The sequence below is a fragment of the Falco rusticolus genome, chromosome 1 (genome assembly GCF_015220075.1).
Source record: "Falco rusticolus isolate bFalRus1 chromosome 1, bFalRus1.pri, whole genome shotgun sequence".
NCBI lineage: Eukaryota > Metazoa > Chordata > Aves > Falconiformes > Falconidae > Falco > Falco rusticolus.
In genome coordinates, this window is record NC_051187.1 from 112,818,770 (window position 1) to 112,962,948 (window position 144,179).

General features: G+C 40.9%; 2 protein-coding genes and 1 long non-coding RNA gene across 8 annotated transcripts; 1 reads left to right on the forward strand and 2 right to left on the reverse strand.

Moving 5' to 3' along the window:
• Window positions 1-5,783: 5,783 nt before the first annotated feature.
• ZNF827 (zinc finger protein 827) lies at window positions 5,784-112,235 on the forward strand. Of its 5 annotated transcripts, none has more exons than XR_005105652.1 (15): window positions 5,784-6,219; window positions 31,672-32,682; window positions 37,498-37,670; window positions 48,011-48,494; window positions 60,533-60,766; window positions 72,967-73,215; window positions 73,911-73,968; window positions 78,402-78,505; window positions 98,412-98,549; window positions 100,048-100,219; window positions 101,691-101,857; window positions 104,750-104,941; window positions 105,033-105,210; window positions 106,198-107,786; window positions 108,070-108,178. XR_005105652.1 is itself a non-coding variant. In XM_037396657.1 (14 exons), the coding sequence occupies exons 1-14, from the start codon at window positions 6,177-6,179 to the stop codon at window positions 106,229-106,231; spliced, it is 3,237 nt and encodes a 1,078-aa protein (XP_037252554.1). In that variant the 5' UTR covers window positions 5,784-6,176; the 3' UTR covers window positions 106,232-108,177. The 5 variants fall into 5 exon arrangements, 2 of the variants coding, with proteins under 2 accessions (XP_037252554.1, XP_037252543.1); XR_005105650.1 differs by having other exon boundaries at window positions 106,198-106,684; window positions 107,621-108,177; XR_005105651.1 differs by having other exon boundaries at window positions 106,198-107,967; window positions 108,070-108,163.
• LOC119152042 lies at window positions 112,006-118,725 on the reverse strand. Its single transcript, XR_005105654.1, has 3 exons — window positions 117,579-118,725; window positions 115,928-116,006; window positions 112,006-113,309 (listed from the first exon to the last, which is right to left on the reverse strand). It is a non-coding gene; the product is annotated as an uncharacterized LOC119152042 (long non-coding RNA).
• A 15,675-nt stretch (window positions 118,726-134,400) lies between these two features.
• Window positions 134,401-141,410, reverse strand: MMAA (metabolism of cobalamin associated A). 2 transcript variants are annotated; one of them, XM_037396694.1, is made up of 7 exons: window positions 141,366-141,410; window positions 140,136-140,623; window positions 138,960-139,082; window positions 137,365-137,535; window positions 136,972-137,057; window positions 136,244-136,393; window positions 134,401-134,756 (listed from the first exon to the last, which is right to left on the reverse strand). In XM_037396694.1, the coding sequence occupies exons 2-7, from the start codon at window positions 140,566-140,568 to the stop codon at window positions 134,469-134,471; spliced, it is 1,251 nt and encodes a 416-aa protein (XP_037252591.1). In that variant the 5' UTR covers window positions 140,569-140,623; window positions 141,366-141,410; the 3' UTR covers window positions 134,401-134,468. The 2 variants fall into 2 exon arrangements, with proteins under 2 accessions (XP_037252591.1, XP_037252600.1); XM_037396703.1 differs by lacking the exon at window positions 141,366-141,410 and adding an exon at window positions 141,214-141,335.
• Between the last annotated feature and the right edge of the window lie 2,769 nt (window positions 141,411-144,179).

A 144,179-nucleotide genomic window follows, 5' to 3' on the forward strand; every position in this document is an offset into this window, starting at 1 on the left:
TGTGCCTGCCTTCTTCCTGCTGTATTTCTGGTAAGGTGCTATGTCAGAGAGATGAGTTGGGAAAATGCACAGTCCTAGATGGTAGATGAGCTCCTTGGGATCCTGTAGTTCTTCTGGTCCAAAGCAGTTTCAAGTAGTACTCTAGTGTTTTAACAGAAAACTAGCTAGTTAATTGAGAAACCAGAATTGATTTCCCTGAGGAATTTGCCACCTCGCTGGTGCAGCAGAGACTCTGCCTCTCAACGTGTATGTAACAAGGTGTTTAAGAACTTAGACACACTTTCATTTAGCAGACAGCTGTGGCTTAAAATGCTATTGCCTTGCTACTTTACTAAACTGAAAGACTTCACAGTGAAGCAGATGAGGAGGCCAAATGTATTCTGTTTTGCCAGTTTGGGGGCAGAAGCAGTTAACTTCTCCAGGAGGACAGTAATGTCTTAAACCTTGGCAGATGTTTGCTAATGAGTATGTGCCTAAACCTTCAATTAACCAGTGACTAACAAAATGTTAAGCGGAAGCAAAATGATGGAGGGACTGCTCTGGGTCTTACTCTGATTTAACTTAAATCAGTCTTAGGATGGGGTAAAGTTACTGATTTCAGTGCATTGAAATGGATAATGGAAAATGGTGCAAAAAGGTCAGGATGGGAGCAGATATTTATCCTTTTTTATTTCCACATTTGTAACTGTAATAGCCCTGAGCTAAGTCTTCCAGTCCTCAGTCGACTAAACAGATTTTTTCTCATCAGTTCAGAAATTGCTTAGTATTTTATGTTGTAAAATATTAATTTATTTTTTCTATATTTAATCTGTGCTGGGTAGGATGTTGCTGGCTGAGATTTGGGGGAGAAATTTTGCCTGTCAAGTATCTGTAGACTTGAGTCTAATAGTCATAGGCTCAAGTGAGTGTTTTTTCAAAACGTGCTTATGGAAAAGGGATGTGAAAGAGATGGTATAGTGAATTACAGAACTGAAAAGCCAGCTGCACATACGGTAAGATAAGAATCACAGGACATCCTTGGTAAACCTGAAAAAACATCCCATAGGATTTGAGTAGTGACAAAAAGATGTGGACTCTAATGTATTTCCTCTCCAGACCTGTAGACAGCGCATTTCTGGCCTACAATATCTAGGATTATATATCAGCATGGGTTTAAGGCTAGCAGCCTTTTTAATTGAAATTAGCAGCTATATCACCTTTCCTAGGTAGTACACTGTGCTAACAGTGGGAAGATACAAACATCATGGTTCTTCTGAGGAAGTATTAACATGTTAAATTTGCATTTCAACTAGAAGCATCTTGTCTTTAAATTACTATAAAATGATTATGGCTAGTTTGTTTGCCAGGATTTAGACAAGGTTCTTAGAAAAGCAGTTGTGGTTTAGCTAAGAGATGCAGGATATATTGAACTCCTGTTTCTTGATGCCTTTGCACTCTGAGGCTGCAAGATTGTATTGGAGTTCACAAGAATCTTGGTCTTGAAGAATATTCCCGATTCAATCTGCTCTCTGTTCACAAGCATGGCATAGGCAGCTAAAGAGTTGGGAGAGCACTGCCAGTGATTTGCAAAAGAAGTTCTCATCTAGGTTGCTGGGTAGTTCACTGACTGTGGTCATTTCATTTTCCTTTCATTTTAAGAAGGAAGAGGTTAAGGACTTTGGGGAAGGAGAACTTGGTTGCCTTTTACAAAAGCTAAAGCCTGTCTGTCATTTAGGATCCACTAGTTGTGCAACTCCACCTCCCACTTTCTAATTGTTATCTGTCCCAAGATAATAATTGTCAGATAGTAATGACTTCTGATCATTGTTTATTGGCCTTTGTGAAACTGGTTGGTCGCTTTGCCAGTCACTAACTTGTCGTTATTTATTTATATTACAAATCCATTACTTAATGTTATATGCTTACAGAGCATTTGCAAACATGGATGGAGGTATCCATGAGCTTTTATCCTATGGATTTGTTCATCCCCTTGTATCTGCCTCTTAAATGCTTTAGAACAAAGATAAGTTTGTATTCAAAACTTGTTTACATGATTGATTCATAGTTACTGCTGAGCATAGAGGTATTGACATCCATTAAAATAGAAAAGAGGAGTTTAGGCCATTAAGGGTATCCCTCCAAGAGATGTGAGAAGGAGAGCATAATTTTGATGAAAAAGTGTGCCTTGTATTAGATACTGAAGATACAGAGGCTATAGGCAAGTGTCTTCTATGTTCAACAGAAAACTAATCTGAAGATAGTACCATTAAAGAGAGCCCATGGAGCCTGAGTAGCTCTTCTCTGTGTGCTCACAGGCACACAGCTGACCTGACCATCATTTTGGTAGGCTGTATTTAAGCAGAGGTGGCCTAATAACGTAGTTTGGTTTGATGCCCAAGAACTGGTTAAAATGGTCCTGTTTGTCCACTCAGTATGCTTTTTTTAAAAAAATCTGAGCCTGGGAACGGAACTCTTTAAAATTTCAAAGAATAGTGCAAGGATGTCAGCTAATTTTTAAGTTTCTGTTTAGCAACCTTTTCAAGTATTTGCTACATTACATAAAGATAGTTTGGATGCTAGACATCCTGCAAAGGTTTTAAGAATGTTACATCATTTATTACTGTGTAAAATCTTATTTACTCAACTTGTTTCATTTTTCTCATGTGTAAGTGAAAAAAATATTTACTTTGTTCAAAAGCAGTTTCTGAGGCTGAACTTAATTCATATGTGTAACTAGGTTTGGTGTTTGGAAGGTGCCATACAATCATTACTTATTAATAGCGAGACCTGCAGAAGCAATGCATTATTTATATTATGTTATCTCTGGAAGACCCGCAACTATTTTCTTGTGTTTGGACTAGAAATGTTCAAAAGTATGGTCAGCTGACTTCATTCTTTTTTGTACTATACCATGAAACATATAATGGAAGATTATTTAAAAAATGGCATTATACCCTTAGTCATCTTCCTTAAACCAATCTATAAAAACATGTAAAGTTAGGGCTGATGTGTCTTTGATTTTGATGTGATGGCTGGATACGATCTGCTGATGAGGACAGTATGTGGAGTAATGCAATTAGTCAGGATAGGTATGAGGAATCAAGTTCTTCCCATATAGTGCGTTTTCAGGCGTGAGATTAGAAACTTTTCAAAACCACAGTATATAAAGTTTCTCCCTGGTAATTCATTCAGCCATTGGGATTTCTTTCACTGCAGAAAAGGCTTAAGTCTTGGCCCACTAAACTCTTAGGCAAACTGTTGGGATGTCTATCTAAGCCAAGGTCACCCTCGGAGAGATTTAGTGCTGCTCTATTGCTTGCCAGTCCCCATGGCCTTTTCAAAGAGCTGTGTTCCTGTAGTGTCTTTGCTGCAGCCACCTCAACTCCCCTAAAGACGGTTTCAAATGATGGAGGGGGGAAAAAACGACACAGCATGTTGTAAATTAATGCTGACAGTGTCAACATTAATTTATGCCAGAAATGCATGAGGAATAGAGGGTGGAAAGAATGATGATGCAGAACACTATTTCCTACAACCCATTCTCCTGGAGCACCTGAAGGAGGGCTGCCACAGCAGCGGTGGATCAGAGCACAGAGCCAGTATTCTTTCCCTTTCTGAAGTGGCTACTTTGCGGCCACCTGCACAGATAGGATCATTCTGACAGGCAGAAAGCTACTGCTCACAAAGCTGGCTTAGTTCAACACAATTGCCATTAAACCGTATTTAAAAAATAATTAAGGGGTTTAGCACTGCAACTCTTACTAGGGAACGAAGTTCTGTTGCTAGTCCCAGGCATGCCAAAAATTGAGGTTTGTGAGCAACAGTAGAGAATGCCTCTGATACTTTTGTTTATAGTTATTAATGCTATACAAATCTCTAAACCCAACATAATCTGGAGAACTCAAGGAAAAGGCTGGACCTAAATATACTGAGGGAATTCTGACTCTAGTCTTCTTGATCATCAGTAAGAGTAAGCTGTTTGGATACATCTCCACCCCCAAAAATCTCCAGCCCTGTTTCTGTCCATTATACGCTTTGATTTTTACTTCTGGATTAAACGTAAGTAAACCTCTCCATGAAAATGAATTATTTTACCTGTGTTGTGAGATGATAGACTAGCTGAAGTCAGAGGGAGTCTGTCTCAGCAGAAGTGTACTTTGTACACATGGTTTTAAAACTCAGACTTGCACATGCATGCTTGTGAACCTGAGATTCTCATATATGTAATCTTTTAAATCTTATTTATGATTTTTGCACACATCCCCTCCCCCCCTAAAATATAGTCGTGGCTGTAAAATGGTTATCATATTATTTGAAAACATTGTAACTTGAGGTGATTAATAGTATAAGTTGACTCTTTTAAAGATTTTAGGTTGTAAATCTGCAGTTTTGTGTTTTCCTAGACAGTTGGTTTTTTTGGTTTTGTGATTGTTTTTTTTTTAAAGTATTTTGAAGTTAGGATAAAAAATTATGTGATAAAATGATCAGCCAGGCTGTCAAAAGCAAAAAAAAAAAAAAAAATTCTAACAGGTATACATGCTAGAATAATGCATTTTTTTATTATTGCAACATCTGACTGATGATTTAGATTATGTATTCTGCTAAGTTCAAAGTTTCCTTACACAAAGAGAGAGCTATATGAAACAACCATGCTTCAAACCATTTTACTTCAATTGTAATAACAGGTTTTAGAGTTTAAATCATTAACAACCTCTGTGTGAACTTTTATCCAAATGACTGCAAGTCACAAAGAGAGCACTTCTCTCTCACGAAGTACCTTTTGTGCTTTAGTGAGACCCAATCCCTCTTTTTCTTTTTTTCCCCCACCTTCATGTCTGTCTTTGAAGAAAGATGTGTGATTTGTGAAGTAATGGAAGTGTGTATCAGTTAATGAAAACTGCTATCCTGGCTTCATAATGCACGCCAGAATTGCTTCAGGATAAAGCTTCATATACCTGCATTACAGCAGGAAAAAAGTAAATTTCAGAAGTCCAGATTGCTGTGTGCACTGTAGAAGTATCATGTAGCAGTTAAATCAACCATTAGGGGTGACCTAATCTTGATTTCCTCCCCCCTTCCACACACACACACACACACACTTCTCAAGGAGTTGTGATGTTCATACTGCTTGCATTCTTTCCACTTTTTAAAACCTACGCTAGAAATTGTCAGAACCTGGTACTGAAACAGCCTATCCACATCCTGACTTGCCCACCTTCCCTTCTGGCTTATTTTGTACACTGAATCTGACAGGAGGGAGTTGTGTATGACCACCCTCGCCCCCCCATACTGAAGTTCAGTTCCAGTAAGCCCCCCGGCCCCTGTGCTTTGTGAAGAAATAGCTGAACACATGCAAGAAATTCTATGGGGTTAGCTTTGCGCTGCTGGTACAATTTATCTTTTCTTTCTAACACAGGATGACAAAACGTCTTAATTTAAAAAAAAAAAAAAGCTTCTTGTTATTATTTTCTTTCCCACCAGAAATAAGGCAGTTACGCTGCGAATGGTCGAGACAACACCCCCACCCCCCTTTTTTTTTTTAAGAGCGAATTAGGAGCGGGTGCAGGACTGGGGCAGCGCATCCTCCGCCCGCACCCCGCCGGCGCGCAGCGGGGGCACCTTCCCCTTTGCTCTGCCCGGCCGCGCGTGTGTGTGTGCGTGTGTGCGCGTGTGCCCGTGCCCGCCCGCCGGGGTGTGTGTGTGTGCCCGTGTCCCTGCCTGCCTCCCGCCGCCTGCCTGCCTGCCGCCCGCGGGCGAGCCGTGAGCGCCGCCGCCGCCGCCCTTTGATCCCGCCGTTAGTGTTAGTTAGGGGCCGGGAGGCGCGCGGGGCGCAGCCCTCGGCACCGCCGCGCCAGCCCTCGCCCCGGCACGGCGCCCGGCGCCCGCCCGCCCGCCGGGAACACATCCCCGGCCGCTGAGGGATACTGCGACCGGGGACAAGCCAGGTGCACGACCGGGTTGGGGGGGGGGGAGGGGGGGGGGAGAGAGAGGAAAAAGAAAGAGGGGGAGAGGGAGCCCTTCGCGGTGGCTCCGGGAAAGCTGGCTTCAGCCCCCTTTACCCCGGCGAAGAGGGAAAACCCGCCCCGGTTAGCAGCTCCCCCGGGGGGCCCGGCTTTGTGCCTGTCTGTGCCCCCCCCCTCCCGGTCTTATTTGATCTCCCGTTAAACCAAGGAGGAGAATGTGAAAAAAGGGGGAAAATGCCCAGGAGGAAGCAGGAGCAGCCCAAGCGCCTCTCTTCACGTAAGTGCCCCCTCTTTTTGCCATTTTCTCCTTCCTCCTCTCCCCGTCTCCTTCCCCTCTGCAGCCGCCTCCGTCGTTTCGTGCATTAGTTTAGGGTTACAGAGGTGAAACTGACAAAGACACAGCCTGGGTTATTCCCTTTTAGGTCTGAGCTAAGGCAGCCATGTTGGTGATGAACAGCCTTGTGCCCTTTTAATTTTTCCTCTCTCTCCTTTCCCCCCTTCTTTCTTCGCGTCTCTCGCCCTTTCCTCCCTCTCCCTCCCCTCGCCCGTGATTGTGCATTTGTGTTGGGGGGGCGGTGTGGGGGGGGGGGGCGGTGTGGGTTTCTCTTTGGGGCCGGAGGGGGGGGTGTCTGTTTTATTGGGGTGGGGAGGGGGGCTAGCACCGGAGGGGAGGGCGGCGAGAGGGGAAGCGGCTGCTGGCGTCTTGTGCGGAACCAGCCGAGAGGTCCGTCCCCGGCTAAAGGTTGCGGCGGGGCTGGGCGGCCCGGGAGCGGGGGGAGGCGGGCAGCAGCCGCGGCGGGGGCCGGCAGCGGCGGGGGCGCCCCACACCGACCCCACGGCCACCCCGCAGGGGGCTGGGGCCGCCGGCGGCGGCGGGGGAGGGGGCGGCGGGGAGGCAGACCGTGGCAGGCGAGGTCCCTGCAGAGCAGGGAGAGGCGGCGGCGGGCTCCGGGCTCCTCCTGGCCGCAGTGAAATGAAGGGTCAGGCGAGCCAGGCGAGACTCGGGCTTCGGCGGCGCTGCCCCAGACGAGAGCAGCAGAGCACAGGGCTAAAGTGCATCCCGATCCTCCGCCTGCGGGCACCCCGTGCGCACACGCACACATCCCCTGACACAGCTCACCCTGCCCTGCTCCTTCGCGCTCCCTCCCCCCTCCCTGCCTATTTTCTCCCCTCTTTGCAAAACAGTTAACTTTTCTCCCGCTCGCCCCCCCGCCCCCCCCCCCCCCCCCTTGTATTAAGTGCGAGGCAGCTGTTGAGAGGGAGGCGGAGGGGAGGGGTAGGGACCTAAAAATACCCTGCCCCTGCTTGGCCCCAGGGTTGGTTTAAGGAGAGCGGGGGGTGGATGGAGGGGTCATTTGTCTGCCTCCGGCACATCTGCTCCGAGCGTGCCTGCAGCCCCTCCGCGCTGGGCTCGGGGCAGGGCGAGAGCTGAGCCGCCGGTGCCGGAGCCGTGCTCGGTCACCGGGAGTTCACCAGGGCAGCCCCGGCCTCTGCCCCCGCGGGGGGGGGGGGGACACCACCGCTGCAGGCGGAGCGCAGCCCGGCTCCCCCCCCGCTCCGCTATGCGGGCGAAGGGGCTGAGGCAGCGCTCCCCCCCGCCCTTCCAGCACCGCCACACGGGCCGGGGATGGGGGGACGGCGCGGGGGGGCGGCACTTGCAGACCCGCAGATATTTCTCTCTCCTTTTCCTTTCCGCCGGAGTCAAGGGCCTGAGTTGCGGTGGGGTTTGGGGGGGTGTGTGTGTGTGTCGATGGTGGGTTTTTTGGTTTGTTTTTTGCCCGCCTTCCCCCCCCCCCCCCTTCCCCTTTCCTTTGCTCTCGCCGTTTGCCCCCGCTCAGCCCTTTCGCAGTCCGCCCGCTAGAGGAGACGAGCCGGCCGCCCCGGCGCTCCTTCCCCGCGCAGGGCGCCGGCCGGGGCGGCTGGCACAGGGAAGGCGGCGGGAGCGCGGCGGCCGCCTCTGCAGCGCCCCGGCCCCGGCGCGGCGGGCGGGGGCAGGGGCCAAGCCCGGGCGCGCAGGGCCTTGCGTGGCCGTGGAGGGGCGCTTCGGGGCGGGAGGGGGGGCGAGCGCCGCCGCCCCGGTTTGGCAGGAGCCCTGCGGGAGCGGGGAGGCGAAAAGGGGCTGGCGGGGCGGGAGGAGGCGGTGGGGCGGGCGCTGCGGCCGGCCCGGCGGCTGACCTTGCCCTCGCCCCCGCCCCGGTGCGGCTGCCCTCCGCCTGCCTCTTGGGCTGACATCAAACCTGGGTTCCATTTTAGCTCGGTCGGGCGTGCCGCTCCGGGCTGGGCTTCGGGGGCTGGGCTCCGGGGGCTCGGCTCCGGCGCCGGGCTCCCGCCTGCCCCTGCCTCCGGGTTGCGGCCGAGGCTCCCCTCGGCCCCGACCTCCTGACCGCCCGCGCCGGGGGAAGTCACGGCTTCTCCTGGGCCAAGGAACAATTGCCTTCATTGTGCAAATGGAGTTGTGCATGTGCTGGTGGGGGGTGTTGTTTTGGGGTTTTTTGTTTGTTTGGTTTTCGTGGGTTTTTTTTCTTTTTTTTTTTCCTTTTTTTTTTTTTTAATTTTTAAACGCACGGCCTAATTTGCAGTTCTTTTGGATAATTTTTAAGTTCAATTCATGGGATTGTTTTTCCCTGATGTGCAAAACATGCACATGCTATATGTCCCACACGAATGCTACTTTTTAATGGGATTTGTTTATTTTAATTTCTTGTACAACTAGATTGCACTAGATCAAAAAAGCTATTATTTGACAACAATAATATATTAAATAATTCAGGAAGAATTGCAGGAATAGTGTTCTAGTCTGCAGTCCTGCAGATTCAGAAAATGCCTTGGAATCCATTGTATTCAGTGTACAAACGCTATAAATAGTGATTTGGATTTTTTTTAGCGACATGTTGCTTTAATGGGTACTCAGTATCAAATACATTTTTATTCTACGGTTCTTGCTGATTTTAGCAGTACGTTTCTTAGAGGCACAGTGTGTGTATTTTTTTTTTTTTGTATTAATGATGGCAGAAGAATGTAAAGTGCACCATACGCAACTGGGAAGAAGATGGCTAATACTGTATTCACCTTTAACTCTGCCCTGTTGTGGGTATGGCGCTGTGCTTTGCCCCTAAGTTACACTACAGGTTGCTGCTGGTGCCTGGATGCTCTCCAGTACACCTAAATGATGTAGCATCTTCCTGAACCACCCTGTGATATTTTGGATTCTGTTGCAATTGTTTGGGAAATAAGTAGCAAGATGTTGATCTACAGAATCATTTACCAGTGTTACATTGTAACTGAGCAAACTTAAGTTAGTCTGGCAAGTCCCGTGGAGCCTAGCATAGCTTAGGCAGGAAGCTGTGTTCTCAGGATCACTAGGCCTTAATTAGTTTCTTCTAAATTGTTACATACCCTGAAACACACCTGAAGAACACTGTCATGCTATTTGACGCAACAGTATGCAGCTGCTGCTTGGCACCCTGATTTTATACTTCTGTTTGTTGACTTCATTGGATAAGCCCTAGTGTAAATTTAGAGATCATTTCAGAAGAGAAGACTGTGCCACCAAAATGCATGCTGTGGTGAAGAAGTTATTTGTCCAAGAGTTTGCTAGAGATATATCAGGCTGTTGCAACACTTCAGTTTCAAGGGAGTTGCTAGATACTGATACTTCAGCGACTGAAGAAAGAAAGGCTTGATATTATTAGATGCAACAATACTGTGTTTTGGTGGCATCTGCTTAAAAGGGCAGAGCTAAGGTTGAGCTTTTAGTCGTTGGATTTGTTTACAACATAATATGGTTTGGAAGGGTCCTTTGGAGGTCCACTGGCCTGGCCCCCTGCTCAAAACAGGATGAACTTCAGGACTGAGTCAGATGGATGGGCCCTTGAGACTCCAGCGTTAACATGTATTGTAAATGGAGTTTCTGTGTAAAGAAGTTAGGTTTTGAGAACTGTTTAGCACAGATGTCAGTAGAATGTCTTCTTTCACACTTGGTGAAATACAAGAGAAAGTGCGTTCTTTTAAATTTAAGATATGAGTGAATGAGGAAAGGCCTTCAGGAGTTCCTGGATAGACAGTGGGTAATCCATATCCAGACTAAATACTGTGGCAGTGTAGACTCAGTTTACGATGACAGAGTTAGGTCCATAAGTTAAAAAATTGGCCAGTGCACATGTGACTTATGACTACTTTTGGATGTGACTGACTCAGACAAATCAATTCATTTTCACTGGAATGTTTAAAGGAATTTTGCTAATTCCTTAGCGTGTGTGTGTGTTAGGGGTTTTTTTCCCCCTTCCAGCTACTTAAAAATTTCATTTTTTTCCCTCATCTATTCAGTTATCATCAGAATCTTTAAAAATACATGTATAAATACAGTTTTACTCTGTTTTTCTTCTTGTTGTTGCCTTACTTTCTATCCCACTTCACACTATTATTTTCTTTTCTGAGAATTCCTGAAAGTCTGTTTCCTCTGAACTGCACAAATGTGACTTGGAAGAGTTCAGCCTGAAAAGTAAAGGTTTTGGGGAGTTTTGAGGCATTTAAATAGAAGTTTAAAACTTAGACCACTGCATTGCCTTAAGTGTAGCAATCAATACTACTTGGGGTTTGATTCTGTCTCAGAGGCTTGTAAGCAATGCAGTTTGTGAATGAATGCCACAATACCATTTATACAAAGCTTGCATTTGTTATAGAGTATCAGGCAGAATTAGATGCTACACTGAGAAGTTTGAACTACTACCGCTTTCTGAAGAATGTGTTTAATGCAGGACAAACTGCAGTGTTTTTTTCTGTTGGATTTATTTTGTTAAAGGAGATGCAGAATTGATAGAATATTAGTTTCAGTATCAAAAACTAGATATGTGATAATGAGGAGGGCGTAACTCTTCTTGCTTTCATGGTCAGGTATAGGGTTAGAAATTCCAGATACTGTGTTGGCATGTTTAGCTGTTTCTATACAGTAAAAAAACCAAACCACACACCAACAAAAAACCACCACCACAAAAAAAAAAATCACCCTTAAACTTTGTGACTCTTTTTATTATTTTGGGTTTTATTGCTGGATTATATCATCAGAGTGTAAAGAAAATAATGTCAAACAGGTAAATTAACAGTGATTCAGAGCTTCCTTCTTTTTTTTTATTTTTGCAGCTTGCTTCATTTGATACTTTCTGATAGGAAGACAGGATGTGTTGGATGGTTTTTCCAAAAATTTTCCCAATGTTAGAAAGCCCTTTACTATCATTTGGTATTGAAGAGTTGCCTTCAAGACAAAAGGCTTTTGCCAGGAACAGGAATCTTTCTCTTTTAGTAGAGTTTATTACCTTACTAGCAGACATTGCATGTACAAGGGGAAGCTTTTAACATATTTTCTATTTACTATTTTTAACCTCTTACCACTGCAGGGATCATGATATAGCTCACTGTAGACAAGAGGATCCACGTAGGGAAAATGACTATTCTTAGTATGATTAGGTTAATAATTTCATTGCTATCATCATGGTTGTCCTGGTGGTTCTGTAATGTACTCTCAAACGAACAGCAGCCTTTTGGTGGATGGAGTAACATCCACATTATTCCACCTGAAAACACTGTTCTTATTTTGTCCCTCTCATGATAGTGAGTCCTCGTAGGCTTTTCAGAGACACCTTCTCCCTTGCTGGGGATTCTCACTGACATGTAAAGTCTCTGTCTCTTTAATATTCCAAACCCCCTTATATAGACTAAGTCACTTGTATAAAATCATTTAATGATCAACGTCTAAAGCTATTCAACGGTAGGCTAAGTCTTAGTGTTGTCTGGTAGTACAAAATATGAATAAATCACAATGGGGTATAAATTGGACTACTGAAGAGTCAGTGTTGTGCTCATTAAGCTATTTAAGTCTTTAGGATCTTATGAATTAGATTTTAGAGGGGGTGGGGGTACAAAAGAATATAGAGCAAACCCACAAACTTTTTAGCTGGCCAAACAGGAAAACCTGCAGGTAGAGCAATGGAATGGGTAATGTGAGAACATGCAGACAGAATGCATTTTTACTTTTAAATTTTAAAATGGATGAAGAAAGAGTATGATTTAATCTTTGTAACAGAGTAGTTGTTGTCTTTTTCATATGTAAGAAGGCAGGAGGAGGAGGAATTAAGTTTGGGGAAGAAAAAAAAAGAAAAGCCAGGAGGAGCTGGCTGTTCAAAGTGAAGTATTAGTAATTTCCTATAATTTAATCAGACCAGATCCCAGAGCAAGATAATGAGAGCATGACCTACAAAAGAGGACTTTTTGGAAGTTAAAAGGATTTCTAACATGTAGCTTCACAAGGCATGTGATTTGTCATGAAGCACCATATAGAGAGGACTTTTTTTTTTTTTTCTTTCAAATTGCTAAGAAATCATAATACAGGCATTAGTTCAGATGGTTAGGGAGAGCTAATGTGGCTTGTGCCTGGAATCCTGTTACTGTTACAGCTGTTAAAGTACTCCAGGGTCGTGCTTGAAGAGTGTATCTTCTAAAGAATATTTTGTCCTGGTTTGTAGTATACCATTTTTTGTTGGTTAGTTTGCCTGCAGGATGTATGGAGGCTGAAGTATTGTGTGTTTTACAAAAAAATAATATGCAAAAAATCTGGACCACAAAGTAGCTAGCAGTATGTAATAGAATCCAGTTTTCAAGGGGGTTGGGGGAATTCTCTTCCTCTCTCTTTCTGCCCCCCCAAAGTAAAACTTTATTTTTATTCTACTTAAAAAAAAATATTTTCTATGAAGAATAATAAATTATATGGGCTGATATAGGCTTGAAGAATAATAAGTGATATTGGGTTGAATGAAAAAAAACCCACAACCTTCAGAAAGGTGGATAATATCCCTTTCTTTAAGCATTATTATTTTTTTTAATGTAGGTAAATAATAAAAACTGTGACTTGACCCATACTTCAGTTGAAACGATCAATGCCTCAGGGTGCAGTCAGCATTGGTTCTACACATATACACTGCATTGTGGCTACTTTAACGAAGGATTCAGCAACATGTATCCATAAGCTCACATGAGAGCTTGTCTTTCAGTTTTTCTTTTTTACAGACTAACTTAGGGTCACAATTATGGAAGGCTATGGTCCCAAAGACAATTTCTCTTTTCCTCACACACCTTCAGTAGCGTTTACAGGCTGGTATACTCTTTGGTCTAGACTCCAAATATTTTGACTGTTCGGTCTGAACCTGTTGGCTTAGTAGTTAGTTATTCCTTAAAGTTTCTCCTGCCTTTCAAGGGATTTCCTGCTTGTGGTGTAATTACACTGAGTAGTAGAATCCCAAGTTAAGCCTAACAGTAAGACAAGCCTGTTCCGTTTTGCAAGTGAAGAATTTGCACAGCACCCAAGTTTCATTAATTTGGAATCATGAAAGAGTTACGAGGGACATTTTTTCAGAGGCGTGCAGTAAGGAGAGAAAAACTGGACTGCAGAAATAGTCCTTTCCTTCATTCTTTTCAGTCCTTTCCTTCATTCTTTAGGCAGCAGAGATGGAAGCTAGGGGGAAAGAATGACTAGTACTGATGGTACAGTAGACCAAGAGAGAGAAGTTTTTATACAAGACTGATGATTTAGCTGCTGTTTAGAACAAATTGTGTTAAAAATGAAAGGGTTACCAAGTGGTCTTGTAATGAATAGTTTAATCAGCCATTTCAGAAAGTGAAATTAAGTTCCAAACATCTGCACTGTTTGGTTTCTTTTATATGGGACGCTCTCTCACTAGGGCAGAAATAACATTTTTTAAGCAACTCAAAGCGAGCTATTGTCATCATCCCTTTGAATTCTGCGTGGTCCTACCTCTAGGGATTCCTTTCCTCAAGGAAGGTTTATAGCTCTGCTGGCCCTCATCTGGGGTTTGCTGCTTGGATGTGTTTTTCCTCTGTTGGGGAGCTTTCTATGCAGGTACGAAGAATTCTTCCCTGCATGTTCTTAAGTTTTTTTCTGAAAGATTCTGTAAGGAAGGAGATTTGGCACAAGCTTACTTTAAAATTACAACTTCCTATTTTAAGTGAAAGTTTTGGACGTATCCTGAATCTTGGTGCCTGTTAGAATTTGTAAGATGCTGTATCGGGGCAAAAAGGAGAATTCTGGTAAATTCTTAAAAATAAATGGCAAGTAGCTTTTAGAAAAACACAGTAAAAAAAATCAATGGCTTTAACAAGTATGTATTTAGCTTAATGAGTGATCCCCATGTGTGACTTCATTAATGAACACAGATGCTTTGGAAGATACTTCTAGACTTCACTTTGACTTGTGTAGTAGTACAAATAATTACTTATCAAAAAAAAATAAAAATAAACCACCCTCAAAAGTTAAGATAAGAACAGATCTTCAGATAATCATGTAGTGAAAAGTAGGTAAGGAATAGAGGTGGTGGCAGGCAAGCGGATTTAGATAGCAGTTGGTGGTCGTGGCTGTTTGTTTGCTTACTTTCCTGAAGCACAGCCAGAGTCTCTCCCCTTATAGACCACTGTGCCAAATCAAGACCTGGCAACTAATGACTAAGGATGCGTTTCTTTATCTGTGTTTGGAGCAGAACTTCCCCTTATCTACCTCTATATTTCTAGCACTTTGAGTCCATGAAGAGCCCTTCTCAGGTACCAGTGTAAGCGTAACAGCCTAGAGCTGCTCTAATTTCTGCTGTCTCTAGGCTCTCACCCTGCTCCTTGTTCTGGAAAGGAAGGGCTGACATAATCCTTTTGTCAATTCTGCATTGCCAAAGGGAGTTCTTTGTACAGCGAATAACTCTGAAGGGAGCTCTTCTGCCCACCTTGAGGTACTTTTACATTGCCCATAAGGTCTAAATAGACTTCACCATAATTGCTTATATTGTCTTCCTGCACAGTGCTGGGCCACGTTGAGATAACAAAGCAAGCTCTAAATAAGCTACCTTGTGTACAGGAGGCAGTTATCACAGCAGTCTACCCAGGTTAATTCAGCTATAATACTTGTGGGTATACTCAAACTGGCTCAGATATCACTACATAGCATTGCGTTATTTAGTATAGACATAATCTCATGAGAATCAGAGTTGTTGTCTTTGAAAGCATTTACTGGCCTGCATAAAAAGTGTTGGTAAAGCCCAGAGTTTTCAGCCAGGAAATGCACTTTGGAAAAATAAAATCAAATCCTACTGCCATTGGCACACTTTGTTTGTTCAGCAGAAAAGCCAGCAATGGACATGAACACAAAACTTCCTCTTAGTGTCTAGCTATTTCTCTGCATCTGGATTTTAGGTGAATTTTTAGGCAGAATGTAGAAATAGGTTGCTGCCATTTATGCTGTGTCTGTGCCCTAAGTAGCCATAGCATTAGTTTCTTGTACCAGGAGCTTGGCACAGAATCCTAAATCTCTTTAAAATAAGATAAGGTTTGAGGAATGTCCACTTTTTATTCAGTACTTGCACATTAATTATATGACCTCTGACTTTCCTCAAGGTTGAAAGCTGAGGCAGTGCCTTAAGCAGTGTGTCTAGGAGAGAGGAGTGCCTGTTCCACATGGAAAGGTCTGCTTCTGTGTGTTCACCTACCACTACGAGTAGCTTCCTAATCCTCTCTCATTTGGCTTTGCTTGTTAACCCCAAGCAATCCTCTCAGGGACAGAGAAAGCTGCTGTCTTTGGTAGCAAACACAGCATGACAAAACAAACACTTCTTGAAGCTTCCCTTAGATGCGTTACTGTAATATCGTCCTTGTGGGAGAAATTAGAAACACAGAGAATATAATTTGCCATGTTTTAATCTGACTTTGGGAGAGAAAAAAAATACATTATAGGGAACTAGATTCCTGTGACACAGGAAGGAATAATTTCAGTATCTGAAACCTAAACCTTTTGTTTCTGAACCAGTCGGGAAGCTAATGGGCATAAAGCACCTCAGGTGAGTAACAGGGCATGGTAAATCAAGAGCACATTATTTACCAAAAATAGAACAGGAGAAGCTGCATGTAGCAAAAATAAATAGAAAGTAGTAAAAAACAAAGGAGACCTTTGTTAAAGCAGGTATGTTGGTCTGATGTCACTTGCTATGGTTGAATATTGTCCCACATAAGGTTTGTGAGCTCTTCCCTTCACTTTGTGACCCCTTGACAGAGGTTGTAAACACAGTTGGGATAATTAAAGGCACCGTAGCGGCTTGATCTGAGGCTTCCTATGTTTTGTTTATTGCATCCTACAAACTAAGGCAACAGGAATTTCTGGTTGATTTTGTGGTTTCTTTTGCTTTATTGATCACTGGAACAACCTTCATAAATGTGTTCTAAAGTGGCAATTCCATATATTTTAAGTCTTTTTCTATGAGTCAATGTTTTGAGTGGTTAGTGTTGGGTTTTCTCTTTCTGTATGTTAATAAAAGGGAAAGTTCACAGTATTTGCTGTCACTACCTTTCCAACTTCAATATTTAGAATAATTTAAGGTGATTTCACTGAGTTCCACTTGACATTATTTTTAAACCAGGACTTAATGTTTATTGTCATCAATGGGCCAATTTTGCAGCCATCCTCGGATCTCCCTTGTGCTGCTAGGGTGATGCAAATATTATGGAAGCTGCCTTGGCCTTCCCAGACAGGGATTCTCATTGCATGGGGATTCTAGGAGAGAAATAATACTGTTGTTTAATACATCTTCATATCACTGCAACTTAGAATAGACTCTGCATCAGAAATGGAAAGGGTCAGAGATGAAGCCACAGCTGGAATGCACTTGGATCTACTTCTTGCTAGTTAACAGCCATTTCCAGCTGCTATTGATAAGCCAGTCTCCAGGCTGAGTCTACATTAGAAAACGCAAGGGAGAACCGGAGCACTGTAAAGGTTCATGCTGTGTTCTTCCTTTGCCAAGCACTCATATCACACAGGAGAGAACATGTAAACTGAACGGAAGTTCTGGATTATTTGAATATGTAGCGGTAGTGATTCGTCTGAGTGAAGTGAACCAAATTGCTTTTGCCAGAATGCCACTGGGGCTATTGGGAAGTTGAGATGTCTTATTTGTGCTCAGAGAAGGAAATAATGAGTTGACCAAAAAAGTCAATGTAAGCATAAGTCAGAATGTACAACAGTACATCATATCATCAAGGCAGGCAAATGAAGCCACTTCTTTGACAGGTTTTCAAACTCCTCCAGTGTGTCCTTTATATGAAAAACAGCCAGCCAGCCTCCTGCAGCAATAAAGAGATAGAGACACGGAGGGAGAAGCTGTGTTCTTCCTTCCTTCCTTAGAAGCTAGCTGGGCTAACTTTGTGCTCAGGAGATGAAAACCTCTCTTTGGCAAGGAAGAATTTTTCTTTTACTATTTTACTGGTGCTGTAAGTTATAATTGTTCCTTGGAACAGTTTTTGTGTGCGAGAGTTCTAGATTGCAATGGCAGAGCTATTGAGTTGTATGATATTTGTGGAGGTGTTTGGAGGCTTGGCAGGACAGTTTACAGACATGAAATCTCCCAGCTTTTTTGGGTTCTTTTTTCCTGTGGTTCAACAGGAACTTCTCTTCAGAGATTCTTCACACCTATTGGGAGAGCTTCGCACAGCTTTTTTTCCAGCTTTAATCATTGTGTAGTGCTACTATACTGAAGACTAGTTTTCTTCCTTTTTCTCCAAAACCACTTGTGATATAATCACTGCTTTTATCACTGATAATTCTTCTCTTTTTTCACTCTTTGCCAGTCAATATTTGTGGTAATTTTTCTGACCAGCTGGAGAAAATAATTAGGAAAGGTAGGAAAGTAGAGTAATACCTGTTTTTCATTTTGGTGACATCACTGCTTTATCAGTGTCACTCCCTGAAGACTACTGGCAGTTTCAGAAGTTGATAGAATGAGAAGTTATTTGGAACTGGTTCAAGAGAAGACACAGCATGTCTTTAATCCATTGGAGAGAAGAGGAAAAGTGAAGGTTGCCATTTTATCCTCAAGGTTGTTGGCCTGGCTTGGGAAATTAGAGCCGGTACATCAGAAATGCCATGTTCTTCTGTAGGATTTCTGATTACCCTTTCAGCTGAATGTCTCCGGGACTTCTGTTTTCTACAGTAGTGATTAGACATCAGAAAGTGCTCTCAAGGATTAACTTGTGCATGAGGGAAACAAGGAAATATTGTTTCTATCTCCTTTGTTATATTTGTATAGTGCATAGGAGTACAAGCCAGGAAGTCAGCCTGCTGTCTTAGGCACGTGTGATCCAACAAAAGATAGTTTCGGCCTGAAAAAGAGCCTATATTCTGATTAGATGTCCTGTAGGAAAGATGGACTTGGCAGTTTCTCAGGGAAACCAAGGTAACAGTGGTTGAGGTTGTGCATCTGTAGTGCAGTTGTCCCTTGGAAGAACAGAGGTAAGTGCGGAAAGAGATGGAAAACATGCTTCTTGAAATGACTAGATATGTTCTGGATGTTGCTGTACGTTTTTACAGTGCTGCTGAAACCTTCTTAAGAGCTTTCCTCGAGTACTGATGCTATGTTGGGCTTACATTAGTCTGCCCCTGTACAAACCTTGGTGGGAGTTCTCTGCTTCTCAGTTCCAAAGTTTGACTATACCTTTGAAGAGATACAGGAAACCAGGTCTATTGCACAGTCTTTCGTATTTAATAATTTCTGTGTGTAGAGGAAGCATGATGATACATCATTATCCTTTTGGTTTCAGCTTCTGTGTCATCAGTCAGGTATTTTCTGGAAATCCTTTGCTATTACCAGTGAGAGAAGTATGGAAAGGGAGATCTTACCTGAGATCATGTGCATCGACCATGCCATAGATTTAATGTTCCATTTTGAGCCCAAACCAGCTTGCTGGCAAGGACAATGGCCACTGTGGTTTTCCCATACTCTCTTGGCATCTGTGAGGATTGGACTGTTCTTTAGATTCTCACCAGCAGTACTAAAGCATCTGTGCTTTGAAGATGAAGTAAGTAACTGCAGTGCTTCAGTAATATTTGCTTATCTTATCTTATTCTGTATGTTATTTTTTTCTATTTTATAGGAGTTGGGGGAGTGTGTGGCTTGGGGAGGAAGGTGGTTTGGACTTGATAGGAGAAGCTGAGGGTAGACTGGGAACTTCAGGCCCAGCGTATATGCTTGGCCATGCAGGTGGTATCGATGGAGAGAGAGCAGGTGCTCTTGCTGTGGCATTCAGGTAGGCTGAGGGAGCACTGAGAGTCATGCATGGAGTAGGAGTAAACATGGAGACAGCATCCTCAAATAGTGACAGCAAGGGAGCTTTATCTTCTGGAGTTATCACTTTGGTGTTTAGAAACCTTTTTTAAATAAGCCTGCTGTAATCTTGTTTATAGTAATTAAGGATTTGCTAGTAATTTAAATAGTTGGTTTTGGCAACATACAGACTGTCTTCTCATAGGTACTGGTAATGTAAGCATGAAAACATTTACACAAGAATAAAAGTCAAGGAAGCAGGTAATTGACTGATTTATCAACCTTAGCAGACAATTTTTTCTGATACATCGTGGTAGCTATAGTAAATTTACTCTGGATTGCTTAAGGGCATGATCCTATACAGTGTGTGCAACACATGAGGGCAACTTCTTGAAATGAATGGATGAAGGAGGAAGTAATCAGCCAATGTGGTTTTGGTGCCTTGGTTAGCCTTTTGGTCAATGCTTTGTCCCCTAGGAAAGTTTGGAATTGCCCTGCATAGCACAGCTCACAGTATAGGTGATTTATGGCATTTTCCTGGAGCTTTTAGATCAATTGTAGTGTTTCAGGTAATATAAGAACTTTTTGTAAACTTATGGCTGTTCCCAGGCCATAACGCTAAATTGCAGTTGTGATCAGGGAGTTATTTATTTTAATTGCAAATTGTTTGTATGCAACAATGTAGCATGTTTGAACACTTTTCTCACTTTAGTCAGTCCCTTTTGCCAGCTGAATTGACACTTGCAACTTCTCATCCGCTTCCTTTCCGAGTGTAAGGGTGACTAAAATCATGTTTCTGTGGTGACCCTGTCAGTTTTAAATGGCTGGCCACACTAAAATGAGTTGTGTGTGTTGAGGGTAAATCAGTGTTACAATAATCTATAGCATAAACAGATCACTTTATTCTTGGCTGCTGTAAATTGTGAGGAACATGTGAGGATTCTTGTGCCTACTTTTTACTGTTGGGATTGTGACTGTGGCTTGCAGTGCATTTTTGGCAATTAAGATGCTTTTTTTTCTCAGTAAAGAATTGAGACAGTTATCACTGCAGCCAGTTCTGGGGAGGTGGCATGTCAGGTGCAGGCCTTAATTAGGATGTTAGCTGATGAAGGCACTAAGTATGAGCAGGCAGTTTATAGATGTAGCTCAAAACCAGAGAACGTAGGTAGGCAAAATAGAGAGTGGACCACCAATTTTTGTTACCAAGTTAAATAAAGATTAGAAAGCAAAGCTTTCCTGCATTTTTTGGCACCTAGATCATACAAAATGTGATGTAACAGACTGAACTATTCATGTTTAATGCCTTCAGTTTTGCGATTGAGGCTTCTTTTCTTTCAAAGTGCTTGCTATATAGAAGTGATATCATTAAGCGTGCTTCTCCCAGTTTTCTTCCGGTGTCTTCCAAAGCCTTGTGGATACCACTGACAGCCAAAAAGCAGATAATCACTTTAAAATGCCTTGAACCACCCGGTCAGCAAATAGATTCTCTAAACCTTGTCTTATGCTTAGTCTTTGTCTTGGAGACTGGTCATCACAGCACCAAAAACAATTGTAGGGTATGCAGAAGGAAATTCTGCTTGTCTTGCTTGAGCTGTTCAAGGCATAGGCTTACCTCTCTGAAAATGGAAACATTTCCTTTATTTGTGAGCCTTTTATTCCAGGTCATAGGTCAAGTTTTTGTCTAGTTCCATGATCATTCACGTGTGCCAGCCTCCTTTCTTGAAATCCATTGCTTTTTAAGGGATGAAAGGTATAAAGAACTGACGTTGGTTTTTTTCTTTTAGATATCTTAATAACATTGTATGATCTTTCCATTTTCTCAAGTAGAATTGTCCAAGTGAATAGATCTTGTCTTCCATAACACCTGAACAGAACCATATGATGATGGATTGAGAGTGCTGAGTTACTTCATTGCTTGAGCTCATAGTGATTGTAGTCTGACCATGGTTTTCCTTCCATCTCTTTTTCTTTTGTAAGTCAGGGATAATTGCAGTCTGAGATTTCATCAGAAAAAAAAAATCTGTATTTTTAAGTCTTCTACCTCAGATATACGATAGAAGACTATGACCTAGAATCCAACTACTACAAAGCAACTAGCCATTTGGAAATGAGTAACCGAGCCTCCGGTTTGCAGATAGAGGATGTTTAAGATAAGGCAGTTTTGTGTTTCTGCTTTGAATTTCCTAATAGAGACATTAGTTCTGTGTTCCAGCCATTTTTCAAAGAAGACTTCATTAATGACATGCCAAAGGAATAAAATCTCCTCTCATTCATGGAGTTAATTGTAATTCAAGGATGACTTTGAAATATTATGGATTCCTATATTGACCATTTGACATTCATGTGATTATCTTCCACAACAATTTGATCTTTAGTGGAAACTTAGTTCTCTCATTTAGGTATCTTCTGGTTGTAGCCAGCTTTTCCAAATTGTTTGCTAGAATTGTTTGGGGTTTCCTTTCTAATGAAGGCCCATGGTGGGAAATCTTGAAATATTTCCCCTCCTTTATGAAGCAGATGGAGATGAAAGGTCTTGACTCTGTATGCTAAGGATAATAGAAGTCTTGAGAATAATGTTTAACTCTTCTTATTTTTGGAGATGCCAGCATCCCTTTTTGGCATTTGATGCTTTTTACTGCATCAGCCTATTGCCATAGACATCTATCTAGAGCAAAACAAGTGAACAATGAAAGTGAATTTTGGCTAACTAGGAATAATCTTAAGGAGTTTCTAAACTTCCTTATAACTAAGAAAAAGTAGAATTTCTAATCACTGCACTGAACTTAACATGTTAAGTGAGGTCACAGTGGTAAATGTGCATTGATGTAAATGATACACGGCCACTCCAGGTAGAAGTTACAGAAGAAGGTGCAGGGAATCTCTTTGGGTTGACTTGCACGTGGACCACTTGAACCATCAACGTTTGATAAAGTTGATTCCTATTTCAAATAGAGCTGTAGGAATAATGGTTGAGCTCCCACATACTTAGTTTAGCCTCAAATTTATAATACTCTATCAGAGTCTTAATGTGATATTATAGCTAGTTTTAAAAGACCCAGGGAAGCCTGAAATTCCTGGTAAGAGATCTAGCTCAGAAGCTGCTGCTTTAAAAAGTGTTTAGTTTTATAGCAAGTAGTTTATCACATTCATTGTTTTCATCAGGCAAAAGAGGTGTACACCTTTGATATGTTAATGTACAGACTTGAAGTTTTCAGTTGGCCATATTCCTTTAGTGTCAGTCTGATCACCATCTTGTGCTTTGTGAAAGGTATGCCCAAACTCAGCTATAGGTCATTATAGGATGTTCACAAGGGCCTGTAGGAAGAACTTTCAATAAGGCTGGCTGTGGTGTTTTGCTAAGTCTCTGTTAAAGTCTTACAAGAGCAACATTGGTACCATAAAATACGTCCTGTAAGGAACATGATTTTCTATTGTTATACTGACACTTTGTGCGCTTTATGAATCTGTCATGGGGCTACTAGTCAACCTTTGCAGCATAAGCCGACCAGAAATATCCGTTTATTCTGAAAACCTCAAACACAAAAATTAACTGCCTTTGTCTATCTTCTCTCCAGGAATTTTAGGTAAGTCAGCTGATGAAAGCTTTTTGTGTAGGATGCTCTTTTGTGGCATACTAGTTGAGACATGGTCTTCAAAAATATTCTCCTCCTCTAAGGCCGTGTGTGTTCCATTTTTTCATGTGCATACCTCAAGTACTTCACCTCACTGAGCTTCAAATAGTGGCAAAATCCAGCTAGAACAAAGTAATTCTAAATTGTAGTGAGATAAATATTATACATGTATTATTATACACATATATGCGTACCTATGTATGTATATCTAACATTGTTATACATAAGTATTATGTATTAAATGTAATAGTACATATTACAATATTATCTGTATTACACTATAAGACATACTGCTCTGCCCATCTACTTTTCACAGTTGTTGATTACTGGGCCTCACTGGTAAGGTATTATTTCTGGGTCTTTAGGGCTTTTCCTCTCCCATGAAGACACTGACAATCAATTCTAGAGGAGATTTTTTTTTTTTTTTTTTTTAATTAGCATCAAAAGAGTTGATGGTGTCCAACCCAGCTGCAGATGTCCCAGATAAGGCTTCTAAAGCAGCCTGCATGATACTGACTGTGTGGCCATCCTGACTGCACAGACCAGCTCTTCTGTGAGAGGTGTAGTACATTGTTGAGATTTGGGATGGGAGGGGAGAATCCTCTGGTCTTTTTCATTGACAAGACATGATATATTTTGCACCCTAGAAGACCTCAGGAGATAGGTGGCTTAGATTGTTGACTCCTCCTTGTGCTTCCCCATTCCTGCCTCTTTCGCATCAGTTTTGTTCTGATTTCTTGGCAGAGTGAGTAGTTTTATGCCAGATGAGCAAGTTGAAATTGGCTCACCAAGCAGTCAAACAACAGAGCAAATGTAAGGGAGGGCACAGGACCACCACTTCCGTCAGTCTTGAGCTTTGAGCTTAACAGTGTCTTCTGACTGCGCTTTAAGGCAACACCTGTTTGTTTGGTGCTCAAGATCTCTGAGTCATAGTGGAAGCAACACTCCTCAAACACTGATTCCACAGCTACTAACTATAACCTCTTGCCTAGAACAGAAGAACAGTTAATCCTTCTTGGAGGCAAGATGTCCAACATCCATCGTACTAGAATTTATCTTTTGAAGAACTTGTTTTGGGGAAGATCAGACTTGTTGCTATAAGGTCCTATCTTGTGATCTTTCAATGGCCCTGATAACCTTCATCAAGTAGTGACTGCTCATCTCAGGAGAAACCATGTATTTCAGTCCTCTTAGCTAGTAAAGGAAGGGTCTTTTTGGCAGGTAATGAAACCTACTTGACACATTTATTCTGGGGCTTGTGGCTGAAAGAAAAAGGCCACTGTCTCTGTTTCTTATCTACCAAAAAATTCTTGTCCTTTGAGGGAAAGGAAATAAAGGCAGATCTGTGGTGTCTGTGACAAGCTTTTTCAGTAATCTATCCTGCTTCCCTTCTTCCTCAGAAGAGTCCATCACACCTGGATTCTGCCTTTGAGAGGAAACGGAGGTGCTGTACATGCATTTTGACCTTCTATGGTTGTCTAGCAGTTGGCTCACCTGAATGCATGGTACTTCTGCACATTCACAGTTGCCTGTGTATATGGGCAAAGCATCTTGAAGAGTTCTAGTTATTGCAAGGTAATTAACTTTCTCTAATCTTGTTAGACTTGGAGCCCTTTTTTAAAAAAACAGTATTAGAGAGATTGCTGGGTGAATATTCTGGGGGTTTCTTGTAAGTGGATTTTTTTCAAAGTCACTTTAAGTTAGGGATAAAAGTAGAGGATATATGGCTTGTCTTTAAAAGCTGTGTCTTTCCTTTCCCCTCTCCTCCTTCCCTCCAGTTAGGAAAATCATTATTTTAGAAGATGTGGAGATGAAATACCGAGTCCTACCTAGGGCTTCTTTTCCTGTCTAATTGTGTGAGTACTTTCACACATCTTAAACACAGGGGAGAAGGACAGAACAGAAGAGCTATGGCTTTTTGGCAGTTCCTTTTTGCAGCTGTGCTGCTCTCTCTAGGTCAGCCTGCAGTACAGAAATTTGGTTCAAGCACCAGCAACACTGCTAAACCATTTTGTGAAGAGGTCAAGAGTTGAATAATCATCCCGTTGATAAGTGAGCGAGCCAGAAATTCTATTCAAAGAGGACAGTGACTTCCTGTGCTGCTTACCTATTATAGGTCACAGAAATCATGAAGGGAAAATGGGGGATTGAGAGTTCTCTAGCACATGACTGTTTATGTAACTGTGACTTTTAAGTTTTATTTGCTGCTATTGGTATAATAAAAGGAGTTAAGGCAGGCATTCGTGTCTTTATTAAAATTATTTTTTTACAAGCATCCCTATTGGAAAATCAACATAGTTGCTGCTATGGGTATATAGTCTAATTGGATGTGGCTGTAGGTGCTTTTTAGTGGTGGACCCTGTGGGGTGTCAGCGGTCAGTGTGCCCAGCTTCTCAGAGGTAGTCCTACAGCACACACATCCGTGTGGCGCTGTGGGTGTGGGAACCCGTGGAAGTTGTTCAGCCCAAAGAAAGGGCTCAGCCCAAACATTCACTCTTTTTTATTTGAAATGCTTAAAACCCAGCCTGAATACAAAACAGATAGTTTGTAGGCAGCTAGACTGAGCAGTTTATATAGGATACCACAGAATAGACTTTCCAGATATGACTGCCATTTTTAGGCCTGTGCATGTTGCTTTCTGTAGTGCCTCATGAAATCAGCAAGGGCTTATGTGAAGCTGACACCCAGAGACAGTGTGAATTAGAAAGTGATGTGATATTAGCAAGTGATCTTTTGTAATTATTTTTTACCATTGCTGAAATGATGCACTTACACAGTGTACATAGTTTACCTAAAGGTATCTACTGTATTCAGTCCTTAGCTCCTTCATTATTTTCTCCTCTGTATTATGGTCAGCACTAAATTCTGATGTGACACTCTTGTGGCTGGTAATTCTCACTGAATGTGCCATTTGCAGTTAGGACTTCAAGTTCCTTTCCTCTAATTTCATCATGGAGCTTCTCCGGTATGGCTTCTGCTTTCCTTGTTCCACTAAAACTGTTCTGCCCAGAGTGGCTAGCAACCAGTGTCTGGAAAGTTTCAAGGCTTCTGTGCCAGTGGTACTTATGGGGCTCAGCTGAAGGAAGTGAGCATCCTTCCATATTGCATTTCTAAAGGGTGTAAGTTGACTCACTGTTGCTGAGCTAAGACGGAGACATTGTGGGCCTGTGTTCTTTTCCTGGATGCACAGCCATTGGCGGTGATGGGAAGCTCCTCTTACCTGGATATGATGCTGATGGTAATAGCCATGATGGAACCTGGATTACAGCACCTGTAAAGAGAGAGTATTCTGAAATGAACTGCCACAAAAGCAAATTTTGGCTGTGGCCTGATCCCTAACGTCGTTTGAGGGTTCTGAGAAAGCAGGCAGGAGGGAGTAAGACATGAGAAGCCACCCTGGAGGCCAAATATGAGCACACCTCTTCCTTGTCCATGACTAGTTGAATGCCTTTATAATTGTCCATGCCTTCTTGGTTAATGCCTTTGTAGTTGTCCATGCCTTCTCAGTTGTCAGCTGCTGCTTCTTCTCATTCACTTGCCTTGTCTTACAAGTCTTGCTAAAAGTCACACAAGGCTAAGTTCTAGGTTGCTCAGGTGTTGTCTCTGCCTTAGTTTTGATGCATCTGCCTATTTACTTGGCCTTAAACTGATGGCTGCTCTGAGTCAGTCTGTGTTTCCTCGGAACTTATGGGTGGCTTACTGCTTCATTTAAGTTTAATGCATCTTTTTAAATTCTTTAGGTATCTTTGCAGAGCTCCTCAGTTCCATAGCGTAAACATATTACTTAATCCTAGCTCTTTCAGTAGCCCTAGGTATAGTGTTTAGTATAAGATAATACGGAGAGAATTGTTTATGGTGGGCATTAGAGATGGAATAAGATAAGCTGTTGGGACAACAAATTAGGAAGATGACCTGGGTGCCAAATAGTCAACAAATGCAACTGTAACTTTATTTAGATTGACACAAACTTGAATGATCATATCTGAAATCCTTATATAGATGAAATCATTTGATATCAAGATAATAAAAATGAGGTTTGCTCTCCTATCCCTTTAAATCCTGGTACTGTAGATTCCCAGATTTTTCTTGAAATGTAACTGCTGAGGTTAGGGTAATCTTACTTAATTCATCTCATCAGCAATTTTTCTGTATGCATTTCTTTGATATTATTTGACTTCTACCTGCTTTATATTTGTTTCAATTTTCATTCTGTAATCCCATAATTACAACTTCCTTATGTTTCATATCAATGTAGCATATGGATTTGCAATGTTTATTTTGTATTGAAGTTCTTTAATTATTACAGTGAATGATTAAAGTGAAATTTTATCCCTCTTAGTATGAAAATTCGGTCTCTTTAGGGTGGGTTCATTAGTTGTAGCCTCTTCTCAGACAGTCTCTGGTGATCCAAATGGTGTTCTTTCAACCATGTTCTCATTGTCTATGTCTGTCACTCAGTGCCACAATTTGGAGACTTCCCTTTTACATGTGCTGCACAGGCTGTTTCTAGATCTAGCCTGCTACATTCCTGTTTCTCCACTCCAAGTCCTATGAAGTGGAACTGTGGATCATTTCACACTTGCCGCTTTGAGGAATAGCATGTGTACATTATTTTGCATACAGTTAAAGTTTCCAGCATCTGAATTGGGTGGCTCAGTATATGAATCAACAAACATGTTAGTCCTTTTCAGTTTTCAGATATAAGTAGTTTGGGCAAGTTAATATTTACATTTCTATTGATATCAGGGTCAAATTCTAATCACCACTCCTAGTAAAAGGGCAGATGCTCGCAAAGTGAAATAACATACTTTGGGATCAATAAACTTTGTCTGCCAAACTGATCTCTTGAAGAGGAAAGAGAACTTTTCCATATTTGAAAACAAGCAGATGAGTGGGTGAGCAAGGGAAACTGGCGCTTCTTTGAACAGTGCTTCTGCACACATTTGGGACTTTGCCAGAGATTGTCTGCTACTGGACTACATCAGTGGCAGCAATCACCCAACAGTACCTTGGTGCCTTTTGTCATTGCTGACAAGAGCATGTAGTGCTTGTGTGAGGCTCCTGGATGTGTGTGGTGGGGCAGTCCCAGATCATGCAGGGCACCTGTAACTTCCACCAGCATCTGCCAGTGGCAAATGGTTTGGGAAGCTGTTCTCCTTCTAGAACTGCCAAGGAAATCAGGGAAGTGCTGACAGGTCTTGACCCTTGAATCATGTTGAGAAGAGGCAATGTGATGAGTGGGTACTCAGTAAAAGCTGGTGAAATTTCCAGCCAGGTCTTGTTCCAGATGAAGTCAGTGATAATTTGCCTCGAACTCTGAAGTTACCTTTTCCTGCTTTGCAACTTCCACGTTGTTTCTTACCCATGTTTAGCATTTTGGACCGTAATAGAAATGAAATGCCGGTAGCTTAGTGTTCATAAATAATTCTGCAATAACAAACTATGGTATGTTTATGGTGGAGAGAAGAAATTTAAATGTGGCATTACGTTTCTGTTCCTAGCTTTCAAGGGCTTCTCACTGGAGCTTCTTAGCTGTATTGCAAGAGAAAGGAAAAACATGTCATGCGGATCTTCTGCCACAGATGTGAAATACAGCTGAAGCTTCTTGACAGACATGGAGGTTGACTCCTGTTTCTGACAAACCTGATCTGGGTGTCCCATGAACCATAAGAGTTGTGAGGGAAGGTTTTATTTAATTCAAAATCATAAGGAAGTTGGTGGATTGGGCTGATTTCTTCTGGAGTTCTCAAGCTTGTTCAAACTCACAGGCTCACAAATCAATGGGAATTAAAGTCCTGCCTTGAAGGCTTTGGATGGCAGCTTAGCTTAGAAATGAAATTGCCAGGCTTCACCATTATGCTTCTAAACCAATTCACCACTGTTTAAAAGGATGCTTGACTGAGCACATGATAAGACACTGATGCTGCTTTTTTTGGCATTAACCTTACAGCCTGCAAATACAGTGGGCTTGATACTGCAGCAACTGAGGGAATTACTGAGAAGAGGAAAATTAGAACTGTGTCAGCAGTTAAAGGTCTGGTTTCTGGTTACAGAAAGAAACTGCACTGGTGGGGGAAAAAAATCCAGCTGGCTTTTGGGATAGAGATGCTGCAAAGGAAATTTGCCCTTTGTCATGGAGACTGCTTGGAGATTTGAGCATCTGAGTGGTTACAGGTAGACTAATAACAGGAGGGGGAGCTCTCACTGCATTACCCAAAGAGACGGGAACTTCTGGACTTGGTTGCAAGCCTTTAAATGAAGAATACTGCACTTCTGCGGCTCCCTGTCAATAAAATGTCGTGACTGCTCTTCATATAGGCAAGACCAATGGAGAGTGTGCATGTCTGGAAAAAGAAAGGCAATTTGTGTCCTGTCCCTATTTCTTCTTCTATTGCTACCTTATTTTTTTTGGTTCTGTGCATAATATAGTTGAGCTGTGTTACTTTCAAAGAAAGCTGTATTGCAGTTCTGCCACAGCAGATGTAGTTCCTTTCCCTGCATCCTTACCATCAACTTCGAATACTAGCGTCCTGTTCCTCAGCTACTGTGAGTGTTCCCTGAGATGTCAGCTTTAGAGAGGAGGGATACATAGTGGAAATATATGTGGGACATAACTTTTATGGTTAGAGCAAAAACTGGTTCAGGTGAGAATGAAGACTCCATTTCCAGTGCAAGTAGGATGAACAAGATTGAGAGATTTGTAAAACAGTGTTGTTTAACTGGTGTTTTAAAGGCCAGTTACAACTAGGAAACATATCAACATTAAGAAATTGAGGTACATGGCAAGGAACAGAGAAGTTTGGGGGTTTAGTAAGCTGGAGATTTCTCTAAAACAGAAACCCACTTCCTTTTGTAACCATTTACACTTAAATATCTCTCAAACTGTAATTTTTGGATGACATGCTGACTGAAGGGCAATGCAATTCTCGCTCCCTATTTATGGATGGGGAGCAGACACTCAGAGAGAGAGTAGGATTTGGGGGGTGGGGTGTGGGAGGAGGGGTTGTTTAACACAAAGAGATGTCAACAGACATATGGATGTAAGTGGTAGGATGCAGGCTAGCTGTGGCTCAGGAGCTGTATTGTGGTGTCAACTCTAGGCTGTGTCCCAGAGGGTGTTCACTGCTCTTGGTGTATTGGTTTGGGCAAAATGCCAGCAAGACGCTTTGTTGGCTTCCAATCTAGAACTTGCTTGCATCTGGGATGAGTGGACGGATCTCTCATCTGAGTGCACCCAACTGTACAGATATGCCTCAAGTTACTTTTTAATGTTCAAGGGTGAAAAGGGAATACATTCAGTTCTCCTTTAACCTGCGTAAGTGCTGGTTCAACTGATAAGCACCTATCTTCTTTATTTGAATGTGCATGGTATTGGCCTTTATGCACATGTTATTGTTAATAACTGTGTCTATGATGTTAACTTTGATAACGTAAAAATAATTCTAGGTAAGTGCTTTGGGTTTTGCTTGGCTTTTGTTTGTTTTGAATAGGAAAGATGAAAGATGCTAGCCCTCTTCTGCTTGAATTACTAATCTAAGGTAGCTGAGTGGTTTTACTGTGGGCTCTTAAAACATTGGTGAATTCTTTTCTGAAGGGTTTTGAGTAAAAGGAACTTACTGTGACAGACTATTCCTCATATTCTGTACAACATTAAAGAAATAAATCTTTGCTTTCAGTGTATGTTGGTATCTCTACACTCATGATACATTTGGCTGTGTTTTTCCTCCTTAAATTCATTGGATCAAAGCAATAATATAAATCTAAGTTTTTATTCATCAACTTCTCTCCAGGTTTTGTAATTTGCTGGAATTAAATAGGGAACCTGGGAATAATACATTATTATAGATACAATACATATCATGCAGCCTTATTTCCAGAATGTCAGTGGAGGGTTATATTAAATCCTTTTGTTTTGCTGTAGTATGATTACAAAGATTCTTTTGTAGCTTGGGACATGGAGTCTAAAAGCAAGAAATGTGAGAGGTATCTGTCAAGTGAAGATAACATGACCTTAATTTGAGCATTGCTGCTGCTGTTAACTACGTTCTGGTTGGTCAGCAAGATCTGCAAAAAAAGTCTTGGTCATGTCTGTATGACTCTGAATACCTATCAGGAAGAAGAGCAATGCAGGGTCACAGTGCTTTAAACACTGTAAGTTAGGTCTCGGGAGAGACTAAGACGTGTTGCAGTTACTGGAGAGGAGAAAACATAACTAACTGCATTGAGAACAACACTTTTTTTTTTTTTCCTGCTGAACTAAGTTCAATTTAGGATGGTCTTTAAAACTTTAACGAAGAGTGACAAGCAAATGACAAGCTAGTAGTGTCTATATAAGAAGAAAAAAACCCCAAAGTTTAGTGCTGTGTGTATATTCCTTTCCCAAATAGCTGGAGAGATGAGAGCTTTAGCCTGCATTAATGTATTAGTCGTTTCAGCTGTTCAGGAATGAATTGTGTATTATTGGTGCAAATTTTATTTTATTTTAGATAGGGGTTACTGCAGGACTGGGCTGAGATTTGAAGTGACTGGAAGAAACTACTTTGAGTAGCTACCCACCTGACTGAATTTTGAAGCATGCCTGTGCTAGCTGTACAAAGACACAAGTATCCAGTAATTTTTGGGCCTGTTAAATCTCTGCTCTACACTACAGAGTTTGTAATATTTTGCAGGTGTACAGACTATACCAATAATGAAATATTTTCAATATATGAACATGTGTTATGTATATTTCTATTGTTGCAGTTTTAGCTGTTTTAGTTATGCTGAAAGATGACAGGCCTGTCATGATTTTGTCTTCAAAGAAAGACTGACTTATGCTCCAAAAACTCTTTCCTGGTCGTTCAATCCAGGCTGATGCCAAGTCTGTGCACTTTAGAGAGATGTTAGGTGACTGTTCAGGAGGGTCTCACAGATTTACACAAATTTGGGAATAATACTGTTGTTCTTGGTTCCACACAGATGGTACCAGACAGGAAGAAGTGGAAGGTGAACTTAGTGAAGAAGAACGCTGGTTTGGAAATTCTTCAGAAACTCCTTCAGAAGCATCATATGGAGAAGTCCAGGAGAACTTTAAGTTGTCTCTTGAGGACAGAATCCAAGAGCAGTCCACTTCCCCAGATACTTCTTTGGGAAGTGCGACTCCTAGCAGCAACACAGCAGAGCTGGGATCCATTGAAAGTGAGGCGCAAAGAGACACATTACAGAGCAAAGAGCACCTTTCTCCTGATGTGTCATCTCTGTGTGAAGAAGAACCTCCTGGTCCAAATAAGCCACTGAGTAGTAACCTGAGGCGGCTGCTGGAGGCTGGCTCCCTCAAGCTGGATGCTGCTGTTACAGTCAATGGCAGAGTCGAGTCCCCTGTAAATCTTGGCTCAAACCTCTCCTTCTCTCCACCTGCTCATCATGCCCAGCAGCTAAGTGTTCTTGCCAGAAAGCTTGCTGAGAAACAGGAACAAAGTGACCAATACAATGCAGGTAGTCACTTTATATGGAATCAAGGTAAGTGGTTGCCAAACTCAACCGCTACCTGTGGTTTGTCCCCTGATTCAGCTATCCTGAAACTGAAAGCTGCAGCCAATGCCGTTCTGCAGGACAAATCTCTCTCAAGGACTGAAGACACTATAAGGTTTGAATCCTTTTCCTCACCTTTTAGTTCTCAGTCAGCCAGCTCCACGTTAGCAGCTTTATCTAAGAAAGTGAGTGAAAGAAGCATGACTCCTGGGCAGGAGCACCCACCTCCGGCTAGTTCTTTCCTTTCTCTGGCTTCCATGACCTCTTCAGCTGCCCTTCTCAAGGAAGTTGCTGCAAGGGCTGCAGGCACCCTGTTGGCTGAGAAAAAGAAATCGCTGGTTGCTGAGGATCCCCTGCAGCTTTCAGAGATGAAGCAAGAGAAAGCAACTCCACCACAGTCTTTGGAATTATTGTTACTTCCAGTCCCTAAGGGAAGAGCATCCAAACCCACTAGTACAGGTATGGGTAAAGTTTAAGTCACTAAGTAGAATGTATTTGTTTTGCTACAGGCTTATATAACATCTCTTCAATGGATCCGGATTTGGTTTGATTCCATGTGTTATGTGAATAAGAAATAGGTACTTTAGGTAAATAATAGAAAAGCTTCTTAAAATACCACTTGAAGACCAAACCATCACAACTGTTTCCATATTTGAAAGATATGGGTGTGTACAGTTCAGTGCTTTTTTTTTTTTTTGTTCCATACAATGATATTTCCCCCTCTTACCAAGTTCAGAATAAGTCCACAAAAAATATTTAATGGAGAAGATCAAACAATCTCTGTTAGGAAGCTCACAGTATCAGTGAGCCTGTACAAAACTAGTGCTTTTGAAATATTGGACAAGGGAGAATTCTCCTTCCTGCTGTCTCTGTCACAAATAGACTTTTGTATAATCGCTTACTACCCTGTCCTAATTTACTAGAGTATGTTATTATGTTGTCACTTTTCATTAAATTTTTTTGCAGCAGTTTGGTATTTTACAATCCTTTGTCATTAAAAAAAAAAAAGTGAACTGAATTTCTCTAATTTCCTCAACAAGAGCCATTTTACACTTCTGACTTCCCTCCACCAGTTCCAGCTGTTGGCAGTCAGGGAATCAGGCTTATAGGGAATAAGAAGAAATAGTCTTGGTAACAAAAGCTTTCAAAAGCAGGCAAGCCATGCAGGGAAATTTAAATGATCCATCTTCAAAATAAGGAAAAATAAGGTTTCTTTCATCTATTTCTATACAAAGTTCTCATCATGGATTCTTATTTCTGGTAGAACGTACAGCTTCAGGTGTTGTCAGTGTTCTCCCTTGAGTGGCATTCTGATGCAGAGGGGAAGGACATGTCAGCTATCCTCACAATACACACAAAGTCTTTCAGTATATTAGAGCTGAGTTTTTACATTAGTTTTTGAGTATTTTATCAGGAATAGTAGCTTGACTGTACAGGTGTAGCAAGCCAGTGTACAGATATGAAGCCTGACATGTTGTATAATTGCACTGCTGTCTTTCTGACCTAACCTTTTTGTTTAGGGATATTATGAGGTCTGATCTGTCCCTGTGCAGCTTTTGGTAAAAGCTCATAGGGTAGAAGCTATTAGATGGACAGCAATACTCATTCCTCCCTTGGAGGAGGAGGGAGAGGGATGTGATGAGATGCAGCCAGTAGCAGTTTTTTTGCTCTGAGTTACATGTGTTCTACAAATGCTTTGCTGGTGTGTTTTGCAAAGGCAATTAAAGTGGCAAACAATTCTTGGCATGTGTCTGGCCTAAGGTTTTCATTAGTTCAGATAAAGTCCTTTTTGGAGAAGCATAAGCTAAACCAAAAAAAAGGTCCTTTTGTTTGGGAAAGGAGTACCCACACTGGTTATGCCAGTGTGACTGTGGGCATTAATTTAATCTAACTTTCCCCGTGAAGACTGGCTTTCACATAAGAAAAGCAGCAATGTATAGAAAAGGAGTAAGATTAAAATTTATTTGAAGTTATTAGTTTATTTTCTGCTAGAGGAAAAGCTGTTCACATCATAAGTTTTTACTGGGGAAAGGTTGTAGTAAAGTCCAGGTTCTGTGTTTTACCAACAAACTGGGGATTTTTCTGTGTAGCTTGTACTAGGGGAGTGCTCTGTACCAGCGTGAGAGTGTGCTGGTAATACTGGCACTTTATAAACTAGCTCTCATGCAGCAAATTTCTAGCAACTATTCTCTTTGCTGAAGGCTCAAGCATAGTGTGCTGCTAAAAGATAACAATGGGGGCCGACTGCCTCAGGTCCTTGGTAACCAAGGAACAAGTATTCATTTTTTATAATATATGAGACTAGTATCCCAAGAGGAAGGGTGTTTCCTTTCAGTTTATACGCGCTGGGCCAATGCCAGTTGGCATCCAAATAAACTTTATAGTGTAATGTTCATAACAAAAGTTACTTTAAGTCCATTTTCTGATATACTATTAAGCTTTATTATTATTTATTTATTATTAACTGACTGAAAATAAAAAGCAAGCTGTTGGTTAGCATATCTGGATGTTGATTATGGAAAGCCAGACTCCTTGGTTCCTTCAGCCATGGAGAAAAGCAGCTTACAAAAACAGGTCACTGTTTAGTGACCTTTGATTGAAGACTTCACTTTTGTAAAAGTTGAGTAGGGCAGCTGAGTGTGTATATTTGCCATGAAAATAAATGTCACACATTCCTGATTCCTTTTGCACATACAACCTTATGGCACTAAAAGCAAAAAGCAGTATTTCATTTGATAATGTTTTGTCTTTTTATGTCTGTGTGATTGCTCCTTGAGTCATGGGTTTTTTTCTGTCTTGTTCCTGGAGAGAGACACATTTTCCCAGTAGGCGCAGCTTGAGAAGTGGGGTGTTTTATTTCCCCTCTCATACTTTGAACTTTTAAAGACACTGGTGAGTTTACTTTATTGTTAGGAATCTGATTCACCCACCAACAACATCTAGCTTTGGTTATGAGATCAATACTCTGTGAGATTAATTAGATGTCGACAAGTAAGGAACAGCAAAGATGGAGTCTATTTAAAGAGGAATAAGTTAATAACAAGAGTATGCCTCAGCTCTTTTGTCCACCATGCTGAACTATTTGCTCAGAATTATTTCAGGCAAGAAGCTGGAGCCATGGCTTATCTGAACAGTCACCTCTGAAACTGCATGTCAGGTTTGGTGGACCTAATCATTACTTGCATAGGTTATAGTAAAGTGATACAGAGAAGATTAACTTTTCTAGCAATCTGTTAATAATGCCAGTTTTATACAGAGCTCATGTGTTTGGAATGAAATTTAGAAGGAAGCCTGGAATCTCTGTTAAGCTTCTGATGTCGTTTTTGAAAGCGTGTGGTGGCAGACCCTTCTTTTACTGACTAAATGCTTGTTTGGTGTAACTTTTTTGCCTGTGATGCTTGCAGTTTTGTTCCTGGAGCTTCTTTGGGAAACACTGGCTGATTCCTTGCTGAAGTCGCTCTTTCCAACTAATTGACATCATGTGACATAAAATAGACATCAATATAAATGAAGGAAAGCTGAAGCCCATGATTTTGTGGGCTGAGGTTTATGTAGTATAGTAAAGAGCTAACATGTTTCAGCTTTGGAGAGCGCTGACAAATTCCTGTGTACCATTCATTGTCATTGTTACTGGTGAAGTCACATGCATTCAGTCTAGTTCTTTGCATATTTTTTAATGTGCTAAATTACTGTTGATCCATCTTGTTTGCAGATTTATTTTTAATGGGGCAGAAAACGGGTAATAGCTTGGTTACATGTTACTTTTCTGGATCCTTTGTGATGATAACCAGAGACTGGAGAAAAGCTGTGATAGAAGGAAAAGAAATGATATGTAAAAATACTACCAGTATTTTTTTTCTGTGGTTTATCTTTCTCCTGCCTTTTGTGAAGAAGTAAGTAAAGATATTTAAAAACTGGAACACAAGCAAATAGAGCGTCTTAGAGGTACAGAGGGGAACAATTCGATAATACATATAATACATTAAGTGTGATAGAATATTTCACAAGGAGAATTTCTGAACTTGCAGAAGTGCATGCTTTGACAATGTGTCCTTTTTTGTACTTACAAAATGACTACATAATCAGTTGAATTACGGTGGTTTTGTTTCCTATCTAATAACAAGAAATATATTTTAGGATATGACAAATATTTCTGGAGGTTTTTATCATTTAGTTCCTCATCAAGGGAATTTGATGTTTGCTATATCCTTATCAGTAGGAAATACCTGATAATAATGAGATTAAATATTCTGAGAATTTCTAAGTAGCAGGATGCACATTGCTGAGGTCTGGATATTTGAAAATAGTCTGTCTTTTACAGTGAGGAGGAAGGCTTCCAGTTTCACAGTAACACTAGGCCTGTCTTTATAATAAGCAGAAGAAATCCTGGTGAGAGGATGGATGGATGGATGGATGGATGGTTAGTTGTTTAAAGTCAGCAGCAAGGAATTTCTCTTTTCTTCACCCTTATGATGATTCCACGCTCAGCAGACTAACCATATTTGCTTGATAAATGCATCAAATCCTTTTCTTTTCTTAGGTGAATTGGGCAGTAAAGCAGAATGCAAACATTTAGGAAGGCAGTAGATTTAAAGCCCTGGCAGCTAGAGGAGCAGAAGGAAATCCATGACCCAAAGACCCCTGATGGCTGAAGTTGCAGCAGCATCTGCTTAAGCCATAACTAAACAGTTTCAGCAGCAGGGGTTCTGAAGTCATTCACTTCTGGAGTTAAATATATCTGATACACAATACTAGCATGCTTTTCAGTTAAGCTGTGGATTGTTCTATGCTTTATATCCTGCTTCTCTGCTTGCTAACTATCAGAATACAGGACCAACAGATACAGGAAATGTATCATTTTTTCAACAGTTTAGCTTATTTTCCATACCCTGCTACAACTGGCCTTTGATAGGAAATGAAGCTGTGAAGTGATGATTATGAGAGACATCCATCTCAGTTCAGTTAAATTATGAGGAACATTAGAACCAGGTGAGATAGAGTACCATCCCCTACTGATTAGCCAAAGGATGTTTGGGACATTAACCTTTATAAATTATGGTGACCTTTCTCAAAGGGAGAATAACTAGATTAAGGGGAAAAGGGATATGCAGAGGGGAGGAACTGAAATTTCTGGTACATGTTGTTTAACTGATGTGTCTCTTTGCAGATTAAATTCTAGCACTGAAAAATGGTATCTTGAGTGTGTTTACAAGGGGAAAGTATTCAACAACTAGCTATAAAGGATCCTCTCTTTTTCTTCCCTCTTCTGCAAAGCTTCAGAAGAAGAAGGAGGAAAACCTTTCCAGTGTCCGATCTGTGGTTTGGTTATCAAGAGGAAGAGTTACTGGAAACGGCACATGGTGATTCATACAGGTTTAAAAAGTCATCAGTGTCCACTCTGTCCATTTCGCTGTGCACGCAAGGACAATCTCAAATCACACATGAAGGTAAGGGAAGTGTCTACTGACAACCAAAACACTTTAATCATCAATCAGAAAATGATAGTATAACAAACCTATTTACTTGCAAGAACAAAATTTCCTTAGTTGTACTACCAGTGATGCCTCTATTTAAATAAAGAGACCGTAAAAAGAGAAAGAAGAAGCTTTTTTCCCTTTGCTTCCTTTTCCATTTTATACAATGTGGAAACTACCTTGGGTTGTGTCAACTTAATGCAGCACAAGCTGTCTGTGACTGGTCTAGTTCTAGACCTGGAACCACCAAAGCAGGGATGTTAGCTGAGATGTGACATCATGCAAACACAGCAGTGCTGCTTTTCAGGGTGCCAGCTAGTGTCACTGCATCACACTAAGTGGGCATACCAACGTGGCCAGCACTAGCAGGGGATGTCTCCATTAATTTCTGCAGATAGGCCTGCAGTTTTAACTCTTCTTGCTTTAGTTTTTAACTGCAGCACCTCAGCGGTGAAGCATCCAAACCAAAATGAATGACACATTATACTGTAATGTTTCATTTTCAAGTGTTTCCATTAAGTTTAAAGTGTGCTTTTAACTCACCCTAAGTTTTAGGCTCAAATTGAAGATGACCTTTTGAAGGAAGCAACATCTGTGTTGATACAGAAAAATATATGAATGTAAAGAAACTCTTTGCTTAGCTAAAGTGCTACATGGTTACATCATACAAAGTGCCTGGTTTTGCAAGCTGTAGAACATACTTGAAGTAAAAATGGTACCTGTCCCATTAGCCCATGGATGAAGAAGCTGAAGTGCAAAAAGTTTCCCTTGTTAATGCAGTTGAGTTTTATAATAACAGTGAAATATTTGATTATAGTTAGTATTTTGTCTATTTTAGACAGATGTGTGTAAGAGTACCAGACTGGTGTGGAGGGGGACAGAATGCCTGTTCAGCTTTTATGTGTGCTATTGCAGAATTGGAGATCGCTAGACAAGAGTCTAACATTGCTTCTTATACCCAAGTAGCTATTTGCTTCACTGTAAATGATTCAGATGATTCCACTGATCACAACAGCAGATCTTGCTGTATTTCAGGTCTTTGCTAGGTCTGAAATCATCCCCTTAAAGTCTGAAGGCTCATCCCTTAATGCTCCTACTGTGGATCAATGCGCTATTCCCAGGCATCCTTGGTGTATCATGCTAATCCTTATCAGGTACAAGTAGGTTTGGTGTATATGGCTCCCGCTTTTAAGATTTGGTGTTCCATGTTGACTGCGGGGCACAGATTGCCATTTCCAAGCAGAAGATGAGTACAAAGAATTGGAACACAGCATGCTAAGAATGGTTTTTAGTTTTCAGTTGTTGACAGCCTGCACAGAAGCATGCATCACCTAAAAACTTGCTATTCCTTGGCGAAGACCTGTTGTCATCCCCTGCTTTGTAAAGGACATCCCTATTATTCCCTGCAGAAATTCTTGCTGTCTGCTTTTTTTGCTTTTTTTTTGGAAGAATTATTTGCAGGTTGAGGGCCTATCTCTTCCTTTTTGGCATGGTGATTTCCATAGGTGGCCACAGGTAGGATATTGGAGAAAATTAGGGACTTTTTCACTGTCTCTGTGTGCTATCAGGCTGACGGTTATCTGAAGCCATTGTGCTCTTTTTTGCTCCTCACTTAACATAAACCCCTTCCTTAACTGAGCCCATGTAATCTCAAAAACAGACTCCTTGTACAAACGTAATATGTAGTGTTAATTATTTGGTAATATACTAATTATTATCAAGTAATGCTCATTTAGACATCACTGAGATCAGAGTCAGGCCCAGAGCTGCTTGACACAGTGTAAGAGATTGCAGCCTCCTTTAGCCTATGGAGATAAGATTTGATGTCTCCCCAGTCAATGCAGCCCAGTCATGCAGGTCATGATGGACTTGGTTGGTAGCGTTTGCTGGTAAAGCTGCTGCCTATTTAAGATGAAGGCAATTGTCTTACAAAATTAGATGGCCAGTATTTGGTCTTTTGCCCTTGTTATAGTCTTATGGACAGATGTAAAGAATCACAAGCATGAGAATCTGAAAGATAACGTTTTACCTTAATTTCAATGGGTTTCATATATTTTTCTCAATTGAGTAAGCCATATGTAAGAATACTTTCTATCACATAAAATTGAAGCAGGTGAATAAGGGGGTGTGTTAGTCATGTGTCCAACAGTATCAGACATAATCAGAATTCCCTTTCGTGAAAGTATAAATTGATAACAAGATTAAAAATAAAAACCATCAGATTTCTAATTATAGAAAAGTGCTGCTTTTAAATCTGTGTGTAAGTAAGTATGAGATTATAATAACTGACACATACACAAGCCAACAGTGTTCGAATTGGAATGAATATACATCAGAAATGATACTGCACAGCTGGGACTTACTTAGGATGCAGCATTCTGGTTATGCCAGTTGGATGTTTCAGTTCTCTTCATTGTCCTAGGATCCTTTGGGAGCTACCTGGCCATATCTGCTTCCTGGTGGGCAACCCACGTAGGTAGAGCTGCTCTAGCTCTCCACCCCTCTCTTACTCCCTGTGAGTCAGCTGTGGCTACAGGTGAAGACATGTCTTTTAAAGCTAAAAATGCTACTCAAAATTAGGGTACTAGGCTGGTGTCTGTCATTCATTATAAACCAATTTTTATTCTAGGATATTATCACAAGCCAAGCTTTTTTCCTTTTATGCTGCTGGTGCTCTTTGGTTTTCATGTTTTAAGTTCTATTGGTAAGGATCACAGACAAAACCTGTTGGGGTGTTTTGTCCAGCTGCAGTCCTCAAAATCTAATAGTGTTGCCTTTTTTCCTCCTAGGCAGCATAGCTGTGAGCTGAAGCACCTCCTCTTTTTTTTTCTCTAGGTTCTTGTACACATTTTCCATTGAAACTGGTCATTTAGAGAATTAATTTCCATGACTGGTTTGTGTGTGTCCATATGGATCTTCCTTATTGTGTGTATCTTTAGGTTAATGAATAATAACTATATAATACAAATAATGTGTAATTTTATGGTAATTATAACATGTCAAACTGATTGACCCAGAACGCAACATTGCCAGCATTTTTGGTGTCTTGTCCTCCCCTGCTAGATAAAATCTTTAGAGAGCTGGATTAATTCCAGCCCTGACCCATATTCAGATCTACATGTGCTACCCACCATGTTGATGAAGCATTCTTCCAGTAAGGGCACTTTGCCAGGACCGACTCACAACTGGAGGCAAGGAAGTGAAAGGCAAGAAGGGAAGCAGAAGGAAAGTTTCCACACAGGCACACCATGAACAAGGGAGGCTGAGTAGACTGCCTTTTAAGGCACGCAGTGTTATCTATAATTGTTACATTGCGTTTAGATTTCACAGTGGTAGGCACCTTATAAAAATCCTAAAATAGACACAGTATGGAGTTTTATTATTCTGGTTTGGAGACAAATTATAGTACATGCATAACCACAAGTTTTGGCCCTTATTCCCAGGACTCTGGGGGTACCATTTCAGGACTTTATTCTGGTATCATAGCTTGGTTTCCAAGGGTGCTGAGAATACTGAAAATGAAGCTGGACAAAATGAATGGGTAACTGAGACAGGTGTCCTGTCCAAGCAGGCAGCAAGGGTTGTGCCTGAGTCCTTCTCTGTGTTTATCTAAACATACATTCAGTTGGAATATGTTGGTTTCTTCTTGAGCGGGAGAGTCTCTTACGTACTACTTCTGCAGAAAGCAACAGAAAGGGGTGGTATAATCCAGTAAGATGTATTCAGGCTTTCCTATTTTTCCTGCTAGGGAGGTAGGGATTGAATTTACCTCGGAGCAATACCACAAGCATCAGTCAGATATGGCCAATTGGTGTCTTTGGATCATGCACATATATTCCTCAGCAATCGGTGGACGGCTAGGCTGTGAGATCATACAGATATGTTCCAAGAAAGCAACAGGATATTAGCCTGAGCGCTTGGAAGGGGGAATGAGGAAGAGGAGCATATGGCCAAAAATAATATCTATAAATGTTCCTTGTGCTGCTATATAGACATAAGGCAGAAATGGGTGAGCCAGCTTTTCTAGCAGTGGAAAAGTTTGGCATTGTGAACACATGCTGAAGCATGATGGTATGACAGAAAATGAGGAAAGGGAAGATTAAGCTTAGCAGAAAAGTTAGATGCAATGGCAGACAGGTCATGTGATGGGCAACCATAGGATCTTCCTGCTTCTATTGCTTACGAAGAGCAACCATGTAGCGAGATCTCAGGGTAATGTTCCTCTGTAATATGAAGAGTGTTATAATCAGCCTCCTGATTAGGGAGAGGCTATTAATTACGTGACAGTGGGAATAAAGAAGGGGCTTGAAGAATGTAGCCTGGTGCTTGCTACCTCTTATGATTTGCTTTTCCCTCTTTCTTCCTCAGCTAGGGTCAGACAACAGAATAAGCATTCCTAATCCGTTTTGGTGAAGTACAAGACAGGTTATTTTAAAGCATCTTCACCATATTGGGAGAAGGAGGTTGACTGTATTTTATGGGAGGGGTTTTTATTTAGTTTGGTTTAAGCTAACCCTTAAGAGCCCTGGGAGGCACCTGTGATTCCATTCTCTCTTCTCAGCGGAGGGGAGGTAATGCAAACTTGCACAGCTTTTCAACAAGTGAAATCTGTACCCTGCATCTAAAGACAGGTACCACAAGTGACTTCAAGTATCTGCCTTTTAATCTTGTCACTTTTCGCATATGAGACAAGGATAATAAGGGCTATGCATTGATACCTTAAATCTTAAAGAAAAAAGAAAAAAATATTTTTTTTGGAACACTAGTCCAGTCCAGCCCTGCAGAGAGGCTTTTTTTCCTCTTTGCTTTCAAGCAAAGCAAGGAAATAGTTTCAAAAAGAAAATACTATATAAATAATGTATGTATCCTGAGGGTGAGGATCATATCAAAACTAGCACTGTAGCACTAAACTTTTGAAAGTGCAGTATTTTAAAAATGAGGGAACTTGTAAGAAAAGAGCATGGAATAAAAAAGCAAAGGGCACAAAATAGGTGCAAAATGGAGACTTCTCAAGTGTGCTCAAATGCAGTTGCAGAAGAAGGCATTTTACTTAGAGATTTAAAAAACAACAACAAAACAAAACAAAAGCCACATCAAACCAAAACCCAGAAATTAGTGGCTACACAGGTTTGACACAGGTATGCCTAAGTGGCCAGGTTGTAGTAGTGGTTGATTGTAGTAGTTGCTTAAACAGATGCCCCTCATGGAAATGTTAATCTACTTGAAAGTTGGTGAGAAAAATAAAACCTACAGTAGGCAAAGAAAAAAGTGATAATTAGGTCATAGAAAGTAAGTAAAGAGTGAGTAGCCAGAGGCAAATTAGCAGTGAATGGATTCAGCCCTCTAACCCTCTTATGTTCTGATTTTGCTTAGGGATGAAGTTTCTCAGAAAAAAAACACAAACAAAACGAACAACTTTCCTCTTATTCTGAGTGTTTAAAAAATAATAGCAAAAAACCCCTGCTAAGCCCCACAAAAGAAAGGTGAATGCCAGTCCTTCCTTTCCTGTGCCTCATAACTGGAAGGAAGAGTCTGTGCAAAGCATTACCCCAACTTTAAGGGAGGGGAAAAGAAAAGACCTACCTTAACAGTACTACAAAATTGCAGGACGTACCTGTATCACTGTTGCCCTCACCCTACTCTCCATTGTATCCTGTTAGGTGAGATCACGTGTATTTGTAACTGTGGTACATCTGTATGGGCCAGTGTGTACTTCCCATGACTTAAATTTCCTGGTAAATAAGCAGAGATGTTACTTTTAAGTATGAAATGTTGATTTAAGAAACTGATTATGATACCAGAAATGTTAGTATGTCAATACAAAACATAACAGAAAAAAAATGCAATGATACAAATTATGTGGTATGATAGGGACGTGTGGTTTCTGTAAAAGAAAATCATGTGTTCTTCGACTAAGATGTTTTGAGCATGTCAGGAAAATCATGGACTTAAGAATCAGTTTAAATTTATTTGGTCTTTAAAAAAGCCTTTGGCAAAGCTTCTCACTGAGAAGCTGCCAAATAAATTAAGCAATGTGATGTACTATGGCACATTAGAAATTCACCAAGAGACAGTAAAACAAAGGGTAGGATGGAATTAGCAATTTTAAGCATGACAAAAGGCTAACAGAGGAGTGTTCCATTACTAAGGGTAGAATTGTGTATGTTTTAGCAAATACAATCTGCACAAAATGATGACTGTACGTAAGAAAATTGTAGATGATACAACCTTATGTGCGTGAATTGAGATTAGAAAAGGCAAAGCTTGAAAGGGAATAAAAAGACGCTGGCTGACAGGTAAACAAGGGGGCAAATGAAGTTATTGTTGACAAATGCAAGGTACTGCACTTTGGAAACAGGAGTCTAATAATAATAAAGCACCTGGCTGTCTGATATAATGAACTGTAACTACTCAGGGAAAATATCTGGGTATCATTGAAGACAGTTAAATGAAAACCTTTACTTGGCATGTGCAGCAGTGATTAAAAAGTACAATTAGATACTTGAATGTCTGTAGAATAAAACAGTGATAATACTGAAAATATTACAATGCTTTTATTAACATATGGTATGCTGCCAGTTATGATAGTCACTTCTGGTCACTGCATCAAAAAAGGTGTATCAGAAATAGAAGGGATTTTAAAAGCTGGCAATGAAAATGATTAGTGGGATGGCAAGAACTCCCTTTGAAGAAAGAAGCTGTAAAGAATGGGACTGCCAGATATAGAAAGGAGGTGTGATCAAAATAATGTATGTGATAGAGAACATAAATTGAATGGCCTCTTTTTTTCTTTCTTGTAATGTAAGAATGAGGAGGCAGTAAGAGAAACTGAAAGAAACAAGTAAAAAAATAAATAAATTTGACCAATAGATAATTTGTATGCAAGTCCTCAAACTAGGCCTAAGGTTTGTAAGTATTATGTAGTTCTATTGAAAATTATTGTGTACGTCATATCAAGCACACACTGAAAAGAAACTGTAGAACCACAAAATACTATGAGACTGGGAAGACTGTATGGTTAAGAGAAAGGTGTTACAAGCACTTTGCACAGTCAAGGAGAACATCCACAGTTAAATGAAATAACTCAGAAGGCAGAAGTCCTTAGTGTTTCTGACATAAGTCAAACAGTAATTTTGTAAGATTTTGAAAGAACCGTTCGGTATGAGCAGGTTATGTGCTGTGTTTGGTTGCAGCATAATTCAGAGACCTGAATCTGGCAGCAGCTGGGCTCAGACTAGGACTTTGGAGAAAACTGGTTAGCTGTCCTCTTATCTCTTCCTGCCTGTGGTTCCTGCAGGAACATCCTAGCAGAGTCTGAAGAGGGCATCTGCCAGTTTCGGTAGCATTAGCACAGTGTAAGAGCCATTCTCTGTCTCATGGAGGGAGAAGGCAGCTTTTTGGACTGCAACATTGCATGATCTGGATTTACCCTGTGGCTTTCTGTGTAGCTCTACAGGGTTTCTTGTTTCTTATTCTGTGCAAATAGTTGCTGCCTTGACTTTCCCTCCAAACATCATAGAATGGCAATTCTTGGCCCTTTTAGCTGCTGTCAAGTGAGAAAACAAGGGATAGTTTTCCCTTTAAAGGGACTTTAATTCTTAGCTTCTATTTCTAATAGTGTTCAAATTTTAAAATAAATATTATTATTTATTTATGTGAATTAAAAAAATATTAATAATCTTGTGGTGAAACTGGACCCAGGATTTTGGGGGGGCTAAGTACTAGGCTTGATGTTGTTTCATATGGATTTTTTGTAGGTCTAAAATTCTTCTTTTCAAAACTGTAAATATTTGGGTTTGAATTCTATCATTTCTTGGTTGCAAGTTATAAGTGTACTTTATTTTGTGAGAAATCTATTGGTGATTCTGCTATTGTCTTTGGGCAGGAGAAGAATCCAAATCAGGTGAATCACACCACACACACCCCTTCTCATCCATTCTCAAAAGATATTACAGGGGTGGCAATATCTCTTCTGGGGAGAGAAGGGTTCACACACAGACTTTGCCACCTGACTGCAGCAGTGACAGCCTTCAGAAGGCATCGTATTGATGATTGTGATAAGGGGCTTCTAGAAGAGATGGTTAAATATGTAGGCAGGGAAGTGTTGATTGAAGGGGATCCTGGAGAGAAACCCTGGCACACAGAATCTCGGTGGGTGTAAGAGATAAAGTTGCCATGGTGAGAGTGCTTGCTACCATTAGTACATCTCAGTGCTCTTCATGAAGAAGAGTGCTTACATACTGCTGTGCTCACAGACCATCCTGTTTCCAGTAACGTAGACAGGCAATCTGGTTGGCATTTTTGTTGTAACCTCTTAATATTTAGAATTTATTGGGCTGCTATTCTTCTGCAAGCAACAATGCTTTAAAACTGTCTTAGGTTAGCATTAGCTTCTAATGTTTTTTGTCATCAGGTGCAATTATAAGATTCCAGGATTGCTTTGTCTGCAAATATCATATTTATATGATACTGAGAATGTCATTCTGTAAAGCAGCCGAGCAAGAGAAATTCTTTCTTGCTATCTGTTTGTTTAGTAACTGATCTCCAGAACCCTTGAAGAATGACTGAATGAGAAGTTATACAGCACTAATGAAATGAGTCTTCACTGAATGCAAAATGAACTAAAAGAGGGACATCTCCCATCTTCACATTTTAGCAGACCTGAATTCAGGTCCTGTGTATGTAGAGCTGGGAATGCTGATATGAGCTTGTGACTGAATTCCTCTTACTATATAGAAAACTAATCAGACCAAATCTACAATCATGGGAAACCCCAACCTGAATTTTGACAGAGCTGTGTTTGGGAAATGCCACTGTTATCCTAGAGCTTTGCAGTGTCTGCACCAGGACTCTCAGGATCTAGATCTCAGCTCTGCAGGAAACTGGAAAGTGCTGAAAGCCTTAGCTAAATCTAGTTTTTCCAGGCTCCCTGGTGTAGAGCTGAGCTTTGATTAGAGCTGGAGCTCTCAGGGCTTTTGGACTCCCAGGCTGTAGCAGTGAGCCTTGGATCCCTAGCACAGCTGACTGCTTCTGAGCCAAGCCCAGGGAGCAGGGGGTAGAATGCCACTCAGTAGGGTAGGGGAGTCACACCTCGTTTGCCAAGAGTTCATCAAACCTCTCCATGTTTCAGGTGAAATGTTTTGTGTTCAACAAATTGCCTTTTTCCAACAAAAATCTGTCTCACTGAAATGTTTCCAACCAACTCGAGTCACAAGTGAAAGTGAATGTGTGGAGCTCAGTCTGGTTCCAGTTTGTCCTGATCACATGTTCATCAATTAGTAAGGAGCAAATGTATGTATTTGCCAGTCTTTCTACAGGGAGTAGCCTGGGGTGTGCTACTGTCAGGATTTAAAAATCATTTGTGAAGCTACAGCAAAATATTTTTCAATATATCTGTCACTATTATGCTAAGCTCAATTATTCCTCCTCTTTCACAAGTATTGTGTTAAACAAGAAATTGTATAGTTATAAGTATAGAGTTCATATTAATGAATGTTTCTGTTCAAATAATTGTAAACCATTAGATATGGATGGATAGGTAGAGTTCTTTTTTTAAAAGTAATCAGAATCGGGCCTGAACATGCTAGGCGTTGTAGTCATACTGGACCATACCATCTCTATGAGAAAGAGCCTGCAGGCAAAATACGAGAGTACAGTAACTATGATCATTAATTCACTGATGAAATAGAATAAATGGCAACACCATCTCTCATGTTTGTATTTTATTGTAATGGAACTGTTTATTTTCTGGTAGAATTAATTTGCAACAAGCTGTTTCAATAGTGCCTTGGTATTGCCAGGTGCTGTGTTTTTACTCTAATGATACTTGAATCAATGCAGTTTGGTGTTTTGCTGGGTTGCTCTAAACAATTGTTATTTATGAGGTTGCACAGAATGATGATGCTTAGTAGATCATGTAATAGATGGGGTGTGTGTGTGTGCTTGTTTTTTTAATCAAGCAAGCTACTAGTTATAGCTTGGAAGTCTTTTTATGCACTGGCAGGTCATCAGGATCTGGTTGTAAGGACTGTTTGATCCAAAGCAGGCTTCATTATTTCCATGATGTAGAAACTGATTTTCCTGATACTTCTTTTTTCTGTAGTTGAGTCTGATGTTTATGTTCTTTGACTTATGTGTGAAAGAATCTGACTGCCCTTAGTGTCTGACCTCTTTCCAAGTGGTCAGAATGAAGAGTTCACTCATTAGTTAACATTTTTTTTAAAACGGTGTGAGAAGTGTGGAGTTGGAATTTCTATAATGCTGGTAGACTGTTTTGCTTAATACGTGCTTTTGTCTTTCACTTCCTCAACCAGGTTCATCAGCACCAAGACAGGGGTGAGACCTTTCAATGCCAGCTATGCCCTTTTACCTCCTCCCGCCACTTCAGCCTGAAACTCCATATGCGTTGCCATCAACATTTCCTCAGGACAGAATCCAAAGTGAAGGAGGAAATACCAGAAACTGATGTGAAGGGGTCACCACAGCTAAATAGTGACTCCTGCCCAGGACCACAGAGGGAAGGAGGTGGACCTGACCTTACGGGATCAGCATCTGTATCTAAAACACCTGATGCAGCTGGGCAGCCTAGTGGAGGCATTCCACCTTTACTAGTGAAAGAAGAGCCCAAAGATGACAATGGCATTTCAGCTGCACCTTTTGCTCTTAGCACTGTTGACAGAGCCCCCAACAACACAAAGCTGAAAGACTCCTCTGACTTTGTGGCCAGTACAGCATCAGCCCTATTCAACCAAGACATCTCTGTCAAGATGGCATCAGATTTTCTTATGAAGCTGTCAGGTAATTGAACAGCAAGCAGCAGCTGCTCCTTTCTGGGCTAAGAAATGTTTTGCTTTGGGTTTGCTAAGTCATGGAATTGCAGGGAGAAAAGCGTTGCAACTTCCTTAACTTGTCATTTCTTGTTTGTTTTGATAAGGAGAGGTGCACGATGGAGGGAAGAGAGGAAATGGTGAGAGAAGAGAGGGATTTTGCTGTTTAATTGCTGTAATTGGGAGTGAGAACCTTTTCTGCAGGCTTTCATGTTCATTGACAATTACTTTGGCAAATCCCATTTGGTGTTTTTTTTCAGGTATGCTGAATACCTGTAGTTCTGGTTTGAAATCACTGAGGGTCACAAGAGCATAGCAAGTTAGACAATTCAGTTCTTAAGTTCTCTGCCTTAACTCTTCTATTAAATAGGACCAATAAAGTATTGGTCACCTTCCTTTCAGAGTAGTATTTGAGGTCCAACTAGTAGATACATGTGAAGTATGAATGTTACTGCATTTCTTGATTATTAACACTTAAAAAAAGGTAGTCCTGGAGATTCATGAACAGCTTTTGAATTGTTTTACTATTTTAATGGAAATCCATATCTAATGCAAAGCATGTGTGTGTTGTGATTTCTTTCATTGTGAGATTGTTGCTGTAAGAATGGTATTTGTATGTGAGACTGAAGCAGATGATGTGTTTAGGGTGAATCTATTATATTTTATGTGCTTTTCTATTGAGTTGACTGAACGCTTCAGAATTGTGGACGTGCTGAAGGAATGTTGTATACTAAATGTTTTCAAAATTGACCTTAATTTTTAAAGATAAAGAAGCCAGGAAAAATTTCACTTAAGAAACTTCTGTTTCACAAGGACTTGGCAGTTCCTATGGCAAGTTTTAGACTTTGGAGATAGTGCATACTCTTTTCAAAAGAGAATAATTGGTCACCTTTTTCCTTTAAATGGAATGTAAGTTGCATTTTAGCAAATTTTATTGTCAGTTAAACTAAGGAATTAGCTCTATCCTAATGCCATTGCCTCAGTGTAACCACAGCCATTTATTTTGAAAAGGCTTGTGGTCCCCGTCTGCCCAGGCTTTTATACCTCTGGGATTGCAGTTCTGTGGGGAGTCAAGTAGAATGGGTAAAGGCAAGAAGTCATGTCTGAGGGTTCATGGAGCCAACCAGTTAAACGGAAGAGAACTGAGGGCAAGCAGGAGATGAAATGGGCTGGCATAAATGGTTTGCTGTGTGGGCTGGAAGAAGCCACAGAAATCTCCTCTTTTAAAAATAATCTGTTGATACAAGTTGTTATTATGCTCAATGAAAAAATGAACAACATTGAAGGTTGAGTCTGTTTTGATTTGCTTGTACTTTTTTTAAATTGAGTTTCAAATTTGGACTCAATATGAAATCCATTTTTTTTATGTTGCCTGACAGCTGTCCCATACGTGTTGTCATTCTGATGTCTATCTTAAATTTGCGTTGCTGCGATCTAAGTGGCTCTACACATCAACTGTACTGACCCATAGATGGTAGCGCTCAGGATGGCTGCATGTAGCAGAATGAGAGCAGAAAGCAGGAGGTGGGGAAAGACTGAAAGCTGAAAAAACAAATAACATTTTGATGTGTTGTTTTCATGTAGCAGTTGATGGGGAACTGTTTATAGTTTGGCAGACGGTCATGTTGTCAATGTCTAATCTATTGGCATCAGAAAAAGGATACAAATGTACATTATTCATGCAAAAGGCCTATGCAGTTATTTTATGGTGACTTACTAAAGGTCTTGAAACCTGACTTGTATGCACTGTTACCTAGCAACATGTTATAAAGTCACTGGGGGAGTGAGATGTATCTGTAATTTTGTATGTGTGCATATTTGGATGAAAATGTGCTGCCAGTCACCAAGTTTACTACACAAGAAAGGCAATGTTAGAAGGAAAGGAATTTCTTTTCTCCTGAGATTTATATCGTGTTATATACATTTAGCTCATGCTTTCCTCCATACACCGTGCATAAATTTAGAGTAGAAGTAGTTCTCTTTTAGCAAGTTGGCTAAGTATTAGCTGCGTTTTTTGACTGCTTGCTGTGCTGAACCCAGTTCCTTTGAGTGATTTCTTTATTATGACACTCTCGTTAGGCCCATTGGAACTTCAATTATTGGCCCTACCTTTTCAAGGATATAAATCTTTTGACATCTCAAATTGTATATGCCAATTGTAACAGCCAACACAGATTTGTTGAGACCAAATTATGTCAAAATAATCTAATTTTCTTCTCTGATGGGCCTTGTGGCTAAGAAAGAAGCAATAGATAGATATATAGACTTAGAATTTGGCATTTATTCTTATTGAATATTGATGGTTTAAATGAACATTTATTTTTGCTTGCCAATGTTTATTGCTCGTCTTCTTCTTGGTTGGTATCAGTTTGTATGCCTCCAGTTTCATAGTAGACCTCAGAGCCTGTTGGTTTTCACTTCTGTGCAGTTTCAGCCTTTTGTTTTTCCATGTGTGGAACTCAAAGAAGTGCTTCAGACCTAAGAGTTATAGTGTCCAAAGTTTAACTGGTGCACCTAGGGTGAAAGGTGGTACAAAATTGGTGGTTATTAACTATTATGAATTTGAAAATGGAATCTTAATAAGCATGTTATATAATCTGGGCTCTCAGCATTATTTCTCATTGTGCAGTGCAGTACCTTTCTAGTCTAGATGAAGTGGATATCAGATGGTTGGAAAAGAGTACATTGAAAGTAGTTCACAGTCAAAAGAGAAGAGTTGCAGTCAAAGGAGATCTGTAAAAAATGTGCAAATGTTCAACAAACAGTTGCACAAATACAAACCCAGGAACAACTAGCTGTATACAGAGAGAAATGGCCTCAAGGAAGGGGGAAACAATCCTGCTGTTCTCAGTTTTGCTGAAGTCCAAGATTTTGGCACTATAGTTTATGAAGAGTGTGGACAGTTGGAAAGACTTTGAAGGAGGAGAGCAGCAGAAATGACCAGAGGTTTAGAAAACATGTCCAGTGAGGATGGATAAAAGGGGTGAGGTTGTGAAGGCTATACAGAAGACTAAGGTGAGTCATTAATAAGTGTTTAATGCATTAAAAGGTTTGCCTTGGGGAGAAGGAAATAAACTCTGGTTGTTCATTGTAATTAGGCCAAAAAATAACAGGTTTATATTGCTGTAGGGTTTAAGTTGGCATTAGGAAAACCTTTCCAAAAGTTGGGGTCGTTAAACCTCTATGATAGTATGGCTGGAGAGATTGTGGCATCTCTGCCACCGGACAATTTTAAAAACGGATTAGATAACTACCTGTCAGATGTGGTTGTTCACATATTAGACAGTAGGATGGACTAGATCTGTCTATCTCAGTCAGTGAACCATAGGACATGAGAAGCAGTTGAAAGAAATTTCAGCTGAACAAAAACAAGCAGCCAGCTGTAAAGAAGCAAAGTGGGGAAAAAATTTATAGGTGTTCAAAGTTAGACCTGATTTTGGCTGGGCCAGGCATGAATTGTGATGACGCTGCTCAAAGTGGCCTCTGAATTTTTTCAGAAAGGCTTAGGGAGGCCTTAGATTTAAAAAGGATGAGAAATACTGGTATGGGTGACTTTTTGAGATCCATTCAGCCCTAATTCTGTGCCATTGCTTGCCAGAAAGATTTTTAGTTACATGTTTTATGAAATAAAGCATAACACAAATCGCCCAATATAAATCTAAAAATAAGAACAAATCTTGATTTTTTTTCCAGATTCCATTCTCTAGACCCTAGTTTAAGGTAGGAGATGCTTTTAAATTCATAAGAAATTCAAAAGGATTCTCCAAAATGCTATTTAAATTTGGAAAGGGCTATTGTTTGTAAAGTTAGTTAGCAGATGTCTCTTTAACATATAAACAGAAGAATATTTAAGCATTGGCATGTTTTTACCTTCAGATCTTCCCCCTCTTACTTCAGTAGGACTGTTTGTATGCTTCAAGTTGCAGAGTACTTTGCTGGATCTGTGCTTTGCCAGAATGTTTTCTTCCCCCAGTCCTTTATTTTTGCTTTGAAACTTTATAACTGCATTCATATCTTAATTTGCAGAGTATTTGCTTTTCCTGTTTCAGTGGCAGACATTATACAATGCATCTTTTTAAATACTAATGGCCTTCCACCCACTTCTAAGGCTTGCTTTCTTTTGTAATAAAACCCGAATTTCACAGTGGTCCAAATTACAATGGCTGGTGTTACTCTAGTGAAGTTATTACTGTGGCTGTGTTATGTGCTGCAGTTACTTTTCATAACATTCGAAAATAAATTAATCCCATCAAAATGAATGGGATTCTTGCACTATTGATCTCAAAGGAATTCTGCGCAGGAACAGTAATTGTAAAGTGTAATTCAGTGCTGGCCTCTCTCCCCTACCTCTCTGTGTTCACCAAGTGCATTACTCTAGAAAGCATCTCTTCATCTTGTGACAGTGTATATTACCACGTGTGCCCTGCTTCTGCAGTTCTTTTTATGTCCCCCAAGTTACTTGCATGGAAAAACTTTAAAATAGAGAGGAGGAATGAAAGAGAATGTACTGAGGGTTTGGGGCTGGCCATGTTAAATAAATGAGAAACTATGTTTCTCCCAGTTGAAGTCCTATCTGTTGTCACTATCACATGAGGAGTCAAATCTTTGTTTTGGAAAATAATGCCACCATGGGATTCTGGTGACTGTCCAAAGTACTTGGACTTTGCATTCATGTTTTATTAGCTGATTCCATTAATGGAATAATGACATAGTAAATCATCAGACAGCTACATACAAAATATTAGTAGATAAGCTAAGTAATCACTTAGATTATTTGTTCTGTTTGGCTCTTGAAAATTACTACACTCCTTAAAGGTAACACAAGTAATTTGAAATGTTTTAGCATTTGCCATTGACAGTACTAAACTGACTGGCTTGAAGTCTTCAAACAGCTATTTTTAATAAAATAAAAGCATGTCCAATTAAATTGTCATAATTGATGTATTTGTATAGCAAGTTCCAAAGAAAAGACCATGCTGCCTATATTTAGGATTCATTGCTTATGCAGAATGTAAAATTTCAATTAGAAGATGTAAATGCACAGGACTAGCAATTATTGAGCCATATCCTTAGTTTTCAAATACTGTGAATTCCGTAGTGCTTCTGTCGGTGTAAATACCCTGATGTCATCAAGATCTCCATTTGAAGTGTCTATCCAGATTCACGTTTTCGTAATTTCGTTATAGACCTTTAATTTAAAATAAAACTGAAAAGGGGCAATAGCATGGCTAATTAAAACCTGGGCAAATACAAGCCTGTACTAATCTTTGCCACTGATTTATCACCACCCTTACAATCTTTTTTCAGCAATTGCTAGTCTTACATCCACAATTATCTGACATCCTTAAAATCATATCCATCATGTTTTAAACCTTGAAAGAATATGGAGAATTTAGCAAGATAAAACAGTGTAGACTCTGTTTTAATTCAGTCATTTAAAATGCAAGATAACAAACTGCTTTTTTGTGTACTCAACCCAATACAACTTAAAAGAAGACATGAATATGATTCTGGACCAGCTCTCTGCTTACTATTTAGCTTTAATACTTGCATGAACGCTTACATTTGGAGTATAAGACTAGACTAGACTGATGGCTCTTTTGCGTCCCTGATTACACCATTACTCTGGGCAGAAGTCCTAGCTCATGAGCCTTCTCTCACATCTGTCCAAAATGGGAATTGAACACATTGGTAGTTCAATCATCTCTGATTGTTTGTTTTGGTTTTTGTTTTCTTAAACAAATACAGAGGTCAGTCTGGTCCTGTTTCTGTTCCTTTGTAGAGAGAAGAAATTTCTATACTGCAAACAATTATTTCCTATCAGCAGCAAATTTCCCTTTGCTCCTCTCACTCTCCTCCCCCTCTTTGCTCCAGCTTCCCCAGAGTTTTACCTATGCTGTTGTTTTGATTTTTACCCTGAAAGGAGAAGATGGTCTTGGGAGACAGTGCAACCTTGTTTAGCAGGTGGGACTTTGGCTGTATAACAGACATCTTGGGGTGTGTGTGGATGTATGGTCCTACAGGTGCCCTAGTAATTTGCCTAATTCCTCCATTTCACTTGAACTGGAACATTGTGATTTTTGAGAGAACAGTGGCAGGACTGTGCTGTGTCTCATTTTGCTTGACTACAGCTCCTTAAAAGCAAAGCGGCTTTAGAGACGATCAGGATAGTTAGCTGGACTTTTCTTAACCTCTGCTTACACACTTTTAATGTACTTCAGCAAGATGGTTTGGAAGCCCTCATATTTTAAGTGATCTTTGGAAGCCCACTGGTGGCAAGTCTTGGCATCATCATACTTTTCATGATTGTATATCCTGCCATTCCACTGCTTTGATAAAAAAGAAACATTTCAATTCTGAGCACCCTTGAGTCATAGGTAGCTTTTTACGTTGATAGTTCCCATCCTCTTCCTTGTAGCCCTATAGGTTGGTTTATTTGGTTGAGGGCAGGGTAGAGGACTTTGAAAATGAGATGTAATTGAGTTAGCACTCCCAGGAGGGTTAGGTAACATGAGGTGCTCTGGGACAGATTAATACTCCAGGGCAGAAGGCGCTAAAAAAAACCTGAGACACCAGCTAGACTGTCCTGCCAGAACAACAGTATTTCTCCTTTTGGGCCACTTACAGTGTAGACAGCTTCTGTGTTTTATAAGTTGGACATAATTTATCAGACCAATTGGATTTTAATCTGGAGATTCTCCGATAGGTTCCAGTGGCATAGATTTTTCTTGCAAGCAATTAGCTCACCAGTGGTGGCTTCTGCGGTGTTTGTACCCCTTACTTAGCTCTTGAATGTCACCAGATTCAAGCCATTGTCGCTGTGCAGGACACCAACACCTACCTGCACGTTTCAATTACTAGAGCGAAAACAGTGGATGACTCAATGCATACCCTTCACTGACCGCAGCTGCCTTCAGGACGATGAAGCTCAGTGTTGGGGAAACGTGTCTTCCAAATACTGTAGAACTGATCTGGCAAAGGTCCTTGGTTTCTTTTAACTACGCCAGCTCACAACTTACCACCTGGAATGGAAGGCTCCCTGTGTCATTCAGGTGCTCTTGCTCCAGTAGGACCTGGATAAAACACTGTCCATTCTTCCTTAGGTAAAAGTCATACTAGGGTTCTCTTACCGTGGTGGCTCTGAGGAGAATCGCAAGGAGGTTCTCCTGCAAGATCTCAAGGACACCAGTTCAATTTGCAGTGCCTTTTTGGAATGTGTCCTTACTTTCCCTTTTTCCTTCAGCCTTGACTGGCTTGCTCTTTCTCATCTTTGAAGCTGTAGTCAGGTATCACTTGTAAAATAATAAGATGGTGCAGCGGTGTACTGCAGCATTTTCAGCACAGTTCCTTTTGACTCAAACTCTGTAGATGCTTTTTCTTATGGCCTGTTTCATGGCAGCATTTTTGTGGTGGATTCTTTTTTCTTTCTCACGTTCTTTGCTCATGAAGATGGAATGGTGACCAACTCCTTGCAGATGGTGACTTGTAACATTGAGCTTGGTTTGAAGCAATCGGCCCATTTTTCCTTTTTTAATTATAAACATTATGAGCATTTGGAAAACCTTGTAAGTGGACTGGTGCAGTTAGCAGCTTCTATCAGAGTGTTTCAGATTAGTGGCAGATGCCCAAAGCTTTTCTTGTGGCATTTGGCAGCTTGAGGAAAGTGTTATAACTTTCATCATCTACTTTCACCAAATGGATCAAATGATTCCAGTTGCCAGAAAGATAAAAATCAGCAGTCTGGAATCTTCTTTGATATGTTTTGTTGGGTTTTTTTCTGGATATGGAATGGAACAAATGGAGAATTATCAACCCTGCTTGAGAGACTGCTGCCTGTTGGTTGCGTTTGCTGGGTGGGTTTTTGTGTTGTTTGTTTGGGTTTTTTTCTTTGCTGTATATTTCAAAATTTATTTGCTGGGGGTTTTTTTTGATTCAGTCTGCAGGCAACACATCCTTCAGTCTGTTCTCATTGCAGTTCAGAATGAATGTAAATTAAATATAAATTAAGTATATGTATGTTTATCTATTTTTGTATGTAGATAGATGTTATTCCTTCTGGGGACTAATAATTTGTTGTTCAAGTAGACTGTGATAGATGTCAACACCATCTTTTTAATCCTTGTCTAGTTATAATTTTTCAAAGATTCTTCAATCATAGGTTTTAAAAACTGGTCTCAGTCAACTTTTTTTTCACCTTATTTGAAAAGTTATTTCTTACATCTGTTTATTGTTCTCCCTAATATGACTAGTGGACACGTCATTGTTGCTATTTCCCATGTGTTAGCAATTTTACCCATGATTGTGGATCCAAAATGGGACAGAGGCAAGAGTGATGAGGATTATTTTTGGGTGGTTTTTTTTTCCCCCTGTAGTTTTAATGCATGCATCTGATAGACTGGACAACCTCCTCTTTTTTTTAATTCGTCCTTCTATTTAGGCTAAATTTATACTGGTATCTGCTTTACTATATTTCAATAAAAAGTGAAAGCCCTATTAATTGAAGCAGTAGGGGATTAAAACTGACCCAGTAGTTGTCTGATTTTAATTGGTTTTGTTTTCTAGGGGAAGAAAATGAAGATAAATAACTCTTCCATTTTTGTGATATGCCTACAATTAAAATGTTTGATTTTTTGAAAGTATGGTTGGTTCAAAGGATGTGCTGTCTGTTAAAGAAAGAAAACTTTAATTAATATATTAATTCTATCTCCTGTCCAAAGCAAAGCAGCTAGAGTAGGCAGAACCAGCAACATAGGTAAGAACAGTAGTCTGGGTTTCTTTTCTGCTTGATATAATACCGCCAAATGCATGTCTTCAGGACTTCCTCTGGATTGTGGGACCCCAACCATGTTTTATATTTCTCATAGGTGATGTCTTGTAGACACACAGGGACAAACTGAGTATACTGATCTCATGAAGAGCTTGTTTAGATTATGTCTGATGTTGTGCTCATGGATTTGTTCTCAACATAGTTTTGGCATTGTTATCCCATGTGGCAGCTCTGAAGTGTGAGGGAGCAATGGCTTATAGCAGCATGTGCTGTCACAGTAGGAGAGTTAATGTGTGAGGTAGGGAAAGAAAGGGAAAGTGAGACATAAGAAAGAAGGGAAACTTGACGGATACTCTGTTCAACTCATTCTGGATGTGTCGCTGTCATGAAGCTATTTAAACTCTGATGCGACCTACCTTGCATTTTTAGTTCTCTGAGCTATTAGAACTTGGCTTCATCTCAGTAGAGTTTGAGAATATCCTGAGATGAAGAGCACAGAGGTGCTGCTTAACACCTGCCCTTGGATTAGGTCAAATTGACTGCTGAGTTTTGGCATGGTGATAAAAGCGTTTAATAAATGCTAATTTCTTCTAAAAGCACCCCTTTTGATCCTCCTCTTTGTGGTAGGGGAATCCATAAGGCATCTCCCACTGCATACTGTAGCGTCTGACTCTGAAAAAAGTTCATAGTTTGACTGTGATATTACATGGATTCTGTTACAGTGCTTCTATTTGTTTATCGATGTTCTTACATTGTTCTTTATCTGGTTTATCATGGACCATGGTGTATGGTAGCAAGCTTACACTGATCTGTGTATGTGAGTTTAATATCACTCTATCTTAAATGGTAAAAGTGTATGCTGGACCTTGTTGATAGTGCTTCTTCTACCTGGTTCATTTTCTGCCCTCGTTCATCGGCAGAAACATAGCTGGCTTCACAGCTTAATGATTGTTTTCAGTGGATCATCTTTACCTCTTCACTCAGACTCATGTTTCCTTTATTTTCTGGGACAATTTGAATTAATACCTTCTTGAAATTAATAAATAAGAAAGATTATTTTAATTATTTATTTATTCTCCTCCAGGTTCTCTGAAAGTTCAGGCAGAATGTTCTGTATCAGTTGTACTCAGCTCCTGGTGAAAGTATTTTTCATATCAGTAGCAGCTAGAGCGGCATGTTTTAAAAGAGAAGGAATGTAGAAGGTAGTGTGGCATAGAAAGTATGGGCTTTTTTTATGTTTTTTTTTTTGGCTGACCATTCATCACCTCAGGTCAAACCTCAGAATAGACTGAGGTAGAAAGATGTAGACCTGGATAAAGAAGACAGATGGAAGTTTTTTTCGAAGTACCTTGGTAAAGTTAAGATTGGTTTGAGAGCCTTAACCTGTATTTTGATGAATTAAAACATGCTTTAATGTTTCATTTTTCTGCTTTTACTCTTTTTTGTAAAAAGGAAAAAGCAACTCCTGATACTTATAAAAGTGCTTATAGGTCATATTAAAAATTACACATATAAGCTAATTTAATTTCTGAAGTAGTGAAAAGCACCAATGTGTATGTACATGCTGCTTATGTGTACACTGTTTATACCACTTGCTTTAATCTTGTTCTTTGGTAATGGCTTGCCAACCAATAAGAAAGGAGAAAAATCAAACAACCCTGGAATATAAACTGAAAAGATGCAAGTGTTGTGTTACAGGGTAATGTAGTAACTTTAAAAAATAAAAAGAAAACCACAAACCAGTGGACTGTGTGAAAATGAACAAAGCTCAAAGTAGCAAATGGAAACATCTGTGGTAAAGATGACAGTTGTACCCTGTATTTTAGGGCTGAAGTCTCTGGGAGATGGTGAGCTCACAGTGGGATGCAGGAATTCACATTCTTTAGGAGTCAGATTTTGAGGGAATTGCTGAGGAGAATATCTGTTGTCAACATTGTTTTTAGCATTGTTATCCTGGGTGGCAGCTCTGAAGTGTGAGGGAGCAATGGCTCCCTGTGATGTGCCGGTTCCTTGGCTTTTCCTGTTTGTGTAATGGGTTTGTAAAGCAGTTCTCTGCAGCAGGCAAGGCACATCAGCTTCTAATGCTGATTCTTATGCATGATTCTTATGGGGTCCGAACGAGATTTGACAGAGCTCATCTGCAAGAGTCATGAGGGTAGGCAGGGGATTGTCATGTGGAAGGAGGAAAATATGTAGGAGAGGTAGTGAGGTAAATGGTGAGGGAGCTCAGAAAGATAACTAAATGGGGACAAGGCTCTATCTTTCATATTTGTGGAGACAGAGGTTTAGAGAGGTAAGAAAGATGTAAACTCATCAAAGTTTAGGGCACTGAACGAGTCATCTGCTGTGTGTTACTGGGAATTTAAAGTGAAATTTTGAACAAGAAAAAGCCGCTAAGAGACAGGGAAGGAACTGTGTCTTACTGGACCAACCTAAAAAATTACAAGAAGAGCTGCTGAAAAATAGTTTGTCGTGTAGTCTGCCTGTGGAATTATATTGCTTGGGGTTTGGAAGTGTTGTTTAAGAGGTGTTCTTGGTTTTATCCCTTCAACCAAATGCAGTGCCAAGGATCTACTGCTGTCAAGGGGTATTGGAAAGACCATTCAAGAACAGCATTTTTCAGTGCGTAAATTTTAAGCAGCCCCAAGGTCACTGTACCCTTCTCTGAGGCTGTGCAGCTGCTTACATGGAGTATTTGAAAGGATTATTTTAAACTTTCTTTTTTATGGGTGTTGAACCTGAAATGGTGTCTTCTGAAAATACCAACTTTTAGGACCTAAGAATTTGCTGTCTTATCCCTTTTACTCCCTTCTTAGTTTCCTCTTTCTAGTCTTCATCTCTTGCTTCTTTTCCATGCTCAAAGAACTCAGTATGTAGTACCCACGGCTTTGCCAAATTTGCCCTTACGTGAAATGATGTTTTAAACTTCTGTCGAGCCTATAGAAGACCTACAAACCAATGATCAGGGTAATGCTCTTAGGAGGAGTAGAGGCAAAAACATAAGAGAAGGACGGTTTCTTGAGCTCTGGTACATGCAGGTTTTGTGTTTCAAAACTGTCCCTTTGTACAAAAGATGGAGAAGTTTGTTTACTTCTTGAAGCATCTTTGAATGCTGTTTGACATGCTCACTTTCAGTACCTGCTCTAACATTTCTTGGGTTATGGTTTCTTCCTGTTACTAGCTGCTCTGTGATTATATATTACATACCTCATTAAGTCTCACTTCTTTCCTTCTCTTGACAGCTGCAAATCAAAAAGAGCCCTTGACTCCTAAATTTAAAGTGAAAGAGGAGCCTAAGGATGAAGAAGCTGCAAGTTCAGCCTTGTCTCAGTCCAGCTATGTGTTCAGCCACGAATCCGAAGCCTCAGCTCCAAACATCCCTGAGGAGAAACTCAAGCCACCGGAAGTGCAGGCAAATGTGATGAGGCAGGACATGTCAGTCAAGGCAGCATCTGAGCTCCTCATGAAGCTCTCAGGTAGATATTTAATAATATTAAACTTTTTTTTTTTTTTTTTTTTTTTTTTTTTTGTGTCTGCTAGCAAGGTTACCTTGCAGAGGGAATGTTTAGCTTTAGTAGCAAGTGAAGGAACAATTGAAAAGGTCTGTCTGCACAGGTTCATATATGTAATACATCTCAGTTTGGTCTGTTGCCATAGTATCTAATTGTCTGTGCTCTGGTTTTCAAATTAATGACTGTAGGATAAGTCAAAAGAAATGATGCCTTAAAGCTTTTAGATGTTGTCATTTTTAAAATCTACCAGACTATGTTAATACCGATTTATTGATGTGTCACTTCATTAACATCATAAGAAAGTGTGTCTGTACTGAACTACACCTGATACAACTTTAGAAATGACGACTTTTAAAACCTTTTATTTTTTCTGACAGTATCACAAAATTATAGGATACGCTATTAAACAAATAATGTAAACTGTGTCAACTTTCTGCTGTTAGGGAGATCACTTGAACTCGCCCACATTGGCTTAGTGATACATCCTTCTGCCAGAGAAGTAGACAGTGTGCATGTGTATACACATATGTACTGTTACTACTGGAGGGAGTCAAATAAAAATGTAGGTTCTGCTAATTATTCTTTGCCTGTCAGAATTAGGGTTTAACTTTAAGGGAAAGTAAAAGGGTTGAATTCTCCCTGCTGGGAACAGTTTGAGTGACGAAAAGGCTTTGAACTTTATTTAATGGACTTCAGTTTTTAGGACCAAGGCGTGAAAGTAAGTCTGAGTTTTGTACTTCCACGCCTGAAGTGAATCATTTCATTTTTAAGTCTTCTCCAAAACTGGACAAGACTTCTTTTTTTAAGTATGCCAAAGTCACACAAGAGGTGCCATTTGAAATGCTTAGAAGTCTATTAACTTCTGAAATTCCTGCCAGACTATCTGAAATTATTTGGCTTGATTGGATACTGTCAAAATTGAATTTGAGCTCAAATTTCTACTTCAAAGACTTCAACTGGCTGGGATCTCTCCCATAAATTCTAACGTGTAATTGATTTCTTTTCATACCTGCACAGTTTAATTTGCAGAAGAATTTGAATTATTGTTTTGCAAGCCTTCCATGTTAATGGTGCAAAAAGTGCTTCCCAGGTACAAGAGTTGATCAGAGAAGTTTTCCAGTTTTTCACAGGCTCCCAAATACTAAACATTTGGTTATTGATATAGTGCACTGTTGCTGCTGGTAACTGATACAAGTATGGTGTTCTAGTAACAGAACTTTACAGCCTAGTGAATATTAACCCGTGACTTTATTTTTCTTGGTGCATATAAATGGATATAGCTATTTTCATAAAGAAAAAGCTCTGTAACTTAATGATTTCTCATGTACTTCAGAAACACTAGGGTTATTGTTTGTGAATCTTGAGTTCAGCACCAGCAGTCTGTGTTTAAATAGTTTTATTGAAGACTATTATATTAGAATATTTGTGCCTTAAGTATCTGTTTATACGAGTAAAATCTGGTATGTATAAAATCTTGGTCAAGTCTTCAGTCACTGTTGTTGGGAATTACCAGTCTTTGAAGGCTGTAGTAAGAAATACACTAGTTTAACATTTCCCTTGTGACTCCTAGTGATTGAGCAGTTTTTGCTGGTAGTGGTCTTTTTGGTTAATCTGTACATTAGAAGGCAAAGAATTACTCTAGGATTTACTTAGCCAGAATTGCTGCAGTTGGTATTCCTGAATCAGCCAGTGGGTGGGGTTATACCAAGTTTATCACATAGGCTATTTTCAACTTGCACTTTTCTGGTTTATCAACTAAGGCAGAAACTATAAAGGAGAAAAACACAAAGGTACAGTTTAATGTAGGACAAATATAGGAGGAATATCAAAGTTCAGTAGCCTCTAGTGTTTTTGAATGTTTACTTTATCTGGTAGAATACTCTGAGATCACTATTGACTTCCCAACTTACCTTAAGCAATTCTGCGCTCTGGTTTTGGTGATTTAGAACTTAAACAGTTAAGCCACTTATTCAGAATAAAGTAAAAAGAAGACCAAACTTGCTCCTTTTTTCCTAGTACTGAAAGGAGAAGAAAAAAAAAAAAAAGGAAAGGGATGAGTAGTCTGGATGTTGTACCGTCTGAGGGAAATCTTCAGTCAAGTGCCCTTATTAGATTTGATATATTATATAATTGGGTTTAAGTCAGGTCCTTCCGGGCTCTATATATTCTTGGTAAAGACTGAATGGATTACATCCTCACTTCCCCGCCCCCCCCCCCCCCCAACCCCTTACTTCTGTGTAATACTAATTACCAAAACCTGTACTGCATACAAATTCAGCAAGGGATTTCCGGCATAATAATATTTTGCTTTTTGCATTCTTGACATACATGCTTCTGTTATTCCCCGAGCAATAATATTGCTGATTGTTGCAGCTCATGGGAACCTCTTGGGATTTAGGCCTAGACCTTGCTGTCTCCTTTCATGTGAAGGATACACTGGTTTATATTTTTCACTGGGAAATCTCTTTTCCCAAATGGAGATGCTGTGTTGCTAGCTCTTAGCTGAGCCTGTATAGTGTAGCAGAAGGCCTTTCCATCTCTGCAGCCTAGCTTGCACTGGTGCATACTGAGAGACTTACTGCAAATCACCAGCCCTTATAATGGAGGGACTTCTCAGCCACTCAGAAACTAAACCTAGGAAAATTAGAAGAATAAATATATTTTACTGTAGTAGAGCATTAACATTTACTAGTTGTCATGGTAAAGACAGATGTACAAAACCAAGAGAAAATCACATGCAGCTGTCTATTTTAGTTCTGCTGTGCAAGGTGTGCTCTTTTCTCACTAGGTTAAAAAGTTGTCAGGACACTTGCATGCTTTTAGCAGCACTCACCCAGTCTTGAAGATAAGGCCCTTACCTTGCATATTACTTTGGTGGAGCTGGACCTTACCTGGAGATGCTAAGCCCTTTTATACCATTTTTTTTCTCCACTGTGTTCCACTTGGATTCAGATCTTCCACCTCTCAGTACACAAACTTGATACCTAGTCACTTGATACCTAGTTGTACTTCTTCCAGAGAATTATTCAAGCTAAGAAGCTCAATGTCTCTTGGGCACATTTAGGTGGAACCCATTTCCATCCAGACAGTCAAAACAAAACTTCCTAATAAGTGATCTGCTATTTAAAAATAAATGAAACTCCCATTTGGAAGAAATGGTCTTTGGGGGTTAATGGGCAAAGTTCAAGCATCAGTGCAGACTTTCAACCTACATTTTACGGAACTCAAAATGACTATCATGATTTATATGAATGTACAAAGGTGAGTTGTGAATTCTGTCCATTACTAAGACTTGACTGAAACAAGGTCCAACGGTAAGCAAACAGATTTGAGGAGATAATGGAGTGGGCCAGATCACTCTCATCTCTGTCTGGAAGGGTGCCATACGTGCAAGATTTTAAATTCCTGTTAAATATTGCATGGAATTACTTGTAAGAAGTAGAAGTAATATTCCAAATACACCTGTACCAGTTTTCTACATTCTTACTAGTTCTTTTTCATGGAAAAGCTAATTTCATTCTCAAATTGTTTAATTAAGTGTGCACCCAGTGATCCCTGGTCAGTTTTACACACTCAGTCTTGTAAATTGAAAGGTAGGTTTCAGAGGAGACTGAAATTTAAAATAAATGTTTGCATTTACATGCTAATTTTTGAATCTAAACCCTCATTTTCTACTGACATAGTCATGCTGCTAATATGTTTGGGGCATGTATTATCTTTCAGAAGTGTACAGTGTTTTGCCGCCTTGTCCAACAATGAATACATAGCTGGAGGTGTATAAAATCTATTCCAGATACTAGCATTTTAAAAGTAGTGTTTTACCCTGGTGCCTTGAACTATGACATTAATATGTCCCTGTCTTTCCTAGAAATGTTGTCTGAATCACGTTTGCCTTTATTTCAGCTATATCTTATTTGTGAAATGTAGTCATTTTGCATTTCAGTAGTAACTCAGGTTGTTTTCCCTCTCTCTTTTTTCAGTGGATTGATTCCCCTTGTATTGCGCATATCCTTGTTATGACTAGCAAATGCATGACCTTTGTACTATTTGGTTCCTTTGGATTTTTTTTACTTCAATCCTCAGGTCACAGTGCTTCTTGTAATACGCCGATTCCCCAGTACCAGCAATGTATCATAATTTAGGGTTATCAGCAGATGCAATTAGTGCATACTTACTTTTTGTGCCAAGGTCATGAAGTAAAATGTTGCATACAATTGATTCCAAAAGCATTCTTGATCAACTCCATTTATTATCACCTAATTACATGACAATTTCTCTTCCAGCACAGCTGGTTATTACAGGGTTTGGGGTTTTTTTTTCCTTTTTTGATTAAGTCTTTATCCACTTGAAAATGTTGATACTAATTTCCTATTTCATACCTTGTAGTTAATTTTTTTGACACTGTATCTTACATTTTAACTGATGCCACATGGATTACAACTTCTATTTAAAAAGAGGAGGAAAAGGAAAAGAAGAATTATAGTAGAATTCTAGCATAAGATGAAGGCCAGAATACCTCAGTGCTACTCCTATTCCAAAAACGGCACATCGTGCATTAGGGAACGGCGAGAGGAAGGGCTATCTGAGAAGGCTTTAAATTACCTCATACCAAAACCAGTCCAGTCACAACAGCATAGACTTCCAGAGGAACTGAATAACAGTATCAGTTAAAAAAGTTTGCTAACTAGGAGTGCTATCTGTGTGTGTGTGGCTGGACAGCTGTTGTCAGATTTACCTCATTTTAAGGCTGGGGTGGCTTTAGGTTTGGCTGTCATCAGCAGTGTGAATTGACAACAAAAACAAGTCCATGGTTAGTAAGCTATTATTCTTGGCAGTCACAAAATATTTTCAGGGGTTGTGTTAGCAGACTTTTTAGTTTATTGTTACTATGGTGAAGAAAAAGTACATTACTACGTTCTTTGAGTGAGGTGGGGGACAGAGAAACTAACCTTCCTACATATTTTTTTTTTCGTAACATCATGGACTGTTCTGGGAAGAGCTTGTATGGATCCAGGCTGCTGTTGTTGCAGGTTGCTGTTGTCAGGACCTCATAAGAGTCTCTGTACCTAGATTGCAGGGGAGCTGTCAAGTTCTTTCATCCCTGCTTAAAGAGCCTTGATAATGGGCAGAGGAGTGAAAATACAGGGAAGTCTTTTGTTCCTTGGTCTCTAAATAGCTCATTAGAAAGCTCTGGGCAGCAGCAGGTGCTTCTGTAGAAGCTCAGGAAAGTAAGTGGGGAAGTGTAGGACTCAAAATAAGACTCTCTTGAAGGGAACTGAAGAGATAGCAAGCCATGGCAAGTCACATAACCAGATTAAATCCTGCTATTAGCCAAGTGGTTTTTGTTTTTTTAACCATCAGAAATGTGAAATTGATTGTGAATGGATAGAGTGAAGCTGTGATTTAATTACATATAGAAAAAGATACAAACTTCTAGATAGCTAGATTTACTATTGCAATGTGTCAGCTTCCAGATTTGGAAAAAAAGAAATCTTGAGGAAAAAAAAGACTCTGAGACTCATCTGCCAATGCTGTACTACGTGAAGTTCCTGTCAGGCCATAGTATGTTCATTCAGTTTAATAAGCTTTTCCATGACATCTGCAAAGTAACATAATCCAAAAGAACTCAACTAGTAATGGATTTGTAGCTACTGATAGTTTTTACCATGTTTCAAGACAACACTTAATGTCTAAACCCAGAAGCAGTGGAAATGTAAAAAAATTCTGCCCATTCACAGAGAAATATAGGGTGGGGATTATAGAAGTCTGCAAAGTCTTTTTCAATTATAGATCTTAAAAAACCCTCACAAAACAACAAAAATCACAGAAAAACAAGTACCTTACAACAGAGCCTAGCTTTTAGTTCAGTTGATGCTATACTGTACCTTTAAGTTATTGCAGATCACCTTTTTCCTTTTTTCCATGTCAGGGTGATCTTGACATTTAATGAAAACCATGTTAATTTAAAAGATTAGGAAATCTGCAATAATAAGAAGTCATAATGCCTGTGGCTCAAATGTGTTTCTTTTGGTGTTCTGGATTTATTTTATTTTATTTTATTTAGGAATTGTCACCAAAGATTTTAAACAACCCCGATCCTTTGCTTTACCGCTGTTCCTTGATGATATTCAGCCAGGTGGGAGTTGCCACAGAGCTATGGAAAGTGGGCAGTGTCAAGTTTTTTCCGTGTGTCAGGGCCTTGTGGATGCACAATATTTGCAGAGGGGCCTCTTGCAGTCCCCCTTGCCTTTAGAGAGCCAGCTTGTAAAGACAGGAGAACTGGAGTCAGGCTCTCTGCAAAGGTACAGCTTGCTGCAGAAATGCTAGACTAGAATTTTCTTGAACTGGGAGACTTACATGGACTTAGATGGAATATATTGTAAAATAACAATTCCCTGCACGTGTAGACTTTTTATCAAATTCTTCTTGATCTGTTTTGAGGGATTGGCTGTGTTCTGCAAGTAGGGTCTTTCAGGTAAGCATGATAATCCTACCATTTAAAAGGAGGGAGTAGCAGATGTGTATCATAACTCAAATTAGTCTATTGCTTTAATTTGCTCTTTTTTTCTGTTGTTGGTGTTTGCATTTTTATGAAACTAAACCTGTAGTTGCAAAATTCTGTAACATGGGAGTTCAGATGTTCCACTACAACAAATATAAGCCATTTTATGATTTATTTTTTTTTTACGTGCAGGATCCTGTTACATTGATTCAAGGCCCATTGACATTGTCTTATATAAAACAGCAGTTTGAAAAAAATACTAGCAAAATAAAGCATCAAGCACAGGGCCCTAGGGAACATCAGATGTTACTTGTTGTGTCTGTAGCAGAACCTTCAGGGCTTGCCAACTGTTCACTACCTCTGAGATTTTATTTAAGCTGTTTTAGGGCATGTTTATTTCTAGCAAATCAAAACAATTAGCATAACAAAATGCCTGATTCTCCATACTGAAAGCTTTTGAAGTCAGTACAAGTTGACCCACTAGTTAGCCCTGTCTACTTGATTGTGAAAACTAGTGCATGAGTCCAATTTATGAGACATATGGGAAAGGCTTTATTTTCTATGTTGATTCATAAAGTTGATCTGTAAAGCTGATGGGCATTTCAGCAAATATGAGCAACTTAGAATTTTAGTTGCAGGATGAAGTTTTAAATAAAATGGTGGTAAGAAGTTTGAGTAATTTAACAAGAATTCATTTGATTTCAGCAATGGAAGGTCACTGGACAGTTACTGTATCAGAAAAGCAGTATATTTACTACATGACTTATACTTTTTATTAAATCTATGCACTTGATTTTGACTTTCATCTCAAATAAAGTGAAAAGTAGACTGTGCTCTATTAGAAGAGCGTGTTCAGTGTGTCCCCTCTAGAGCAGGCAAGTGCTTCATAAAATCATAGAATGGTTTGGCTTGGAAGGGACCTTTAAAGGTCACCTAGTCCAACCCCCCAGCAATGAGCAGGGACATCTTCAACTAGATCAGGTTGCTCAGAGCCCGGTCTAACTTGACCTTGAATGTTTCCAGGGATGGGGCATTTACCACTGATCTGTGCAACCTGTTCCAGTGTGTCACCACCCTCATTGTAAAATATTTCTGCCTTATGTCTAGTCTAAGTCTGCCCTCTTTCAGTTTAGAACCATTACCCTTTGTCCTATTACAACAGGCCCTGCTAAAAGTTTGTCCTCATCTTTCTTACAAGCCCTCTTTAAGTGCTGGAAGGCCGCTATAAGGTTCTTCCTGGAGCTTTCTCTTCTCCAGGCTGAGCAATTCTCAACTCTCTCAGCCTTTCTTCATAAGACAGGTGTTCCAGCCCTCTGAACATTTTTGTGTCTCTCCTCTGGACCCGCTCCAACAGGTCCTTTAGTTCCTTTGAGGAATTCCATTGGTGTTTCCCCCTTATCTCCTGTTACCTCAGGACCCCCTGGCTCACCTTGGTAAGACCTGAAGTGTGCTGCAGGGTAGCCAGCATGTCTCACAGAAACGGGCTGAGGGCCCTCACTGGCACCCCGTCTTGGCAATCTCTGTCCTAGGCTGTAGAGAGGCATTGTCTAAGATTAAATTACACTCTTAGTGTTACACCTTCTGGAGGTGACACTGTCAGTCCTTCAGGGCTGAATGCTGTACCCTGTGCTTTTAGGTAGCATGAGTATTGTTCTTCTGTAATGTTTGGGGTTTTTTTTTTTAGCAAGTGCCACTACTTTGCAGTTCCTTGAACTTGTGAATGCCAGAGAACCTGAAAGCTGTGGAAGAAACTGCTTTCTCCTGGAACAAGCCTGTCCGATGCTGCATTTTTCATATCTGATGTGGAAAATTGTCTCACTTGATGTGAACAGAATGTAATTGAGGCTTTTATAGATCAGCTGATTAAAAGTTATACTGCCCTGTAAAGAAAAAAACAGTATCTCTGTGGCTTGATGATAGTACATCTGTGTATGCAATAATTTTCTTTTGTTTTGTTAAGCTGTTTCCATATCACAAAGTTAACAGCAGGAAAAGGCGTATTAGGTGATTTAGTTCATTTTCTGCCAGATGAGCAATGTTCACTGCTGTGCTGTTGTTCTGAGCTTCATCCAGATTAGTTTGGAATGAAGAGCAGCCCATGCTCAGGAGATCACAGCATACTTTAGAGCTACTTGAGTCTTTATCCCCTACTGATTTTTGCTAGGAATTAGATGTCTGGACTTCTATAAAAATCTGATATGAAGAAAATTACTCTCGTATACTAACTTTGTGTTCTGATATGTTGCAGTTTATTTAACCTAGCTCACCTACTGAAGGAGAAATGAAAAATTGAAAAAAACCTAAAGCTATTATGATTTTAATTATTTGAACTAGGAGACCTTTTGGTGTACCAGTCCTTCCTTGACTTGAAAAACTTCAGCTACGCTATGACCATGTGAGATACCTACGTAAGGAAATAAGGGATATCACCTTACTCCACAAATGAATAGTTTGTAGCACAGAAAGGAAAATAAATCTTCAAGAAATTACAGTTTGACTGCTGGTATGGTGAGATGGCTGTGGGTACAACCTTAACTGCTTTAACTGCTGTCTTTTACCAGCCCAAGATCTGTTACAGATGGGTTGTGTGTCTGTGGTTGCTGCTCATGGGACACACTTGACTGTGTTTCCCTGTCGTTACCTCTTGTAAAATTATTATAGGGACCTTCCTTCAGTCTTCTGTGTGTGTTTGCTTTTGGCAGTCGGAGTATGACAGGATTCACATTTGCAGGGACATTCTGTCAGATCATAGGGTGCAGCTGTGGTGATAAAGGTCAAAGGAAATGATCAAATATGTAAATTTAGTTAGGACAATTTGCCTGCCAGCTGATTGTGAGGGAGAGAAGGTCATCGGTATTGCTTGACTCTTGCCTTAGTTGGGGTCATATCAGTCTGTCTGATTCAAAAGCATCTGCTGGACAGGGAATTAAACTGTGTGGAGCAGGAACAGAAATAGAAAGAATATTTTAAAAGCAGAGAGAGCAGCAAAGGTCAGCTTGACTCTGCACCTAAATTTGGCAGTTGGGTGCAGAGCTCGGTCTGTCAGACATCTGAAGAACTCATTTGTTTGCAGTTACCTGAGCTTTTGATTGACAGTGTTACCTGATGTGTTCCTTTGCTGTTCTGTGTTCACTTTCAATGCACAGCATGCTATTTTTACACTTTTCAACACAGATGCAACATTCTGTGGTTTTATAATACAAGGATAATGGAAGCTTTAAATAAAAAAAAAATTAAAAAAAATCTGCTTAACAGGACAAAAAAGGCATTATATGGTACTTCTAACTTGTCTTCAGTTGAGAAGGCACTATGAAATTTTCCAAAGTCTGAAAAGTATCTTGTAGATCATAAAGATTTTTATCAATGTTTATATATTTCTTTTAAAGTTCAAGAAATGTCATAAGAAAAGACTGAAAGCACTTCATGTAAATTGTTCCTGGAACATATCCAAGTGGCTTTTATCTTTTGGCTTTGATTTTTTATTTATTTTTATTTTAAAGAGCTGTAGGCAGCAAAGCCACTTTTTTTCCACTTAAGAACAGGAATGTGGGGAGAGGGAGAAACCAGGGGAATGAAAAAGGACTTCATGACACATACCAGTTTAATTTTAGGTGGAATGCTTATGTCTTCTTGCTAAAGGGATTCTGTTCGTCTTGGCTAGAGACTACAGGATGACACCAACCAGTTGACTAGCTTAAGGATGCTACCAGGGATGACCAAACCTCTGACATTCATTGTAATATTGGGTAATGGAAAACAAAAGGCCTGGTGGTGTTTGAAACATTCACACTTGGAATAAAATCTGTGAGGCTGACACAATCATATGTGAGTTAGAAAGGAGGAGAGCAGCAACAGATTAATTTATCAAGTGAAGTTAGTGGATCCCCCCACCCCCCATTTTTTTTCCTCTCTGACCTGAATTTAATAGAAAGTATTGTTTGTGTTTGGGCTTTTTCTTATGAACTGGTATTCATTTATTTATTTTAAACATCAGAGTCTTCCAAGTAGTAAAATTTGACAAATGGCAAAAAGAAACTTCCATGTGAGGAAACTCATTGCGCAGTGCCTCCATCTCCACCTAATGCTATCAGGATGGCCAGCCTCCATCTGTACCAGTTAGCATGCTGTCCCACAGTCACAGATCTGATCATGTTCCCCCAGTCTGGACAAGGGCCAGACTACTCTCTCAGTTCCTAATCCACTCAGCATCTAAGCTTTCTGCTTCTCTGGCTCTGTGTGCTGCAGTGTGCCTGTCCCTGACCTCTACCATGGCCTCTTGCTGGGTGCTAGGGTGGCCTTTTCCTCCTTTGGCTCATGAGCAATTCAAACTCATGCTTTCCCTTGACTCCAGCTGTGGAGGATACATAGGTGACAATTTGGGGCATGTGCTAAGTATCTTGCAGTATCTTGGCTAGTACCAGAAGTATGTGTACAGGTTTAGGCAAAATTAATAAAACCCATGTACCTTGTTGTTGTTGGAATGATTCCTTACCTGGATGGCACTTCTGATATTTAACTGTGTCATGCATTTATTTATTTTCTTGATTCTCCTAGGCATATTGCCCATCTTAGGCTGCCTGTTTCTGGAGTCAGCATCCAGCCAGCAGAGGCAACACCTAGTTGGGCAGTTCTGCTATGATACCAGTGTCTTTTCAGGAGTGCTCTTGAATGAAAATCTTTACAAAAACCTCATTGTCATTCTCTGAAACTAAATTGAGAATAAATTCTACAGGTCTTTAACTTCTCTTTTCACAGCAGAAAGTCTGAATCAAAAAGGCTGTATAGGTATTTGGGGTGTGGTAGGGAAACCACCTTGGGGCCTTGATTTTGAGGTTTCAGAGCTTTTACTATAAAGGAAAAATGATCACTTACCTTGCAGCCAAATCAGAGCATTCAGTAACACCCAGGGCATCTGAAGTGTAGAGAGTGAACTACAAATCAGGTTCTAGACTACGTTTTTGTTTGCTAGACCTAGGACACTGGAGAAGGCAGCAGGGAAGGAAGGATAGGGGCTTATGGAAACTGGTTATTAAGGTCACTGGATCTTGTAACGTATGAGGGAATATCTATGCTTGTTACAAAATCAGACTTCAGAAGAGCATGGGCCCCAGAATACTCCTCTCATCTGGAAAGCATATGCAGATATAACAAACTGGTTCTTCACGTAGTTGTCTCCATAAAAGAGAAAGTGCAGGAGAGGAGCAGATGAGGTTTTCTCCCCCACCCCTAGCCCCATACCAATACTTCTGACTGTCTGTGCTGTTACTTCTGCTGATAAAGAGTAATTTAGAGTTTGTAAGAGGTCTTCCGTGCCCACCTTTGGAGAGCTGGTGTGTAGTTGCAAGTTCTATTTAATAAAACTTCACTAACTGATGTGTGATCACCCAGTATTCAGAGAAAGTGATGTAACTCTTATATTTACAAATTTGCAACTATTTTCTGCTCTGTAGTTTGAAAAATTATTTTCAAGAGATTGCCTTCTATTTATAACCCCCAGGAGAATACCGTAGCAGTCAGCTGCTCACTTCCCTTACCATTTGCAGTGATATGGTATACAAATTATAACTTTGTAATTGTGATTCCTGCTTTGAGTACTCTGAAAAATCGTAGCCTAATTAAATAACTGTGATGGTTGTTTATTTTTTTCAATACATATTTGCAGCTGAGAGTTACAAGGATACCCAGATGGTAAAGATAAAGGAAGAACCAATGGAAGTTGACATTCATGATTCGCAGGCTTCAGTGTCACCCAGCCAACCCAGCCAAAATGTTGGCTACAGCACTTTATTAGGGCGAGACATTAGTGAACACATACAGAAGACACCAGAAGGTCGTGTGCTCCCAGAAAGAAATCTATTCAGCCAAGATATATCGGTGAAGATGGCATCTGAGCTGCTCTTCCAGTTATCAGGTAAAAGCAGTGGAAATAGTTGATAGTTGAATTTAAAGAACAAAAAGAGATTGTGTATAAACTGTTAAAGTGCTATGAAAGTGTGAAATTGCTAAGGCTGAAAAATAATAGGAGTTAGAGCCCTTCTACCCTCACATTTGGAACACAAAAGCTTTACCAAACATCCTGCATAGTTAGCATATGCTTTAGAGCACTGTGACAGTCAGGTCAGGTTCACAATATTTGAACTGAATTGGAAAAGCCGGAGTTCAACTCTCGTGTTTTTGAAGGCTAATTAAATAATTTGTGCCAATGGGTTGATCCAGGCCTTGGAGTATAGGGGAACTTATAGTTACTGGCATTAAGTGGCCAGTGGCTGCAGCATGCTGTGCTCCTGGGGCTGCAATGTCCATTTCTCTTGACAAAGAAGGTGAACCTCAGCTATTACATAAAGACAACGATATCAGAACTGTGTTTAATGAATGCTTGTATTGCACACTTTACACGGAGCACTAACACTGAAATATGAACCTCAAAAAATTTGTTGGGTGTTAGTTTAAATAGTCATGCCCATTTGCTAATCATGCTGTAATTTACCCCAAATTACTCCATATTACATGTCAGAAAGCACTAAAATAGTTCTGCTGAATAAAACCTGATAGGGGAAATGTGATATATGCTAATCACAAAAAAACCCCATGTATATTCCTCTGCAGAAAAGGTGAGCAAAGAGCACAACCACAATAAAGATAATGCCCTCAGAACGACAGCCAGGTAAGTACAGTCCATTGTTATCTACAAAGCTGTAGCGTAAATGGCATTGCTTCATTTTGCCTTGTGAACTCAAACGTGTCTGCCTCCTGCAAATGTGACCAGATATTACAAGTGTAAGATATTTTCATGAGTAACTAACCCATATCTGAAAAATTACACCTATAGATCTGATTGCTTAGAGTTCATGAGACAAAAGGCCTTTGGGCCAAAATGACTGTTCTCTGATGATGTATTCACACATCATTTTAAGAATTTTTTTCTACAAAAACTGAAATGTAAAAGAAACTGTACATAGTACATGCGGTGCTTGGGGGAAGAACAGGCTGACAACTGGATTTTAAGAAGTGGACCAATGTAAGAAGAGGTGATTTTGATTCAGTGTTCTGTCAAACTTGGGTTTCTTTAATAAATTTTCAGTTTAGTATTTCTATCATCTCAATGCCTTCTAGAGGTGAATTTTTAAGTCAGACTGAGATAATGCTAATGAAACATTTAGTCTCATTAGTACAATGAATGAAATTATCCAGGAATTAAAAATATGATCCAGTTACAGCATGTGCTGTTAGAGATACGCACTTTACAGTACTGTGGCTGAGAACAAGCCCACAAGTTGTTTACATACATATGACCCCCCTATGGGGGCTCTTCAAAGCTCTTCCATAATAAGTGGTAGCTAGACTTGGTAAAACCTTAGGAGCCCGTGGTGAGGGGAAGGTAAGAATTGGCAAGGGTACATTTATTTCCTACCTGAAAGTTCCCTGATCGGTGTGGATGGGTTGGAGACTGAGCACACTGAAGTGACAGAGATTTCCTTCAAAGACAGAGTAAAACCTTCTGTGATTCTGCAGCCCCTTCTGCAGAAGTTCCCAGCATGTTCAGTGCCTGCTAGCTAAGACAGCTTTGCCCAGACAGAAAATGAAAAGCATTTCATTTGCAGAAGAGGAGATCTCTAAAGTATGTTGTTCTTAAATTCCTAGGCCTATCCCATTCATTCATGGTAACTGTAATAAGTAAATAATTTGTTTTTAATAAACTGACCAGCTCAGTAAATGTACATTAGGGACCTTTTGGTGTTACAAGTTGAAAGATAATTAAATTCAGCTTTTAACTTCTGGCTACTGTGAATGCTTCCCATGTTTGCTAGTTTGGGAATTTGTGGGATATGCAGCCTGCATAGCCTTCCTGTGACTACTTTAAAAGCATAAGCCTGAGAGATACATATGGAGATAAATGCACATGTATTGCCCAACTACTCATTAACCATCCAGCGAGCACAGCAGGGAGGGGGTGACAAACAGTCAGTTGAAAATAGATTTCAGTGTTCTCATGACGTTACCGGCAGGACTGGCGTGAGAATCCAGAGCTACTTTTGGATCTATCAAAGATACTCAAACTGGAAAAGTTGAGGCCAGTTCAAAGATAACTTCCCCTTCTTCTGGCTGCCAACTTTTAAGAGGATAGGACAATTGGCCGTTGTCAAAGTTGCAGTGAGTTTTACTGAGAAGTCCTGATAATGACTGCTACCCATCAGGGCATGAAATGCTGAGTGCCTGGTTCAGTTCTTCCGGGTGCTTTTCTTATCTTACCTCTCTATCAACAGAAGAAGACATGAATGAGAAGAGCTTCTTAAGGGGAAGTGAGTCAGTCTACTAAATCCTGCGAGTTCGAACAGATTGACTTGAAAGAACCTTGCAAAAAAAACCCCACCCAAAACCAAACAAACAGCTGGAAGTCTTTACTGGTAAGGGTATGATGCCTTCTCAAAAATAGAATGTGATGGAGCAGCCAGTGGAGGATAGAGGCACTCAGACTGCATTAAGAAAACGTGTGGTGTTGCAGTTTGGCTCACCAGCCTACATCTGGAGCACTGACAGAAAGGCATTTGAATCACAATTGTTATGTGAAGTTTGCCGACAGCTGCAGAGAGCCAAGGTGAGGTCAGTATTGTCCACCTGTGAGTAGCTGGGGAGCAAAGACATTAAGCTGTGTCATTGGTGAGAATTTTAAATCAGCAAAGCCCAGCAAGGTGGGGTACGCAGGCACTTTTTGCTGTCTTATTCCATATTAACATTTCTAACTGTCGCGTATCTGTTGCCATTTCTCCTGTGAGTATTCCTGGACTTTTATACTTCCATATGACTTTGCTTAAGTAGCTGAAACTGGCAAGGATTCCTCACAGTTCAATGGCTGAGTGAGATGGTACAGCCTGCCATCTGTGATATGAAGACAAAAAGTGGAGAAGCAAATGATCTGGAAGTGAGTACGCCAACATAAGATGCCAAGATAAGTTTCTTTCATCTAGAGAACTGTGTAGCCATAAAACTGGAGAAAGTGCAGCCAGAAAAAAAAAATAATCCTAAAGCTTTATCTTCATCAGAAGGGGCTTTGCACGGCGATTGAGAACAATTTATGTAATTTCTTACTATGAAGCAGGAGCTCCTCCCTCCATACTTTGCACTGGAAACTGGAGGATGCATCTGCTGAAATAAAAATATTAATAGGGCCAACACTGAAGAGACTCAGCTGCCATTCTAGAGGAAGGCAGAAAAAAAGGTATCCAAGGATGGTTCTGTAATTCACTGGAGGATGATGACGGAGAGGGGAATCCTTGGGACACAATACAATGCAGTCTTCAACAGCAGCCTGCTCATGATAGATGGCCTAGCCTGAAATAGATAAGCTCTGCATCATCCATTTTGCTTAGAACCAGCAATAAGCAGTGTTCCAGTGACTGAATCTAAGGCACAAGCAGGAAGGCCAATGTGGAAACCAGAGCGGATTACAAGATTTTGAAGAGTTTCAACAGTAATAAAACTTTTTTTATTGGTGTTTTTCTTTCAAATCGTTATTAAACCAGTGAGAGGAATGTTGCAATAAACGATGCCATATTTTTATACAGCGTCAGTCTGTTTTATATTATGTCACCCCTGAGTGGAAATGTGAGTCTTGGAAAAAGTTGTTTTGCACATGTGGGCCAGAGCTGGTTTGCTTTATCCTGATTGCTTGTTTTCTTGAGCATTACACATTGTTCAGCCACCTGCATACATTGAACTGTTCAGGTTTGAGGCAGCTTCATGCCTTACCCTTCAGCACAACTGAATGTTGACAGTGTTTAAGGTTATGTTCAAACTTCTGTAGAAATACCAAAATATGCCATTAACTGTCACATATGGAACAGCACAAAATGAATAATGGCCAAAAAACTTGGTGAGAAGCTAAATGATTACCAAAAGTGTTACCAGTGTCTCAGTGGAGAACACCTTGTTCACTCTCTGCAGAAAAACTGTATGAGGGAACACGTACACAACTGCTGTTGTTTAGACTGACACGCTGGGTATCTGGACTGGTAGGGTCAACTTGGTTGGTGCTGCTGGCACGTACTTTCTGGGTATGGACTACCCACTGTGCAAGGCTTTGTGAGATCTCATGGTATATTCTTTATCCTGAAAAGGTTCTTGGATTTTATCACTGAATAAGAACAGGCTGCAGAAACGAGCTGGTCTCCCGTTCTGCACCTTTGAAACACGTACTACCAGTCTGTTAAGGATTCTCAATATGAGAGAGATCAGATTTAATGTAATTCTCATTTGGTTTGTAAGAAATCAATAGTTTGCATGCAAATGGAATACACCACCTTAGAAAAGTTTTCCAATGAAGACTGTCCTTTTCCATTTTGAATTTTTTTATGTACCTCTTACTGATAACTGTGTTGTAGACAAGGAATTCTTGTTTCTGTTACGATCTTTAATTAAGCAGAAAACAAAGTATGTTGGCAGAAATGCCAATTCACTATTGAAATTGACTTTTTACTACCTATTAATTAAAACCAAAGCATGACTTTTTGGAGTCAAGTAGCTGATAATTTTTGCACTTAATAAATACTCTTTGAGAAGTAGCCATTCATTAGCTTATATGAATTGTTTCCTGCTTTAAAAATCGAATTCCTGGAGTTAATTGCAGTCATGAAATTCCATGTCAAAAGAGAACTATTTAGCATCTTAACCTACATTTTGAAAAAGTTTAGTTTAAAAACCAATTACAATATACCTTATTATTAAATAATAATATTTTCCACCTTTCCTGATTGTCCTTTCCAGATGTGACAGTAGAATATGATTTTTTAAAGTATCAATATTAATGATCCATATAGTATTGTGATATAGCAAATCTGAGATGTTGAAATGTACTTTAAAGCCATTTGGGAAGAAGGACTTCAGTTTTCACTCTGAGATGCAGTTTTACCAAAGTATGTCTCTTGTGCACACCTTGTCTTATGGTCTGCATATCTTTCAACATGAATTCTGTAAATGAAATAGGGTTTTTAACAAGATGGTATTTGTTACAATGTTAAGATGATAGGGTCAAAACTCATATTTACTTCTTCCATTAACTGCTATTTTGTTTACAAAAAGACATCTTATTTTTTCCTATAGCCCTTTCTTTTCTGAAGACACATTTAGACAATCACCATTCACTTCCAACTCAAAAGATCTCCTGCCTAATGAAACTACTCTTCATGGAAGGACATCTGCACCAGGTCAGATACCTTTCTATTTCATTACTTCCCATTAATATATCTGTTTAAAATTTTCTTACTGACTCCGCCACCTGACAAATGCTCTTAAAATGTAGTTTGCTTTGTGAAAAGGCAGCTATCTCTCCATCACAGTAAGTGCTTATTAAGAAGGGAAAGAAAAAAGTTAAATATTACTGAAGCATTTGTATTAATAGCTTTTAAACTACTGTTTCTGTGAATTGTACAAGAGTGCTTAACAGATAGAACTCAGCAGTATTAACAGAGGTGTGTTTTTCTCTGCATGTCTCTCCCATATGTAAAGGAACTTTACTGATGTCAGATTAATATCTGCTATTTTCCTGTTACTGGCCATTTCCATCTCTCGGGGTACAGATGAAATGTTTGCAGTACGTGTATCGGAGTGGAGTAGTTGAGCTGGCTTGGCAATACAATTTTCCTGCCTTTAACAGTAACTAAGTAATTTAGAAATCCTTTTGGAAGGATGCAGAGTTCTTATACTGAAAGGCCTCAGCATCTGTGGGTACACTTGCACAGACCTTCTGAACTACTTGATAGGTATTTGATGTCCAGATGTAGCTTGGGTTATATTCTGCGTTAAAATAAAAAAAAAAAGGCATGTAACAATACTGTTAAAAGGCACTGAACATGTGCAAAAACTTGATACGTGCCTTTACTGTCCTACTGCAAAATAACTCACTTGCTAGTTCACTGCTATCTGTTCTTAAATTAATAGCTCTTGGGTTCTAAAGGTCAGTAATTACACAGCCAGCTGTAGGGGGGGGGTTATTCACCTTTTCTTAGCAATCAATAAAGTTTTGGGTACGTTACTGCTAATTTTCAGCTATAGACTGTCATTTAATTTACAACTTAACAGACCCTTCATTCTTTTTAATGCTTGAGTAGTCATTTGACAGCTTGTGAAGTGGCAGATAAGGGTAAGAGCTAGATGTTGTCTAAGGTTAATATGCATAGCAGGAAGAAGAAGAAAATTTGCAGCGTAAGGACAAGGGTCTTTAGGCTAGCCTCAGCCACACTTCTGCAAGCAAGTAGTGGATTTTGTAACTCTGAGCAAGGAGAACAAGATCAGGTGTGGTGCTTTAAAGTATTAAAATGTAAACCAGGTTAGCACTTCAGTCCTGGCTTTTGACCTTGGCATAACATGGAATATTCATATACCCAGATGAAAGATGAGAACTCTCAGACTCCTCAGGCAGTCCTCAGTACCTCAGAGGACATGGCCTCTAGCAGCAATACTCTTACATCATACCTAGATTAATATATAAGAATTTTAATTCTCTGTAAGGCCTCATTTTAAGTGAGGCCACTAGAACTATAGACGGGTTTTGGTGACATGTTTCATCTTCTGCTTAAAAGATGTAAAGTATCTAGTTGGTTAGGACATCCTGGAGTGTTACGATGGCTTCTGAGGATCTGGGATTTGTATGTTCATGCTGCCCCGTATTCTGCCTTATGGAATAAGTATTATTTTGATAGGTCTGTGTGTTGTAATACATATTGTTCTGTGGTTATAAGACTCTGATATGTAATAGCAGCACGTACACTGAAATAAAAAATGTTGGTGTCTGCTTCAATTTTATTTTTGGAACAACCCTATCATTCAAAATAGGTTGATTTTTCTCAGCTTCATAATAAATTCTTGGACCTGAAGCACAACTTCACAGTAGCACCAGGAATGTGATTTAAATTTTTAATCCATTACAAATGTGATATTCATGTAAAAGAACAGCAGAATACCCACAGGTAGATTTCCTGCTAGTTTCAGCCTTGTGAGAAGAAATAGTCTATGTAGTGCTATGGATAGCTCAGAAGAAACTTCATCCCTGCAGAGAGTAGCATAAAGGAACAGTAACAAACCAATGTAAAGGTCAACAGGATGTAACAGAAAATGGTGTGGAAATGTGTACGTGGTGTCCCATGGATAAATGGTATTTATGCTTTCACTTGAGATTTGTTTTGGGTTACTTCATCCTCGAAACAGGATAGTAAGAAGTAGAAAAGAACAGCATAAGAAAATGACAGGAAATTCCCAGTCCAGTCTCATCTTCAAGAGATCAACTAAAATCCAAGCAGATGAACTGCTAATGGTCAAGAGTGTTCATTAAGCAGTGCCAATATCCAAAAATGTGATTACGTGCCACTGCCACCACAGTTAGCAGGGTCTGATTGATGGACAGGCATGGGGTCTGAGCTGCTGCTCTGTGCTGGCTCTCTGCAACCAGGCTTGACTCAGGCAGACAAAGTGGCATGAGGATGCCTTCACTGCCAGTTGGTTTGGGTGGCCTTGGTGGAACCCGATGTACATAGTGCTTCTTTCCAAAAGAACACCAATATGGGCTGTTGTATCCCCAGACTCCTGCCAACTTTCTGTCTGCAAGGCTTCTTGGCACCCTAGCTGCAGAAGAATTGGGAAGAGTGACAGGAACATAGGACAGTAAGATACCTCATGTGTCAAATTCAATTCTTTTCTATAATAGGTAACCACATTATGTAATCTCATTCGTTAACAAGATTTATCTTAAACCTGTCATCCTTATTATTTGTATGAGGACACTGTTTGAGAAACTCACCCCTTTGAAGGGCTGAGACCACTCTCTTTTCACCCCGGATTTATTCACAGCAAGTTCTACTTCTGTTGTTTCACCAATGCTGTTCTTCATCTTTGATAATTCTTCCTTGTGATGTTCACCATCTAAATGTGCCACCTTACATCCCCCCAATTCTGTCTTCATTTTGGGAAAGTAAGCCAGTTAACATCTCTTAGTCTCTTTTAGTGTGATAAGGTTTCCATTTCCTGACCAATATCGTAGCCTTTTTCTGCTTCTGTTCAGGGAGATCAATTTCTGCAAATACAAGTAGTCAGAACTATATATGCTATTTTACAGGTCTTACCAATGAGTTTTTCAGCAGCATGCAATGTTCCAATATATATATATTGGAAATACACATATATTGTCTCTCCTGATTAATCACTATCTTTGTAACTACAGCATGATGATGACTCTCAGTTCATTTACTAATCAAATAGTAACATGTTTTTGCTTTTCCTTTACAATTTCAGCTAATGATTTCAGCATGCAACAGAAATTCTTGTTCCTACTTTCTAGACCATCTGACCTTGTAATTTCAATTGTTTCACTTGTTACTCTAGCTTTCAAGATAATTTTTTTAATACTCTGAAATTTCTGCATATGGATGATATTGCTTTCATTAATGCAGTGCTGGGATTTTTTTTTGTGTTGAAGGTATTAAAGATGATTAAGTAACGGTTGATCCAAAGTTCAGTCCTTGAGACTTCAGCTTAGTGGCCTCCTCAGCACAAAACACTTCTCCTCATAGCCAGTTTATAAGAAAATTGCAAGATCAGGTATTTAAGAGGAAGAACATTTTGTAGGATATCAAGTATGTAAGTTCTCTAAGGAGCATGAAATAATTAGGAAAGATGTATTAAAAATGTGTGAGAGCGGTGCACTTGATTGGGGCATTAATTGGGGGAAAAAAAACCCAAACCAAAACTAAATAATGACATAGTGATGGATTTGGTCTGAAATAAAGGTGAAGGAATCCTGATCAGCAGCAGTACCACAGGCAGAAGAGGTTCTCATGTAGCAGCTTTTAAGTCTGGTACCCAAGGAAATAACAATGAAATCGCCAACAGCAATCAGAAGGGGACACAACAGCCCTGCACAAGTCATGGTAACTCCCTGGTAAATCTGTGGTGAATTAATATTCTGAGAAGGGAAGAAAATAATTTCCTATAGTATGTAGTTCAAAAGTGTTGGATAGATTTGGGGAACTATTTCCCTTCCTTTTTTAAGGTATTTTGTGCATTAATAACCACACCAAGTTAATTGTAGTTACATTACACTTTTTGTTATCTATTACAAATAGTCCAACTAAGCTCATTTACTGAAAAATGGAAATAAAATAAAACAGTATTGATGTCCACATCAAACACACTTCACTCAAAAATTACCATAGCATCAAAGTCATATCTAAGACAAAGTCATATCCAAAACAATAATTTCGGCTTTCCCCCATAAGAATAGCAAAATGACCTTTTTTGGCCTAGCAAAAGGTAGGGAGAAGAAATAAAAAATTTCATTTCAAACAGTCACTTTAAAAGTGCATTTTTGTCTTCTGTTTTGTAAGACTCTTCTTTTGACAGAACAGAGTTTTATGTCAGACTATGTAGTTCAGTCCAGATCACTAGATAAATTAAAAACTTGATATTATGCTCGTGTTCCTGACCCTCAGCCAATCTTTAATGTGTTTTAATAGTTTTCCACTATCTCACTGACTCATTCTGTAAATCAAACTTGCCTTCATGAAACGCAGATGAGTGATATCCACTGTTCCTCTTCTGGTCAGTTCATTAATATCGGTGAAGACCTCAGCCATGGGGTTTTGGGAGTATTTTTTCTACATGCGTATCTGTGTGTAGTATAATAATAGTTCATTATTTTTCCTCCTGTTCACTAAGGACCTGGTATTCTCCTTCATTTACATTGACAGTGTCAAATACTGAAACACTTTTATCTGTAGAGGATTAAGTTTAAAAAAAGATAAAAATCCATCTTTTTGTGAAAATTTACTACTTCCTGCAAAACTGTGATTTTGATTGTGATAAGTGAAATTTTACATGGCTAAAATAGACCTTTGGAACTGGAGGATGTAGGGTTTGGGGAGTTGTACTCCGTGAATAGCCCTGGCTTTTTAAATTTTGTCCATTGGTGCCAGAGCTAAATTTACCGGTGTTACTTATTTCAGTGAAATAAAGCAAATAAAGCTTCTGCCCTCAAGTACCTTTTCGAAAATGCATCAGAAAATGCATTTCGAAAATGCAATCCTGTCACTGTGTCTCTACACCCTTTACTGACCTGTAAGGTGACAGGCAGGCCATGCTTCCTCTCCAGAAGTGTCCAGAAGCCAATGTTGAATCAGTAGTGTGATACTTAGTTCAGTAGAAAACTCGAAACATAGTGCAAAAATTTTGGGTCTTGGTACCATTAGTAGTATTTTTATTGACAACGAAATCAGTGGCATTTCCCATATTTATGTTTATCAAACTAAGGTAATATTTGTAACAGATTCTTGTATCTTTGGAACTACAGAACTATTCAGGAGACGTACATGTTTGTTCTGTTACTGTTCATACGCCCTCCTTCGAATTCTTCTCTTTAAAGCAGTAATTCCACTGTAACTTTAATATACTTGAATAGGAAAATCTGCCGGCTCCCTGGGCCTCATCTTTGCACGTTCTCCAACACAACAGTACCAACATTTGTGTGGCCACATTTTAAACCAGATCAGGGGAAGCAGTGAACTAATTTTATTTTATTTTTTTCCTAATAGTTTGTAGGAATGTTGGGATGTGAGTAGGCTAAAGGCAAGGCTGTATCTTTCGGCCATGTGAAATTTCAGCATTTGTGTGAGACTGATGTGGCTGTGGCCACACATAATTTGGTTTACTTTCTTCTGTGACTGCAGTTGAAAAATACCTCCTGATGGTTTAGAGTTTTAACTTGGAACCTGATAAATGATCAAGCTGTTCATGTTGCACAGATACCACACACTTCAGTATGAAGTATTTTGCATGTGTCTTCTCCTTCCCAATCTGTTTTTAAAGACACTTTAAGGTCAATACACCTCTTGATGTTGTAATTTTGTATGGCTTAAAGCATCTTAAAGCATCTGGTCCAACCTGCAGATGTGCTCATTCATATATACTTTTTTCCGGCAGTATTTCTGCTTGATTCTGATCTCCTGTGCTCCACAGCAAACTAAACATCTGCAACCAGCTCTGAATTGTGGGGCATCACTAGGTTAGTTAAGAAAGTCAGGACCTTAATAAATTGAATATGAGGTTAGAGTAAATCCAACTATAGTTTCTGTTTCTTCACAAGTTGCCAGTGACAATTTTCCTTCTTTCCTCTTTCAGCCTGCTGCCAGACTTGCTACTTTTAACGTACCTTACACTGACCCTGAGACCGCTGTTACTGCACTGCAGAAATGCAGGGACACCTTGAGGGTTTGATTTCTGTGTAGGGGACTGTTGGCACTCTTGTCACCCTGGAAAATGTCCTTAGGCCTTAAGGGACTGTGAAAGCACAAGCCCCGAGGATTTCTGCTAAACTGATCAGCGATGAAATGTTGGCATTTAAATTGCCCTTTTATAGCTTCCCAGCTATGTACCCATGGAGTTAATTAGAACAATTCACACCTTACTGTGGTTGTTGTTTGCTTACACCTGCCAAAACCCCTTCAACTTCACATTGTGGGTAATCCTCTGTTTACTTTAGGAAGACTTTCTTCACAGTCCTAAATGCTAGAAAGCTGGGATTTAAGAGCACAGTTACAAGCAACTGATTTCTAATTCATTCAGGACACCAGAACCTGTGGATTATTATTTTTGAGAGAGTTTCAGAATGGTTGATATAGGAAGTCTAGTTCCACCCCCTTCCTCAGAGCAGAGTCAAGCTTGTTGCTGAAGACTTCGTCCAGTCAGGTTTTGACTATCTTCAGGGATGGAGAGTCTCTGGGCAACCTGCGCCAGTGCCAGACCACACTCAACAGTAAAAAAAGCATTTTCTTATATTTAAATGGAATTTCCTGCGTGTTAATTTGTTCCCTTGCCTCCTCTCTGTTGGGCATCACTGAAAAGACCCTGGTTTCATCTCATTCCTGCCCCCATCAGGTATTTATGCAGATTGGAAAGATCCCATCAAGCCTTCTCTTCTCCAGGCTGAACAGTCCTAGCTCTCTCAGGCTCTCCTTCTATGAAGCTCCACTCCCTTAATTATGTTTGTGGGACTTCAGACTTCTTTAAAAGTCTAAAATAATATTTCAAGATCCTGGCAGCTTTTCTGTCCCTGTGGTGGAACAGCAATTTTTATTGCCAATATAGTTGCCGAGGGAGTGCATGTGCATGTGAATTGACTTTTATATACTGCATTTTCCCCGTCCCTCCACTTTATCCCATTATTAGCGTGTTTGGTCATTTTATTTTCTTTCAGTTTTGGTCGGAGTTATGAGCTCTGCCCACCCAGGACATTAGATAACCCCTTCAGTTTCTTGATGATGAGAGTGCCTGACCCCTATTGGCTTCCGGGCAGGGTAGAAAAGCGTAGTGGCACTTAATTCAGCACGCAAGGCATGCTCCATCAGGAACTTGGTCCTGTTCATTTCTATTTTAGTATTTCTGTGGAATGTGCTTGTTGAAAGCAGAGCTGGAGGTGGGTGCCACACTGCTGTAACTGCTGCCTGGAGAACTCAATGGTAGGTACTCACTAAGCCCTGCAGTGTCTGGTTCTCTTGGTCCTTAAAAACACCCATTTAATTTTATTCCTCTTCTGATACCTGTCTGGGGTAGGATTCAACCAGATACTCTTCTTTTTGTGTATGTGTATGCATGTGTGTGCATATGTGTTTGTGTAAAAATCCATGCAGATGCATGAAAAAGAATACTGGAGAGATCCCTCTGACAAATCCAACCTGTATGACAGCTTCATAGATGGTTGGAAAATTTCTGTGACAGAGTGGCAGATTGATTTGAGTAACTGATTTTAGTTCCTTAACTCCAACGTGCATTTTTCTTTCATTCTTCACACAAAAAGAATGTCTTTTGGGTACACATTGACTGGTTTACACTCTGTCTTTGCACTCTCTAGAAGGCTAAGGACTGTAAGTCACCGTGGTTGCTCTCTGAAGTCTGATAACAAGAGACGGATAGCTGGCAAGTGGTGGGAAGTGATTCTAGGAAGGAGAGTGAGTTGGACAGCTATAGAAGTGGGCTGTGCTTGGCATAGTTCTCCAAACCAAGGCAGACATTGAGAATTTGTTCAACATAATTCAGTGCTAAACTGTGTGACAGTGGCTCTGGCTCTAGGATGGTTTTTATCTATTGCATCCTGTCTTCAGATTCCCATGATTGTCTGCCTGGATGCAGCCTTCTTTCGTTACACACCCAGCTGCCTTGACAACCACTTTGCACTACGGTCATCAAGCGGAGGGTTCCAAATTTCTGATTCATTTAATGGGATCGTGACCAACACAGTTGCAACCGATTACAGCACCACATTTCCCTTGCAGCTTTTTCTGGGTCTGTTGCCAAACAGGTTTGCATCTAGTGCATGTGTGTTGCAGATCTGTGATAGAGTAATAGCGACTGTTCTGAGCAGCCACGCGGTCTTCATAACTAACCAAGTCCCTCTCAGAACTGAAAATATTATTCTGCAGAACAGACCATTTCAAATCAGCAAATCGCCTTTTGCTCAAACATGCATGGTGCATTCTTTGGCTAAAGTAGGACAAGTGAAACGTGCAGCATGTGCATAGTTGTACATGTTTTAATTTTTCTCAACAAGCTGTATTTATCGGCCATTCCCACAGCAACTAAGGTGAATGTGATCAGATCCTTCTGAAGCACACATGAAACTCCTGCTGAATCAGCCAGTCCCCCTCTCAATACAACACATCCTAAATAGCAGGACTTTGCATGAATTGTTATGGGCACACAGAGTTCACTTCTTTTCCTTGTGAAGTTACTGCACTAATTATTTTGTCAATTATTTACAGGACCTTTGAGATGAAAGGTGTTAATTAAAATAGACAAACAGAAAGCTACACATTCAGGCTCATGTCTAGTGGCTGTCCTGAAAAGACACCACCTGACAATTTGTGATCCTTGTTTTATGATGGGCTACCTTTATACAGAGTAACTTTTTTCCCCTCTAATACTGTGCAGTCTTTTCATAGAGGCAAAAATATTTATTTTTATTTCATTTCCCTTTTATGTTTGTTCCTCCTAGAGTAGGATCAACCTCATGGTAAAAGACAGAAGAACAAAGTAACTTCGCTCAGAATTAACTCAAACTAGACCCCATTCATTAAACCCAGCAAACCAAAAGCTGTTAAGAAATATCATCAACATCAAAATCCAAAGCAAAATGACCAAAGGTAACTGTTTGATCCCACATGGAAACCCAAAACTTAGCAACTGGGTTTTATACTTTTTCAAACAGGGCATGTTTTGGCATCTCTTAGCATTATTTTTTTTTATATATGTCTTCGGAGTCTCATAGTTACTCAACAGCAAGTGATTTTTTAAAAAACTAAAATAATTGTCACTATCAGTATTTTAAAATAAATGCGTAGCACAAGTGGAGGTCAAATTTGAGAAGGGCTTCCTGAGCAATTGCACTCATCCAAAGTACAGGATGAGATGTGGGATTTTACCTACCTTGTCTTCTGCTGGCAAGTGAATTCAGGACAACACAAGGCTGTCCAGCAAGTTCTTGGGACCTGTGTTTTGATGCAGGTGATGGAAAGCAGCTCGGTGAAGAATGACCATGAAGTGATAGAATATGTTTTTCGGGAAAGGAAGAAGGGAAAACAGCCAAATAACAGCAGTTGACTTCAAGAAGGACAACTGTAACCAAATAGGAGATTTGTATGGAAAGAAGCCTAACAATAGCTGTTACCAGTCCTTAAAGAGACTTGACCTCTTGAGTTGAGTGAGGCTTTTGGCACTGCTTCCTACCACATGCTCATAGTAAGCAGGGAAACCGAGAGTAGGTCTACCTGTAATTAAGTGGTTAAGTGTAGCTGTAAAACCCCAAGGACCATGTGTGGTTCTGCAGGGGTCTGTGCTTGCTCTGGCATTAATTAGTTCTTTTATTAATGTTGTGGATGATGGAAGAGAAAGCGTGTTTATTGCATGTCCTGGTGACCATGCATGGACATGCTGTAAGCACTTCAGAGGACAAAATTAAGAGTTCAGTCTTATCTGGAGGAACTGAAGAAAATGTCTGGAAAATGGTAACCAGTTCAGTGAGGACAAAATTCTGTGTCTGGAGTGGAGGGATGAATGCCCAGGCAGTGCAGCTTAAGGGGGGGATCTGGATTAGTCCTGGTCAGATATTATGTAGAGCTGACATTGTATGCATTGAAGAAAGGGCAAACAGCCAGCTGAGATATTGGGAATGTTGTCTGTAAGGCACACGTGGCAATTCTGCTCTACAGCTGGAGCCCTAAATTCCGTTTTGGCCTCTGTAATCCAAAAGCAATGTGGAGGACAGTGGTGATCAGAGGTTTAGAAAACATGAGCTGTGCATAAAAGTTGAAGAATTCATGTTTATTTAGTTTGGAGGAGAAAAGAGGGGAGACAAGATAATGATATTCAAATATGTAAAATGACAGATTTGAGAGAAAAAGAATAAACCTCGCCTATGTTCACATGAGCAGAATAGGGAATGACAGGCTTAAATGACAGCAGAGGAGATTTAAGCTAAGCACCAAGTAAAACTTTCTAGCAGTGGGATGGTTTTGCACTGGCACAACTGTCACAGGAGGCTGTGGAACCTCTCTCACAGGAGGGTTTTTTAAAAAGTTAGACAAGCACCTCTTGGGACTGACAGGTATGTTTGGTGTGCCTCTGGGTGAGAGAGATGATGGCCTCCTGAGGTCCCTTCCAGCTCTTATTCTGTGATATAAACGCCGTAGCAAAGCTATAGTGTTGATAAAATAACCTCTTGAAGGAGACCTGGTAGATGAGGCATTTGGTTTATAAATACTCAGCATGGTGTGGTTTAGACTCTGCATCTTACTCGATATTTTCATATCCTCCTTTGCCTCTCTTAATATCGGAATCTTTTGTGAAAGTGAACATCAACCCTGAGTCAGACTGTTTCCTGAATATGAATTTTTTCCAAATACAAGCTCAACATGAAACAGAAAGATAGGTTTTAAAACTACTTTTCTCACACTCCAAAGAGAATTGGAACACATCATTCCTGACATCTCTTTTTAGAGTTACCTTGGGACTCACCAGTCCTCACCTATCTTATCTTGGACAAGGTTGTCTTCTATAATATTTGTCTGCCTAAGAGTAAATTAAATGCAAAATTCATCAGGCTGCTTGCACAGTTAATATTAAAAAAGAGACCACTGCTTAAAAATAGTCTAAGCAAAGCTGAAGAGGGGTTCTTTTTTCTTCTACAGGATGATTTCAGTCTGGGTACACGTTTGCCCTGCTGGTTGCTGGGTGTTTTAGTTGAGTTTGGGGCAGTTGTGGTGCTGACTAGTGCCCTGCAAATGCAACCTGAGCAGAAGACAGATGGGAGAGCAATGCAGAAGGAAGAGAGGATGGTTTGCAGGTAGATGCATGCGGTTGTGATGACAGAGAGCAAGGAGAGAGGTACATCTTTAGAAGAGTGAGTTTCTGTACAAGGAAATGGCAGATTCGCTGCTTATCACTTGGTGAATCTCCAATAAAAGCAGTAAGAACGTTTTCTTTTACAGCAGCCACTTACTGTGAAGGGTGGTGCCCTTCCCTGTCAGCTTACTGAAACATGGAAAGGTGGATCTGGCCGAATGTTCCCAGTTGCTTTCATCTAGTTTTGACTCTTTTGTGTTAAGTCAGTCAGCTCAGGAAGAGGGATTCCGTCAGGCTTTATTTTGCATTCTCCCACTGAGGTTGCTGGTCACTAGCTTACAGTTTCTCTAGTGTACAGCAGCATTTGCTTCACTAAAAAGGATGCAGAAGGCTGAAAAGAAAAATGTAGTCTAAAGGCCGATTTGTCTTTAATTTGTATCAGAATTCTGGATGGGGAGTACTACTGTTAGCCTCTGCAAAGTGCCCTAGATGTGTCATTACCTTCTCTCTATGAAAGAAAAAACCCTATTTCAGGTGGACTTGCAAGTAGAAACTGGCATAGTGACAAAAACAAAAGAAAAAAAGGAAAATTTATACACACACCATAATGGTCCTTAGGAAGTGTGTCTTAAGCAGAAATGTAGGAAAGAAATTAAAAGGGTAGCAACATATCAGCATTGTGGAAATTAATTTGTTGTGGTTTAAAAATAACAATATGAACAAATCATAGTTTCATAAATTCATAGGAGCTCAGTGTTGTAAAACCCAAACTGAACGTTACAAGCAGTGTAAATGGTTGAGCTAAATGTGAGAGCCACCTGCTTGGCAGTGAATTAGAGGCAGCTTATGTAAATTCATTATGGCACACCTTACGGTTATCCTGAAGGTATTTACAGGAGGATATTCCAGCCTTATATTGAAATAAAATATATTGTACATATATAAAGATAACAGAGAGCATAGTATCAGGTTTTTCTCTGACAACAGATGCAGAACTTAACTTTTATTTGCAATAGCTATTATTTCTAAACAAGTAAAAAAAGTGAAGTTACGATGATGGAGCTCTTTCCTACTAAAAGGACTGATTGATTATTCACTTGGCTGACAAAGATCAGGTAAGCTTTTAAAAACACTTTGGGGGGAGCGGATTTGTTGGTGCTTCCTTCCTATCCCTTTCTTGCAATGTCTCAACTCCGTCAGTGAAAAAAATTAACCCGTTTCCATCTGGGCCATATTGCATTACTTCATCTATAGTCACGAAACCCAACTGACCTTCTTCACTGTGGTTGTCATGTGAATGACTGAGGAAATCACTGTGCAGCGAGCTACAGGGGCTTTTCCAGGACTCCTCCTCTCTGGCCAGTAAATTCACAGCTCAGGGCCTTACTTTGCTATATGTCAGGAATTTTATATTGTTCTATTCTTTCTTATTGTGTAAGGAATGAAGTTACCACCGAGACAATCCTGTTCATGCTTTATGCTAAAGCAGTACAGTGGGTAATACAAGTTGGGGAGAATAGAGGGTGTTGTCCAGTGTTATCCTCAACTTGATGTCACAGTGTAAATGTTGTAAAAATAATTTTCAAGAAATGACTGCAATGTTATTGCAGCTTTAGGGTTCCTTAAAAAACTACAACTCCAGCCATCTTGCACAGAATTTACATAGGCTGATTTAAGTTTTGAACTGGGGATTTTCTCTCTTGGATGTTTCTTACATTTTGAGCTTAATACAGACACTAAAAGCAAGTTTAAAGGCTTTATAATGCAGATGAAGGTTATCTTGGTGTTTACTCAGAAGTCTTGGGTTTTGAGTGAAGTTAAAATAGGTGTTAAGTTTTGATACAAAGGTGCAAGGTTGGGATTTGCCTTGTGTTTTGAAGTCAGTGTGTCCCTTCCTTGTCTTTGCCCTGACTCAGGTTTTGCTTTTCTCACCCAGCTTCTGACTCTCCTTTTTTGAGCAATGGGCTCAGTCTTGGCAGTGAAGTGAGCTTCACTGTTTTGCCCATGTTCCTCTATGGAGGCACCTTTAAAGTTCATCTTTTATTTGTTTTTATTCTTTTCACAAACCTGAACAACTTTATCATTTCTCGGTGACCTTTTTGAGTGTTGTTGCCTATCATTGCATACTTGGAGAACTTCCCGCACAATACTAATGTTTCTTTTTGTGGGTTATTCAAGCTCTTTATTGAAATATTTCCAGCTTTCATGGTTGATGTTTTTAGACAGAGCAACTTAAGCACCATGCTACTGATACCTAAAATCACTTGGGTTATATTTTCTTCCATGTCAAGGATTTAAAATGATCATAACATTACTGCTTTTTACCATACTCTGTAGTAATATTAGATATTGGCAAAAGTATTTGAGAAAAAAATTAAGAGCATTAGTTGGCAAAGCTTTTATTTAGCAAGGAGACTTTCTCTGCTTCCTCTGTGCTCTGTTGTTCTGTCATTCAGACTGTCTATTTGATAAAGTGCAGTTTTTCAGGACATAAGAAACCAAAAGTACATGCCCCCTTCACAAGCGGAACTTGGGTTCTGTTATTTGAGCATTAATTAATCTTTTTTAAAAAAATTATTACAGCATTATTAAATCCCTTCTAATAACTTCTCATACCAGACACATGTTGTGACTGAGAGCATGGCTACGTAGACCTTTCCTTTGTTCATGCTTCAAACATGCTAGCTTGGGCACAGGGCTCTGCTTACAGTCCTTTTACAGGACTTGGGTTTGTCTGAACAGATGTCCCGGAATTGATATTAGAGGGGATAGCACTGACTGCTTTTAATAGCTGCAAAAAGGCATTAAAAAAACACCACAAAGGGGTCAGGCAAAAAGAGCCTCAAAGGTCAGCTTGCAATTTCAGCTGAGCTTGAGTTTATCTTACTTCTTTTTATTTTTGTGAGGAATATAGAAAATTTTTATGGCTAAAAAGCAGTGGCTTGTCACTGCCTAATAGTGAATGAGTCTGCTCTCAGTAAAAGATACATCCTAAAATAAGACCGGACAGGTTGCCGTGATGCTGGCAGTGACAAATGAAGACTGCAGGACCACTCAGGATCACAGATACCTTGGGTAAGTCACAAGACCTATCTTATTTGGGAACTACAGTATCTAGAAGGATTCCACCGTTTATTTTAACTGACTTACTAGAAATAAGAATTCTGGTGCTACAGATAAAACCTTTGTGAAAGTAAGTTAGGAAGGGAGTAAGATATATAGTATTTGGAGCACTGCAATTTCATAGAGTCAATGTATTTTTGAGCTTGTGAGCTTTTCGCAGGCTTTTGGCAAACAAGCTTGCAGCAAAGCCTTAATCACATATTTCACAAATACGTTCTCATATTGTGAAAAAGGAGTTCTCAATTTTTAGATACAGGGTGCTTGCCAGAGCTGATAGATGAACATGTAAGTGGAAGGCTCCAAAGCATTAAAATGTATCTTAGATGATGGGGACACTCCAGAAAGTAGGAAGACATTATAATAACATAGATGAATGCAGACAGAAGCGGGGGGGGGGGGGTGTGTGGGGGTGGGAACTTGACCAACTGACTTTCTAAAGCAGTGTTTGCAGGATTGCCTGACCTGAATACCTTGTTTCTGAACAGATCGTTTCTTGAACTTTTTTGCTTTTAGACATAACAAAATAGAGATAACCTCACAAATGGAATAATCTTTTATGACATTCATATAGAGCTGCATACAGTATATTTACCTCTTGGGTAAATATACTTGGTTGCAAAAGGACAGGCTAGCGGCAGCCCACTTCAGGCTGTAAATCTGATGACTGTTTAATGTCCCAAGTCTTTCTGAGCAAAGGGAGGTGCCTTGCTGTGGGATGTCTGCACTACTAGTGGTGTTCATCCTCTTGCCATAAGCTCACACAAACCTGGTTACCTCATTCATTTTCTGGTTTGGTGGAATTTTTTTAGATGCATTCTCCCATGGGAGCTTCCTTCTGCATCTTGTATTCTTTGCATCAAGTTTTATCCCCTGGAATATGAGGGAGGTACTGCAAACATTCTTTCCACCTTTTTCTACATCAGCTATCCTCTACCTTTACCCAGTTCACCTCCTGTTCTAAGTTTGGACACCCCTCCTTCTTAGCTCTCAGCCTGACACCGGGTGGCTGTTCTGTCATCAGATCCTCTAGACATCTAACTTCATCGCATCTGGCTTGCAAGCAGGAGCAATTGAAAATAGTCTAACACCACTCTCTGTTTTCTGCCTTCACAGGATTTCTGTTCATTTCATTTTCAAAATTACTTACCTAATTTCTTCTTGACCATCTGTGTCGTGTCAAACTGTCTAAATAACCCAATGTATAAATATGACACACACTTCCAGAAGAATGGAGATAATAAATTTTGACCTTCCTTGTTAAGGCTCATCAGCACCTCTCACTTCCACCCCTGTAAGGAATACTTATTGCAAAGGACAATCTATTTAATTTGTATTTGTAGGATTCTCTGTGACCATAAGGATTTGCCCTTGTGGATTTTGTTGCTTCCAAGGTCTATGGAGGTCTGAAGATGAAACAGAGAAGCAGCTGTTTAAGTGAGTTATAGGATGTGAGAGCAGTCAGTAAATCAGCAAAGGTTATAAACACGAATTATTTTCTTTGAATGACACTTTGGCATGCTTTTTGTTTGTTTTCTTAGCTTTGTCTTTTTCAGTTAAATAGTGGTTTAATTCTTTCAGTTATTAGTAGAAAGATATAAAGGTAAGCATGGTATTGAACAACAGATTAAAACATAATGTAGTATAAACCACCATGAAGCAGTAATGGAAAAATGTGTAAGCTAGGTAAAAAAAAAAAAGTTATCAGAGTACCACATGTCAGAGTCCACAGCCAGTCCCGGAGGAACTTTTTGTGCATGACAGCTACTAGCAGTCACAAGGCTGATGTGGTGACTCTGGGCAGTTACTCATGTATTCAGGTCACACTCTTCTCTTCTTCAGTTACAGCTTCAACCAGATATACAGTATCCTCTCTAAACATTTCTTGACAAAAGTTAGGCTGAAGGCTTTTTAGAAGGGGTGGTTAAAGCACTTTCCATGTTGATATTACCAGTTTGAGAATGAGAGAAAAAAAATTAATCGCTAAATGTGAAAACTGAGAATACATACATGTTCAGAATTATGCCCGACAGCTTAGGAAAGGGGTAAATAGTAACTGTCTCAAGCTGCTGCGCTTTGTTTGCCAGGAATTAATCTATTTGGAGGGGCAAGAGGAGGACAAAATATTTGTGCAGTTGATGTCCACTTTATTCTCACCTCAGGGGAAATACAGATGGTGACGGTCCCAGCAGTTTCTAACCCCAGCCTGGATGATCAGCTTTACACAGCTACTTGTTATGACGTTGACTTGGGGTTAGTAGGGAAATGACACCAGGTGACACAGAAGGGCAGGAAAGGTGTCCCTAAAGATATATTTCACTAATTTTCATGGAGAATTAAGTTTTACGTTTGCATAGAATTTTTAGCTCTTAAGACTTCTATGCTAAATGATTTCAAAATAAGTTTATAACTAGCCTGTGATAGACTGAGTCTTAATCTATTAGCTTTTAATGATGTACTGGAGAACTTAGAGGCTTTCCATTTTACTAAGCTTATTTGGTTTTAAACTCCAGAACCCACACAGAAATGCGGTCTATTACTTAATAATTTCAATATTATTTTGTCATGTATGCTAACATAGAAGTTTTGGAATTTAGTGTGGAGTATTTGTTTAAAGCAGAAGTCTTATATCAAGTCTTTTTTTTTTTTTTTTTTCTTCTTCTTAATTTTAGTATAAGGATGTCATAGTGAAAGATGGATTTCTATGGGACATCTCTCACAATGGTGATTTATTACTTAACATTAGATGGTCTCAGTCCAACTTCTTCCTGGCCATTGTGTAAAGTGTTCTTAAAGGATAACGGTGCTGACTGTCTTGGTAGCACGCTTTGGGATACGCAGAGAACACCGTGCACAAACCAATATTACAGTCTCAGAGTCGCTGGACTCGTACTCACTTTGCAGAAAACACCATTCCCTGGCATTCCTTAGAGACAGAGCCCAAAGATTGAATGTGGATGTTGACTCACCTGATTCTTCAGGTCACGGGCGAGGTCAGTTGCTGGGTATATTCTGGGAAGATTTCTGGACCAGGGACGCAGACAAAGCTGGCCAGAGGGTAAGGTGGGTGGACGTAGGTAGTTTCCCTAGGGGTTGAGAAGTCTCTCAGAAGGTGCTGAGGGTCGTTGCATCAGAGACCAGCTCTGGTTTGCCACTGAACAAGGTAAGAAGCTTGCTGAATAGAAAAAGCTCTTCGCTACACAGAAAAGACTCAGCTGAAAGAGAAGAAAGAAGCACTGTAGTTAGGACTCCAGGAATAAATCTTTAAATAGAAGTACTTTCGAAACACCTGTGGTACCCTCTTCTGCATCAATGAAAGATACGCAGCTGCTTTGCAAGGGGCTGGCTTTCACCAGGTCAATATAATCAGAAAGCTGATATTTTTCCAGCTTCCCATGAGCTTCCCAGAACTGATAGCTATAAATTCACCATAGGGAAAGGGATATCATATTTCTTCTTAAGAGATAAAAGAAGGCTGATGACTAATGCTGAAGTGAATTGTTAAGAGACTTATTTACTTAATTGGGCCTGCTTGTTTGGTATGTGTCACAATTAATTCATTTTTGTTGTGACCGTATTGAAGCAACCTACACCCTTGTGACCTTCTCTTACAATTATTACCATATTCCTCTTTTGAAGCACTGTTTTGATGATGTACTCAAAAAGCTCTGCTAAAACATCTGTAGCATTAGTAGAGAGTCAGATTTTTCCATTGTTTTGAACTCAAAGATAGTAACACTGAAAGAATCATTCTTTATTGAAGTTCTTGGAGGCTGTGGGTCACTTACAGCCCTAGGGTATGGGGGGTCTTCCTTTTTAATTTCACAAAATTACTATTTTGAGTAGGCAGAACTTGTTCTCTAACTAGAAATTCTTTTAAGAAAAATGCGTCGTTGGGTGGTAGCACTCAGAGGCGCCTTGTAATTCCTCTGGTGTGCTGAATACTGTACATATTACAGGGTCACAGGAGAAAGTAAGCAGCTGAAAAGGGGCTGGCAAGTATGACCATTCCTAAACTTGCTGAGATTGCTAGGTGGAATCTCTGCCCCAAATAAGGCATTTTTTTTATTATTGCTTGAATTAGCTACAGTATTTGACAGCTTTTTGCCTAAACCCCAATGGAGCCGTCTGGACACCTACCTGTGAAGGAGAGACCCTTTCAGACATGGCGGTCAGATTTGCAGTGGTAAGTGACTCTGTCAGTGGGGGGCTGCCTGTACAACGGGGGTTTTTATTCCTCAGTGCTCGATCGGATGAAGACTTTGCTGAATGCTAGCCTCCATGATAGTAACATACACTCAATAACCATTTTTGTACTCCTGTCCTCGGCTCCTTTCCCCTGTTTACCTGAAAATCCCAGCCAAATGGTTTTCCTCCGTCACGGTATGCACACAGGCACTGGTGGCACTAGTTCTGGGCAGCAGTCCCAGAGGCGGTGTTCGTTTGGAGGAAGGCGCTCTGCGTGCTGCATCTTTCATTCCAGTGAAAACAGAAGATCTTTTACCAGAAGTAAGTTTTAAACCAAGCCCCCTCAACACTGGTTATTGTATTTGGAAAGCTGCTGAGTGCGCTTCCAGTTTTGTGCACCTCTTACAACAGCGGTGCCTTCTCCTCAGGGAACAGGACCCTTGTGGAGAGTATTTCTTTACACAGGGCTTGCCGATACTGTTTCTCTTGAGCTGAGTAGTACTACTGCTATCCCCAGTCTCCATCGGCTGTCTGCTCCCTTCTGTCCAGATCAAAACTGGCCATGCTTTTAACTTCTTGAAGTACCATGTACCTTTTTTCCTCTTCCTTATTCCCAGTCCTTTTCTCTCTACTTCCGTACAGAGTGCCTTCATGTCTGTGTTTTATGCTGCGGGGAGTTTCTCTTTTGTATGGCAGACTCTCTCAGTTCTCAAAACAATTAAACCCACTTTTTTAAAGATAACGGCTTGCTCTGGGTCTCAGGTTTTTCAGTGGGTAGCCCCGTAAGCTGCTGGGGATTGTAATGCCTGAGGACAGCAGGTGCTGGGTAGAGCTTATCCCAGATGCCAGCCACTCACTGGCGTGCTGCGTCCTCTTGGTTTAACGTTTGTCTGAGCAATCTTCTGTTCTCCTTCAATGTATTAGTGCTCATGTAGCAAAAATTCCTGTGTCAGTAGAAAAGAAAAGGTTTGGAAATCTTCCTTCAGCCGTGATAATAATAATAATCCAGTATAAAACAGACCACCATCTCAGACCAGGCCTTATTCATGCACCACGCAAAGCTGGGTGATTGAAAAAGCCAAAGGAACGGTCTCTCCACAAAAAGAGAATTAGAGGTTAATGCTTTGCCTTGCTCACTCTTGACTTTCTTTACATAATTTGGTTTAACTCCTTGACTATGTCTATGTCTAGAACACTTTGATAAGTGTTCTGCTTTAGAGTACGTATGAAAGATGCTGTATGAAAGATTAATTTCCTTTCCTATCATTGGAGTTTCCTTTCCACATGAACTCATGTGCCAGATCACACAGCATGCAGCCGAGAGGTTGCATTTTATGTGACACCTACAGGACTCTCTTAATGAAATCTGCAAGTCTTCAGAGTTCTTAAACTGTTACTTTCTTGTTTATATGTTTTTTGGCATAGAAACAGAAAAGCTGGGGCTGGAGGTGGGAAATGGATTGCCCTCTTGGAAATTTAATGACCAGCTCTTTCCCTGTGACGTGTGTGGAAAAGTGTTTGGTCGACAGCAGACTCTGTCCCGGCATCTCTCACTGCACACAGGTAAGCCAATTGCTTGTTACAGCACTGAGGAAATCTGTGTGCTTGTCATGGTTTGTTTAAGTGGAGGGGGAAGAAGGTAAGCAGAAGAGTGTGTGAGCCATCCTCAGCTCCTTGCACTTAGAGCAGAGCCAAGCACGGAAACAGGAAAGAATGTCAGACTGGTGTTCAGGGAGTTAACTAACTTCTGGTTCCTTTACAGCCTACTTGTAATTTATTTTTACAAAATGTGTAATTTCAAGTTTGTCCAGTTTCTGGTAGACCAGCCTGTAGATACCAACCGGTTAACTAAGCCTGTGAATGGAGTTCTGAAGAGAAGGCACAGCCTTTCTTACACTCCCCTGATAAGCTTTTTAAACGTCACTAACAACACAAGATTTGGCCTTGGTGTTTCAGATCTGGTAAAACTGAAAGGATTGAATATCTGTCATTCAGCTTTGCTCTCATCATCCAGTTCTGAGAGGAACAGGGGCTGTTCTACCCCATACCAACTTAAAGTGAACCAGCTTCAAATCAACTGAGACTAACAGTTTTTATATAGAAGATACACCTTGTCAGCCTGCTGAGGTGCACTGCACGAAATAACACTTGAAAGCAAGAATTTCTGATGCAGTGCTGAAAAATATTGTTGGTATAATGCCAGTGTATGTTGTACCATCTAGTAAAGCCATGCTGAAAAGGCTCAAAATGCTCTGATCTGTGGTGGTGTGGGGTTTTCCTACTCCTCAGCTGCTCTACTGAATGCCTTTCCCTTAACACTTGTACCGTTATATTTCAGATTTAGAGCAGCTCCTCAGAGGGAAAGGTTGTAAAAGCTGATGTAATGTTTGGTTATTTTAATCAACTCTTTGCAAAATAAAGCCAGGCATGTACAAAAATGTGCTGCCAGGATTTAGAAATGTTTAATTTAAAACAAAATCATTTTTACTTTAAGTTGTTTTAAGTTGTGTAGCATCAGAAATGTGTGACGAATTTCTTTAATTTCTTCAACTGTTCTCTGAGTGAGGTTTTTTCCTTAGTTTGTGTTCGGAACTGGCCTAATGATACAGCATTCCCTTTCCTCCCCATCGTCAGATTTTAATACAAAATCATCAACCATCAACTCTCTGCAAGTGTGATCACATGGGCAACCTCAAGAATAACTGGGCCCAAAACTCAAGTCAAGGAAGTAGTTGTAGATTATTGACCTGTTTCTCTCCTGGCTCTGCTGCAGCTCTCAGAGTAGCAGTTACCCCAGTTTTCCAGTTTATAAAGTTTTATATTATCTGACTACAAATGGTAGAGCAAGTTAAAACTACCCCTAAACTACCTCCAACTTAGTTTCTTTCTGAGTAATTGCTGTGAGCTCCTTTAAGTTTCCAAAATGTCGAGCTTCCAAGGTACCTCATTCTGAAAGCTGCTGAGAGAAACCCAAAGGAATGCATACTTGCTTATTGGCAGCTTTAAAAATAGCTTGCTTCAAAATGAAGTATACATTTAAGGTTTCCTGTTTCATTTTCAGAAGAAAGAAAATACAAATGCCACTTGTGCCCCTATGCTGCTAAGTGCCGTGCTAATCTGAACCAGCACCTGACCGTCCATTCTGTGAAGCTGGTGAGTACAGACACTGAGGACATTGTCAGTGCTGTCACTTCTGAAGGCAGCGATGGAAAGAAGCACCCTTATTACTACAGGTGAGGACCCAGACAAGGGCTGTGCACCAGGCACTGGAATCTGAATGTCTTATCTGCCTGCTAAGGACGTGTTACAGAACCACCCTTCTGGTGTTGCAGGGTGGAACTGCCATGAAAGTATTTGCCTTGCCCTATCTGACTTAAGCTAAGCAGCAAAACCCAGCTAGCTGCCTCATGCTGTTTGACTTGGCTAGCCGTTGGGAAAAGCTCTGGTGTTTGGTGTGGGGTTGTTTTTTTAAAATGGCTTTGTGAGGCAGCTGGGCTCTTAGAAGCCTCTCTACCTTTTTATGCAGTGTTCATTTCAGTTTTGTGTTTGAAAACATCCCATCATGTAGAGAGATTCACAGCAAATCTAAAGCGCTGTGCTTCCAGTTGCCTCCGACAGCTCCGTTGTTTTCAGCCAAATCTATGAAATCAAATAGTGAAGTGTAATAAGAATTGTTATATCGATGTAAGTTTCCTCCATTTGCTAGGGGTATATACATTCAGTGAACAACATGATCAAAGAAGGAAAACCTTTAGGAGAATCTACCTGAAAAATTAAAAGGAATTCCCCAGATAAAATGGTTATTTGGACATTCTCCTTGTCGTATGCACTGCTGTGCGCTCTGCAAACTGATATGCACTCTAGTGGCCAAGCAGATTAGCAAATCACTCTTAGTTTTATTCAAAGTGTCAAGAGCAGATTTAATTACAAAATCATAGAAGTAAGAAATAAATGAGACCTGCTGGATTAGATTATCTAGTCCATCCTCCTGGGAAAGCAAAATAGTGCCCTAGAGTATACGCCTTTTAAAATGTTTTTGGCTTGTTTTAAATGTTAATGGCCTAATCAAAGCAAGAGGAGGGACTCTGTAAAGAAAGTTAAATTAAAGGGCCCTTTCCATTGCCTCTCAATATCACTCTGTTTATGCACTGGCTGTGAAATCTGTATCGCTGCTAATTATTTGCATAGCTGATGACTGCTGTTTTGCAGTCAAGCATAAGAAATGTTTGAAGCCATTTTTACTTGCTTACACTGAAACTGCCAGGCAGTTTTGCACAAGATCCCAGTTTGGCATGGGAACCATTCCAGGGCTTGAAAATAACTCCTGGAGTGTGCAGCAAGCTCTCCGTTTGTCAGTGTATCAGCCGTACTAAACATCTTGGCAAAGCTGCAATGCCTTTTATTGCCCAAAGGAATCAGCTAGGTGATGCGCAGCATCTGGAATCTGTAGTTTTTAATTAACTTTATGATTATTTAGCATCATTATAGCATGTACGGGATTGTTGCATTGTGCCTGCCCTTAATCACATTGGCATGGCCACCAGTTCAAAGGCAGTTCAGCAGACAAAAGTGAACACGCAACAGTGAGGAAGAGAAGAAATCTGTGTAGTGAGTTTTTCTTGCAAATTCAGGGAAAGGCAATACGCTTATGTTTGTGGTTTGTCTATTAATGTTTCTTACTCTTGAATTCCCTTCTGCCTGCAGCTGTCACGTGTGTGGGTTTGAGACGGAGATGAATGTCCAGTTTGTCAGTCATATGTCCCTCCATGTGGATAAAGAGCAGTGGATGTTCTCCATTTGCTGCACAGCATGTGACTTCGTCACTATGGAAGAGGCAGATATGAAGGCTCATGTCAACAGCAAGCACACAGGTGATGATCCCTCTCTCCCAGCTGCAACGATCTCTCTCTTCCTTGCTTTTTAGGTGCAACCTTCACACTTCCCATTAGCACTCTACTTTCACTGAAATGCTTGCTAATTAAGGCCTGATCTCTCAAAGTTGAAGTGAACTGGACTCCAGCCAGGCAAATAATCTGGTAGTGCAGATCAATTTTCAAGCTTAGCAAAATAAATGAAGGACTGCTTGGTCCTCCTCCTTCCTATTTTCCCCTTATCCCCCAAATACCCTCCCCTCTTGAAGTCAGCATACTTTGTTTTTTTCTGACTGGTTTACTGTTTCATCAAAACCCTGGCTTGACTTTAGCACTGATAAGGTGACTTTGAGTGCTAATTGTGCATACCTGGCTATAAGTTTGAAATACACAGTACGTTGAGCTTTGCTCTTCAGTATGTTTGCCTCCACAGGCTATCAGTTTGGAATTTCACGCTGATGTTTAGTTGACACTGTGATTCAGCAATACCATAAAAGTAATTTTATATTAAATAACTGAACAAGTCATGTGTTCTCTCCCTGGTCCTGTTCACTTAATAGCCAAAGATAAGAGCAATAGCAGTTTTCAAACAAGTGCCATATGCTTAGTCCGACTAATGAAGTCTGGCATAATTTAAAGAGAAGAAAATGAGAATCCTAATTAATTTCTCTTATAACACCAGAAGCATTTTGCTGCCACAAACTACTAACAATTGTGTTGACAATACTGAACCTGAACTGCATCCAGCACAATTTTTCCATTGCTAAATTGCTTTTCCTGTCCTACCAGGAATAAAATTGGGAAAACAGGGAGGGGCGAAGGAGGGTAAAGGAGAAGAAGAATACAGTTGTTTGTGCTCATAGATAGAGAAGTTAAATGTAACTACAGAAATACAAACTACTGGAAAGTTCTCAAGGGATTTTATGCCAGCGTAACTCTCAGCACTACTCCACATTATCTGAGGTGTTTGCATCTAATTGCACTTCAGTCAAGGCAAATGAGCCACGTGAAAAGCTTGCACCGGAGCTGAAAACTGAGGTGTACTCTACTATATCTTCCTATTGTGGCTGCTACTTGTCTTTTAAAGACAAAAATACCCCTTGTTCTTCCTTCACCCTGTTAAACTAAGCCGTTCAGCTGGTGATTCAGCCAAATGCTTACAATATGGCAAATACAGAGAGTAAAAAATAGAATGGATCTTCTGGGTCGCTTGACTCCAGTCCCTTATCCTGTGATGTTACCAAGTCATAAAAGGCCTGTTTGTAAGGATGTTGGTGTATGTCTTCAAACAAGTGTAATTGTTTTAAACCAACTACTTCTACAGCCAGGCAGCTGCAGCTTTTCCTGTATTAAAGATTAGGGACCTTTTTAAAATCTCCAGCCTGTCTTACTGACAGTCAGAATACGCATACATTGTTCTTGTGCCAGAACTGTCCTTTATCTGAAACAGCAACCCACCTCTTGCTCCCTCCACCTTTCTTCCCTCCTTCCACTGTATTTATTCCCTTAGTGTATTTGTGAGAACAACCCTCTCCCCTCTACACGTACGTTGAGCCTCTTCTTATACAAAACATAGTTTTCCCACTGTACCAATCCCTTACTGCATATGTTCTTGCTAGAACCCCTGCTCTTGACATATGCAATCACCGCTGTACATGGTGAAATGAAATAAGTAGTGGTGGCAGTGTAAAACAGCAGCAGCTACTGGGAATAGCTCACACAATAACATTCTGTGCTCATATTCACCTTCCTTGAAGGCTCCCACACACCGTGATTGCTCATATTCATCCCATGTTCTGCTCAAATTCCTCTTTTGTTTTCCTTGACTGTTTCCAACTTAAGCGCTCCTCATTCGTAGCAAAAATTCTTGTTACTGGCCTTTCAGGTCATAACCTTTCAGTCTGTACTATTAAATTTCATTCCATTTCTATTACTCTGGTCCCCAAGGTCAGTGAATCTTTCTGTATGATATTCTAGTCATCCTCCCGATTGACAGCTTCAGTCATCAGGTTAGCGCACCCCTACGTTTTTACCTTAGGCTTAAAGGTGCTGCTCCTCAGTTTAAAGCTAGGCACACAGGTCCCGGTATCTGCAGAGGCCTTGATCAGGGCCTTTATCACACAGAGAATATGCAGTTTTAGTAAAGTTTCTTGTAATGATTTGCCCATCCTTGCTTCATTGGCTCACGGCAGTTCTCATACGAGAACTCTCACTCTTGTTCATTTCTAGTGTGTGACAGAGTTTGGGATTTGAATTTCACACATTTATTGCACACATAAGGAAACTCTAATGGGCTTCAGCTTTAGATCCCGTTAAACAACGTCTTTTTAAATCAATTACCTTCAATAAGTTCCTAATAAAAATGGTAAGTTTTGAGACTACGCTGTCACCTCTTACAGTCATTCCTGAGGGTGCTCCTCAGTACAATGAGTGAGATTATTGCCCTTCCTGCCAATTTTACCACCAGAAAGGTGGGGGAACTTTAGCCTGGACCAGCAGGCACTTTTGGTTTCCGCAACCCAAACCTACAGAAGCTCTGTTTCCTTTTTAAGTGACAAGTTCTTAATTATTTTTGAACCCTGAGCTAATCAAGGTGTTTTCTTGGGATTTTTTCAGCCTGGGAATGAGGTACAGCTGCACGCTTACTTCCTGCTGCCGTTACAGACACACACAATTCTAGGATAAACTGAGAGATGTACTGTTGTAAATACTAGTAAAAAGGAAGGAGGTGCAACTATGATTTCTCAACAGATCAATTAATTTCAGACTTGTTCATAAGCATGTTTGAATTAAATTTGAATACAGGTATTTTTTCCTGAAATCTAAACCAGGATCATTGAGATTCCATCTAATCTGCTGTACTAGTTATTGCTGTTTATTCCTGTTTTTCAGCTGAAGAGAGGAAGACACCCAGTGAATCTAACAGTCCATCTTCATCTTCGCTGTCAGCACTAAGCGACTCCGCCAACAGCAAAGAAGATGCAGATATAACCCCAAAAAACAAGGGTTCAAACAACCTGCTAGTCATTTCTGTAGTGCCTGGTACTCAGACCTCAGTGAACACTGAAGAGAAGTCAGAGAAAGGTATGACGCTTAAATAAATACAGACTGTGACCTTCTACGCAGTCGATCTGGCCACGATGTAAGGAATATGTTTTCCTGTTTTATTTTTCAGGCTTTGAATGTGTTTTCTGTAACTTTGTCTGCAAAACAAAAAATATGTTTGAGCGCCATCTGCAAATCCACCTGATCACACGGATGTTCGAGTGTGATGTGTGCCACAAGTTCATGAAGACACCTGAACAATTACTGGAGCACAAGAAATGCCACACAGTCCCCACCGGTGGGCTCAAGTAAGGAAAGCAAGTACACAAACTTTTACTGTGTTAAGTACCTCTAATACTGTAGGGGTAGGACAAAAGGAAGTCAATTAGAAAGGGTTAGTTAAATGTCTGATAATCCAGATTTGGGGCTTCCCTCTATTTAGATGACTCAAGCCCAGTCCTTTAGTGTAGGCTTGCATCATGATAGCAGACCAGTAAAACCTGGCAGCAATTGTAGTATCCACTGGTTTTAGAGCTGTAACAAACTATGATCCTTTCCCTTTTCAAGTCAAATAGGAGGCACTATGTGATAGGTCCTACAGGGAATAAGGCAGCACTACACAGAGGTGCTGGCAAACTAAGAGGGGGTTTTCTCAAGGCATCAGAGCAAAGGAGAGCACACAGCACAGGCTCTGGTCTGCACCTGGCTCAAAGAAACTTAAACCCTGTACAGTCCCTGCAACTAGGTATGACATTATAAAAGTTATAACCTTTGTAGACTCTAATGCAAAGTCAGTCCCCTTCAAGAATTAGTAACTTCAGTGCTTTCTGCTTTGGTTTGCACACCCCAGAACGATCACTTGTATAAACTGGCATGTAATGAGTAATACACTCTTTTAAGGAAAAAGCCCTTTGGCTTTGGCTAAGGTGGTGTCCTTTAAGGTCTGTTGGTGCAGAGCAGTGTTTCTAGAGAATGAACAAGCCCTTCTGTCAAAGTTGGACCCCTGAGGGAAGGAGTGACTGCTGGGGCCATATGCTTGCTCTCTGTGGGCGGGCAATGTGACATTATGCAAGATGTACGTACATCCCTGGTCTCTGTTTGTTCCAGCTGCTGCAGGAAAAGAGGCTGGAACCGCTTTGAGCCTCGCTAGGGTTCAGCACAGGACTCCTGCTTCTGTTGCTCTTGCTAAGCAAACTAGTGTTTTCAGTGACAAGCACACCATGTTTAACGTTATCACGAGCAGCATTATCAGATAGTTTGCACTGCAGTTTTTTAAAACTGGTTCTGTTTGCCAGGCAGCGTCTGGTCTCCAGCTCAGTAGTTCCATGAACTGGCATCTGTGGTCACTTGAGATGCGACGACTGAATCTGGGAAGAAGACCAGACTGAGACACAAGTAGTGTGCCAGAACGACGGGATGTCTGTCTTGGACGTACAGACTGAGTTGTCTAACACATTTGGGTTTAAGCTGCACAGAATCTGTTCTATTTACCAAGGAAAAACCATGACCTATGACTCAGGCCTTCCTGACAGAATAGCTTTCTCAGTCTGCATAAGTTATTCCTGTTCAACTCAAGTAATAATTAGGCACCTTGAAAGCTGCACCTAAGAAAAAGCTCTGATTTATCTTTTTTTTAAGGCATCCAGAAAAGCCTGAAGATATCTAAGTAAATTGTATTTTTCTGTTTCCTGTTTGCTGTGGGGGAAGAGAAAAAAACATGATTCCTCCAGCTCCAGGTCAAAACTTGAGATTCTGATCCAAAGAGCACCCAGCCCAGGAGAGGTATGTGTGCACAGACAGCCGAGTCCTCTGTTGCGATAGAGCTAATCACGTTAGTGGCCTCAGTGCCAGGCTCCCTCTCTGGATCAGAGTACTTGATGAGCATCAGTAAAAGTGTCTGGATGTTTTAGTATCCGCTTGTCCTCCTGTATTACTCACTGTGCTCAAAAGTCTCGTCATTAGCAGGTATACTAACGTTAAACCTGTATGTGCAACCAGTTGTAGCAAGGGAAAACGCACAGGGAGAGAAAGGCTCTCTGCTTAGAAATTATCTGAAAGCTGGAACACAATCGGCAGACCTGCTAAACGGTGAACGCAGGTCAGTGGCACGTGGAGACGTCTGTAAGGCAGTGGCCACGTGCCTTGGTCGTATCTGTTTGTCTAGACCCGCTCTTTTAGCTGCCCGGTTCCATCCGGAAGGGAGTGTGCTTTGCTTCATGCAGCAGAGGTTGCTGGCACGTAGCTGTCCTCACCAGCTTCCTCTCAGCTACATAAAAGCAAAAGCGGGTGTGTTTTGGGGTTGTTAGTGGCCAGGCTTGTTCAGCTCAGGCTTCCTTCCAAGCTTTCACGATTCCCTCCTCCAGCCTTCTCAGCCCTTTCAGGTCCAGGAACCGGGGGTGAGGGCCTTTGCCATGTCCACCCCGGTCCGGACGCTTGCCGCTGTGAGTAAGCGGAGCCCACATCCTGTTCCCACACAGGAACAATTCCTGCTGCGGCAGAGGCGGCTGTAGGCAAACGCTGCCAAACACACGCCCCCTTGGAGCATGGCTAGCTCATCTCCCAGAAACGGGAATCCCTACAAATCTTCCTAACACTGGCTTTCAGCTGCTGCTAGCAGGATACCCAGCAAGCTTGTTGTTCAGGGTCACATAAAAGGAATTTCCTAAGCTTTTGCTGTACATGTGGTATTACAAGTTTATTCCATCTTTACTTAAACAGCTGTTTCATACTCAACTGTAAACACTCACTTTAAACTACTTCTTAATGGAAAAAATGGCCAAAGCGACTTCGTGCAAACACTAGGAATGTCGTTACACAAAGTACCTGTGAATCAGTCACCCACTCTGCACTACCCAGCCTGCTTTGCAGAATCTTCCCCGTCAAGGTAAGCCAGAAGATTACAGAGATGCTCCTTCAGAGGGAATCAGTGTTTTCCTAGGAATGCGTGAGCTCTACTGCCACTAAATGGGCAACCCTCCTCTAAGTAGAGACGTGTCAAGGTGAACCAAGTATTCGACAGAGGCTTCACAGGGAGAACTAAGTGCCTTTTTCTCCTCTTTAAGTAGGTGAGAGAGGGGTTGAATGACAGGGTTAAACCAGGTCTGCGGGTCTTCCAGCCGAGTGACTTCTCTTTCCTCTGTCCCTGCCTTTCCTTGCTGTGTTACCAGGTGCCCGTTCTGCATCTACTCCACTAACCGCCCCGCAGCAATGGAGTGCCACCTGAAGACTCACTACAAGATGGAGTACAAGTGCCGGATCTGCCAGACAGTGAAAGCGAATCAGCTGGAGCTGGAGATGCACATCCGAGAACACCGCCTTGGCAACCATTACAAGTGTGACCAGTGTGGCTACCTGTCCAAGACCGCCAACAAGCTGATCGAACATGTGCGTGTCCACACTGGTGAGCGCCCTTTTCACTGTGACCAGTGCAGCTACAGCTGCAAACGCAAAGACAATCTCAACTTGCACAAGAAACTGAAGCATGCTCCACGCCAGACTTTCAGCTGCGATGAGTGCCTGTTCAAGACTACCCACCCTTTTGTCTTCAGCCGCCATGTGAAGAAGCACCAGAACGGGGACTGCTCCGAAGAGGAGAAGAAGGGCCAGTATTCAACCTCCAAGGAAGCCAGTCCGCTCCTACCCGTGAACAGCTCCAGAAACCTCCTGTCACCCCTCTCAGTTATGTCTGCCTCCCAGGCTCTGCAAACAGTGGCTATGTCGGCTGCACACGGCGGCGGGGCAGAGCCAAACTTGGCAGTGAAAGCCTTGGCCATCAACGGCACTTCCCTGTGCTTTGATAAATACTGGAACTCAGAGTTTGCCCATCTTATTCCTTTAACAATGTTTTTCCCAAAAAACCACTACGATCTCACATTCCATCCACCCAGACCTCAGACTGCACCGGGAGGTGCCTCTTCACCTAAACACTCCTTCCTTGCCTACCTTGGACTAACAGAAAGGGCAGAAACTGTCTGAGGGCAGTTACATTCTGTACCAAAAATACCCCAACAAACCCAGCAGGTATACATTGCTGCAACACGTAGACCGAAGAAGTAACGAACACTTGTACTATATCATTAGTAAGGTTTAGAAAATGGCTCTGTGTGTATACTTATTGCATTGACATGAAAGCTGCTTTATTAAATCTTCAAGAGGTGACCTACTGCATACTTCTACCTTCAGAGGCATGTTCCCAGTACTCTTATCTAAGAAACTATTTTGTCTTGTTAAGCTGAAAAAGAGTGTCCTTAACGGCAATCAGCACTTGTAAGATTACATATTGATGCATTTTATTTTTGGGCTTTGTGTGCGTGCGGGTGCGTGAAAGAGAGTCTGCCTGTAGCGTGCCATGACATTGCTTTTGCACATCCCTTGTATTGGCTTATTTAATTATTATTCCTTTCCCTTTTTCACACATTTGCTCCCTCCTTTCCCTCCATCTCCCTCTGAACTTTAGAGCTGTGGAAGGAGTAACGCTTGGTTCAGGGTGGACCGGTGTATTATTTCAGTGCTGTTTGCAGCTTCCTTTAATTGTTTGATGCCTTGCACTCAGTTGTCAAGGTTTGAGGATTTGGGGTAGAACTGATGAGGAAAAGGTTGCTTTCAGCACTGCAGGATGAGAGTATGACAATGAGAAGCGTGTGTATGTACACACACACACACACACACACACATGCAGTGTGTGCAGTCTACACACCCACGCAGCAGGCCCAAGGCTTAACTGTTACACAGGTGTAACAAACACCTGCATCTGGGCCATAGCATACATCTTTTGTTTTAAAAGGGCATATATATATATATACACACACACACTTTTTTTTATATATATATATACTGTGTTATGCAGCGGTTACCTTTTAGTTTGCAGGAACAACTTGTGTAACTAGAATGCTATGGTGGAAAAAAAAAATCCGACAAGGGGATTAAAAAAAGGGTATGGATAAATTCTGGGTATAAATACTCAGACTAAAAAAAAAAAAAGGCAGTTTTGCACAGTGCTTTAGTCTTGCACTAGTTTGTTTCTCACTTGCAAAAAAAAAAAAAAGAAAAAAAACAAACTGTGGGCTGAAGGTAAGACGACTGTTTATTTGAAAAGGTACTAGTAACTTCTTTGAACTAGAAAGCTATAAAAAGATGCTGTTTGAACCATACAGTTCTCTTTTATACCCTCAGTATTTAAATTGTACTTGCAAATTCTACAGTCCTATTGATAACCTCCATGTTATTAGTAATACTTTATTCCTTTTTGTTAATGGCGGATAGAGCATACACTGCTAGGAAGCTAACTTTATACTTATTTAACGCTCCTACTTGTGGTCATTAAAATGACATGTTATATGTAGCACTTTATTGCAGGAAGAAGCAAAAGCGGATTGGTTGTGTAACCTTTGTTAATCTCAAAATGCCAAGAGTGATCTTAATTTAAGAGAAGCTAACTGACTGTTAATTGCATTGTGTTTCTTAGATGATGTAATATCCAGGAAGAAAGATCAGGAGTAAAAGTACTCTGCATTAAAATTGGAAGTATAAAATATGAAACATTTCAAAATTATCATTGACTTACAGGAATGCTTTCTTACTGGATTGTTTTCCACAGTGTCTCTTCAATTCGGATCTTGCTGTCTTTCACCAGGTATTAGAAATGTCTGACCTAGTTTTTGTCAGTCCCCTCTCTGTCCCTTGGCCAAGCCACTGTAGGAGGTGCCCTGAGTCACATCTAACTTACTATCCACCCACCATCATGCTATCCTGAAGGAGCAACTTCTGCAGGTTGTTGGGAGGTGGGGGGATCCGACCGGCCAGTTGGAGCCAAGCCCTTGTGAGTGACAGCACTAAAGCAACACCCAGGTCAGGAAGGCATTTCTGGTCCACAAGGGCTCTTCGCCATATGCACAACTAGAAACATAACTCAGTCTTCATTAGTTCTTAAATGAAGCTTGTGTAGAAATACTTTTTTGATGCAAAACCTGCATCATTGAACATAGTTGCAGATTCCTACATTTGTTCTGCACTGAGATGGCCAAACATTCTCCACTGTCATGACCAAACTCTTCCTGTTCGTGTTGGGGGATGATATCCTAATCTGTGCACTCCTGTTAACATACTGGAAGCTATTTACAAGGGGGAAATATCCAAAACAGTAGCAGGTTCTCATTGCAAATTATTAATTGACAGAGAAGTCCCACCATTTTGTTTACATTCCAGCAGACAGTTTTGGTTCTAATGGGCATGTGGCAGTTCTGTCTGTCTATGCAGTAAAGAAAAGCCATCTGTTCCAAAGTATGTAGAAACCTTTGTAAACAACCTACGTAACTCAGGGCCCTGTTTGCCATGCTTTACTCCGTCAGAACTCCGGGTAACACCACCACACACACCCCCTGCCTGGAGTACAGACAAAATAGGAAATGCTGTATTAGCAAATACTCAAAGCATAAAGAATTGAGTATCCCAACAGCATGAAATACGCAATCTGCATCCACAAACTGTATCGGTTCTTTAAAATAGACTCAATGCATATATCTCCGACCCCACCATAGATGAGCAAACACTCCCAAATTAAAAAGCTTGTTTTTCAGACCGACAGGTAAAGCACAGCTGTCTAAGGAGGAAGAAATAGGAATATTAGTAGGACACTATGTAAGCCAAATGGCAGTTTAAATAGGGCTGGAACTTCCAAGGATGAGCTGTCAGCATGCGAACGCCATGTGTTCGACGACGTTCCACTGTACCAGTATCTGACATAGTAATGTTTAATGTACCTGGGAAATTTATTTAGCACTTTGGAAAGGATAAACTAATTCTTTCTGGCAAGTTATAGAAGTTTTCTCTGTAAGGAAAGGTGTGTTAGGAGGTTTTTATTTTTTTAAGAAAAAAATACAGTATTTATCAGAGCTCATGCATATTAAGATGATTGGTTTGCAGTTCAAGGCTAAAGAAAGGAATGTTCTCCAGAGGTTTCCCAGACTGACTAATGACCAACAGTTCTGATAAATTCCGCCCCCCCTCCCCCCTCAAAGGTAATTTCATACTGGTTTTCACTATGCATTCTTTAATGAAAGCTAGCATGTTTTTCCATTTGGTAATTCAGTTAAAGTTCTCAGCAGTTTTTTTCTTTCTCCTGTCTTTTTTTTTTTTTAACTTGTATTTTTTTCAAATATCATTCTGTCAAGGTTTGTGTACATTAATAAAAATTTGTATTGTATAAAGCTTTTTGCATTATAAGGCTGTACAGGGTCATTTTGACAGTAACTGGTATATTTCTTTGCATCTTATGTTGCATTGCCAATTTCTAGTGTATCCAGTTTGGAAGTACAATATACTCTAATTAAAAAGGTTGGCTATATTCTTGTTTCTTTTTGGTTTTCCTTCCTCTCTTTATTTTTTACCTTAAATATATTTAGGCTTGATTTGGAGGGACAGCAAAAGAGTTCTCCAACAAGATGAGAAGATAGAAACTAAAAAGGGAAGATGTTATCAATGGTTGAAATGGAAAAGGAAAGCTCTGGTTATTACTGCTGATGAAAAAATATAGCAAATGCTCCTAGGATGGCTGCAGGACTTCTCTCTGTGGGCTCTGGACAGGTACCACCCCTCCAGGGCAATTCTGCAAGGGGGATAACGCCTCTTCTGAGGGGTCTGCTCAGTTGTGAGGATGGTGGAGCGCCCTGGCCCTACTCTCCTCAGCCCTGCAGGTCAAAACTCAGACCCTTAAGCAGTAGTTTGATGAACCTGACCTTGCCTGACAGCAGCCCCAATGAAATCAGGTGAACTTGTAAAAAGGAGTTACACAGTGAGTAAAGGAACATCGTGCATTAAGAGATTCTAATGGAAATCTATGTTTTTAAATTGTAAAAATACCATGTACGCATTTTGTCAGCATTTTAGAAAAAGCTATTGTTTTTCACCAAAGATTAATGAAATAATTAAAATGCACAGAGGAGGCTAAAGATGGATAGCCTAAGAGCAGACAGATTTCCAAGAAGCAAAGATATTATTGGTTCCACTCAACAAGAAAAGATACTTAACATCCTAAAAAGAAGTTGGAGTATTTAAACACTAGCCAAGAAAAAAAAAATCCGGGTATTCATTAGATGAAAATTATCCTCAGATAAATTAATGTTAACATTAAATACAGCTGGATTGCCCTGTGCCCTCAGTTAGACAGTGTTAAGGTCTAATCAACTGAAAAATAGTTATGGTTATTTCTGCTGGGGTATGGACACTTAATTTTCAGAGCCTTTGTCAGTACCTTGTTGAAGTACATGGTGCTCTTAACAGCTCGTGTGTTGAACCCACTACTCCTTTCGCCGGTGACTAGTTAGGTGAAGGGAAGGCAGCCTGAGCTTTGCCATAGGGTTGGTAAGTCATGTTCAAGAAGATGTGGTCTTCCTCTCCTCTTGCACAGTATCTGTAATGGAAAATACACAGTGATCGTCTGTGTGGTGGGGTTTTGGGTTGGTTTTTTGGTTTGGTTTTTTTTGCCAGACACAAATAGTTATCCTAGCAATTAAAAGACAGTCATGCAAATATTCTAATTTTGAACGGTATTTCAGAGGTTGATCTACCAAGCCCTGATTATTTCTTGATGGTTTTAAAACAGACCTCTGCTGCGTAAATTGCTTCAGTTCTGTTGTAAATTATTATAAGCATTCGCTTAATTGAGGTAACGGTTTAAGATGTAGGTTCAAATGTTCAGTCAAAACAAGCAGAGACAGTGCAGAGGGTGAGCCGAAGAGCACCTTGGCTGGCAAAGTGGCCGTGGCTGCCTCTGCACGAGGAAGAAGCACTGTGCCCTATTTCACAGCGCTGCAATGGCCCTAGGAGGGGGCTGAGCAGAGGGCTGAAGTATCCCACCCGCGTAAGCAGTCAGCTAGCAGTTAAGAGCAAGTCTTGTAGCAGCTCCAGACCTGGAGTCTTACTCTAAGCTTTTGTCTAAAAGCTCAGACTCAATGTCAACTGAAGGACCAACCATCCTCCTGTACTCCCCTCTCTAGCTTTACCAAAACCGTATGTCTGACAGCAGAACCCCATGCGTACCCATGTAGGCGTATTACTGCCACATGCTGATGTGTGATAAAGAGCCACTGTCCTTTGCAGCAGGCGGCCGTAACACGCTAATTGTAGACCTGCACAATTTTAGCCAATTAACTCAACCTTCCCTAACCTGTCCTTTCCCTAATCTGTCTTTTCTGACACGTACACCAATACACAGGTGTGGTGATGGAAAACATCTCGGTTTGTGTATTGACCCTCAGGACAGCAAGAACTGCCCTGCTCTCATTGCACATGTGCCATATATGTTAAAAAAAAAATTACCTTAAAAGTGGACATTTCTTCAAGCAGAATTATTCTTATACTCCTACACCCGCCACAGTGATCATGAGCCCAGCAGAACAAGGCCTTGGGAAAAAACCCAACCCTGAAGTTTTCTGTAATACTTGACTGTAGAGTGACATTCTTCTGCAGGGTATGGCATCATTTATGGAGAGCCAAGTTTTAAAATACAAGTTTTATGCGTTAGAAATTTATCAGTCCTGCTCCTAACAAACAGGCGTCTGCATTATATCATCCACCCTTCTATCTGTTGCTAATTGGCCTCCTTGTTGACAAGTCTCAGCAGCAAGGTTAAGTACTGGCTGTAAAAGCAATCTAGCCTCTTGCCCGAGGGGGTCAGAGCTCAGGCAGACTGTGCAGGAGCCCGCACAGCCTCTTCTCTGCTATATATTTTCTGGGAGCTAATAAAACACCAGCGCAATCACTCCTACCCGGAGGTCTGCCAACCGCTACAACGTCTGCGGAGCTGCACTGAGCGGTATGTCAGCTTCTCATCGCAGAGGCACTCAAGCAGTCCGCACGGGAAAAGGCATCATCTTTTGCGTCGAAGTTTTGCAGACTACCAGTGAAGCAGCTAAAACTTCCAGAAGCGACAGCCAACCTTGGGCGCGGGGTAGCCGAGGCCCAACTGCCCAGCAGGAGCCCCTGGAGAAGGGATGGGGCTGTGCTTAGTGCCCCGAGTTCGATGCCCACTGAAAGGGGAGTGTCTTCAAGGTGATTCATCTTGATCTAACAAATCCACTAGCTGCTTTTTAAAATCTTGGCCAAAAAATCCTGGTGGGAGGCCACAGGGATCAACCAGCTGCCTGTTTCCCAGGAGCGTGCACCAGCTGGTGTACGGCACCGCTGGCATCGAGCCCAGCGGGGCAGCTCAGATGTCGCACGTGTCATGGCAAATCCAGGCGCGGTTAACAGGTTACATCAGAGCCAAAGACCAGAACTTGGATAGTGGGCTTGTGGCACAGTGCTCGGGAACACGCTGCTGTGTGCACTAGGAAGCCATCCAGTTGCTAGGTACCAGGCAGTGCATCAGAAGTGCAGCTGTTGTGCTTTCACATGTGCACAACAGCTGTCTGACCAGCGCAGCAGTGGCTATATCTACCTGTACGACTCTCTTAAGTATCCACCATCTTAAAAAGGAAAAGGGGTAGGGGGGTGAGGGGGGAAGAAAGAAAAGGAAAAAAAAGGTAATTCAGAGCTGGAGCTGAGTAGTAGCAGGGGTGGAGGACGGGGACACACATGAACTCAAAATGTGTTATTAAGTTAAAAAAACCAAAAAAAAAAAACCAATGAAGGAAAAAACCCAACACACACGCACCCACTTCCAAATAAAAACCCAACAACTGTACAGCAGAAGAGCACAAAGTGACACTCTGGCACTGCTTTGCAGCCTTGTGAAGCCTCTCTGACCTGCTTCCCTACCTTTAAGATGGGTAGGGAGGGCATTCCAGGCTAGGAGGTGGGTTTGCTTTGTTTTGTTTTGTTTTTCAGTTGCTCCATTTCCCTCCCCCTCAACTGTAATTAAAACGCAACATATGGCACAACCCTGAAAAAACCCTCACAAAACCAACAGGTTTTCCAATTTAGGCAATAGTCAATGAAAAGAGGCTTTGAGTTCCTGTACTGTCCTCTGTTGTTTGCATGTAGTTCTGCTCTACTTTCCTTTTCAAATCTCTACATTCTATCACATACCTTTTTTTTTCTCCAGCGCTTCTCAGACAGCATTTCACTGGAACTGCAGACTTTGGATTGTTACTGTTCCGGAAGGTGCCTGTTTAAATAGAGAACAGAAACACGGTCTCTACCACTGGGCCCCTAGACCTTCGTGCCAGTGTTCGCAGCGCAGCCTCCTGTGATCAAACCCCAAACCAGGCCCCGCTTTCTGGCCGGGCGACAAAATAGCAAATACTTTGTTGGTTCTGTCCCTGTTACTGCATGTTCATTCACATGCCAGGACTGAAGAATTTGCTTTTTAACAGATTCAACAGGAAGCCAGTTGGGAGGGTCAAAGCTCGTAATTGATGTGCTCACGCGTAGCAGAGTAGGACTTCAGACCCTATTTATGCATAACTGCGGGAATGACTACGAGCACGCTCTCCCCAGCTTGCTCTCGCTGCCTCCTTAAGCATTTTGCCCCAGATAACCATGTGAGCCCGGTCTAGCCCCTACTCGGGAAAGGCTGGCTTCTCTCTGCCCGAACACCCACAACAGCAGCACTACCACTGCAATGCCCAACACCGACTCATTTGCCAAAAACGGCAGACCTAAGGGCTGGAGCACAGCCCTGCCCGGCCAGCAGTGCTGGGGTGCTGTGCAGCGTCACGCACACATGGTTTGTCTGGGTACTGACAGCGAGTGTTGCTTGAGGAGAAAGCAAAAAAGTCATTTGGCTTCCTTGTAGGACTAACTTTGTTAAAACTATGTGGGTAGATTAATGCAGAACTTCTTGCTAGAACCAGAAAAATAAATTATGATAAACTATAAATGTCTTTTATTTCTTGTATTGCAGGGATGAATGCTTTCCTGATACCCAGACTTTCCAGTACACAGTGTGCAACTGCGTTCCATTACAGTCAGAGGCACTAGTTATTTTAGCAAGAAAATCATAGTGGTTTTTTGTCCAGAAATTGAGAAAAAAAGTTTAAAAGGCACAGGAATATAAGTAAAGGTAAACAGTTGCAGGAGTGCCATCTCCATATGATTCTGAAATAATATGCATACATTGGTGGCTGTCACGCATGCCAGTGACACTTTTAAGACATACCAGAATAGCTCTAGCTGCAGGTGTTATCAGAGCAATGCCTGTTTGCACTCTGAATATTTAGTAAGCAAGCACTAAGACTTCATGGCTTTATACCTAGCTACCTATTTTAGCAGGACTGCGCACCTAGAACTTAAAGGAAAGGTCTAAATATAATGTTAATGTGATTTAAAAGTACATACTGCATCTTTTAAATTGACATTTCGATTAAAAATAAGTGAGATCCAGTTGTTTAGTGACACTGCGACTAAGATTGCATTTTTACCAGTCAAGTTTCATTCTTATTCGGTGACAGATTTCTCTTAAGATAGACAGAGTCAGGAAGAACAGTTCTCCAGTCACTCAAACCAGGAATATATAATTAAGGGTGCACTGAATCACTTCCCAAAATTGGGAAATCACATCTTATGGATAAACACATTTACAATAGACATGTTTCATGATAAACACATTGTTACTTTCCTGTGGCTCGTCATTAAAGTGAGTAATGGTGTAATAAAATTTCATTCACATGTGATTTTAACAGGAAAACAATGCCATGTGCGCTGCAACAGGTTATTATGTACATCTACGCGTGCATACCTGCCATCCCTAAAGCTCTCCCAAGTACTTCTTCAGCTTGGTTTTGGCAGCTCTGCTGCACGGCAGTGAGCCCATCGGCACGTACAGGTTTGGCAGTGCTCAGCTGCGGGGGCATGGTCGCAGCACGCCCCACACATCACCTACTGGCCCAACGCTCGTTTGGTGCTGAGCTCCAGCTGCTTGGCAGGCGTGCTGCAGTCATGGTAGCGTCTGTACCTGGAACGGCACCCCTTCCACGGCATTCCCAGTGTGCTGTCCCGGCTCAACTGATGTAACAAGGAATTAAACCGGGAAAAAAAAGAATCCACTCATGTTTTCTTCTAAACTCTGTTTAATTAACCAAGGTCCCTTCGGTGCTGCCATAGTAAATCACACCTGACATACTCCTAACGCGACTGCCCAAGACGTGAGTACTTAGATACAGAGGCAGAGCTGACCTGCTGCCACCAAACCGGGTCCTTTCTTTAAACCTATTTGTATCTCCGGCACCGCGTTGTTCCCCAAGTTACATGCAACGACACTATGTAAAAAAGCACTTTCTTTGCTGCTGTGACACACTAAATACCCACTCACTACTTACACTGCAAAGCAGCCCCTGAGTAGCCTTCCCCAAGCACTGCTATGGCCCGCAGCAGGCCCCTGAGCTGGACAGAGTCCCACGCTGCTCTCGCCACAAGCAGGGGCCACTCTGTACTGGTGACCATTGTGTCACCCTCCTCTGGCCCTCTCCGCTGACATGAAAAGCTCATTCTGCTCACGGCTCACGCCCATACGTGGTAAAAGGACTGACCCTGCCAGACTGGCCCACTCATTCCTCAGTTCCAGCCAGTGTCCTGCTTCAGGGTAAATGCAACTGGCCAATGCTGCAGAAAGAAGAATTACAAAACAACAACAACAAAAAAATAGCCAGAAGTTGGGATCGCTCAGAGGTTTCTTCCAGTGGAATGTTTTCCTGTCAGACAAGTTTTAAAAGAAGTTTCTTGTGGAGAATTTGTGGCTCCTGGCAGTGAACGCTACTGGCCATGTTCTGACCCGCTGCCTCCGGATCTGTAAATCCTTTACAAAGAGGCTCTCCCGAGCATTCTTTAGAAACTGGATGTTTTCCATCAGGATTTTTGGTTCTGTCACTCTGACAGCCAGTTCCTCAACTTTTACATTTGCCATTGGCAGCACAAGTCATGTGAGTAATGCCGTTGGTTTTTTGTCACCTGATCAGTAGCTTGGTGAGATCCAGGCTCTTATCTGGTGGTAAAGACCAAGAATCCTCCACCTTTCAGGAGCCAAAATGAAATGGGTGGGTGGTTTTTTTCTGTAATTCAGAAAATTTGTTTCCTGTGCAATCTTTTTTAGACTAGACTAGGGCTAGACTAACAGACGAACTGAGACACCTAACTTACTTTTAATAACCAAATAAAGCAGATCACCAAAATCATCACTGGCAGCGAAAGCAAGGCCAGGACTCTGAAGTCTCTCATGTGAACGTTCCCTAGCTGCCAAAAGCTTGCATGGTTCAAAGCTCGCTCTTGGCACTGCCAAATGACCAGGGACTACCTCCTCCCAAGTCATCTGTTGGTTTGTGACAGGCCAAAAATTCAAAGAAATCCCACAGCTCTGTAGCTCTTTCTAGAAACCTCAAAAAGAAAGGCAATTTACCTCTCCTCTGAGATCTGCTGTCTTTACTTATGTTGACATTGAATTTACAGCGTAAACACTGAAAGCCAGAGAACTTCCACCCCAGCAGTACTCACAGCAGTGCACGTACTTGGCTCCTCTCACTCTATCCTTGCAGAGGGTGGCCCACTCGTCGGAACGAGTTGCAGCGTCGTAACGTATTATTTATCCTTATTCTACAGTAAGATTGCAAAGTCCCTTCAATCTTCTCATCACAGGCCCAGTGACGCAAGGGGTCTTTCTGAAGACTGCTTTCCTGTTAACATAAAAGGAAAAATCACCTGCAAACACCCCATAACACAACACATATTGTCATTCAAGTGAAATCTGAAAACTTACGCCATCCCAAGGAAGCACTCGGCTTGAATTCTGACGGGAGCCTTGCTCCCCCTCTCCTTCCTGGCAATAAATAGCACAGCCAACAAAGAAAGCAACCTTCAAGGAAAGATCCCTTCCCACCTATTCAAAGGTCTTTGAAAGATCTCCTGGGAAGGTGGGAGAAAACAGAGAAACCTCCCACCCACGGCCACAGCCCGCAGGCAGCTGCTCCGTACTCTGAGGCTGCAGGGAAGAAAGCCTCAGCCTTTCCAGACCCAGCAGGCACTCTGGGGCGCTGGGAAGGCACGGCCCGTGAGAGGGCAGCGGCCTGTCCACACACCGTCCATTTGCCCGCGCTGCTACATCTCACCGTGCTCTTGACAGTAACCACCGTTTCTTTTACTGATGGACAATCCAGCACGTGCCAGACCCCCCCGGTCGGCAGGTCACTGAAGGGAGGACCTAAGGCTTGGGTGGCAACACCTGAGGTTGGCAATACAGCCCTGCAGGAACGCAGGGGCAGGAGGCCAAGGCTCTAACCAAGGAGCTGCAGGAAGGCCCGAAACCAACACTTTGTCACCGGCGGGCCCCAGGTGGCTGTGCTCCGAGCGAGCCTGCGGGTTACCCTGGACAGGAGAGGTGCCAGGAAAGAGATTCATGCAGCTTAACTTGCTCTTTGGGGGGGATGCATCCACCATCGCTCACAGGCTGGCCCTGAAACAAAACAACTGTTTTTTCTTAATTTATAAGGCATGGAAGTTAACCTTGAGGTACTTCCACAGTTCAAAACGTGGCTCTTTTTTCCCTGTTCACGATCAAACAGTACAGTGTAATTCAAACCCACGTCCTGGCAAGGTGAACCGCAGCCAGCCATACCAGCTGCTCAGGGCACCCGCTTCCAATGATCTACCCTCTTTCCTGCTCAAATAATGTCAGAAGATTAAGTCACCTGACTTAAGTAATTACCCATCCTCAACCCCTGGCTGCACATGTTTCCTTGCCTGTGTTGCCACTATATCACATGTCCCTTCAACTATACAAGATTTCTTTTACAGAAAATGTGAAATAATGCAAACACACTAAATACCACAGTGCACTGACTTTTTTTGAACACTTTAGATACAGTATTTTCTGTACCACAGTGCAGTGACTTTTTTTGAACACTTTAGATACAGTATTTTCTGTACCACAGTGCACTGACTTTTTTTGAACACTTTAGATACAGTATTTTCTGTACCACAGTGCACTGACTTTTTTTGAACACTTTAGATACAGTATTTTCTGTACCACAGTGCACTGACTTTTTTTGAACACTTTAGATACAGTATTTTCTGTACCACAGTGCACTGACTTTTTTTGAACACTTTAGATACAGTATTTTCTGTACCACAGTGCACTGACTTTTTTTGAACACCTTAGATACAGTATTTTCTGTACCACAGTGCACTGACTTTTTTTGAACACCTTAGATACAGTATTTTCTGTACCACAGTGCACTGACTTTTTTTGAACACCTTAGATACAGTATTTTCTGTACCACAGTGCACTGACTTTTTTTGAACACTTTAGATACAGTATTTTCTGTACCACAGTGCAGTGACTTTTTTTGAACACCTTAGATACAGTACTTTGTTTTCTGTTCGAGTTTTGTGGTTGGTTTTTTTCAGGAAGAAACTGCAGACAATCCACGTCAGCAGCCATATTAAAACAAACAAGTCTTTCTGAACAAAAGGTGCTCTTTCTAGAGACTCAGGCTCACTCATTAACTCCAGAGTTAATGGACTGCAGATTCTTCAGCTTTTGGAACATACAATTTGAAAATTTTTAGAGGAAGATTGATCTTTATTTATATACATCTATAAATAAAGACTTCATACTGTGACACCAGCCACTGAGATGCACGATAGGAGTTCAGCGTCTTTTGAAGAGAAACAGTCAGGATTTTGGGCAAGGGACTACAAGCATGGATCCTCTTCTAACTCCAGCTGCAAAATGCATTTTCCCTTTTCAAATCCCTTGCTGGTGAAGAGGGCTGCATCTGTCAGGTGCCTCTTACTGCCAGGATTGCCACCTGCCCTCTCAGGCTAGAGAAGGGTCTGTCAGCCTCTGCCAAATGAATCAGAAGACAGTGACGCAAAGATACGGCGTGGAAGGAAATGACAGAGAAGAGCTTTGCAAAACTGGGATTTTGCTCTTAGTAACAATAAGTAGCACGAATTTCACACTGGCTCTAGCAGCTTGCCATCTATGAACAGAAGCAAGGAAAAAGGGAACAATACACAGTGCAATCCACTGCCATAAAGATTGCAGAAATACACCTTCATGGGAATCTTAAAATATGAAGAGAAGGAAAACTTGAGGGATGAATAGTTTTAGGAAGGCCAAACCATGTAAACAAAAGGTATCAAGAACAAATACGGGGGTGGGAGCGGCAAGGATCCAAACGGAGTGGAATGTGTTTGGGCTACAGAACCCAGGTATCCTGACTAGGAGCGATGCCTTGAACTACTTAACCACAAACAGGTCTCTTGAAAAATGTTATGCCCCTAAAGGTATTTACACAACAGCTGGGGGTCCTGATCTTCTCTCCATCAGCTGCAAAACATTTCATACCCTCAGCAGTTCTGGCCCATCACAAAGCAGTGAAAAAGCCCTGGTCAGAAACAAGTCAGAAATGCAAAAACCCAGAAGGAAATGAGACCAGAGGCAACTGATTTAGGACTGTTCGCTGTTTTCTTTAGCATGTTTTCCCTGGGTCTGAGTAGTCCGATACACTTCTGAAGGCGCATGGAGCAATTTGACATATTGAAGAGCGGGAAAAAAATAAAAAGACAGTAACAAGTGGTTGTTCCTTTTACCTTAGCTGTAAATCTGAGAACAACACCCAGTCTGCTGCAACAATCCCAAACAAGCGCAGGCAGATATACAGCATGCTGCTTGCCCTGACCAAGCCATAGAGCAGCAGAGAGAAAAATAAGGCTCTCTAGCAAGACATAAAAACACTCCAATCTGTTGTAAATAAGAGTCCAGTTTGAAGGAGGTCTGAACTCTCCTAATTCCAGAAAAACACCGCTACTGCCTAGACAGAAGGAGCCTACGCACAGAGGCCCAACAGCCCTGTAGCAGATGCAGATTTCAGCTGGTAGTGTGAACGCTTTCAGGGAGCAGTGTGGCGCAAGAACACTATTCACCGGGATTAAAAAAAACAAAAACAAAAACAAACCCCAAACATTTCAATCAGCTCAAACTAAATCTTTGACAGGGGCAAGCACCATCTTGGTGGGTTTTCTAGGGGGAGATAAAGAATTTCTGAGGAAGTACAACTACCCTTAGGGGAGGCAATCTGATCACCAATGCCACGACCACCTTGCTGTAAGTCCAGCAGATCTGCTGATGGGTCACAAAATCTCTAGGTTGTTTCACGTCATGCCTGGTGTTAAAATACTATATGTTTTGACAGGTTTGTAGGAAGAAAATTAAAGACCGACAGCAGTTCCTCTAGCTTCTGGAAAGGATTCATACCAAGAGGAACCACTAAGCCATCTGGTGCCAGAAACACAAGCCACACAGCTGCTGGAACCTCCCTTTCTGCTACAAGGGCTCAAGCTTTGCACTGCCCAAAAGGCGAGCCCATGAGCATGAACTGAGAGACTCTCTAAAGAGAGAATTTGTCTTTTTTTTTTTTGTAGGATGTTTTACTCTGGTCTCTCTGGAGCTCCCTAGTAGGGAAGGCAGATGTACTCAATGCTGAGATCATGTAGCTATCACCATTTACCATGAATCATTCAGCATCAATTACAAGAGACTATTTATTTTGTCTCCCTTGCTGAACCTACGCTGTTTTTCCTATGTGGGACTGTTTGACTATGTCTGGCTGACTTGATCACCAGGAAGAATGAAAGCAGGACGCCTGATCAAGTACCAAAACGTCACTCAAAACCACTAACATTTACAGTTCAATCTCTGATCAGTTATTTAACCAACTTCAGTTGTGAAAACTTATTTGTGGTTTTAAAAAAAACAAGCCTCAAAAAGTCTGAATCCACTTGAAAATAGTTGAAGAGATGAATTAGTAAAAAAAAAAAACCAACCAAGAAAACAACAAAACAAACACCACCAAAAAACCCCACACTGCTATTCAGTACAAACAACAAACTAGATGGAGGCAGGGAACATCTACAGTGTTTTTTAAAAGCATAACTATTATGACTGGTACTTCTGAGAACTAAACAGAGCAAGCTCTCCAGTGTTTTGACCTCCAGAAGGTCACGTTCACAAGTCAGCGACCATCAGAGACAAGCTGGCATTTCCAGTGCCCACAACAATAGATCCAATTACTTCAACCAACAAGCATTAAAAAGCAAATGCAGCACATAAAGCTCCTATTGCTTTGTTAATTCAAATACACATATCCACAGATATAAAGATGAGAGAACAGCACCCTTGCCATTTCTGTATGCTATACATGCTCTGTTTTCTTAACTTTCCTTACACATACTTTTTTTCCCCCTCAGTGTTTGCCTGTTTGGAAACACTTCACCCAAACTCAAATGAAAACAGGGCTGAGTAAACTGATTCAATAACTATGTTTTGTGAATGTCATTCTTCCCACCATTATTCACTGCAATTTTTCAGACTCGGCTAAGAAAAAAGCACCCTTTTGTTCCTTTTTCAATTGCAGATGCATAGAACTAGGTGCTCAGTAAAAAAATAAACTCCAAACTTCATACTTACTACTCAGTGACTATTTTGAATTTGCCAAGTAACCTAGCAGTTCAAATAATTGATTTAGAGGAAAAACAAGGCACAGAAACCTTCAGTAAGTACAACTGCTGAAACTAGTAAGTTAAAGGGGATCAACAGTATTTCATAAAAGGCAGATTTTAAAAAAAAATATCCAGCAATACCTACCAGATACCCCAGCCCTGGGGACATTTGGGACCAAATCTCAATGAAAACCCCTTCACAAGTACTCAGCATCCTCTCCCCTGCCCCACCGGTGGGGTTTGCCTTGCCCCCTGGAAGGCCTAAAGACCATCGCCAAGTCTGGCACCTCTGTGGGCTCCCATGCTTGCACCTTGGCTCCTGCGCTGCCCAGCTGTGCTAGCACTGGCTCAGTCTCACACAACAGGGCGAGAACTTGGCCACCGAAATCCTCTAACACCTCTGTATTCTCCCCGGGCACAGAGCTCTGCTCAATGACTTCCAGGCGGCACAGGAAAGCACCCCGGCGTCTGCCCGTGGGCGCACAGGCACGTACTGATTGCAGAGAGGAGCTGCGCTGATCTGAAAGGTGAGATGAATATGCAGTTTAATGTGGCTGTTAATGGGGAGGCAATTTAAGCCTACTCTGTAAATGAATTTTTACTTTAAATAAAGTTGTTCCAGGAATGCCAAAACTAAAATACGTATCAGGAGTGTACAAAACTAACCATGGAAGCAATATGGCCCCAGAAAAAGGCAACGTAGCTGATTGTAGTTGCTAATTATATATTATTAAGGACATTATACAGTGACCTATTAATTCACCTAGAGCCCTTTGTTGCTCTATTATCAATAACAAATGGGAACCTTCTGTACTATTTTGGGAAATGACCTTTCTCCACAGAGTAGTGTAGCAGGAGCCAGGAACCTCCAGAGCTGTAATTCCAGCTCCACCATTGACTTGCTGCATGATAAGGGAAAGTCGCTTTAACCTCTCAGGGGCCGTTTCTTTTTCTGTAAAGCTGTAGTGACACTCGCCTACCTCTCAGTTCAGTGGAGCGCTTTGCTCAGTTCAAATATTCGAGCCGAGCTTTGAGGATGCAAAATGCCAGATCAGTGTGACACACTGCTGCAGCTGCTTAAGGATTTTAACACAGCAGAAATTCAGCTGCAGCTGGAAGAACGTACTGCGCAGAGCTATAAGATTCCCTTCTCACAGGTGAGAACTTATCGCCACTGGCTTTAGGCTGCAAGTCACCACCTAGTAGCGTTTAACCCATCAGCTACATATCAGCTACAGAGTTTCTGAACACGCAAGAATGAAAAGCTGAGTACTCTTCCCCACCTACATGCCAGCAGAATTCAGGGTAATGTTAACAACTCCCGTAATGGCAAAAGATGCACCTAAAGTAACACCATGCAGAGACCGCAGGGTGAAAATTATTGGGACGAGCAGAGTGCACAGTGGATACTCATTTTATATAGTCTGGTATGTTTCAAATGTAAAAAAAAAAATAATACATAGTTGGGTCATAGGAAGTTACAGAGATTAAAAATTAGAGCAGGGACTGTAACAACACCGGCTCTTTCTCTCTCTAAATAAATAACTAACTACATTAAAGTCATGACTAAATGAAGTCATTCTGAAAACATGAATTACTTAATTTGCTTTGGCAGAATATTCCCAGGCTTAACCCCCTCAAAAATGTGGTAAAAGGTGGGAAACAAGATGATCAGTTTACGAATTACTGGCAGGTACATAAGCACACAATTAACGTTATAGCAAGGCTATACTCCCAACTTCGAACAAACCAATCACTTAACTCTTTTCCAAAGGGCAGAGATCAATTTATGTTCAACATCTTACTTCTCTCCCGCCTCACCACAAAAGAAAAGGTTGATTCTGAAACAGCATTTGAGTTGTCTAACTCCCTTTCATAATTTCACCAACAGCCTCCTAAATAGAACTGTGTGGCTTGAGACCCGTCCCTCTGGAGGAGTTTCCATTTCAGTTTCTTTGTAACTGACAGCACAACTCAAATTCCTAAATCTGCATCCCCAGTTCTTTGAAAACAAAGCAAGTCTCAGGGCATAGAAGACAACCTGAAAGCCATGTCACCACCCCCACATTTATGAGGACGCTCCCAGGGTGAACGCTGTTCCTCCATCACGACGATCCTCAAATGCCCTCAGAAACTCTTTAGCTATCATTTAAAAGCACTGTTTTACAGACAGATAGCAATATAGTTGACACAGGCATGTAAGCATGACATGATTCAAGTTTTATAAGAATTAAATTCTAGCAGTTGCTGAAATCCAGATTGAACTACGGCAGAATTCTAGACCTCGGCTATGGATCCATGGATATACAGAAAACAAAGGACTTGAACACACGTTACTTGGCAGGCGGTCGGGTGTAACACTTCAGAAACAAAGGTGGGTGTTTCCTCTCCTGGGCAGAAAGGTTTGACTCGTGTGGAACACCATGACCCGAAGACACGGGCCCTTACGGTCACTTTTGATTCTACAGCTTACTCCTGCAACATTTTGAAATTGATTTTCTTTCACCCAGCAGCTTCATGAGAACAGTTTAAATTGCAGCAGCAGCCCAAGATCAGTAGGGGAAGAAATGAGGCAGTTGCTAAGAGAGCCTTTTACCGGTTTACGAAAGTGTACCCTCAGATGGGCAATCGCAGCCCTAAGGCGGACTGACCCCACCTGGGCCAAGGACCGAGCGCCGGAGGGCTGCGCGCTGCTGCCCAGCCCATCTAAGGGCTCCCTGGGAGCACTGCAAGGGAGCTCCGAGGGCTGCGCCTGCTCCCAGCCACCCCTCGGGCTCCTGGGCACGTCGCTGCTGGTCCAGCAGTGTCATCAGAGACCCTCCTAAGCAGTTGTTTTCTCTGTGAATCACCGTCACTGTTTCATCGAGAATCATCTAGAAAATGAAGTTACTGAGAAGTTGGCTGAGGGGTAATTTTCAGAATCAAAAGATTCAACTTTGTCATCTGCAGCAATTTGTTTCTCTCCGTTGCAATTTCTTGGTATCCAAACAATGTGGTTTACTACAAACGCTCTGGATTAAGCACAGGAGGAGAGAAAATGTTACGGCATTTAGATTTAGAAACAAAAAAAACATGAGTAGCCTTAATTCTGTCCAGCTTGTGCAACATTTAAATCTCTATTTCAGCTTTCCAATGCAACATTATTTTTCTTTGTGAGTTATGCAAGTCTTGTTTGTGAAAATATTTCCTTTTGGCATGATTTTGTGATGCAACCTACCTAAGGAAATGCCACACTAACCCAAGGATCCACTTAGTCCAGCCTTAATCTGAAGCAACAGCCAATAAAGAAAAAAAATTATGAAACCAAAACACTTCAAACTGTCCCACAGAAATGTTTTCCTTTGAACTTCAGAAGAGACAGGACACCAGAGCAAAACAGGCTTGTGAGACACACCCTTACTGCCTAATGTGTTGACCTCTGCTGCTCTTAACAGGTACCAATGAGTCCTGCAGTGTGGATAGAGGGGAAGAGTCAGTAGCGGAGAAGGGGGGAAAGGAGCAAACCAGCAAACTGATAAGGCATTATTTTCCACATAATGTCCACAAGCTTACAGATATCTCAGGATCATAACATTTTTGGCAGAAGCAGTATACAAATCCTTAGCCGTTTCTTACTTAGACCTGGAAGTAAAAGACAAGCATCCGAGTAACAATAAAAGCTCCTAGTCTAAGCTTCCGACATCATAAAGCACATTAATTGTTGCAGTTCGTGATGTCACTAAAGATCCTTTGTCCAGTCAGACTAACCATATACAGTTTAGAAGTAAGGTGAAACGAGCAGCTTACTCTCTGCACTTATTTTACAGGCTTTGCCAGATTTCACCAGGCAAAAAATAAAGGAAACTTGTCCTTATACCTACATTCAGTGCAAATCCCTAATAATTTTCAAACACATTCAATATCCCTTCTAGTTCAGTTTGTGAAATCCCCCCTGTAAGATGCAAACCAGGAACTTCTTAGCACCCTTTCCTCTGTGGATTATTTTGCCTACTCCAAAACACTAAGAAACCTTCTCTAAATAAGAATAATCCTTACTGCGATGGGTGAACTCTGTTTCTCCTGCCACGAGAGGAGGGTCTGCCATCACAGCCTGGGAACCAGCTTGGCTCCTTTTCCCCATAAGCAGCAGGACGCATCTAAGCACAGTTGGCTTGTCTCTAAACTTCCCATCCTCCACACCTTCCTAGGATGGTGCCTGTTATGTTCTAAGACTTGATGAGAGAGAGAAAGAAGACTAAAGGGTAAAGGTAACAAAGGGGTCAAGAACAGATGGTTTCCCCCAGATGCTGCTAACAGACACGGAACAACATTTTCGCACGACTTCAGAAATCCTTGTCCTCTGCCGGTGAGCTCTGTCCGAGCCTGGGTTCACCAAGGTTACAGGAAAAGAAAAGGTTGTACTTCTGTTGATCAACGCTGCTAAGCAACAAGTCATAAAAACTAACATGACTCTTGTCTTCCGCTGGCTGCAATTAGAAAACTACAAACAGGATCTTTGTGTCACAGATTCAGGGCTCAGAGAAACCTTTAGCTGCGTGACTCGGTAATGCTGCCAGCCAGGCAGGCAGTGAGAGTACCTGCTCATCGCACATACATCTTGCATCCCCGGCCACTGCAGGCTGCCACAGTGCAGGTCAGCTCAGACATCTGAAGTTATCATACTCTTTAGGTTATAATGCTCACTTTCAACAGAAGAAACAGAGCAAAAAACCTGCTGATCCCTGATTAACTTTATAAATATTTGAGTAATTTAAAAAGGCGTGTTACTAAACTAAAGCTTTATTACACTACCAGTGAAAGAGAGCTAAACATAAGAGAAAATGGAAGACTTCGTAACTAACATACAGCAGGAACTCACTTTGCCGTAGTATTTTATGGAAAAATACAGAAATCTCATCATGCATTCCGAGAAGTGAAACTTCTTGGTTACAAATGAAAAAATAATTTACAAGGACTACAAGGACTTCTAGCTTCTCCCCACTCAGAGCACAACTGCAAACAAAACCAGCTAGTTCCAAAGGACAAGCATCTACATTAGACTAGTCCTACGCAACTTACAAATCCAAAAGATAGAAAAGGGAATTTAATTTATCATTTTTGTAAACCTCACGCAGCAAATGCTGCGGGTCACATCAGCTTCTGTGGCTTGCCAGTGAACTGTCATTCTATTATTAACTATTAACTATTAACATAAGATAATACTTATGTTCCCATGAGAGAAAAAAAAAAAGAGAAAAACAGACATTCTTCTTGTCACTCCATAACGTACCTTTTCCATAGACTACCATGAAGGTCAGGTCCCCTCTTCCCTGTTCGTTCACCAGCTGAACCATACCTTGCTACAGCAGCAGGGAACAGAATATGGCTATCATACTTCCATTCTAAGTATGTACTAGAACTGCTTATAAGTTTTTCATTTTGAAATTGTTATTCTCTATTCTCGATCCACAGATTCTGTTAATGTTCTAACATGGGATGGGTGGGTTATTTTGAAATAAACAGTAAGGAATATGACCATGGAATTTCTGAACTAGTTTTCAGAAGAGGAACCCTGTTGTTAATCAACCTGTGCAACGCTGATCATCCAAATCGTAAGTTCCAGGGGAACACACTGATTTTTCTTTAAATACATGTTTCATCAACTTTTGTTCATTCTTAAAATTATCTATGTTTTAGAATAGTTCAGCAGGAATAATTATGAAGGCACACTAAGCTCTGTAACAATGTTTCTCATTTAACTCACGGATAATGTTACTCCTTGACTGTGCATCCAAGGGGGGAGCAATCGAGCACACTGAGTAAGGAAAAGGAGAAATAAATATGTTTACATGAGTAAGGAGCAAGCCAATAATTGAATCTTGCTGCATTACTTTAAGAAAGAAAACTTCAGGAAGGGAACTGCATAACGTTAAAAAAAATTAAAATAATCTATATTTATTACTTAGATTGGCTCAATGCCCATCCCCAAAAATCTCAAGACTCACAAACAGCCAACACTGCAGATTTCACAAATAAAGACGGAACAAGTGTGCATAACAGGAAGTAATGAATTTACAGAAGGCGAGGGCAGATTAGGTATCAAGGAAAAGTTTTCTATTACTTGAAGCAGGACATTACAACAGAACAGTAGTCAAGAAGGGGTCACTGGGTCCTGTCACTGAAAACAGAGAGATTAGATATGAAAGGAGTAAGTCACACTGGCAGCATGAACGTGCTAAGAGCATTTTTTCAACCTTAAGTAACACGGCTGTAAATATACATGGGGCTCAGAGTAAAGGCTACTGAACTGTAACCCTTATACCGCACCGACCTGTTCCAGAGTCCTGGGTAAATCACTTGATCTCACCACACTTGTTTTTCCAGCTGTGAAACACCAGCAACATCTATTACACAGGGACCTGGGGAAAAGTTTCACACTTACATACAGCTGCAAGCTCCTTCATAGGATATCAGTTTGTGTATCTGAAGAGTTTGTTCCTTACCTCCCATATCAATTTGACTAACAGTTTATCATACCTCTAGGTACAAACTTAATCTTGCTGTATTTTCTCATAGTTTTACTATTTTCTCATACTGTTCTGCAGTAGCTGTGGTTTTAAACGTTGAGAGCAACTTCACAGCTCTAGAAACAAAGAATTTGTCAACATCCTACTCAACAGATTTGTTTAATATCTTTTCTCAGAAGCCTGTTTACTCGAACGACTATGTTTTAATGCATTTTACCCCACTAAATCCCACAGAGCTAGAAATAATGAGCTGAAAACGCTCTTCTCTATCTTGGGAAATACTGGATTGTTGCTAAATTGTACCCTACCAGCTAAAGCTATGCGGTCCTTCTGAAGACAATACATTTCCCAGCCTGTGAGGACATAAACAAAACCGCACAATTAATTGAACAGCAGCTGACTCCAAAACATGTCACAGCAAAATTCTACAAGCTATAAACCAAACAATTTGACTCTCACATGTGAAGCTCGTTCGTAGTTTGCACAGTACAGCTTTTCAATTTGGTAAGGGAATCACTGAAACACAAAGCAGGGACCCCTTATCTACTGTGCCATTTCCAAAGACTCTTTTCAGTATAAGGTTATTTCTCTGTCTACTGAAGCATGAGGCACAAATGAACACATGAAAGCGGCAAATCTAATTTTCATTAAAGCTCTGCTTTAAGAGGAAAATACAGTTGAATAAAATATAGAACTTACTTAAGCCATTGTACCGTCTTCTGCTAAAAGTTCATTAGTAAATTAATGACACTTTAAAAGAAGGAACAAAACGAGAAAATGATGGCCCATGGCTCAAGTGGATTGACAGATCTGCGTCCAGAAAACAAATTGTGAAAATGTGGCAAAACATACTCTGCTTGAGCAGCCATCACTTAAACAAAGCTGCAGGTTCTGTTTTACTTGCTTGGCAGTTCACGTGTAACAGACAAGGAAAACAGCAGTCCCTGACAAAAGAAAAAGCAGTGACAATAATAAAGGTTTGATCTAACAGACAAGCACAAATGAGGTCACCTCAAAAACTATCACCTGATACAAATGGACTATCAAGACACTGAGAACTCACCAGTTAAAAATGCTGATTCTCTCATCGATTCATTTTCCACCTGACTGTCATTTCTTCTACTAGGTACCATAAAAAAAAGAGTTAATATTTAAAGCTGAAGGAATATAAGACATTGCTTTCAGTTTGGGGCACTTTCCGTCATATTCAATGGGGACTGTTTAAATAGAAAAGAAACTGTAAGTGCTGCATTTTTTTCACAGCTCAGCACAGCCATAACGAAGTTGCTGTGCTTCCGTCACCACCTGCATCCCTTCAGCTACTTCTACGTAACCGATTGCAGCAATCCCAAATTACTCAGCTGGGATGCAAAGTTTAAGGAATAGGAATAAGGGGGTCAGAGCACTGAAGTTCAGACAATTTATGTGGTGGAAACTGCTAATAACAGCTACACTGGTGCAAAATTTCTTAATAAAGAAATGCCTTGGCTGTATGTCCCACAAACCACCACAATGCTCTTTGTTAGTATTTCACTGCAAATATACATGGGGATCATTGCTTTTAATTACAAAGTATTTTTACTTTGCCTTGTGGTTTGTGTTTTACTTTCCAGTCATACTTCGTATTTTTAGAGTAAAAATACACGGACAATTACATAGACACTGTCATACACTGGAAAAAAACCAAACAACTGAAATGCTAGTCTTGAGGATGGAGGCTTCTTCTGCATTAATTTATGCCTCTCTGACAAACCAAAGGAAACAAAATCCTCAGCATTTTCAACAGTCAATCATCTTTTCTAATAGTTCCCAAATTATACCTGCACAGGAATGAAAATTCTGAAGCACAGAAGTCTAGCTGGAAAAAGTAAACTTAGCTGGGAACACAATATAACAACTGGGATGAGGAGAAGAAACAAAAAAAAATTATTCCAGAGAAGAAAAAAAATGAAGGAAAAATGAAGAGGATCCAAGTACACCAGTTCATTGCTACCCTGGAATTCTCTCAAAAGTTCACTCAGGTTGCCAGAACAAAAATGCTGTGTGAAACACATACTTCTTTGGAAGTCAAACAGGTGAAACAAAGCTAAAATTAGAGACAACATACCTTTTATGTATGTGGCCAGAAAAACCAAAACTATAAAAATCATCACTTCCAAGTATTATTTTTTTAAAAGTCAAATTGTGGAAGCAACAGTAGACTTATAAAATCTCCTACTTTACTGGTCTTCAAAAATAAGCATTTTTTCACTTTAGCCTTCATATTTCACAGAATTACAGAATCACAGAATTGCTTAGGCTGGAAAAGACCTTCAAGATCATCAGGTCCAACCATTAACCCAGGAGTGCCAAGTCGACCACTAAACCATGTCCATAAGCAGCGCATCTACACATTTTTTAAACACCTCCCAGGGATGGTGATCCCACCGCCTCCCTGGGCAGCCTGTTCCAATGCTTGACCACCCTTTCAGTGAAGAAATTTTTCCCAATACCCAATCTAAACCTCCCCTGGTGCAACTTGAGGCCCTTTGCTCTTGTCCTGTCACTCGTCACCTAGAAGAGACAGATCCCACCCGCCTACAGCCTCCAATCAGGCAGCTGCAGAGAGCAATAAGGTTCCCCTAAGCCTCCTTTTCTCCAGGCTAAACACCCCCAGTTCCCTCAGCTGCTCCTCACAAGACTTCTTCTCTAGACCCTCTAGATATTTAGTAAGTACAAGGTGAGCTCTGCTTTCTAGCTCATGGCTTAGGAAAATGCTTCCTCCAGATTTGTTCTCAAGGAAAATTAAAACAAAAGCCAAAAAGTACTTTTGGTTGTAAGCAGTCATGTCTTCTGCAGGACAGGGAACCCCAGACACAACTGGGCATTTTGTTTGAACCCCCAAAAATGAAGTCAGGTCAGAAAACCTCAAACCGTTATTACTACAGTTCAATTATTCTATTATAAAGACATCATTTAAAACATCATGGGGGACATTTGTTCTGATGTCCACATTTAAGAGTCTAACTAAATCTTGCTTTAATGTAAAAACACCTATTTAGAAACCGAGATGGTTTAACTTCCTTTCTCCTAATGTATAGTGTATAATAACTGACTATAGCTTCCAAACACCACTATATTCTATTTATATGCATACAGTTTATTTAAAACTAAGAATGTTACCAGGTGCTGCCAGGGAGTCCAATATTCTTGTTGTCACTCAAGGTGAGGAAAGAAAAAGCAATCCATACTATCAACAACTGATGCTGTATTAGAATGGAAAGCTGCAGTGCCAAAAGCTCTGCAGAAGATCCCACGATTGGAATAAACCTCTGCACCACCACAAAACTTTCTCTCCCACCCACCCAAAACCAGTTACATTTTGACACAGGCATACACAGAGGTCTATGGCATTTTCAAATAGAAGATGTAGAAATGTGCTTTTTCCCAGTCTGTAGCAATCTCCGAGTAAAATCTGCTGTCATGATCTTCACATATACAGAATCCTACAGGATTTTTTTTCCAAGTACTAGATAGATATTCTGTTACTGTCTGCTGTAGTAAAACATTTGAATCCACACATGGAAAAACTGTATTTAATGTTCATGTTTACATAAATGACTTAACAAGAACAGAGTAGAATGTAATGCTTAGAGACCATCTTTGAAAGCTTTCAGTAGCAAGTCAGCTGCCAGCCCAGGAGACAACACACCACTAAGAACTTTTTCTTCTAGAAGTGGAATCTTATCCTTGACTGCCAAGTGACTCCGGAAATGTTCCAACATATTTTCTTGGATGAGATTCCACATCCACACTTTCTGCTGTCTCCGTCGTTTGGCAATCAACTCACCGCTTGTGAGCATGAGGTCATGAAATTCTGTCATTTTATCCCACATGTCCGAGATACCTTCTCCGGTTTTGGCAGAGATGCGCATTACCTGTTGGATTCAGAAGAATTTTTAAAGCCAAGTAACTACTGGGCTTGAGGGTTCAATTTTTGCATCAGGTAGATCGCATGAAAACTAAGAAATACATAAGACAAGCTTCAGTACACTCACTTCATGAAGCTCTAAGCAAAAACTGGAATGCTACCAATTATAAACGGACCCTGAGACCCATAGTATTTGGGATAAATAGGCCTTGTCCAACTGCTGTTATAATGAGTAAGAATAACTTTTAACGATTCCTTTAGCTAAAAGGTACAGTGTTGCTGTTTTACTGAAATGTGCAGTTAATTACATATTCTAGAAGATATACTCTGGTGGCTACTCTTTTGCACTTAAAATATTCCAGAAAGGAAGTATAGCGACTATTTTTTACATTTGCTTTCCAGACTAGGAATTCATTTTGCCAAAAGTATTTCAGACATCCAACATGATCTTTTAAATGGAACAGCTGTTTTTTAAAAAAAATAGGTCTCTCTCTTTCCCCAGTCTAATGGATAGGATACAGCACCTACACATCAATATTTTCTTTCTTCAGTTATCAGACACTGCCACCACTGAAAGAGACAGATTTCTGATAACCTGTTTAATTAACTGGCCTCAGTTCTTTTGGGTCATGTTTATCAGATGTGACCTCTCATCAGATCTAGAAACAAGAACTACAAAATTATGGCTAAGCCTCAAGCAGCCCAGCAGATTTAAACTTAATTCAATGTGTCAATTTTAATACTAGCGTAGAAAAACCCTCCTTTATATATACACGTATATAAATAAAGGGAGTGAGAGTGTGTGTGTGCGCTTGTTTTATATACCTATATTAAAGTTAGTACTGAATCTTTTCCTTAATAACTTAATAACCTTTTAATACATGGAATACTGCATTAAAACTAAAGGCCCACAGGATAAGAATTCCAATAATCTGGACATTGCATACACAAGTAGATGAGGGCTTTGCCCCAGAAATTTTATTATGTGAGAAATTTAAAAAAAAAAATAAAGCAATAAAGGAAACACATGAACAAGTGAAAGAACGAAGATAATCATAGGCTTCGGAGTTATAAAAGAGAGAGAGAAATAGTTTGTGGGACATTTCAAGATATGCATAGTTTACAAAAACCAAGACAAGTTTGTACCACTACTGATGTTAGTAATAGGTCTGCTAGTGCTGAGATTGTAGCTCAGGACAAAGAATCACAGGGAGCAGGACTGGCTTTGCAGTGTTTCCTGGAGCACACCTTGAGATCAGAGGTGAAACAGAAACAGAGGCACTCCAACTCTCTAGCACAATGTAAAACTAAACAACAGAACTGAAATGTTTATGAAAGAGCTCAGGGGAGACTAGTATAGCTAGATGAGATGTTAACAATCCTAACTAATTCAGCACTTTTTCTGGGGGAGGAAAGAAAAAACAAAACCACCAACACACCAACAACACAAATCTGCAGCCAACCCCCCCACAAACCATAGTGAAATACACCAACCTTTGGTCTCCAAACCTTTGAACGTCTGCGAAGCAGCTTCAGAGCACTAACATATTCAGCCTGTATTCTTCGTGCAGGCACAACCAAATCACCATCAGCTTTATTTATAGCAACTAGATCTGCCATCTCAATTATACCTCGTTTGATACCCTAAACGGAACATGGGAGAGAAACCATGAATACCCAGAAGGAATGAGACGTGCTGAATTATCGCAAAAAGCAGGTCAAAATGCTTTGCTAGTTTCTCGTGGCTCTTACTGACTTTGTGTTTGTGTATGTGCTAGTCATGCAAGAGTAGTACCAACAGCCTCTGCCACTACTAGTTATTACTTTAACACAAGAACACTAAATATGGACATAAGTTTACATGATAACCTCTTTCATGTGTAGACTTAAGTTTAACCAAAACATGACCAAGTCTCCAAACCTATTTATATTGATTTCTGTTTTCCTCTAATACAAAGCCACTCCCCAAAATCACATATAACTAGACAGGCCAAAGTCAGTCAGAGATTATCAAAATTTTACATTCCAATACTTCCAAAATCAAGGGGGAATATCAGATCCTAACTGTGCAATAAACTGGTAAGACACTGAAAAGACTTCAATAGTAGCAGCGTAATTTACAAAACACTATTGAGACAGACTTTCTGCACAGGTACTACACCCTGATTTAAGTTCCTCTCTCAAGTCCTAGGTAATACTTAGTAAGAGAATCCAACAAATACCTGTAATTCATCTCCACCCGCAGGTGGCAGCAGTAATATAAACATATCAACCATATCAGCCACAGCAAATTCCGACTGTCCCACACCTAAAAAATGAAATCCAGAGTTCACCATTTATTGCAAACTTTCAGTCACATTAATGACAGTAATCATGACAGACCCCAGTACTGCACCACGAACAAATCCCTCTAACAAAACAGAGACAACAGGAAACAACAGTTTTTTAAAACGTCGCTTTCACAAAACATACAGGACTAGAAAATTGACAGAATGGGCATACATTTTCAACCAGAGCTCATGAAAGCATGAGAAAAATCAAGGATGAAAGTATGCAGTTAGTAACACACCTTGTTTAGACATCTTAAGAAGATAAATAAAACCCTAAGCACATACCTACTGTTTCCACAAGCACAACATTGTAGCCTCCTCCTTCACATAGCAGAATAGCTTCATTCGTCGTCCTTGTTACGCCTCCCAGTGTCCCTCTGGTTGGAGATGGTCTGATGTACGCATTCATGTCTCTTGACAACTCAGTCATCCGTGTTTTATCACCCAATAGAGAACCTTCAATGTTTAATGTTACATTATTTCAAAAGTGCAAAACAGCCAAACTTCCCTCTCTCCCCCACCCCCAATAAATTAGTGAGAAAAGACAGATCTCAGACACAGTCATTCTAATAAGAATATCCCAATAGTATCTGCTCAAGAGTTTGCTGAGGACTGGGAAGTTACTGCCTGGTTCTTCTGCCCATCAAAATTTGGAAAGGCCAGATATGCAGCAGACCTTGCTGCTATAAAACATGAAGAATTTGTTCTACGTCAGAATGAATTCTACAGTTCCTGATGGCTTTTTGAGGCCTATACACAGCAGGCCACACAATCAAATCTTTGCTGTTTCTGTCCAAAGCGACAAATCTCTGCCTTTGAATCTGATTATGTCCTGACGGTGGGTGTTTGTTTTTAAGAAAGCTGTCATGCATCCCTGCCTTCTTTCCATTCATACCAACTTTAAATCGGATTCAGTGAGATCTACATGCATGACGCACATTACAAAAGATCAGATGCTCAGTTCTTCCAACTGTGCAGTCTTGTTATCATACTTCGCTATTCTATTGATGTGCCCTGAATGTATGCATTTAAGAATGTATCTCTTAGCTCCAGGTCATTGCAATGCTGAAGGTTTGTTTTTTTCTTTATAAATAATTACACATTGCAACATCTTCTCTAACAGTATAGAAGCTGGAAAAAGGAATGCTGTTCCCTGGCAGCTGCCCATTAAAAAAAGATCAAAATCAAGGTTCTATTATTTATATCAGAGATGCCATTAAGCAAGCATGGCCAGTCTATAACTTCCCTACAATTTTTGATTTGAGTGTGACAGATTACAGCCACACAACTTTGAAGAATTTCAAATTTAGGGAAAAAAACCCTAAACCAAAAACATGCTGTGAGACAAATGGTCAATGGTACTGCATTAGGAGACCCTGAAACCAGTATAGTTGACAGAACTCCAAAAATTCCTACTGAGAAGAACTAATGAATGTTCTAAACTCCAACCAAATCTACATGCTCAGATTGCAGCATCCTCTAAGCAGTTTTAAATTAACATATGTCTCCTGCCCAGTGACCAGCATTACCATTGTGAAATTTAAGCAGAAATGAATGCCCTGATACTTCTTCATTTATAGGGAAATAAATAAATAAATAAATACAACTAGAGAGAGAAAACAGCATCCATCTAAAGTTTCAGACAAAGAAGTTGTAAGGCAATATTTGAATACTGGGGAAAAGAAAACATGACAAAATTAGGACACATATCTATTTCCCAATTTTGTATTACATGGGGGAAAAAATCAAAACATAATACAACAATTATTTTTAATAGGTAACTTTTACATGCCCCAATTTTTCCTTCATTTGGCCCAAAGAAATACTCCTATCATTGACAAGGTGTCAGAAACCTGACTTAAACTTTAATTCACACTCACCACCACTTGTACTAGAGGAAGGGTCTACAGCCAGCACAGACACTTTGTACTTTCTTTCTGTAAGCATTTTCCCAAAGCATTCTATGAAAGTTGATTTCCCAGCACCAGGAGGACCAGACAACCCTAAATCATATTAGAAAGAATAAAACATTTCATAAATCAAATAAATAACACAACACAGGAACATCTAAGTTGATAACAATTCATGCTTTAACACAGTATCACAACAAAGGCAAATGAAAGCTATGCCACAACCGCTAGATCCAGCTAAGATGGATCTATTTATAATTCTAAATCACTTGAAACACACTACCTTGGTTCACCCAACGCAGCAGCACTTACTTCACCACCCCTCATCCTACCCGTACCAACATAACATTGGCTTTACCCGTCTCTATTTCCATACTGACTTATCCTTCAGAACTTCAAATATCCTAAACCTGGATTTTTCAGATTTACTAACTATTTATAAAAGAAACACTCTAAAAGCAAAAGCCCTTACCTTGAAGGGCTAGTATTTCAAAAAATAAGGCGATTTACTTGCATGTCAAAGCACACCAACTAAGATTAGCACCAAACATTCCTCACTCCTGTGCCCAACTGCTTGTTCTTACTACCTCTGCACACACATAAGAGATAATAACTGGGCATGAAATACTTTAGTTGTCCATCTCTTTGTAAGCAAAAAACGTATTATAGTTCCCAAGATAACCAGGTTCAAGTCTCCTCAGCGGAACATTAGGCTGCTTTAAAGGCCATAAAACAGGAGGGTAAGTGGTTTTGCTTTTGTAAATTGAAGAACAGATTCAGAAAGTGTTCAAGAAAACACCTTCTTTGGGAAAAGATCGGGTCTGCTTAACTACATTCTTCCCTATCCAAGGGCATATAATAGCAGTACCAATCTGCAAACTACCTAACATTTCAGCTTGTAACAGTTATTCAAAAACCACCAAACAACAGCCCCACAAGAAGCAATAATAATTTCTACAGCTTTTTCAAAAGCATTTGCCAGCTCCAGCCATACTGATATTGGGCAAAAGAAGTGATCTAGATCGGCAATCCAAGTGACCCAAGAGATCCAAGATTACAGACCACGACACTTAACAGTAATGATAACAAAAAGTGAGGACTGTAATTCTGTCAAAGCAACTACTGGACAGACATAAAAGGACTAACCCACTCTAAAGGCAAGTGGCTTTCCTTGATTTAACTTTTCTTGTTCCCTGTGGTAGGATAATACCTTCTGAAGAAGCACCTGGGCTACTTTCTTCTTCCTACTCTGAGTTGATTCTACAAGTGTAATAGCTTCTGCTAAACAGGCTCTGTGACCCTGGGTTAGTCCATTGTAAAGTCTGTCTACAAGTCTTTGTTCTCTATCAGGAAGTCCCTCGATTTGCTGGTCAGGGGCCACTTGCTGACACAGTTCTCTCCTCAAACCGCTGGAGGAACATATCCATGAACATATCCATTTTGTAGGACAATGGTGCACTGGCCCAAGAGATTCAATATGCAGTAAATCTGCTCTGGAAGTGAAGTGACAGTTCACGAAGTAAGTTCTTCTAGAGAAATAACAATGAGGGAATCTCAGCAGCAAACTGGGGATCTTCATCTTGTTTGGAATTAAAAGTACCAGAGGTATCAGTTCACTTCCGTTTGCACATCCCCTAAAGAGGAAAAAAAAAATTGTTTTTACTTCCTTCAAAGCATCTGTAAGGACTCAAATGAAACCTAGGTACGCAGGCAATCATCAGCTTTATTTTATCCATACCTACCATTTTAAATACAACAGCTCCCTCTTCCCATTAAAAAAAAAACAACAAACCAGAACTGAAAGAAGCTACAGAATCTTCAATAGCATAGCATCTCTCTATTATCATACTTAATAAACGAAAACATTGTAAGTAAGCAGGTAAATAAAAAAGTGCTTCAAAATAAGACAGCCTCTAAGAGCACACATAGTACCCTAAAAACCCAAGAACAAACCAACCTTTATGCTTACTGAAACTGCTGTATATTCCACTTTCAGGGCTGCAAGGTTTTTTCAAAACAATTATTCAGGATGAGCTTTTTATACCTTATTTCCAGAAGGAAAACACACACGCACCCCCCACCCCCCAAAAAAAACCCTCACCCCCCGACGAAGACACCAGAACATTCAGAAATGTGTCCAAGGAGCTGAAGGCTCCCAGCGGACCGCCACCGAGCAGCAGGCCCAGGCGCAGCCTCCACCTTCCCCAGGCCTGCTCCGACCCACCTCAGCGCCGCCAGCAGCCCGGGACGCCGGCCCACGGAGGCCGGGCAGGCCGCTCCCGAGGCCTCGGGGGAGAGGCTCACCCCGGCCGCCCCACCGCGCTCCCGGGACACCCCCACCTCACCCCACGGGCCCCAGGCCCCACCGGCACCCACCGGCCGCCGCCGCGGGGAAGTGACGCCTTCCCGCCCAGCCGGAACCGCCCGGCCGCGGCCCCGCCGCGCATGCGCCGCCGGGCCCCGCCGCGGCCGTGAGGCGGCAGCGCTACCCGGCCGCGGGGCTGGCGGGTGGCGAGGGTGGCGGAGCCCGACCGGCTAGGTCGGAGCCGCCGCGTCCTGCTGCTCTTCGCCAGGCGTCCCGCCCCTCCTCGGCCTGGGCCGCGGCTGCCTGCGAGCCCCCAGCGCCTCCCCCGCTGCGCCCTCCTCGCCGGCAGCGCCTCGCCTCTGGGCGGCACGGCGGCCACCCGTGGCACCGAACGGCTCGGCGGCCTACCGGGCCGCTGGCTGACACCACGGGCACCCCGAGCCAGGGCCGCCACCCCGGAGCGCGCCTGGAGCCGGGCCTTCCGCAGCACATGGGGCGAAACCTCGCCCTAGCCTCCAAAAGCGATCCCAAACCCTAATCCAGCATCCTGGTGGTCTCACAAACCAGCTAATGGACCCGGTCAGTGCGAAAAATAACCCCCTTGAAGGAACGTTAAAGACTAACGCAATACAGCACAGGGACGCGGTGCAGCAGTGGCGCCCAAGCCTCTTAAGCCCTCGCTCTGGACCCACTTCTCATCATTTCACAATGTAATTAACCGTTTCCCTGCCCTGCCCCTGTAAGGAAGGATGGTGCAGATCACCCTTTCTCTCCGACACAACAATTTACTATTCCATGCTTTCATTTCAGATATCAGAAGGGAGAAGAAATCCTTCAACCCACCCAAAACATGTTTATTTAATAATTTTCTTTTCAGTCTTCTGCCAAATTAAACCTGATTTTTAAAATTTCCTCTCGTTGAATGCTGGTTTGTTCTGTTAATTTTTGTATTTTTTTTTAATTTTTTTTTATTTCTCTAGTCATCTTACCCTCCCTTTTCTGCACCTCTTCTTATTAAAGTACATGCATTTATTTCCAATAAACAGAAATGCACACAATCTGCTGTCTGAGCCGTTACTAGTGCCTTACAGCAATACTAGCACTTTCTAGAACACCTTAGCCTTGTTCACAGCCCTATCAGATTGGCAGTGCAACTGATGGACTGTATAAAATAACAAAAGTTTTGTTCTTAACTGCTGAATGCACAATTTTATCTCATTCCTATTATTCCGGTCTGCAAGATTATCATAGACAGAGAACGGAACAAACCACTCTTCAGAGTTGAAAAAACACACAAGTTTGCGTCCCTATCAGCATGCGATGAAACCACAGCAGAAAGAAAGAATTCCCACTTCAAAATAGCCTTGTGTAGTGTTTCTGTTTAACCAGATCTTTATTCATCAGTCAGCACACACCACTATCATCTCTTCCTTAAACAGGGTTTCTAAGGCTCTCCGTTTCAAGTGCTGTGCTTAAACCTAGGTAGCACATCCTCATAATTATTTTAATAACAGCGGCAACAACAAAAAAGCCGTTCTGCTGTGGTTTCATCACAGATCATTGATCCTGCATCGTATTCCACTCGCGTGCTTTCATCTTGAATACTTTTGTCGTTGACCTTGTTGCAAGAACTAAATGAACAAGTACACAAAATTGCACGTTTTGTCAACGCTGAGGAGGAGAGTGAATTGTTCAGTGCTGCGTCTATGATAATCTTGCAGACCGGAATAATAGGAATGAGATTAAATTGTACATTCAGCAGTTTAAGAACAAAACTTCTGCTATTTTATACAGTTCATCAGTTGCACTGCAAATCTGGTATGACAATGAACAAGCATGTTTTAGAGCAGTCTTCCTACAAGAACTCTTTTCAAGACCTTGCACACTGGTGAGGTGTGGAAATCCAAATTGTTCAGGTCCCCCCCTATCTCCTCAACTCCATTATTCAACAAGTTTGCTTTTCTCCAGTCACAGACTATAGTCCCCAAATGTCAGCTATAACAGGATGACATCCTATTGCATCGTCAATTACATATACTTCTTCTTTCAATATTCTGGCACACAGATTGCACCGGTCTCCTAGAACTGTGCACTCTTCTATCATCTCTGATTTTTACTCTAACCTCATCCAGAACAGGCAAAATATTTCCTTAGAAATTGGACCATATCTAGAGTCTCCTTAACCTATATTCTGTCATGTTATACAGTGCTTTTATGTTTCCCCTATGGTCTTTTAACGTATGTGACCAAACTTTTATTTTTTTGGTCTTTATTAAACACAGTCCAACGAAGTTTGGTCAGACTTGCTGGTTTTGTCTTTCTGATCTCCAACATACAGAGTTCTCTTGGCTCATGTGTTCATTTACCTGGTCATTATTAATTCGCTTAACATCCTAGCTCAGGTATTCAGGAGGGTACTTCAGTAGCTTTCCACATCAGCCTCTTTGTTTCTCTCTTTTTCTTTGTTATTTTTTAAATATTTTTTTTGGGGGGGAGGGGTGGTGGTGGTTTGTTACTGTTGTGTTTTCTTTGGGGGGTGTGTGTGTGTGTGTTTGCTGTTTAGGGTTTTTATTCCAAATGTAAGTCATCTTCCTTTTTGTGTTCTCTCCGCTTCTTCTCCCCAGGGGTGTCAGAAGAATAAAAATGTGCATCCCATAGTTATTCCATCACAGTCTGCAAATTTGTCCAAGATTTAAGGAAAATGATCTGGTTTAACCTCCTTGCTGAAAATCTACCCCAGGTGTTAAAGAAAACGGTACTGCTTGTTAGTCATGAAATGGCAGTCTTCCTTCTAAGCTGACACTAAAACATCCTGTAAAGCGTTATTAAGTGTTGTGCCATGGAGTAAGGGTGGAGGGAGGCACAAATCTTCAGACAAAATGTAC

Coding starts and splice junctions, on each gene's coding strand:
- MMAA (XM_037396694.1), bottom strand. CDS start 140,568: ATGAAGATCCCCAGTTTGCTGCTGAGATTCCCTCATTGTTATTTCTCT. Junction 137,536..138,959: donor TTCCTCTAGTACAAGTGGTG/GTGAGTGTGAAT, acceptor TAAACATTGAAG/GTTCTCTATTGGGTGATAAA. Junction 134,757..136,243: donor CAAAGGTTTGGAGACCAAAG/GTTGGTGTATTT, acceptor TGAATCCAACAG/GTAATGCGCATCTCTGCCAA.
- ZNF827 (XM_037396646.1), top strand. CDS start 6,177: ATGCCCAGGAGGAAGCAGGAGCAGCCCAAGCGCCTCTCTTCAC. Junction 60,767..72,966: donor GCTCCTCATGAAGCTCTCAG/GTAGATATTTAA, acceptor ACATATTTGCAG/CTGAGAGTTACAAGGATACC. Junction 101,858..104,749: donor TGTCAACAGCAAGCACACAG/GTGATGATCCCT, acceptor CCTGTTTTTCAG/CTGAAGAGAGGAAGACACCC.